At 37.9% G+C, this 138,776-nt stretch overlaps 17 protein-coding genes and 2 pseudogenes across 34 annotated transcripts in view; 10 read left to right on the forward strand and 9 right to left on the reverse strand.

Annotated features, from left to right (window-relative positions):
• Positions 1–1,773: 1,773 nt before the first annotated feature.
• Positions 1,774–3,648, forward strand: LOC120005985 (dof zinc finger protein DOF2.1-like). Its single transcript, XM_038855865.1, has 2 exons — positions 1,774–2,004; positions 2,599–3,648. Exons 1-2 carry the CDS (start codon positions 1,978–1,980, stop codon positions 3,415–3,417), a joined length of 846 nt encoding a protein of 281 aa, XP_038711793.1. The 5' UTR covers positions 1,774–1,977; the 3' UTR covers positions 3,418–3,648.
• A 5,058-nt stretch (positions 3,649–8,706) lies between these two features.
• On the reverse strand, positions 8,707–11,546 carry LOC120015973 (annotated as a pseudogene).
• A 385-nt stretch (positions 11,547–11,931) lies between these two features.
• On the reverse strand, positions 11,932–16,928 carry LOC120005292 (interactor of constitutive active ROPs 3-like). Of its 11 annotated transcripts, none has more exons than XM_038854888.1 (5): positions 16,772–16,928; positions 15,322–15,427; positions 14,514–14,685; positions 12,302–13,957; positions 11,932–12,208 (listed from the first exon to the last, which is right to left on the reverse strand). In XM_038854888.1, exons 2-4 carry the CDS (start codon positions 15,339–15,341, stop codon positions 12,314–12,316), a joined length of 1,836 nt encoding a protein of 611 aa, XP_038710816.1. In that variant the 5' UTR covers positions 15,342–15,427; positions 16,772–16,928; the 3' UTR covers positions 11,932–12,208; positions 12,302–12,313. The 11 variants fall into 11 exon arrangements, with proteins under 11 accessions (XP_038710816.1, XP_038710780.1, XP_038710822.1 ...); XM_038854852.1 differs by having other exon boundaries at positions 12,297–13,957; XM_038854894.1 differs by having other exon boundaries at positions 12,297–13,957; positions 14,514–14,682; positions 16,772–16,927.
• A 2,556-nt stretch (positions 16,929–19,484) lies between these two features.
• On the forward strand, positions 19,485–22,286 carry LOC120014505 (tetraspanin-3-like). The gene is made up of 2 exons (XM_038866477.1): positions 19,485–20,082; positions 21,766–22,286. The coding sequence occupies exons 1-2, from the start codon at positions 19,570–19,572 to the stop codon at positions 22,108–22,110; spliced, it is 858 nt and encodes a 285-aa protein (XP_038722405.1). The 5' UTR covers positions 19,485–19,569; the 3' UTR covers positions 22,111–22,286.
• Positions 22,098–24,316, reverse strand: LOC120014514 (tRNA-splicing endonuclease subunit Sen2-1-like). Its single transcript, XM_038866487.1, has 3 exons — positions 24,196–24,316; positions 22,917–23,657; positions 22,098–22,531 (listed from the first exon to the last, which is right to left on the reverse strand). The coding sequence occupies exons 2-3, from the start codon at positions 23,645–23,647 to the stop codon at positions 22,501–22,503; spliced, it is 762 nt and encodes a 253-aa protein (XP_038722415.1). The 5' UTR covers positions 23,648–23,657; positions 24,196–24,316; the 3' UTR covers positions 22,098–22,500.
• A 1,123-nt stretch (positions 24,317–25,439) lies between these two features.
• Positions 25,440–30,327, forward strand: LOC120015259 (carbamoyl-phosphate synthase large chain, chloroplastic-like). 3 transcript variants are annotated; one of them, XM_038867605.1, is made up of 5 exons: positions 25,440–27,015; positions 27,141–27,833; positions 28,010–29,564; positions 30,041–30,083; positions 30,214–30,327. In XM_038867605.1, the coding sequence occupies exons 1-3, from the start codon at positions 25,702–25,704 to the stop codon at positions 29,558–29,560; spliced, it is 3,558 nt and encodes a 1,185-aa protein (XP_038723533.1). In that variant the 5' UTR covers positions 25,440–25,701; the 3' UTR covers positions 29,561–29,564; positions 30,041–30,083; positions 30,214–30,327. The 3 variants fall into 3 exon arrangements, with proteins under 3 accessions (XP_038723533.1, XP_038723542.1, XP_038723528.1); XM_038867614.1 differs by lacking the exons at positions 30,041–30,083; positions 30,214–30,327 and adding an exon at positions 29,716–29,957; XM_038867600.1 differs by lacking the exons at positions 30,041–30,083; positions 30,214–30,327 and having other exon boundaries at positions 28,010–29,708.
• A 7,019-nt stretch (positions 30,328–37,346) lies between these two features.
• Positions 37,347–38,964, forward strand: LOC120007209 (LOB domain-containing protein 11-like). The gene is made up of 2 exons (XM_038857418.1): positions 37,347–37,696; positions 38,278–38,964. The coding sequence occupies exons 1-2, from the start codon at positions 37,430–37,432 to the stop codon at positions 38,629–38,631; spliced, it is 621 nt and encodes a 206-aa protein (XP_038713346.1). The 5' UTR covers positions 37,347–37,429; the 3' UTR covers positions 38,632–38,964.
• A 6,698-nt stretch (positions 38,965–45,662) lies between these two features.
• Positions 45,663–46,309, reverse strand: LOC120006617 (annotated as a pseudogene).
• An 8,165-nt stretch (positions 46,310–54,474) lies between these two features.
• On the forward strand, positions 54,475–58,170 carry LOC120014249. Its single transcript, XM_038866167.1, has 3 exons — positions 54,475–55,265; positions 56,225–56,997; positions 57,758–58,170. The coding sequence occupies exons 1-3, from the start codon at positions 54,552–54,554 to the stop codon at positions 57,939–57,941; spliced, it is 1,671 nt and encodes a 556-aa protein (XP_038722095.1). The 5' UTR covers positions 54,475–54,551; the 3' UTR covers positions 57,942–58,170.
• A 1,562-nt stretch (positions 58,171–59,732) lies between these two features.
• Positions 59,733–61,908, reverse strand: LOC120014259. Its single transcript, XM_038866178.1, has one exon. It carries the CDS (start codon positions 61,559–61,561, stop codon positions 60,485–60,487), a length of 1,077 nt encoding a protein of 358 aa, XP_038722106.1. The 5' UTR covers positions 61,562–61,908; the 3' UTR covers positions 59,733–60,484.
• A 2,075-nt stretch (positions 61,909–63,983) lies between these two features.
• Positions 63,984–92,112, forward strand: LOC120009206 (tRNA ligase 1). Of its 3 annotated transcripts, XM_038859679.1 has the most exons (28): positions 63,988–64,372; positions 65,325–65,572; positions 65,606–65,813; positions 66,416–66,466; positions 66,725–66,807; positions 67,224–67,323; positions 68,106–68,184; positions 69,499–69,622; positions 70,099–70,205; positions 70,540–70,668; positions 71,616–71,680; positions 71,764–71,928; positions 73,163–73,323; positions 73,443–73,474; positions 75,326–75,501; positions 76,132–76,211; positions 76,814–76,879; positions 77,007–77,296; positions 78,094–78,201; positions 80,466–80,563; positions 81,237–81,297; positions 82,290–82,366; positions 82,447–82,518; positions 82,604–82,680; positions 83,798–83,878; positions 89,647–89,749; positions 90,014–90,172; positions 91,388–92,112. In XM_038859679.1, the coding sequence occupies exons 1-28, from the start codon at positions 64,187–64,189 to the stop codon at positions 91,772–91,774; spliced, it is 3,573 nt and encodes a 1,190-aa protein (XP_038715607.1). In that variant the 5' UTR covers positions 63,988–64,186; the 3' UTR covers positions 91,775–92,112. The 3 variants fall into 3 exon arrangements, 2 of the variants coding, with proteins under 2 accessions (XP_038715615.1, XP_038715607.1); XM_038859687.1 differs by lacking the exon at positions 91,388–92,112 and having other exon boundaries at positions 63,985–64,372; positions 90,033–90,172; XR_005470651.1 differs by lacking the exons at positions 89,647–89,749; positions 90,014–90,172; positions 91,388–92,112 and adding an exon at positions 89,255–89,521 and having other exon boundaries at positions 63,984–64,372; positions 83,798–83,983.
• Positions 92,113–92,891: 779 nt separating this feature from the next.
• LOC120016252 (adenylate kinase isoenzyme 6 homolog) lies at positions 92,892–94,456 on the reverse strand. 2 transcript variants are annotated; one of them, XM_038868936.1, is made up of 4 exons: positions 94,318–94,456; positions 93,749–93,954; positions 93,320–93,465; positions 92,892–93,213 (listed from the first exon to the last, which is right to left on the reverse strand). In XM_038868936.1, exons 2-4 carry the CDS (start codon positions 93,950–93,952, stop codon positions 93,027–93,029), a joined length of 537 nt encoding a protein of 178 aa, XP_038724864.1. In that variant the 5' UTR covers positions 93,953–93,954; positions 94,318–94,456; the 3' UTR covers positions 92,892–93,026. The 2 variants fall into 2 exon arrangements, with proteins under 2 accessions (XP_038724864.1, XP_038724872.1); XM_038868944.1 differs by having other exon boundaries at positions 93,749–93,964; positions 94,318–94,431.
• A 138-nt stretch (positions 94,457–94,594) lies between these two features.
• Positions 94,595–98,472, reverse strand: LOC119980282 (exonuclease V, chloroplastic-like). The gene is made up of 7 exons (XM_038822923.1): positions 97,970–98,472; positions 97,135–97,239; positions 96,759–96,880; positions 96,121–96,270; positions 95,829–95,982; positions 95,439–95,515; positions 94,595–95,173 (listed from the first exon to the last, which is right to left on the reverse strand). The coding sequence occupies exons 1-7, from the start codon at positions 98,345–98,347 to the stop codon at positions 94,927–94,929; spliced, it is 1,233 nt and encodes a 410-aa protein (XP_038678851.1). The 5' UTR covers positions 98,348–98,472; the 3' UTR covers positions 94,595–94,926.
• Positions 98,473–100,448: 1,976 nt separating this feature from the next.
• LOC119982369 (vicilin-like seed storage protein At2g28490) lies at positions 100,449–102,615 on the forward strand. The gene is made up of 5 exons (XM_038825701.1): positions 100,449–100,825; positions 100,922–101,103; positions 101,263–101,343; positions 101,505–101,915; positions 102,034–102,615. The coding sequence occupies exons 1-5, from the start codon at positions 100,498–100,500 to the stop codon at positions 102,499–102,501; spliced, it is 1,470 nt and encodes a 489-aa protein (XP_038681629.1). The 5' UTR covers positions 100,449–100,497; the 3' UTR covers positions 102,502–102,615.
• A 1,052-nt stretch (positions 102,616–103,667) lies between these two features.
• Positions 103,668–106,519, forward strand: LOC120013858 (elongation factor 1-alpha-like). Its single transcript, XM_038865822.1, has 3 exons — positions 103,668–103,810; positions 104,831–105,305; positions 105,420–106,519. The coding sequence occupies exons 2-3, from the start codon at positions 104,844–104,846 to the stop codon at positions 106,299–106,301; spliced, it is 1,344 nt and encodes a 447-aa protein (XP_038721750.1). The 5' UTR covers positions 103,668–103,810; positions 104,831–104,843; the 3' UTR covers positions 106,302–106,519.
• Positions 106,520–107,200: 681 nt separating this feature from the next.
• Positions 107,201–111,175, reverse strand: LOC120013876 (protein disulfide-isomerase 5-1-like). Its single transcript, XM_038865846.1, has 4 exons — positions 110,974–111,175; positions 110,238–110,296; positions 109,975–110,150; positions 107,201–107,558 (listed from the first exon to the last, which is right to left on the reverse strand). Exons 1-4 carry the CDS (start codon positions 111,085–111,087, stop codon positions 107,467–107,469), a joined length of 441 nt encoding a protein of 146 aa, XP_038721774.1. The 5' UTR covers positions 111,088–111,175; the 3' UTR covers positions 107,201–107,466.
• A 2,766-nt stretch (positions 111,176–113,941) lies between these two features.
• LOC120013868 (elongation factor 1-alpha-like) lies at positions 113,942–116,962 on the forward strand. Its single transcript, XM_038865832.1, has 3 exons — positions 113,942–114,093; positions 115,177–115,651; positions 115,772–116,962. The coding sequence occupies exons 2-3, from the start codon at positions 115,190–115,192 to the stop codon at positions 116,651–116,653; spliced, it is 1,344 nt and encodes a 447-aa protein (XP_038721760.1). The 5' UTR covers positions 113,942–114,093; positions 115,177–115,189; the 3' UTR covers positions 116,654–116,962.
• A 4,949-nt stretch (positions 116,963–121,911) lies between these two features.
• LOC119983353 (E3 SUMO-protein ligase SIZ1-like) lies at positions 121,912–134,305 on the forward strand. 3 transcript variants are annotated; one of them, XR_005464613.1, is made up of 18 exons: positions 121,912–122,103; positions 122,239–122,357; positions 122,751–122,831; positions 123,951–123,993; positions 124,799–124,871; positions 125,133–125,295; positions 126,305–126,435; positions 126,856–126,924; positions 127,688–127,775; positions 127,867–127,942; positions 128,110–128,183; positions 128,409–128,516; positions 129,339–129,500; positions 131,610–131,714; positions 131,792–131,872; positions 131,974–133,189; positions 133,507–133,892; positions 133,979–134,247. XR_005464613.1 is itself a non-coding variant. In XM_038827032.1 (17 exons), the coding sequence occupies exons 2-17, from the start codon at positions 122,334–122,336 to the stop codon at positions 133,644–133,646; spliced, it is 2,634 nt and encodes an 877-aa protein (XP_038682960.1). In that variant the 5' UTR covers positions 121,912–122,103; positions 122,239–122,333; the 3' UTR covers positions 133,647–134,305. The 3 variants fall into 3 exon arrangements, 2 of the variants coding, with proteins under 2 accessions (XP_038682960.1, XP_038682970.1); XM_038827032.1 differs by having other exon boundaries at positions 133,507–134,305; XM_038827042.1 differs by lacking the exons at positions 121,912–122,103; positions 122,239–122,357; positions 122,751–122,831; positions 123,951–123,993; positions 124,799–124,871 and having other exon boundaries at positions 125,196–125,317; positions 133,507–134,305.
• A 254-nt stretch (positions 134,306–134,559) lies between these two features.
• The window catches only part of LOC119983366 (auxin response factor 4), a 5,250-nt gene continuing 1,033 nt past the window's right edge, over positions 134,560–138,776 (reverse strand). Inside the window, exons 2-12 of the mRNA XM_038827053.1 lie at positions 138,765–138,776; positions 138,402–138,587; positions 138,180–138,264; positions 138,014–138,104; positions 137,582–137,746; positions 136,849–136,968; positions 136,672–136,747; positions 136,166–136,328; positions 135,330–136,072; positions 135,056–135,246; positions 134,560–134,954 (exon numbers count right to left, since the gene is read on the reverse strand). The exon at positions 138,765–138,776 is cut by the window's right edge and continues 45 nt beyond it. Of these exons, the coding sequence (XP_038682981.1) occupies positions 134,771–134,954; positions 135,056–135,246; positions 135,330–136,072; positions 136,166–136,328; positions 136,672–136,747; positions 136,849–136,968; positions 137,582–137,746; positions 138,014–138,104; positions 138,180–138,264; positions 138,402–138,587; positions 138,765–138,776 (2,016 nt within the window). The 3' untranslated portion in view covers positions 134,560–134,770. The remainder of the gene's footprint in view (positions 134,955–135,055; positions 135,247–135,329; positions 136,073–136,165; positions 136,329–136,671; positions 136,748–136,848; positions 136,969–137,581; positions 137,747–138,013; positions 138,105–138,179; positions 138,265–138,401; positions 138,588–138,764) is intronic.

Genomic DNA, 138,776 nt, shown 5'->3' on the forward strand with positions numbered 1-138,776 from the left:
TACATCATCAACAAAGTTGACTTGTCAACAATTGTAGATCCATGCTCCTCTAATGTATACATATGTATATGATAAAATCACTTGAAAATATAAAACGACAAAACATTTTCTAAAAATATAAAACCAAACAAAACTAATCTCCATCAACTAGGCCATCACCCCACATTCCTTTATTTACAAGAGATGATAACCCATATGTATACGCGGGCACAGGTTTCTTCTATATTTCCACTTTTGCTTTTTCTATTATTTCAGTGTTTGCAGTTTTCGTTGACTGATCATTTTGACCAGTCAACCTCCTTGGCCGATCAGTATGATACTACGATGTGCTCCATGACCCCACCACAATGTACCAAAAAACTGTACTACTGATCATTATGATCATCGAATTCTACCCTAATTATTGCAAGATTTCTCTGCCTTTTATTTCTTTCCTTATTTTTTGAAACAATGTGGAGGGCAAAGCAAAAAACATCATAGGATCCACAAGAAACAACAATTATTGGCATCAAGAATTTGTTTTTTTTTTTTTTGTTTATTGCTTTTTCTTCTGCACTTTCTGACAGATTATGACAGTTTAGAATTTTGGTTGGTAAACATTGATTTCCCCGCCACTACTCCAAGAATCTTGGACCCGGAATGGTAATGCTCACAAGAATAAATGAGAAAGCTAGCCGTTTGAGAATATATTTATTTGATTATTGACTGATTATATATATACTTTGTCATGAGTGGATTGCATGTGAATTGCTAATTGTTTTCTTTTATATATATATAGGTCCGGATAAGGTAGATTTCGATCCCAATCATTCATATTGCTTTACAAGGTCTATTAATGATATAGATGTCATTAAAAACTCTCCCTGCCTAAAATCATGTTGCTTTTTATTTAATTATTTGTTAGGTGTTGGCGATGATATTTTGTTGAATAATCTTACTGATCTAAATATTTTTTGTTCCAAGTATTCTAAATATTGAGATTAACGCACATGATTTCATTTGAATTATATAAAACATGTGAGTCCACGATTTTCATATGAATCACATGCGTGTGAACTTTGAAGATGAGTGTGACCACCTCGTCCGTTAATTGTTTCAAAACCAGTGTTCCCTTGCCTGTCCCATTCACACATCACTATAAGACTTTACGGACAGCAGCCAAACACACTCTAAAACCCAACAAAGTCACGAAGCCCAATCAAATCATAACCTGTGCCCCACAGGCCCACACCACTAACAATCTAAAAGCATTCACACCATGCCTCTATATGGCCATTGTTTATTTTATACATGACAAGATACACAGTTCTTCATAGACCAAATCTCCGTTTTGCACACATATACATGCATATTGCATAAATATATATATGTTTTTCTGCTTTTTGTTGTTTTCCCAGAACACGAGGTTTGTGATATCTAGTGGGGAATAGGGATTCCAACTAGTCATATTTCAGCTATTGAGTTTTGAATTGTACGTATAGAATTTTATGTATATCATGTGAGATTTTACGAATACACTTAAATCATATACTTCCAACTCAATCGTTGAAATAACTACTCCAATCTTTATCATTTTCTATTGGGGATGAGAAAGGGAGTCGCAGAGGAATTGGCGATGAAAAGAATAAAAGAGGGGGAAGGTGGTGGCGGGTCCACCCAATAGTTGAATCCAGTGGGGAGTGGGACCCACGAAGACTATCTTGTTGGTTCTGAAAATTGAGTCCGTTTTGATGAGTTTTATAAATTACTCGAGTTTTCTTTTTAAGCGCAATTGCTTCCTCTGCGTGCAATCCTAGCTAAGCTAATATAGAAGTCATCATTACCTTCTCTCTCTTTCTTGGGATTGCTTTATATATGTAGTTGGGTGTGAGCTTTGTTTCTTCACTTTGCCTAGCCGTCTCTCCCCCTCTCTCTCACAAACAACACAAAACTCTCCCCACTGATCAAGATAAGTGTTATAGCTTGATATTGTATGTAATGGATCCTTCTAGTGGACAACACCAGGTGGGTTTCTTATACATGAGATTCTTTAAGTTCCAATTTTTCACTAATCAGATGTTTTTGTTCACTTCACTTTCCCTTTATGGGTTTTTTTTTTCCCCATTTATGGGTTCTGGGTCTTATCCAAATGGATGTGATTTTCAGTTACAATGAAAGTTCTAATTTTTTTGTGTTTAGGGTTTGAAGGATGAAGGAATCGAAATAGGGCATTGTTTTGTGTCCTTTGATGGGTAGATACCACAGAATTTGATTGCAATTATTTGCAAATTTAACCCAAAAGTAGCATATTCATTTCATGCTTGTCTGAAGTGTTTTTGAGGTTTCATCCAATTTGAGAAAGCAAAAAACTTGAAAAATTAGATGACTTTATAAGCCCTAAATCCCTTAGTTATAGAGTTTTCTCATTTGGGTTATATGTGAATGGTGAATTCTTGATTTCAATAATGTGGAGCCGATGAATTCACTTAAAACATGTGTCAAACTCAATAGTTGGAATAACTAACATCTCAAATTCTGAACTGTTGAGATTTTTATCATTTTCAGCTGCAATTAAAGTTGTTCTAATATCAACTTTATTGTTCAATTGAGGAAATGCAGGCACATTTACTAGAAAACATGTTGGTTTGTTCAAAAGCAGAACAAGAGAGGAAGCCAAGACCACAACCAGAAGAAGCAGTCCAATGTCCAAGATGTGAGTCTACCAACACCAAGTTCTGTTACTACAACAACTACAGCCTCTCTCAACCAAGGTACTTTTGCAAGACATGCAGAAGGTACTGGACCAAAGGAGGTATACTGAGAAATGTTCCAATGGGTGGAGGGTGCAGGAAGAACAAAAGATCATCATCAAAGAAATCCCAAGATCAACTGCTGCTCAATATCACAACCAATCCCAATAACCCACTTTCTACATTCCCACTGAGATATGACCAGAATGACCTAACTCTTGCATTTTCCAGGCTCCAAAAACAGTCTAGTACTGGGTTTGATGATTCTGGTCTTTCTTTTCTTGGAAACCCAATTGATGTTATGGGGAACCATGATGCACTTAGGAGCGGATTTCTTGACACCCAGAACAATTTTCAGAATTTTTACTATGGATTTGGGAATGGAATTAGCCTGGGAGAGGTGGTGGATAGTAATATTTGTGGTGGAGTAGGTGGTGAAATGGGTAGTTTGCCTTATGAAGACATGAGTAGTGGAGCAACAACAACGGCAGTGACTGTGACAACAATGAAGCAAGAACACTGCAATGGAAGAGAAAGTGACAACAATAGGGTATTGTGGGGTTTCCCATGGCAGCTCAATGAAGCTAACAACAACAACATTAATGGTGATCTTGATTCAGGAAGAGGGAGCTGGAATGGACTTGGTACTTCAGCTTGGCATGGACTAATTAACAGCCCCTTAATGTAGACTTAACTAAAAATCTCAGTTAATTTCTCTGATTCCCTTGAATCAACTCTGTTTCAATTTGTTTCTTTTGTCTTTTTGGTTTATAAACTAATGAGAAACTCTGGATTTGTTTGCTAACCAATTAAGTTAGAAACTTTGCAGAGGTTGGTTGATATAGTAATATAAATTTGTTTCTGTTTTGGACTCGGAAAATAGTGAATGATTGAGACTTGAGAGTGGTATTTCATGGTTTTTGCAGTCTGAACCCTCTGAACATGTTGAAAGGAGATTGTTGCAGGACCTGTGTTTGTTTGTTTGTTTGAATGTGAGTGGTGTTTTCAAGATATTCTATCATGATTGCTTCTTATTTTGCAGGTAGATTTCTCAGAATATAAAATGGCCGGTGTTGGGTTATTATTTATTGCTATAATAGTTATACCATAATGGAGTAGATATTTCAGTACCCATTTTGTCTTCTTACCAGACAAAATCTAAGTTAAGATTTGGGCGTGACAGAATGTTCATCGATATATTCAAACATCGCTGTTGCTACAATATAATATTGGGAGCAGCATTAGAAATCTGGAGTTGGAAGCTCAAGATAGCGACAGTCAATGAAATAATGTAATTTTCGGTCCGGAAAGAGCTGTCTATTTCCAACTATGTTCACACGTTATAACTTACGAACTCAAAATTAAAAATTACTCCAATATGTACACACGGGTCACACTATTCGGACAGATTGTTTATATTGATCTTTTTATATCACATCAACAGTTTAACTGCAAATTTGAATTGTCAAATTATAACGTTTGAACATTTGGTTAACAAGTTGCACATGGTCAAGTTTTTCCGTGTTCAAAAATTGCATTATCTCTCGGCTAACCAATTTCAACATTATTTCAAGTTTCAGACCAGTAACCGAGGAGCGTCTGAAACAAGACTTTTTTTTTTTTACCCAGAATTTCTTGCATTCATGATCTTTTGGTGGGCCTATCTGGTTGGGCTATACTTGACTTATTGGCAACTTCGTTGATATTATGTTGTCCATGATTATTATCATAAAAAATCTTTAATGTTGAAACTATCTTCCCCACCTTCAGTTGAAATAATTAAATAAATTGTTGCTTACTATGTTATAATATGCTTTGTACTACATGGGTCTAGTTGATATTTTAGTCTTTGGATTGTTCAAAAAGTCAGAAATTTTAAAAACAAGTTTTGGGTACATTGAAAATGATTGATATTGTTTTTGTAACCCAATGACCACGACAAAGAATATCTCGCTCACTTTTGATCCACAGTTCAAATCTTTGTGAAATACTCAATGTCAAATTAGATCAAGCATCAACCATTTCAATAACATTTGAAGGGATGAAGCCTAGGCAAAAAAAAAAATATTTTTGTTTGGACCTATATTCCCATATTTCGAACATATAACTTATTTCTAAACTTGGTTTAATCCAACTAGAACAAATTCGGTTATCTAGACATGACAAAATTTTGCCACCCTTAGATGAGGGAACTCTCTTTTTTTTAGATAAAGGGATTAGGGATGAAGGAACCCTTGAATTCCCTAAAGTACAATTCTCGTCCAATGACGGAGAATCAATCCAGTGGAAAAAAAATAAAATAAAATGTGACATTCATTCCAAACCATTAAATGAGAAATTAAACACCTAGAAAACCCCAAAATATTGCGTGTGCACTCTTCTTGAATCGCATTCATCAAAATTTAAAATAAATTTAAAAAAAAAAAAAAAACCGTCACTTCACTTGTTCTCCTCCAGAGCCTGATATTGTCTGGTCTTTTCATCAGAATATACTTGCGCACACATATGTTGTTCTCATTAAATAAATCACATAAACAACAATTAGTGGATGCCAGTAGAAACTATCATTTTCCTTTCATACCACCAAAAAGGTTGCATTCACATTTAAGAATACAACAGTGACATGAGCAACGCAAAACTTTTGATACAACCCTAAGGAAGTTTGGAAGACCCAAGAAAGTAAATCAAAGAATTGGGTTGTCCGGACATAGAAATCAAAGCGTTTATCCCAAACAATTTGAAGTAAGCTTATAGAAATCAGTTCAAAACATTAATCTGGGAAAAAAAAGAGACTCAAAACAATAACAGCAAGCAACAAATACCAGCTTGGCTTGGTTTCTCCTCTGACACCTGAAACCTTCACAACTTTGAATCTGACACTAGTAATCAGCACCTCATCCTGCATATAAAACCAATTAATAGATTCTGTTATAATAAAATTGTAACAGGTTGTATTCCTGAGCAGTGATGCCTGGCATATAGAGTAACTAGAACCCTCACATTTTATTCAGTGTAGTTCAAGCAACCATCCATCTTCTTTCCATTCTTAATCAGCTAACTGAAGCACATTTTCTAATACCTGAGTTGCACTGCTTGGCTTCAATACCTCTTCACAGTTTATCCAATCACACCAGTCAATCAACATGCAAACTCCAATCATTGAAAGAGCTAAAGCAAGTGCAATTCTCACTGTTCCCTACATTTTCTCAAGAACAATGCCTTTTGCATGAGAAGACCCAGCAAATGGCTTCTTCCATTCATTTCCAAGGTTGGGTTTTTTTAATATGCCTAATCAGCCCACCTCTGTCGTCTACTCTGTGAGTTCAACTTGCAAAAAATTTCTCCCTGGTATGAACCCGTAAGTTCACATTGTCCCAATTAATATTTAAAAGAAAAACAAACCAATTAACTCAAGAAAAACTAGCATTGAGAGTTTCGGTCACCATTGCATGCTACCAACTAATATTTATTTTAAACCTCACGTCTGTTAAAATTATCCTCCCTAAACTCGACACCGTCATCAACTTATAATTGAACCCCACTGCAAAGTAATAACTAAGATTTCTTGGTAGCATGGAATGGTGATCGAAACTCTCAAAGGAGTAGAGATGGAGATGCAATGCTAAGTCCCAGTACCTTTGTTGATACACCCTAGTCTTACTGGTCCGCCTAACTCTGACTATATCACTGTTTATGCAACCAAGATTCTTTTTTTGGGCCTTATAGTCTTAACATCCATTTGGGCCAACGATAAAAATCAAAAATAATAGGCCTCGTTATAACAGCCCAGCAGCCCAAACCCAACTTCTGGTGTTCACACAAATGCATTTTTGTTAGCCAAATCTTATAACAAGCTTGTCACCGCTAATTGAATTGAGTAAACAGGCAGATTCCCAATTACCTTCTCGGTCAATCAAGCCTTCAAATGTAGTTCCTATAGAAAATACAAATGAGCTTATAAGACATACTCGATCAAAGAGCAACATGACCCAGCTCAAAAGTTATCATAATTGTTCATGCCACCGTGATCACCAACCAAATGAATCATTATAGAATTAGACTTGACCAAACTAGCGCAAATGAAGACAACAGAACCTTCAATGATACCAGTATTTTCAGAAATTCCCTGATAATACCTAGGGACAGATGTATAGACCAAGAGATACCCAATTGGCATGAAGGTCCAAAGGCCTTACAGCAGCGTAGACGAATTAAACAAGCCACTGTACAAAGTAAACATAGAGTTAACATCAATCCCCCGAATCTAGTTGACACAAATAGAGATTAACCTGATCGTAGTCTTATGCCTCTTGCCAAGCTTCTTTCTTTCACAATTCAGACAAATGTAGCTGATCTTTCACCTTCTTCCGCTCCTCCTGAAGATGAGAAACCCGAGACTCCAATTCAGAATTTCAGATATTCTGCCCCCGGTGCACGCTCTTCTTCTGTAGGACAGAAAAAGATTAAAAAAAATCATTAATGATACGTCACTGATATCAATTGCACCACCATTTTGAAAATGCAAGGAAAAAACAAAGGCATCTGCATTACGAGTTCTGAAAATAGAATGCTAAGTGATAAAATATCATAGAAGAACTCAAGGAGATGATCTTTTTAGGAAATACACGAAAATGGTACAAGAGGTTAGATGCCAACTTTTGGGACTGCTCTGCTTGCCCCTGCCCTTAGGAAGAGCACACAGAACACAAACATTTGCAGTTGCACTAATCCTGAAAAGTACCGAAAAAGCAGGAATATGTGCTCTCAAACATGTTTCTTCTCATATAAAAAAGGACAATTCTTCTTCGCATATGCATCACATATTATAAATCCAAAAATGGTGTGACTTAAGGCAGAGTAAAGTAACTGTAGTAGTTAGGCATGAGTCGTAGAGGATAACCTCTAGAAACTAACAAACCCTGCAACATAGCAGAGATCAGTGGGAGCCTAATCCAAGTAACATCATTTATATACATGAAAACGCAGTAGGAAAGTAGAAATTCCTGACTTCAGCGAGTAAGATTTCTGGAGTCTAATGTAGTTGCCACTATTGGAACATTGTAAAGTCACCAAGACATACTAGAATAAATATAAAGAGTAGCACATAAAATCCTACAAAATGATAGTAACACAATACTCAAATATATGGAACAGGAATGAAGGATTCTTGTATATCCATCTACAAACCTCAACCAATTGAAAAGGCAAAAAGTCATACCACAAAATGCCAAGTGAAAGTGAGTTCTTTTTACACAGAAGCATCAGGATTGATTCCTAAAACCACTGAAGTGAACAAATTTTCTAGTATCTCTGTTTCATGAGCATCCATAATAATAACAATACAAAAGAAGCCTAAAAATATGCCAATTCATCACAAGATTTGTCCATAATATGTAAGTGAGCAGACAGATTACCAGATACACAGGAAAAGTAACTCACATTGAAATGTGAAATTGAAATTAATATCAAGAAATCCACTCCTAGGGACAAATTAGCCAAAAACAGATAATATAAAATGTGTCAAATCTCACTAGCTTGAGATGACGGGGACGGCTTGGTGGGCAGCCTAGCTGGCTGAAACTGAGCAGCAGGCGCTGGGCTATTGGTCTTCTCCACCTTCTGAGCCACCGTGACAAATTTAGGCAGGTCCTCATTGTCATCTAAATCGCTATTGAGGAGGACAAATGGTTCATGGTTGTCATTTTTTTAAGCTCACAGACTGTTAGAGCCACAAAGATACAACAGAAACCAATGTTCAAAATAGACTGTGAACATCAACCATAAAACCCCTATAACTTAAATGCATGAAGAATGGTAAGAATTGATCAAAGACTATACAGACAAGAGTGTTTGGGATATTAGAAAATTGAGAGGAATTGATAGGCTACCAAGAAGATTGAGCAGGTTCCCTACTAATGTAGGGATCTAAAGCAGAAAGGAGAGGACCACAGAGAATATAGAATCAACAAAAAAACAATTGTAAGAAAAGCAAGCAACTAAAGGCGCTCTTTTATTTCAATTGAGACTACCCTAGTTTCGAATATTCCATTGTTGAAGTGTCAAAACCATAAAAAACTGCAAGTGTCAAGCTTTGGAGCTCAACACCCAGAAACAACTCATTAGGTTGAGAAAGGTGAGAAACAATTGAACAAAAGAAGATTACTTTCACATGAATTTTTTAAGAATGATCTTCTTTGATGATGATTATCTTCCACAGATAATAACCTTGAAAGCATTCTGATACAATGTTCTGTTTCCTCATCACAAATATCATATTCCTGCCCATAAGAATCTTCAACAGATTTCGCTGTAGAGTGTTATCTTGATTTTGGGGAACTTTCAATATCATTTCTTGGGGACAACTTGCTTCCTCGGTGATGCCTAGGAGATCTTGAACCACCATGTGAGACGTTCCTTCCTCTATGTGGAGAACTTTCTCGAACATGTCTTGGTGAGTCTGAATCATCTTTATGGGTCCTTCTTCTTCGAGGGCTTACACTCCTTCTACTGCTTCTTGAAAGAGATGAGCGGTGTTCACGTGATCTATCAGCATCTCTTCTTCCAGCTCTATCACGGGCATCCCTGTCTCTATATGATCTCCTTTCATCATCATACCGTGAATGATGGCGAGATCTATGTGGAGACTTGGATCTGCGGTACCTAGGGCGGTGGGATGGAGGTGAGTATGATTGAGACCTTCGCCTCCGGTGATAAGTGAGAGGTGATCTCGACAAGGATCTAGACCTTGCACGAGATTTCCGCCGATAATTGATTGGTGACCTAGACCTTGATTTAGACTTTGCACGGGAAGTGGACGGAGACTTAGATTTTTCTCTTACTTCCTTCTTCTCTTCAGTTCCAAATCCATCAGCTTTTAATTTTTTACTTATTTCTGCAGCTCTGGCTGCGGCTAATTCTGTTGCAGACTTCATTGTTGCAGCTCGGTTGGCTGCCTGTTGTGCGGTCAATGTTTGTTGCATCAGTAAAGCCTGCTGAAACTGCATTTGTTGCATAGCAACAGCTTGTTGCATTACCATTGGCAGAGAAGATGCAGCCAGTGAAGAATTCAAAAGAGAGGGCTTTTGAGGAAGAGTTCTCGCCATCTCAACATTCAACGGCCGTCCACCCACTTCCATGTTGTTCAATGCCAATGCAGCAGTTGCTTCCTCCGGTTTTGAGTATTCTAAGTAAGCAAAATGCTTTGAATCCGTAATGGTGCATTCAACAACTGTCCCACAAAAGCTAAAGAGTTGTTTCAATTGTTCCACCGTTAGAAGTGGACTAAGATTGCTAACTTGCACAGTCTTGATTAATGCATCAGCCCTTCCAGCTTTATCAACTGAACCTGTTGAACCACAAAATATTTTAATATACAAAAATATCCTCATGAACTCATAGGAAAATAGTAAATTGAAATGGGAAGAAATTTATATGAAATACCAAGCAAGATTAAACATTATAACTACGGTAAATTTCAAGCCACTAAAAAAACTAACATAAAAGTTACTTTTCCATAGAAGGAACAGATCAAAGGAGAAGAGGGTACCGGAAGAATCTTTGGTTGATTGAGCTCGAGCTTCCACTTGAGCAGCGTGGGCTTGAAGGGCCTGGGCAGCAACAATAGCCTGTGCAGCAGCAATTGCAGCTGCAGAAGGTGCCATAGGCACCTGGCTCATTGTCCCCATGGTGGTTGTTCCCGCTAATGCAGCCATTAGCAAATTGTGCGGTGGGTGGTTCAACTTACAATCAGTTTTGGCACAGCGACCATTAAGGTACTCCCGACAAACTTCCCCAAGCGAAGCTCCTATACCAGGTAATATGGCACCACCAGAGGTCCCGGATATAATGCCCGGAATCATACCCAGTAAACCAGGGAATGCCCCAGAGACAGAGCCGGAATAATTTGGCATGTTGGGCATGGTTTGATTTATTAGGTTTGGAAAATTGGATGAAGGAGCCATACCCAATACTCCTCCGGTCGAATTTGCTGCACTGAAGAACACCGGGAAAGGGCTGCCCATAATGGGTTTCCCATTACATTCAATATTCACCATATAATTACCCCGCTTCGGAACAGCATATGTGACTGTATAAGTCCCATCACCCATGTCCTTGACAATTCCTTCCTGATCCGAACCCCCAACACCCACTCCTGGCGACACCTTCACCTTGATCTGCGCACCCCCATTTGGGACCTTGCTCCCATCCGCATCTTTTGCAACCACCATGAAGGTTGTCGGGGTACATGCTGTGCCCCCGGCAATCCCAGCACCGGCTGCAGTGCACTTGGCAGAGTCAACGGGGCCAATGGGCCTGTTCTCCAAGTCCACCTCTGCCTCCTCTGATTCACTATCAGATAAAGCAGCCGCAGCCACCACAGCGTCTTTTTCATTCTTCTGCACATCCTTGAATGTGGCCTCAAAAGCGGCTTTTGCCGCAGCTGTCTTCTCCGCCTCACTCTTGAGCTTGGCCTCTTCGGCTTGCTTCATCCATATGGGTTTAGCGGCCATTACTCCAAACCAAGAATACAAATCTTGAAAATTTGTGCGCAAAAAAATCAAAACAGTAGAAGCTCAAACCCTAACAAAATCACGCGCTTGAAGCCTCCATCTAATCGTCGTTCGAGTGCGTATTCATGAAAATCCTAATCTTCAGACTGAGCAATCCGAGCGTGCTGGCGGTGAAGATACGGTGAAGCACCGGTCCTGGTGACGAACCCGAAGCCCTCGAAGCAGTCGATGGAGATGCGAATTCCGGTACCGCTGTCGATAAACCCTAATCAAATTAGTCTAACGGATGCTGAGTGCTGACCCGACCCTATCCCTATTCACTATTCGTCCCCCTAAAAATTTCTATTTCTGGGCCTTACTTGGGCCTTAATCTTGCAATCATCTTGGGCCAATGAGAAAATCACATCACCATCCTCTTTCCAGCGGCCCGAGCCCAACTTCCCGGACAATTTTTTTCCCTTCTTTGATAATTAATTTTCCCAGAAATGGGTGTTTTTTTTTCTCGAGTTCCCAGGCATAGTGTTTATTAATTAATATATAAAGAAAGTTCCAGCAATTGCCAATTGGCATTATCCGAGCAATCAGGTCAGATGCACGGCATCCAAATGAATTCGTAGACTTCACATGAGACACGGCATCCAAATGAATTCGTAGACTTCACATATCTCATGTGATGTACAGGAAATACCCAATTTTCATGAAGATCAAAGGCCTTGCAATAACAAAATCATTCCATGACCAAGTACTACTCCGTTTCTCACAGAATTAAACAAGCTGGTCTTACAAAGTACGTCCTATGCTAAGAACATAGAGATTCATTACATCAATTCCTGGTTTGGCAGTCAATACAAACAAAGATCTGATGTTACAATAAGATAGCTGGGAAGAAGAGTAATCATATACTAACAACTGCAGTCGCATTACTACCTGAAGCTTCGATCGACTCAGCTGTTCCATTCACCTCTGAACCTGCTCAAGCAACCATAAAATGTGTTATTAAAGAAAGGACTTGTGAATTGGAGATAGATTCATCTAATTTTTTAGTAAAGTTGATTACCATGCCTCAAGGTGCTTCTACTTCTGCGGCTTCTTCCACAAAACTCCAATCTTCTTTAGCATGTTTCCATTTTTCTTCTTCAGCAAATCATCGTCCATGTCTTCATCATAGGGGGAGCTTATATTTCCCAAAACAGGATTATAATTGTTCTCCAATGACCCGGTTCGATCCATAAACTTGCCATTGTTCCCTGCAGAAAGCATGGAAGCAGCGGCCTCGGCTGCCTTCCTCCATTGGTCAGATTGCACCTTTAGCCTTCTCAACTCTGCTTCCATTTCAGAACTTGCTGCTTGTGCTGCTTCAAGCTGCTCAAATACCCTCGCAGCCTTTCTGTTACTCTTATCTGCCTCTTCCATCGCAACACCAAGTTTTGTGAGGGCCTCTCTCTCTGCAGCCCTTGCTGCCTCTACTTCCACGACCACCTCATCCTTGACTTTAACTCTTTCCAGTTCTCTTCTACTGATTTCCTTCTTCAGCGATGCATTTTCCTCTGATATGTTCTGCAACTCAGTCTCCTTGTCCATCAGACTTGCCTTCAAATCTCCAATATGCTCATTTAGTTTTTTAAGTTCATTTTCAATCTCAGATTCTGTCTTGGATAAAAGGCTATTCTTGATCTTCATATTCAAGCCTTCATTTTCTTCTGAAATGGCCTGCAATTCAGTTTCTTTGTCCATCAAGTCTGCCTTCAACTCCTCAATATCAGCCTTCAATTTCTCCAGCTGCTTCTCCAGTTCATATTTTGCTTGCTCTGCCAGTTCATAAGACTTTTTTACCTGCACTACTTCGTGGCATTTAGCCTCAGCAGCTTGCAGGGCAGACCTTAACCGCCCCACCTCAGACTTCAAAGAAGAAAGCTCTGAGTGAAGTTGTTTTGATTCATCCGTACTTCCGGGCCCTTCAATTCCATACTCAATACTGTCATCGGCTGTAGATTTTTGCGAGAGGGTGCTGCTAGCATTAAGTAGGTCACTTTTGAGTTTGCCAACCAGTCCTTCCAAGAAGTTCACACGTGTTCTTGATTTTTCCAACTCTGAAATGATTATGTTGTAATCTTCAAAAGTCCTCATGCCATCTGACCTGAGTGCCTCCACAGTTTTTTTTGCAGTTTCCAATTGCAGAAGAGTTTCATTGGCCAATGCTTTAGCCTGAGCTTCTGATTCCTTGCTATCGCTTAGCTGGTTTTTCATGTCTTCAACAATCGAAAGAGTTTCTACGAGGTTCCCTTTCAGGCTCTGGAGCTCCAACTGTCTTGATTCAGCATGTTTGGTTTGTAAAGCCTCAGATTCAGCAACCATTTCAAGCTGAACTGTAAGCTGCTGAATCTTGTTGGTGGCAGCAGCCAAGGCAGCTGAGTCAAGTGACTGCTGCTTCTGAACAACATCAAGCTGGGACAGCCAAGTACTATCCTGTTCTTGCGAGATCCTTTGAAGCTCTACAACATGAGCCTGCTCAGAAGCAGGCAGCTCGTGTAGCTGCTTCTGGGGCTCTTCTAACTTTACAGACACAGCCGACAGTTGCTTCTTGTAGTCTTCGGCCTCTTGCTGAGCTTCCTTCTTCCCTGATTCAGACAAATTTAACTGATCTTTCACCTTCTTAAGCTCCTCTTGAAGTTGAGAAACCTGAGACTCCAATTCAGATATTCTGCTAGGACGCTTCCTCTGAAGACAACAAAAATGTAATTATTTCTTGCTGGTTGAGATTGCACCATTATTTTGACTACAAGAAAACGGCAAGAGCATCTCCATAACTGTCCTTCTACTTCTGATACTACAATGCTAATTGACAAAACATCACAAAAGAACAATATCATGGCTGATGTTTTTAGGAAACATAAGAAAATGCTAGAGGAGAATAAGTGCCGATTTTCGACTGATTCTGCTTGCCCCTGCTATTGGAAAGGCACATGCAATGCAAACATCTGTAATACTAATTCTAAAAAAAGACAACAATGAAGGAATATGTATTCTAAGGGTGAAGTGGTGGTGGTGCAACTTAAGACGAAGGAAGCAACCGTAGTGGCGCTATAATAAACCAAAAATATAGAGCATCAGAGGTGCATAATATTAGAGGGGACATGAGAAAATATATTACAACTAAAAGAAAACTCTAGGCGAATGCTGCCTTCTACACGGAGAAGGCTCAAACACAATCTTTTGCCATATCTTTAAATTCTGCAAAATGTATTAACATTAATGGGTTGCAGATATAAAGTACCTCAGACACAGGGCTTCTTGGTGACCTCCGCTCAACAACTTTAGGGCTTCTTTCCTTTGGAGTTCTCGTTTGATTAGAGGACGATGATGAGTCAGACTCTAGTGCAGTTGGCTTGAGTTGGCGAACAGGTCGCGGGGAAACCTTTTGAGGCACTTTCGAGGAGTCACTTCTGCTATGAAAACCAGTAAAATAAGTTAGACATACATATAAAGCATCCTTGTGTTCTAGTGAAGGAGGAGATCTCTTAAAACAGATGCAGAAATTCAGCTGAGTTTTTTGCTCTAAATTTGTCATTTGATGGCTTAACCAACTCTTAAAGATACTGCATATTTGTGCAGAATAAATCACTTCATCAGTGGACTGGTGGTCACCAAGGGGCCTCAAAGTTGAGGCAGAATATGAAACAAATTACTAAATCCTTTCTCAGAAAGTGAGAGAGGAACTAGAGTTCAAGCCTCTTACCACAAGAAATGGCCTCAATTATATTGATAAGATGAAACTAACCATCATTGCATTAAAGCCTCAATCCAGTACTCAGGTTTGGCTAAAACCAGATATGAGGAATGAAATCTAGAAGAAACAATAGAGGCCTCAACAACCAGATCATTTAGCATTTCCGAGCCTTTATTCTAGAAATTTGGGGTCGGCTCAACCAACTAATTTTGTATGGTAAAGAAAATCATAAATTCACAGGATATGCATTAACAGGCAAGATTAATTTCCTTAAATAATGGATAAACCACTTCAATTTACCAAAAAAGGCACCCCAAAGAAAATGGAATAGTCATTAAAGGGCAGAAGAAGTTACCTTCCTTTTGGAGTCTCCATAATTTCACTACCCTTTGAGTCAAAAATTATAAAAAAAAAATGCAGATATTTGAGCTTCAACAGTAGCTACTTCACTTCAATGCTGCCTGACACCAAGGCATGTTGCAAATCAGAGACACCAAAGAATCCAATGTGTTTGCATGTGAAGAAATAAATGAAATCATGAAAAACAGGTGCTCCTTATCATCATATGGACAAGCAGCAATCAAGGCGGAAACTACAGTGCTCCTTAACCATTCATGTAAAGTGAAAGTATATCAGAACACAGTAAAAAGTCAGTTTACTCTCAACTTATACACAAACATATCATAGCAAATCTTCACCATTCAATGCCTATAACAGTTCCAGTTACACCATACTCAATAGTCAAGACCCACTATTGCAGTCCCAAGGGACCAACATTATCACATCAAACGCGAAATTACCCCAATGCCCCAATTCAACCACCTTGGAAAAAAAAACTCCAGAAATGGGCAATTTTAAAGAGGAGCTCTTGACCTAGAGGCATTCACTCTCCTTATGATTTGGAACAGGTAAAAAGCATCCAATCATCTCACAAACTAAAATTAACAAACATTAAAATAAACATATATTCATGAAAAAGGGGGGTAATTTTAAAATACAAATGTAAGTGTGAACTTTCCCACCTTCAGTTTTGCCATGAAATGAGGAAACATTAAACAATGTGGGGCTGTATAAATTTTTCAAAATTTAAGAACATTTGAAGATGCTTTCCTGTTTTCAAACCACTCAAACCTACTTTAATGAGGATTCTTTTTTCAAGAAAACAAACAGAAGATTTCAGACAAAAACAAAAGATTACGAACTTACGAAGATGATTGAGCAGTTGCCTACTAAAGTAGAGATCTACAGCAGAAGGGATAGAACTAGAGAGAATATAACGTAAAACAAAATATGTGAGAAAAAAGCAAGCAACTAAAGTAACTCTTTTTATTCAAGAAGGATTTTCTGAGATTTGATTTTACTTTCTTTGAAGTGACAAAACCATAAAAAAAGCTGCAAGTTTCAAGCTTTGAAGGCCAAAACCCAGAAACGACTCGTGAAGTTAAGACAAACAACTTTTCAACAAACCCATAATTCACAGCAAGATAACTTCAAAAGTAACAACATTTCTATCAAAATATTAAAAATTCAAGATAAAAGTGTCTTTTTAAAAAAGTAAAAAGGCATACAATTTTGGGTTCTGCAGCCACGACCCAGTAGCATAAACAAAAAAAATGTAGCAAAAACCTTTTGTTTGGTCGCAGAGAAAATAATAAAATCTACACTGCAAAGCCACACAAACGTGACCGAACTGCCGGAGAGGAAAACTCTACTTCACATACCTTTTCTCACATTTTCTCGGGAGCCAAACAAGATAATGGAGAATAATAGACAGACCCAGAGGCACATTATGTGTGAAATCTAACCTTGAAAACGAAGAGTCGAATGGGAAGTGGTGGACAGTGCGCAGCTTCTGGTATTTGGATTTTTTATCCTTGTCCGCGCAGTTCCCGAGGCTTTTCTCCAACAATGGTAAGTATGTATGGGACCAGTGGTCAGGGGAGCAGGAGTGTCAAATATCAAATACAAAACGTAGAGAGAGTACAGATTTGTCGTATTATGAGCGCGATTAAATTAATTTCAGCCACACTTGTAACTCGTAAGTCCGCCATCAGAATTAATAAATAAATAAATATTATTCCCATTAACGGAACAACGACGTCGTTTTCCTTTGCTAAGTTCAGTATACAGATTATTATTATTATTTATTTATTAGTATAATTTCTTAAAAGGAGGGGGAGATTAACAAATATACTATATTTATCTACTATACCTTTTTTAAGGTGTTTGAGTTGATCTCCATATTTAAGACCTTCCAACCTGTTACCTGTATGATGCTGAGCATCCATCCATGAATTATATGTTAGTAACTCAAAAGCATTGTTACAAAAATCGGATCGTGTCGCTCAATTGAAATGTAAATTTGGTGACCTAATCACCAAGCCAGTATGGTTCTGCTAAAGTATCAATTAAGCAATTAAGCCTAGAAAAATCGGACGATTTTTCAAAACAATCGTTGAGTCGTGTTGGTAAAACCAATCGATTTTTCAAGATATTTCGATTTATTTTTTATTTTGAATGATTTGTTACAAATGAATTCTCACATAAGCGTTTAATGTAAAGGGTTAATGTTTACAGCATTAATTTAAAACGTGTAGTGCCTAAAGGAGTAAGGCTCATATGTCATTTCATTCATTCACACCATTAAAAAATGACTCTTACTTTACACCATTATTTAAAACTCTTATGTGAGAAATTCATCATTTGTTATGTATCGTTAACTTATGATGTGAAACATAATTTCTATATGTATTGGGTGTACTCTTATGTATTAATTATTAACTATGTGACAAGAACTTGATTTTCTGAATTCTTATATTTTTTATGAATGATCATATGATATTATTATAGTATTTAATTTTAGCATTATTTTTATTTTTATTTGTTAATTAAACATGCAATCTGATAAAAAAATTAACACATGCGATTTGACTGATAACCCACTAATTGAACCAATAAGCCAATGACTCAATCTTTCGCCTAGATCCACGTTGGACACGATTTTGATAACATTGCTCAAAAGCACACATGTAATTTATTAAATAAAAAATTTACTCCATCCAATTTGTCAATGTTTGATTCCAAATGTACTCATGGTTAGAGAGTTATGCAGATAATATGTTAACTATTAATTTTAATAAAACAAATGAATAGTTTAGGCCTATCCACTACTGTACCTACCATTTGGAATAGAGAGGGCGCTTATAATTAGGCCCATTCCACATTATTTGGATTTCATCTTTTAAGTGGGCCTCTCCACACCGCATACCATTGGGCCCATTACCGCTTAGTATTTGGAATTGGGCTAATATATTTTAGAGTGCGCCTGCCTATTAACATACATGTAAACTCCCGAGTCAAAGTTTGACCAAAAAGACGTTGGAACGCGATAAGATAAACCACCGACAACTTCTTCATGGTCGGCTTGTCCGCGAAACATGACTGCCTGCCTAGTGCCTTTCGTTAAGGCCCACGCCGCTTGATGGGTTTTGAATCTTTTGCTCCATTTCGAGTCAAACTTTTATCGGTCCTTTTATAGTACCCCCTTAAGTGTGAATCTGAGGTCTGTTGTTGAAGAGTACTACAAAATTAATCTGCTGATTAAAATAAGGTGTCGGAAAAAAATTGTGTCAAATCAAACCGATCAATTTGATTAGTTATTATCAAATATATATTAATAAAAATCGATAGAAAAATAATCAAATCGAAAATAATTAACCGACTGATTAATTAAATTTAAGTAAAAAAGCAAAAAAAAAACTAATCAAAACTGATCGTACACACTTTTAAATAAAAGATCTGCATCCACTGTGGGTGATGAAGTTGAAAGTAGCCGAAAAAAAAGTCAAAAGGAAAATATAGCAAATCCAATCATATCATGACGCGTCATCCTTTCACATGGGCTTAACCTCATAAAATCATTTCTTAAGCAATTTCGTAACAACCTTTCCTTAGTCCTCAAAACAATCATCAATAACTTCACTCAAGCAACCACGAACCCTACCAAAGTAAATAAAAATATCCAAACAATCTATCTATATCGAGATAACTCTCACATACCCATTAGAAGCACACAAAAACCATGCAACTACTCTTTGTTGGATGCCACGTACACACTCATGAGACCCTTTCGTAGTTTTATCCCTTCTGCGAAAAGTAATGTTACATATCCTCAAAATATAACGCTCATTTTATCCCAAAATTTATGTGACATGCAAACAACCAGTCATTATAAACTCATATATAAGATACATTTAACATTTAACACTTCAAATTAATTTGTATACGGGACATATAGTAAGTCTTAGGGAGTGGTGTGAGGTGAAAAAGCTGTGTTGCTGTGAGGTGAGTTATGATGATAAAAAACGTTTGGCGTGTCACAAAAACCTATGGTACGGTGATGTAAGGTGTACCTAAACACAGTGCAAACACACTGCCAAATCTCACCCTGGTGAATGACACACCACTAGCCCATGTTACTATAACATCATCCCCTGCATCAAACAAACCGTAATAGTTTCTCTATAATAATATCTTTCAATCAAAGCTCTCAAGAACCCAAAAAATATCGAAGAACAAAACCTGCAGAAGAATAATCTCGAAGATGAGAGCGAGTAATCACTTGACAGGGCTACTAAACTTCTTGAGTTTTCTACTATCAATACCAATCTTAGGTGGAGGGATATGGCTAAGCAGCAGAGCAAACAACACAGACTGCCTAAAATTCCTTCAGTGGCCACTAATCATCATTGGTGTCTCAATCATGGTGGTCTCCTTAGCCGGTTTCGCCGGCGCCTGTTATAGAAACACCTTCTTGATGAGGCTATACCTATTCGCGATGTTCTTCGTCATCGCTGCACTCCTCGGGTTCATAATCTTCGCTTATGTGGTGACGGATAAAGGATCAGGGAGGGCGCTAGTGAACAGAGGATATCAGGATTATTACTTGGAGGATTACTCGGGTTGGCTGGAGAGGCGCGTTGCGAGTAATAGTTATTGGGGGAAAATCAGTTCTTGTATTAGGGATTCAAAGATTTGTAACAAGTTGAGGAGGAATTTTAACGGTGCTCCTGAATCTGCTGATATGTTCTATCAACGCAAGATCAGTTCTATCCAGGTAATCAATATATGCAATCTATTCATATCTTGTTCTTTTTTTTTTTCTTTTCTCTTTATCGAAACCTCGTATTAATTAAGGTTCAAATATGTTTGTCAAATTTTGTTCTTATTTTCGCAACAATTCAGACAAATAGTTGAAGTTCGATTGGATCTGGATTGTGGTTTAGGCTCTAGAATAGAAGAGCAGGTTGATACTGTGACTTGAACCCACGTGACAATCCCCCGTTTATTGCGGAGTTTTTTGTCAAGTGAGTAAAGTATTGACAAGTTGAGCTCCCAACCACGAGTAGTTTAGATAACATTCGAGTATGTAGTAGCTCATAAAAGTCTTGAGGTCGAGCCTCCTCTATCCCTTCCCTGTATTCAAAAATTTGATATTTAAACAGAGTCTCGATAAGTTAAAGCTATGTTTGGTGGGGCTGCTACTACAACTACTATTATGCTTTTTGTTAGATGATGACTATGATATAACATCACTGGACTATGGTGGTTATGTACTGTGGCCTCACCTCATCGAATATCCATTTGGAAAGTGAAATTCTATAATGAAGATTCACTCTCGTCTTTTTTGTTTTCTTTCCTTTTTCAAGTTGGGTGTTATTGTTCATTGTTGTGGGGATGAGACTGGTTGTTCCCATGTCTCTTTCATCTTTTGTCACCTGTTATTGCCTAAAAATAATGTTCTAGTACTGTGCAGGAGCATCTGTTAGCATTATCAGTTTATGAATAAAGTTTTGTTTTACTTTTGGTCGAATCTGCATGTTCAGGAATTTTCTTTCAAACATACAAATACAAGTACCTCATCCAGTCCTCCAATGTTTTGTCTTTACAGATAACTCTTAAATATTTTGGATGTGAGTATTTACTCAAATTTTCAATGAGTTTACTTACTAGAGAAGTATTTCTTGGTTACCAAACACAGTCTTCCATATTCCACTTTCCATACCTCTTCACCTACTTATTTAGTTATTTCTGTCTTCTAGTTGTAGGCCCTCCATTGAAACCGGCATGAAAGTTCAATTAATATTATCTTTGATAGCAAAAATTTGTACTACTTTACTAGATTGATAGTGTGTACTATTGATAAAGTCTATCAGAAGGCATGCATCGTTTTCACCCACTGTAGATAGAGAAAAATATCAAGGCAAAAGAATGGGTAGAGTGTTGACATGATAAGGAGGGGGAGCCCATTTGTGATTTGTTTCCATTAAATATTTATGGAGTTCAATAGGGTCATGAGTGATGTAACGAATATTTTTTGATATATGGTTTCAATGTGCGTCAGTTTCTTATCGTGGCCCTGTTCGGTGGGTTGTCATTCTTTATTATTGGACTAGTCTATAGCTTGCATAATAAACCACTTGGATAACTTAGTTGGTTATCTCTTTGGATTTATGACCTACGGTGTCAAGATCGAGGTTCAAACCAATCAACTGTAATTCACGGGTTTGTTCTATTTTCGGACCCCTATCCACATGAGCTTCGGCCCAATCTATCCGAAGTCCAAATGGGTAGTTCATTGGTTAAAAAAAAAGTGAATTGTCAATAGGAAGATACTTAAAATGAGTATGTTATAGGACCCAGGTTGCAGACAACCTGAGTAGAAAAACAATGTCATTAATCAGAACTTTTATTCAGAGATGAATCAATTGATATAGACGTTTTTATTTGGTATGTGCAGTCTGGTTGCTGCAAGCCCCCAACAGAGTGTGACTTTGTGTATGGGAACGAGACCTTTTGGAGCCCTGGAGGAGGGACGGTCAGTGCAAACCCTGACTGCACCAGGTGGAGCAATGATCAGGAACAGTTATGCTATGCCTGCGACTCATGCAAGGCCGGTGTACTTGCTGGCGTGAAAAAGAGCTGGAGGAGGGTCTCAGTGATCAACATTGTTGTACTCATCATACTTGTGATCCTTTATGTGGTTGCCTATGCAGCGTTCAGGAACAATAAACGCATCGACAATGATGAACCCTATGGCGAGGCAAGGATGACTAAGGCACAACCTAGTCATTTCCAGCTTTAATCTAGATCTTCAAAAAATCGAGGCTATGCAATTTGGTTTGCTAAAAGATTGTATCTTATGTTTTTTTGATTTTCTATCTTATGCTGCTTTTGTAATAGATAGCTGAACTTATACATATAAATGTATTAAGAGTTTGCAGGATGAATCATTTATTCTAGAATAAAATCTGCTGTTGTAATCTGAAGTTCCTAACGCTTCGACGATGATGATGATGTGAGTAGTTATGCACTGTGTAAAGCTATAAAAAATCTATGAACAGATGAAAGGAAGTTTAACAGGACCTCAACCAATGTAGAACTTCAGGAAACATATCTGTAAGTAATTCTGATTTACACTGACACATACACTCAATTTTCGCTCAAGAATTAGTTTCAAATGCGTATCAATTCACTAGAACTCCAGAGCCAACACCAACTTTTCCCTACAATGCAAAGCTCCACATAAGAGAAGCTGAGAAGGTAATAGCCACCCAACCCCCGCAACAAAAAAACTTCAGTCCACTAACGGCACCCCTCCCCTCAAGTAGAGAGTAAGCGGGTATTCATGCCAAGAGAGCACAGCAATCAGAAAGAAAAAAACATAGAAAAGGGGGCAAAAGATTAAATTATTTAATCATTTCACACCAAACAAAATGTAAAAGATGTTAAAGTAACTGAGAATGCGAGTATATTTACGCCAAATGGTATCAAGTTGTCCACTTCAAAATTCATATTTCACAGCAAAAGCTTCTTTTTTTTTTTTATCAAATCTTGTCAATTATCCAAAGACTTCCAATACAGTAAATGATAATCTAAACCATTTCTTACTTGGTTCCGTTTGCAATGACAGTCTGATGATCCTCACGGCATTGTTCTGGGCTCCATCTTGTGATTGTGCGCTCTTCAACGGTGTATGCCTCCAAGCATGATGGATAAAAAGCATCATTATCATTTGTATTGATGTTGAGAACTAACAATGTTTTCGCAACACTCCCACATAGGCGAATTGTGCAATGGTAATCAGACCATGCACGCAATCTCCCATTCACACAATTATCTACTTCTGATAAAACAAGAACTGCATATTCCGAGTGGACCAATGCTGGATGGTGACGGTAGGCAACAAAATCCACACCATATTGGGATCCTGTTCTGACCACCCAACATTTCTTTCTTAAATGAGAATAAGCCTTGTAAAAGTAAGGGAATGTTACTTTTATGGCTTTCATGTATTCCCACAAATCTTGATCAGTCTTTGGACAATTATCCCCATCAACAATTTTAAGGCATTTGAGAGAATAGCATAAGTAAAAAGCCTCCTCCAGATTCAGCTGAAACCACTGCTTATCCTTCTCAGTGGTAAGAAGGGGTCGGCCAAAACATGAACGATTAAGAAGATCAGTTTGTTCCACTTCCACGGCAAGGAGGACACTGCACCCTGAGAGCAAGCCACAAGCATCTACTTTGATTAGAGAACATTGAAGTTCTGATACTATCTTTGACATGGGATCTGTAAGAGCTTTGGCTTCTGCAGTCTTCCCTTTCCATCTAGGCCCCATTTTTATAAACCTTCAAAAGAACAAACACCGATAACAATTGAACATACAGAATATTACAGATAGAATTGAAGCTTTGTTTGTAAGCAAATACATAAATCGCATAATTCAGCCAAAATTTACAAAAAAACAAAACGCAGAATCAGTGAATTTGCAAGCAAAAACCTAATTAGTGCATAAATCTGATTCAAACATAATAATATCATTGAAGAGAATGATTGTAATTGGGGAAACTCGCCTTAATTACAATACGAGATCATGGTCCTAATAATCACTCAGGATTACTTTGCCAAATTGTCAATAAAACTTAGAAGAACCAAAGTAGCTAGGAAGTGCAATTTCTATGAACTCTGCTTAAAGGATTCTTGATTTCAAATGAACAAAGTAAAAAATACGCCTCATCGAGAAAGTATTAAGCGACAAAATCAGATTTAGGGCAACATAACCCACGAATCTGCTGTAGCAATTACGCAAATTTTCATTCTGGAGTTTCTAGCAAAAATAATTAAAAAAAACAGAAAAAATGACACATTATCGCCTAGAGAGAGTACCAGTGGTGTAGAGAACCAGAAAAAGCAGAGGAAACGATAGGCCGCTCGCAGTCGAGGAAGAGAGAGACTAGCAGTTCATGTCACGCTAAACTGCTCCGGTAATTTGTGCTGTCGTATTGGGCTGTAATAAAATTCCATATATTATTAGCAAATGACCTGGCATAATGGGCAAGTAGTGGCCCAATAGATCAGTCATTTTTCATAGCCGGCCCACTAGATTAATCGTATTTCCAATTGTGATTTTTAGAAGCCGGTATACTAGATTGTACTTAATTATAAAAAGGTATAACCACTAAAACATTCTTTTAAAAAAGTACATTGGGACCAGTTTTTACCAAAATAAACTCAAATTTGATTTTATCTCTTCAGGAACTGCGATATAATAGTAATACTTTTGATCAGAATGTCCAATTTAATATTCAATTTATATCTTTTCCTCATAAAATGATGATACAAATGTTGGAATGTAAATTTTATTGCATTACATGTCTTTCTGGTTCAATTGTATCATTTTAATGGATTTTTGGTGTTAATGATACTATAGTGATACATCTCTACAGATGTAAATGTTTTTTCAAAACAAGCAAGAGAGATACAAACCAAGAAAAGAAAATCAAGAAAGGAAAAATAATTAGGAAGATGAAGTATGCATATTGGGTCAATTGTATATTTTTAGTGGATTTTTGGTGTTGGTGATACTATAGTGATACATCTCTGCAGTTGTACAATATCAATTTCCCTAAATTTGCTTCTGCTTATTATACGAGAAGAATAAAAGACAAAAAATATAAAACAAGACAAAACAAGAGTCATTCCGATCAATTTGATGAGGATCACCTCATCAGTTCTCACTCTCTGTATTTTATAGTGTTGAGAAAATTTCCTATCAATCATACCATAATATTTATTGACATGCTCCTCATACTTGCTGTACAAAGTGGGAATTGTGATGGATAAGATGGTTTATGTGATAGTATCAATGACAAAGATTCATTAAAAACAAATTGAAATTTGAGAGGAGAGAAGAAGAATTGTAGATATAAATCAAAAAATATCATAAACAAGATGATAAAATTATCCTTAAATTATATTTTTTTATAATTTTAAAAAAACTCATGACCTTTTTACAATTAAATTGTTGAAAGTATTCTTAATGACAATTCTCCGTTTCCAATTTTCCAGTATTCTTTACAAATTTGATCGTAAACAATACAAGACAAGCAGAGCCTCATAATTTGCGAGCCCAAAGAGGTTCAATTCCGGGTTGGATTAACCTGTCGGACCAATACCGAGTCGCGACAGACCCGTGTTCGTACCAGTTTGTGGTCTGATCTGACAGTGCCACAAAAACCCTAATCTTGGTTCTGCACGACCAGCCAAAAACCTCGGAGCCAACTGAAATGGGAACATCCTCAATCAAAACAAGAAAGTCTTCCGGTCATCCTCTAAAAGCCTAAACCCATAGAGTGCGCACATTTCAGTTCTCGCTCGGTTGTTCACTTGACAATGAGCTTAACTCACTGTAGCAACCTCCCTTTCTCTTCAATCTTTCTCCATAAATCAGTGTGTTCGAAATCTCCTGTTTTCCTCTGCTCTTCTAAGAAGAAATGCAACCGAAACTTCTTTCCCCTCAACCTACAGACATGGCGGCCGCGGTTTGCTTCAAAGGAGCTTGGTCGAGTCTGCCGGGTCCGTTGCGAGCAAAAGAAGACGCACACAGAATTAACAACGGACGCGCCGCCGGCAAGAGGTAAACGAACCGATATAAAGAAGATTCTGATCCTTGGTGCTGGTCCCATCGTGATTGGACAAGCTTGCGAGTTTGATTACTCTGGCACTCAGGCATGCAAGGCCCTCAAAGAGGAGGGCTATGAAGTTATTTTGATTAATTCGAATCCGGCCACTATCATGACCGACCCGGACTTGGCGGATAGGACTTACATTGCACCCATGACGCCGGAGTTGGTGGAGCAAGTGCTCGAACAGGAGCGTCCTGACGCCCTACTACCGACCATGGGCGGCCAGACCGCGCTGAATCTTGCAGTGGCTTTAGCTGATAGCGGGGCACTGGAGAAGTACGGCGTTGAATTGATAGGTGCCAAGCTAGACGCGATTAAGAAGGCCGAGGATCGCGACCTGTTCAAGCAGGCGATGAAGCATATTGGCATCAAAACCCCTCCCTCTGGGATTGGAAACACTCTGGAGGAATGCATTGAAATTGCTAATAAAATTGGGGAATTTCCTTTGATTATTAGACCAGCCTTTACTCTGGGAGGCACTGGGGGCGGAATTGCCTATAATAAAGACGAGTTTGAGGCAATATGTAAGGCGGGTTTAGCTGCTAGTTTGACTTCTCAGGTTTTGGTGGAAAAATCTCTTCTTGGATGGAAGGAATATGAATTGGAAGTTATGCGGGACTTGGCAGACAATGTGGTGATTATTTGTTCTATTGAGAATTTCGATCCTATGGGAGTCCATACTGGGGATTCGATAACGGTTGCTCCAGCACAAACTTTGACTGATAAGGAGTACCAGAGGTTGAGGGATTATTCAATTGCAATAATAAGGGAGATTGGAGTGGAGTGTGGGGGTTCAAATGTGCAATTTGCAGTGAACCCAGTGGATGGCGAAGTGATGGTTATTGAAATGAATCCAAGGGTCTCAAGATCATCTGCTTTGGCATCTAAGGCTACGGGGTTCCCTATAGCAAAAATGGCTGCTAAGTTGTCAGTTGGGTACTCTTTAGACCAGATTCCAAACGACATTACAAAGAAAACGCCAGCTAGTTTTGAGCCATCGATTGATTATGTGGTTACTAAGGTAGATGCTTTACACCCAATTTTTTAAGCGTTCTGTAGATGGCTGATGTTGCTTATCTTTTATAGACTGTTTTACATCTTCTTTTACTTGCTGTTATTGTTCATTCCTATTACATTTACGTGCAGATTCCTCGATTTGCATTCGAGAAATTTCCTGGTTCGGAACCAATATTGACAACACAGATGAAATCTGTTGGGGAAAGCATGGCAATAGGTCGAACATTTCAAGAGTCTTTTCAGAAAGCACTTCGCTCATTGGAATGTGGCTACTTTGGATGGGGTTGTGCACAAGTTAAGGCGCTTGAATGGGACTTGGAGAAGATGAAGTACAGTCTTCGAGTACCAAACCCTGACCGCATCCATGCCATATATGCTGCAATGAAGAAGAACATGAGTGTGGATAATATTCATGAGTTGAGTTATATTGACAAGTGGTTCTTGACTCAGCTTAGAGAGCTTGTAGATGTCGAACAATACCTTCTAAGTCAGAGTTTGTCCAACCTGTCAAAGGACGACTTTTATGAGATTAAAAGAAGAGGGTTCAGTGATAAGCAGATAGCATTTGCAACTAAATCAACAGAGAGAGAAGTCCGGTCAAAGAGGATCTCTCTTGGAGTTACTCCAACATATAAGCGCGTGGATACTTGCGCTGCAGAGTTTGAGGCAAACACTCCTTATATGTATTCTTCCTATGATTTTGAGTGTGAATCAGCTCCAACCAAAAGAAAGAAGGTTTTAATTTTAGGTGGAGGACCAAATCGTATTGGGCAGGGCATTGAGTTTGATTATTGTTGTTGTCATGCATCTTTTGCCCTTCAGGTTGGTGGTTTCTTTCTTGCTTCAATTCAATCAATGGCATCTCTTTAGAACATTTAATCACATTTTTCATGTTATGTTTAACATCCTGCTCATACATGGCCTTATTACCATGTGTGGATACACTATACTTAATACATTTTTCTAAAACGGTTTCTTCTTTCTTCCTTACCATGCAGAGTGCTGGATATGAGACTATTATGATGAATTCAAATCCCGAAACAGTCTCCACAGATTACGACACCAGTAATCGTCTCTACTTTGAGCCTCTAACAGTTGAAGATGTTCTGAATGTGATTGATTTGGAACTACCTGATGGCATCATTGTTCAGTTTGGAGGTCAAACACCTCTGAAACTAGCTCTCCCTATCCAACATTACCTAGACGAGCACAGGCCTCTATCTGCCAGTGGGGCTGGGCCTGTACGCATTTGGGGCACATCCCCAGATTCGACAGATGCAGCCGAGGATAGAGAGCGGTTTAATGCAATCCTTAATGAGTTGAAAATTGAACAACCAAAGGGAGGTATTGCCAAAAGTGAAGCGGCTGCCCTTGCCATTGCGAATGAGGTTGGTTATCCAGTTGTGGTTCGTCCTTCTTATGTGTTGGGTGGGCGGGCAATGGAAATTGTATATACTGACAGAAAGCTTGTGACTTACCTTCAAAATGCCGTTGAGGTGGATCCAGAACGTCCAGTTTTGATTGATAAGTATTTATCTGATGCTGTCGAAATTGATGTGGATGCACTTGCTGACTCACATGGCAATGTGGTGATTGGTGGTATAATGGAGCATATTGAGCAGGCTGGGATCCATTCTGGTGACTCAGCTTGCACAATTCCCACCAGAACTGTTCCACCTTCTTGCTTAGACACAATTAGGTCATGGGCAACAAAATTGGCCAAGAGGATAAATGTTTGTGGACTTGTGAACTACCAGTTTGCCATCACACCTTCTCAGGATGTTTTCTTGCTTGAAGCAAATCCTAGAGCTTCCCGTACTGTCCCATTTGTGTCTAAGGCAATTGGACATCCATTGGCTAAGTATGCTGCGCTCCTTATGTCTGGCAAGTTACTTGAGGAGATAGATTTTGTGACAGAGGTAATCCCAGGACATGTATCAGTCAAGGAAGCTGTTCTTCCATTTGAGAAGTTCCAAGGCTGTGATGTGATGTTAGGACCGGAGATGCGTAGCACTGGTGAGGTGATGGGCATTGATTTCAGGTTTGCTGTCGCATTTGCAAAGGCCCAAATTTCTGCTGGGCAAATGCTACCACTTTCCGGCACTGTATTCATTAGTTTGAATGATTTGACGAAATCCCATGCTGAAAGGATCGTAAAGGCGTTTCTAGGACTTGGATTTAGGATTGTTTCAACTTCTGGAACAGCTCACTTTCTTGAGTTGAAAGATATCCCTGTGGAGAGAGTTCTAAAGATGCATGAGGGCCGACCACATGCTAGTGATATGATTGCCAATGGGCAGATCCAGTTGATGGTGATTACAAGCTCTGGGGATACACTTGATGAGATAGATGGTGCGAAGCTAAAGAGAATGGCTCTTGCATACAAGATTCCTGTAATTACAACAGTTGAGGGAGCCTTGGCAAGTGCGGAGGCAATAAAGAGCTTGAAATCCAGCACTGTGAAGATGATTGCGCTCCAGGACTTCTTTAATGTTGAAGATAATACAGGGAGTAGTAAAAGCTTGCAGTCAGCTTCTTCCTCCCAATGATCAAGTTGGCATTCCTTAATAGCTCTTGTTTTCTTTTTAGTTCATGATTCTTTAGTGTGTCCTTAATGTTGCGTTTGGAACAGAATTTCAATCAAGTTGAATTGTTTTGAACTTTTGATCAAAAAATTTCCCTCATATTCTTTTGATCCATGTAGGGCATATTGGAATAATTTTAAAATTTGGGTTGATGGGTTTCCAAATTGGAACGTTTGAAAATTCGGTCACTGTGTGGGAACTCGACAAACTCTTTCAGTGACCAAAAGTTGTATGAAACCCCAATTTTGTCGGTATCTTTTACTTTTCCACCTATTAATGTGTAACATAGATTTGCATGACTCAAATTAGTATGTCAGCTTATCTCATGTAATAATTTTTCATCTTCACGTTAATTGATCTCCTCTAAGATCTCATATGAGGCAGTCTGATATTCAATTGCTTCTCTATACTGATGGAATCTTTGCTTTCTTGTTTCTCTCTAAGGGTACTGTAAATGGGCCTGTATGGTTGGATTAGGCATGTCAAGGATTGGGAAAACTTTAGTCACACCCAACCTTTTACTAAAGACACCCCAATTTGAGTTGACCATCCCTTGTAAAACTCAATTGACGGGGTGTCTTTAGTAAAAAGTGGGGTGTGACTAAAGTTTTCCCAAGGATTGTGCAAGGCCTTGCTTCAATGGACATCCTGGGCTCTGTTAGGTTCTTCTGCATACTGGGCTTGGACCTTGGACAAGTCATTTCCTCTCAGTCCAGTTGATTTAACAAAAACGACCACAAAACAGTTGGTTTTTTTTTTTTTTTTAACATGTTAAAATTGCACTCTCAAGTCTCTGAATACTTGTTCAAATTTCTCATGAGTCTCTGAACACTTTGGTCAACTAGTGAACCAAAAGATATAATTACAAAATGGTGTCGTGAGTTTCTTTTATAACGCTACCACTAATCTCATGTACTAATCTTCTACCAACTAATCTTCCGTATGATGTGATAGAGAAAAGCCGCCTCTTTCACTAATAACATTTTGTCCGTTTTAGGTTATGCATAGATTTATCCTCCCAAGCCTAGCTCATACTAGGCCCAGGGGACTTAATCCAACAATCGATTCCCAGCAGGGCCATGCCTGTGGCTCAACCTTAGGAAAACCAATTGTTGTTAGTTAGCGATGTGGAATTGTAACATTCCATTCCACCACGCTTCCAAAGCCGGTGACCACAACTTTCACTCTAAACCTCAGGATTTTGTCATTTTTTCTAGGCAGGGGCGGATGCACCTTGACACTAAGGGGGGCAATTGCCCCCTTAGTTTTTTTTGAAAAATGTCCTTGTAGTACTAACTACTAAGATTTTCTATTTTGCCCACCTTAGTTGTTTGAAAAATACCCTTGTAGTACTAAGATTTTCTACTTTGCCCCCTTACTTTTTAAAAGCTATCCTATATGCTATCCATTTTTAATCTTGCCCCTTTTAAAAAACTACTTTTCCAAATCTATTCCATTAAATTTTTTTTATTCCAAAGTCATTAAACTTACCCTTAAAACTATAAGGCCAAAATTAAAATCCACTTTGACCTCTTTATAAAATATCCAAAGTATGAAGGTCCAGACCCACTCAATTTTGTTCCCCTAAAACTAGAAGGTCGAAGCCTAACCCTACTTTTTGCTCTCTACAAAGTACACAATTAGGCAAATTATATCACGGTTAGAAATTATTATATCAAGAAAGTCAAATAACTATTATATGATTGAGAAATTGATTTGTTTGGTGTTAAACCCTTCAGATTTCCATGACGACTACAAAACGAACATTTTGCAACTATGATTTTTTGTAAATAGTCTCAAAAAAATTCAGGGGCAACCGAACCCTGCAAGAATTTTTTGCCCCCTTTTGTCTAAAATCCTAGTTTTACCCCTGTTTCTAGGTAGCCTTTCTGCTATGCCGTTTGGCCTAGTCCCATACTTGGACATGGGAATGCACGCCCACACTTGCATAGATGGGTCGCGTTGATATCAAATAATAGAGAAATGCCGCCCCCCTTCATTAATAAAATTTTGTCAGATTTGGGCTCATAGTTTGCATGAATTTGTCCTCCGAAACTCAGCCCATACTGGGCCTGGGAAACCCGGTTCAACAACCAATCCCCTGCAGGACCTGGTCTGTGTCCTAACCTCAAAAAAAAATCAGTTGTTGTTAGTAAACGATGTGGGATCGTAACACCATGTGTATGGAAAATGTTGAACATTCCATGATCTCTTTTGAGAAGTTATTTAAAGTAGACTTTTCTGACTGATTAAGACTTCACTAATTGAGAGCCATCTTAAGATTTATAAAATTGTCAAGTGTCCAACCTAACTCAACTAGCGAATCTCGACTTCTAGAAAGCAAACGAAGACCACTAAGTCATTGATCTTACTCTTTAAGACTATTGAGCTTTGTTATATATGCTCGTAGTTGTTATCCTTATTTTTAACTTTTTAGACATACAAGTCTCTAAAGTCCAAAGTTGTTTAATATCCAAGCAACTTATAAACTCAAGTAACCTTAAGAGAGGGATAAACCCAAAGTTCTCTAATTACTTTAATTAACAGGTTAATTTTGTTTATGACATGTTGGGTTGTTGGACATCCAATATTCCTCCCCCTCCCCAATTGTCTTCTCATTCATATTGAGAGCTTGAGAATTGCATGTGATTAGGGAATCTTGGACCAACCATATTTGTCATCCTATATTTGATTTTAGTGCCAATTCCTGTAATGTTCAGTGTACGTACGTACCCTCTGTTTCCAGAAATTATTAGAGCCTCGTGTAACCCATCGAAGCCCAAACCCACATGCCAAAATTCCTAGATTTCACTGTCTGTCTCCTGTTCTGTGTATTGTAGTTCACGTACATATGATAATTGGTGTTCAAAATTCCACTAGTGTAATTATAAAAACGTGTCCGCTGGTACGGCTTTTTTCTTTGGAAAAGAGAAGGAAGCAGAAAACCATGAAGAGATCGAGTTATATGTATATCTAGCTGTAGTCAGGATTATATATATATATATATGTATCTGTCTCTCTTCTGTATTTGCTATATCAAGTCCAAGTGGGAAACTGGTTGGAGCAAACTAAGACCTCCATTAAAACCGTGTGGACCTTTTTCTCCAAAAAAAAAAAGCAAAACTCAATCAATGGTTGAAAAAAGAAGCATGTTGGTGGAATATAAACTGGTTTGAAGCCGAAATCAGTGAAGGTGACAACTTCTGTAGCATCTAACAGACTAACACTTGGCATTCCCTTTGAACTCTGCAATCGAAGTTCAAAATTATTTCATGATCGTTGGGCTGCTAGAAGCTTAGTTTTTATTATTGATTTTGCTGGGTTTGGTTTGGTCAATATTAATTGTTGATCGAGTCCATGAACATTCATTAGGTATGCAGAACAATTAATTTTGAAAGTTCTCGGTCAAGTCTCGAGAATGTTTTTAGTCATGGTCTTTGCTAGACGCGTGTGCAACGAAGACCAGAAGCTGATGCGTAGAGAGACACTAAGATCAAATTAATGAGTAAGCTTGATTTGATGTGTTGAAGTAGTAGCGATGATGCCGTATAATGCAAGTGCACTTATAAGTGGGATATAATCAATAATAGGATGTGCATAATTGTTATTAACTTGTGACCATTCAACCTGATTAGGACATTATGTGCTAAGATTGGAATCTCATATTCGATTGGTATAATCCATTTGAGTTACATGATATGAGTAAAAATTTAGTATCTCTCACACAATCATAGCGTTTTCTGCGTTTTCTGGGCATAAGAACCAATAGGGATAGTCGAATAAGAACAAATCCAGTGCAAGCCTTTGGTCCAAAGCAGTGTTATAATCATAAATCCCACACCGGTTGGGAATGGTTTATATGGATGGTTTACCTCTTTACAATCATCTAGGCCTTTTCTCTAGACTCAAGTATCATTAAGTGAGACGATCCATAGAGAAACAAAATCATAGCGGTTCGATACATTCACAGTGAATCGATAAATCCAAAACGGACAATATCATTGGTTGCATGGGGTCAAATTTCTGACATTGTGTCTGAGCAATTCGATCCAATTACACGTAGCCTCTACTCCATGCATTGGGCCATCGGTCTCTTCAATCCACACGTGCGAGAGAGTGTTATGACCCTAAATCCCACACTTACCAAACCGAATGCTTTATATGGGAAAGCAAGTCTTAGGGTCCGGGTTATGCAGTGAATCGAACTTGAGTGGCTCAACTGACTTGCATGCATGCATGTAATTAATTATCACCTTAACTTTTTTCGATTGAATGAACTGTTAAGATTGGAATCTCATATCTGATTGGTATAATCCATTTGAGTTACATGATATGAGTAAAAGTTCAGTATCTCTCACACAATCAAAGCGTTTTCTGGACATAAGAACCAATAGGGATAGTCGAATAAGAATAAAGCCAGTGCAAGCCTTTGGTCCAAAGTAGTGTTATAACCATAAATCTCACACCAGTTGGGAATGGTTTATATGGGTGGTTTACCTCTTTACAATCATCTAGGCCTTTTATCTAGACTCAACTATCATTAAGTGAGATGACCTAGAGAGGAACAAAATCGTACGAGTCCGATGCATCCACAGTGAACCGATAAACCCAAAGCGTACAATATCATTGGTTGCATGGGATGAGATTTGACATTGTGTCTGAGCAATCCGATCCAATTAGACGTAACCTCTACTCCATGCATTGGGCCATTGGTCTGTTCATTCCACACGTGCGAGAGAGTGTTATGACCCTAAATCCCACACTTACCAAACCGAATGCTTTATATGGGAAAGCAAGTCTTAGGGTCCGGGTTATGCAGTGAATCGAACTTGAGTGGCTCAACTGACTTGCATGCATGCATGTAATTAATTATCACCTTAGCTTTTTTCGAATTTCTTGTGATTAATTAATAAATATATATTTAATAAGACTTACTGACTTCACAATGCAGACATAAGAGCCCCCACCAGAGTTGATGCAATTTGTATACATTATCTTCACCGCTATATATTATATAGGCCATGGGGGCGCGCGGGAAATGAAGGCCAAGGCCCAAGTGTGTTTACACTTTACACTACTTGTTCGTCTCTTATATATCAATATGAACGTACTCTTTCAGGATTTGTATTACTTTATATATATCCAACTATAGAGATATATATATATATATATATATATATATAGTCATCACCCTTTCTGATAAATGGAGACTTACCCATAAAAAAACTGTACTTCATGCCTTTCTCTTTATTAACAACTTAAGGTCCACACGCTATAGACTATTTTCAGAGAGGCATATATATATATATATGTATAGAGAGAGAGAGAGAGAGAGAGAGAGAGAGAGACACAGAGCATAGGGAGGAGAATATTGCCAACTCCAACCGCTTCCACTGCAAATTAAAGTGAACCTCTTAGATTATGTCTTTTTTTCTTCTATAAAGTGGAATTTTCGGTCATCTTTAGATTGCAACTTAATGGTTATTTTATATATATATTGGGTGGGTTTTCTTCATTTTTCTTTTCTTTGGTGTAGAATATGACAAGAAGATATATTATATCTAATCGGTACACTATCATGTATTTATACTTATTTGAATGATGTTGGCCTGGTGGTAAAGTTTATGTCAGTCATGCTCTCACATCAGAGTTCAATCCTCAAACGCATGAGTTCTTATATGAATTTTTCATGAATTTACTTGTAGTTTGCGGAACAATACCTAATTGGTACACTCTTGTATATTATACTTGTATGAGTACTGAAACTGGTCACAATTCGTTAATGGCAGCTTAATTAGGACTTCTTAGCCAGAGTTTTCTCACTTCATCATGTGCCCAACGAGTTGACCAGCTCTTCACCAACCTTACCCTACCTATGTCTCTCATGTCCTTATCCATACAAACACACACACACACACACACACACACACACACATATATATATATTATATGTGTGTGTGTTTATGTTTGGCACTCAATGGTTGGGTATGTTTAGGTGGTGGTTATGGGAGTAGAAAGATAGCATTTTCTGTCTCAGTGGTGGCAGCAAGCCCAATAACTGACTTACCCTGATCTTGGGCCACTTGTCATTTTGATAAAGGCTGATGTAGTAATTCCAAGTGCGGACCATTTGACTTGTGCATTAAAATGGCACTCTTTATGTCTTTTTCTTCAATATTATGAGAAGATTATCTCTCTCTCTCTCTCTAATCTATAATCACATTGGATCCTCTGAAGAACAATCAAGGTTAATTAAAATCATTAGCTAAGTGTCTATTAATAAATCCAAGAAATTAACATCGACAGTAGAAGAACTAGACTTAATTACTCCTTCAATTCTCTTAATTATATATTCACATAATTATAAGACTCTGCACAAGAAAATGAACGTCAAATTAAATTAAATTTAAAGAAGTGGCATAAATGTCTTTGAGTAACCAATATTTCCTATCATGCTATGACTTTTCTGTTAATTGAGTTGAAAACTAAACTAAGTCCAAGAAAGTTGGAGAGAGACTCTGCCTGCCAAGGTTTTCTCACTAGAAAATTTAGTTCCATGGAAAAGTTGCACCGGCAACAGGAAATTTTGCTAAGAAAAAAACAAAAAAGAAGAATTTTGTTTGAAAACAACAACGGGAGGATATATAGAGGTTTGATTTTAATTAGAAAGACAGATCAAAAAAAATTAAGAATCAATGTCATAACGCGCTTATTTAATGATTCACTGTTAATTTATAGACTAAATAATGGTATACTATTTAATAGATGGTATCGTCTAATTTTAAATCTCTTCACCCGCTTAACTTTCCTCTAACAATTGACCAATTGAGACATATATATCCAATTCAACGAATTCTTTTTTTAAGTAAGCAGGAGTGGGGGCTCGAATTTGTGTATAACTCAATTCGAGAATATATCTTAATCATCTCAGCTAGGACCGAGTTGTTCCCCATCTTAATATATGTTGATAATTCTCACATAAAATATCATTATTTGTAAGTCTAATTAGTCGTGTATGTAATAGTTAACTGGTGGATTATATATGTGGTGAATAATTGAATATTATAATACTTTTTTTACCTGACTTATGGGTTACATGCATAACAGAGTCCCTAGTACTCTTTTTTTTTTTTTTTTTTGTCTGCAGAGTCCCTAGTACTTATTAACATATATAGATAATTTTATTTCTTAACCATCAAGAACGCATTTTCTTGTAGTATAACATCCTATAATAACTCCACAACTAAACGTATTTCTGTGAGAATACTATTGTGATGAGTGACTTCTTGAGAAAGTAAAGTTGTTATAATTTGAAGAATGAGTAGAGGAGAAAGATTGGACCCAACGACACTTGAAGTATTGTCCCACATTAGACCAAAGGCTCATGTGCGTTTTATCCCTAAAAGAGCCCTCAAGTGTTTGATGGTTGGGCACCACTTATAAGTTGAATGAAACTCTCAAAATTTTCTAATCTGGGTTTCCTAATAAAAGTTGTGCGGACTCAATATATCCATATGAATCCGATAATCGAAAGCGGATAATATTATTGATATGATTTAAATCTCAAAGAGGAGTTTTGATACAATTTTAATTATTCTATTTCCACAAGTAGACAGTAACCAAACGGATCGATCAATCGATTTAAAGAAAGGAAACGCCGCAGCCACGCAACCATAAATAATATTCAATTGATGACGTCATTATGACGCACCCTCCTTGGGCCCCTAATTCCCTATTAATAGGGCCTCCCCATTTGCTGCTTCGAGCACCCCACACACTCACACGCTCTTTCTGAAAAGCTGAAAAGTAAAACAAAAAGGGTTTGCGAGAGAGATGGAGATGAAGTATTGTGACACAGCCGCTGCTACTTCATCTCCTCAACAATCTAATTCTCCTAAATCTTCTTCCCCTTCTTCTCCTTCAACTCCTCCTCCTCCTCCGCCGCAAGTGGTCATTAGTCCCTGTGCTGCTTGTAAGATATTGCGGCGGCGGTGTGCCGAGAAATGTGTGTTGGCACCTTACTTTCCGCCCACTGAACCCGCCAAGTTCACCATCGCCCACCGCGTCTTCGGTGCGAGCAACATCATCAAGTTCTTGCAAGTAAGCTATCTGTTTATATCATCACATACACGTTCCTTTTGGCATGTTCTCAGGAGATACTGTTCTCCTATTCATTCACTGTGGATACATCGATTTTACTCTCAAAATCTTATTTATACATGTCTTGTCTTCAATGTGAGACGGGCTGGATTTTTATTATAAATCAATCAATTAAGTTATGTGAATTCGATGTGAGATATTTTTAACAAAACAATCCTTGCATTATTTCCCGTGACATCCATGTGAGGTGGGAATTAATGGTTCAAAGTGTGAAGACAGGACAAGGGTGCCGTGGGTGTTTTGGAAAACCACAGTAGAGGACTTGTCTAAGTCACCAAGTCTAAGTGTGTCTGGTCTTTATAGTTAATTAATCGTCCAAAATCAGACTTCGTTTAGAGGTGGATAGCAATTTTCAAGCAATTTTCTGAGAGTATTCTTTCTCATAGTGGAGCCACACCAATTTATGCTAAATTACAAAAACCACCCTGCCATTTCTAAAAACTTTTTTCATAGTAGAATTTATATATATATATATTCGTTGATGGACTTCTCCAATTAACTGTTGATGGAATTTCATTCAGGAATTGCCAGAATCTCAAAGGCCAGATGCAGTGAGCAGCATGGTTTACGAAGCAAGTGCAAGAATCAGAGACCCTGTTTATGGATGTGCAGGAGCAATCTGTCAACTACAAAAACAAGTTGTGGAGCTCCAAGCACAGTTAGCCAAGGCGCAAGCTGAAATAGCCAACATGCAATGCCAGCAAACCAACCTTGTGGCCTTAATCTGCATGGAAATGTCACAACAATCCCCTCAGTCTTCATCTCCACAACAATCCGTCGACAATTTCATTACGAGCCCAGAGAGTTACCAAAGCGACCCATGCTTCATCGACGACAATAATTTAGGGTCGCTCTGGGAGCCACTCTGGACATGAATATATATATACATATCGGATCGGAGAGAGACTGTTTTCATGAATTGAAGCAAAAAACATGAATTATCAATTACTTAACCGATATTACTACTTCGAGATGTACCAATGAAGTCCTCCTAACTCGAGAGCTGATAATTGCTCTAATGGGAAGGAGGAGTTGAACGACAATATTAGTTGATTAGTCTAATAAGTTATATAATTATGTGAACTTTCAAAGCATGTTGGGGGGAAGAAATTACCTAATTAAATTAGGATCTAATCTCTTTGTTAAAGCTTAAAGAAGTTCACAATGAGTCATTTTCTTCCATATATGATATTTAATTTATGTTACAAGTCTTTGTTCTGATCTTCCAATTGTGTGCTGATTATTGTAACTTTTTGGTCACCTACTATAACTACTTAACAAATTGATGTATCATCGATCGATCGATCAATGCCTCGTCAAACGATCTTTTGACCAAATCTCTTGTGACCTTTGCAGTAAATTTTTCACTACGGAATTGGAATAAAAAGGAGGAAAAAGCATAAGAGGTTTCCACATCAATTTTTAGGCACCAAAGTAGGTCCTAATGTCGCACAATTTGTCATAATTATATCGCACTTTATGTAAACATCATTCATGTGCGGACCCCATCATGTGTAGGAGGTCACACTTACACCAGATGATGAATTGTGTCAGATGAATTGTCTCGATCTGTACAGTAAATGTTGGTTACTACAAACTGACAAAGTTACAGTAGCTTCCAAGTAAAGTTGTACTCCTAATTAATTAATTAACTACATCTCATAAGGTTAACCCAAATTATTTATCTTAATCACTCATTAAAACACTCGATGGACATTTCGGTTGAAAGTTGAAACAGCTGCACGTACCGTACGTGTTTTGTCTTTTAACATGATTAGCTTTTTTACTTTTGTTGGTAATGAATTAATGATGGCATTTGTCTCCATTGAACGCGTTTTTGGGGCTATATAATTTTTATTTTTTTTTTAACACTCTGGTCACGTGCCAACCCACGTGATGTACTTACTTTGATTCTTAAATTAAACAAGAAAACAAAACTTTGTCACCTGTCGGCAACCGATTGATGGTTGTGTTTCTCTCTCTCTTCCTCAGCCAACATGACTTTAATTTCTATGGGGTTGAACGGCAGCGTGTATATTGTACTCTTTTTTGACTCAAAAAGTAAGCGTGTTCACAGTCGATTTCAGTCGATTTTTTTGATTTTTCATATGAATGTAATTGATCAAATAGTCGGGTTTTTTTCTTTCAATTTTTTTTTCTCGGTTTAATTTAATTTTTAATTGGAAAAATATGTAACTTTTATTATAAAAAACCCATTAATCATTTCGATTTTGACGATTTTTTTGAGAGCCCTACGCAAAAACAACGTCACACTATACCAAACCGACGAGTTGAGCAAATCTATATATGTAGGTTTCAGAGTGGATGAAAATTTCTTGGGATTATGATTTCACTATATATGAAGACAAAATATTGAATGCGAATTCTAACGAACTAGCTAAGAATAATCGCTAAGAGACAAATTTGTCCATATATGTGGATTATGGATTGTACCTGTTAAATTTTGTTGTATCAGACTATCAGTAAACGAGGCATGCAACACATGCGTGGACCAACAAATAGGGGGGGGGGGGAGGACTACAGGCCACAATTAGGAAGAATTGGTTATAATTTACCATTCTCTCGGTCAAAATTATGTTAAAATTTTGATTTAATTTTTAAAATATTTTGTTAAATATTTTTGTCATGTTAGAATATTATAGATTTTGAAAAATAAATCCTCAAACCCTAATATGCTATTTGTGAAGGAAAAAAAATCATGATTTAACACGGTTTTGGTCTATGGGGGGAGAATTATAGTTAAAAGAATTGTAGCCTCAAATTCTAGGGAAAAAAATAGTATAAGAAACTAGAGTGATTAAGTTGCCGTTAATTGCAAGTAAGTTGTCGGTTGAACGACAATCACCTTACATATAAGGGACCATCCACCCATTAGGGTGTGGGTTCGAATCCTATCCCCTCCCCAAACACTTGTTTCAAAAAAAATTGCCATTAATTATTTTTCTTTTTATATTCTTTTATTGCCCACAATGATTATGGTTCAATTAAACTCAATTATATATGAGGTTTGTAGAAAACTAGTTTATTAATTTTGTTCAAGATCGCGCCACCGACTGATTAATTGGTTAGTGGTTGAACCGCACACCTAGCATGCAATATTCCTTCTAGCTTTCACACGTACAATTAATTAAGGTGGCTAGCCGAGTATGCATCACGAGTTCCATGCATGCAAATTAACTAGTAGTTTTGAAAGTAATTAATCAAATCTAGCCCTTCTTTTTGTTATTCATCTTGAAAAATAGCACATACATGCATATTACATAGCTAGCTAAGTCAAATATACTATACATATATAATACATATATAGTCTTAATTGTCCTTTCAAGATACTATAGCTATGCTACTTGGCGTGTATTATTGCAACGACGATTGGCCATAAGTGGGGGAATTAGGCTAGGTTTGAATATACATAACATAAAACGAATTTACGGTCCAAGACGATTCTTTTATATACATAGACCACATTACGCAAATATACAAGAAATATCCTTTCATCTCTATCCATCCAGTGGGATTTGAACTTAGAACCTCAAGATCCTAAGCAAGATAGTCTACCATCGACCGGGCTATTCTTAAATCACACGTTTTGTGGGGATGAATTAATTCTACGATCAAGAATTTGTTGATGGGGGCCACTAGTAGTGCTGCAAAATTAAAGGGAGGAAAGTAAGGGGACCATAATGTTGGCGGGCATGCCGGACTCCGATTATGAAGTTAGATTGACTCTATGATATTTTAAGTAAGAGTAACGGTATTTAAAAGGTTTACCAGTTTATGGTTAGATATATAGTCTCAGTTTTCTTAGGAAGGTGATATGGACCTTCCTCCTTCCATCGATCTTTCGCATCAGAAAGGAGAGTGTGTTTCCTAAAAAGAAATCCCAATTGGAGATATGGTGACAAAACTCGTATTAAATTTCATGTGTTGATCTAGAAATAAGACTTGGGGATGTGCCTCAAATGACGACGGTGTCAGTGACAAGACCAGTGAGGGTCTCGAGGCCACTGTGAAGACATGTCCCTATGATAGTTCTAGGGATTGATTGTTGTTGAGGCAATTAATAGTGAACCTTTTGATTTTAATTATCTCTTGTAGCTTTCCATACATCCAACTTTTTAAAGTTCTCTATGCATGCACATTAATGTGTTCACTATATATCTTTGCAGTCTTTTTCATTTCTTGGTTTCTCACCAATGTAGAGGATCGACCAAACCTTGTTTGGCAACATTTCACCATGAAAATAATATCTCTTTAGTTAATCTGTTGACTAGCTATTTGATATCAATGATGTGATATTAGCTTTAGGACCCAATTAACTTCTCGTATGGATGATCATCAATCATACATAATCTATTTCATTTTGGCCGCCAACTTTTGTGAGACAGAATTTCTAATAGAAGGTGCACAAAAGTCAGACTTATTAACGCGGAAAACTCATCATTAACGCATTTGCATCATTGCATGTGTGTGTAATAAAAGATCCCTTTTTTTCTTTTTTGTTTTGGTTGGGGTGATAATATTGTTTGGGGGCTTTTTAGGACAATTTGTCAGAAACTCATTTTGCAGCCTCTTGAGTCATATAGGGATAAGATGGTGGGATGGCCCACTTCTGTTGTTTTTTTTTTTTTTTCTCTCAAAGATCAATGTGATCTGCCTTTTGTTTTAATCAAATCTAATGAAAAATATACACTAGGAAAGATAGGATAAGAAATGAGATTATTATATCTAAGGTAGGAGTAACACGTATTACAGATAAGTTGCGAGAAAAGCGTTTAAGATGGTATTGACATATTCAACGTAGAGATAGCGGTGTACCGGTGAGGATGAATGAGATAATTTGTACATGAGAGAGTAGGGGGCGGTGAGAAAGACCTAAAAAGACATAACTTGAAGTAATAAAAAATTATATGAATTTAATAGGTGGATGAATGTATGATGCATGATAGAAATGAATAGAGAAAATAAATACATGTGATGGATTTCTGGTGATGTTTTCATAGACTCATACAGCCGATCCCAAACTCTTTGAATAAAAGCTCGGATGATGATGAAGTACTCGACAGAGTCACGAAGACCAAGGGCGGATGCTTGTTGAGTCAAGGATGGGCAATTGTTCACCTGACTTATATATATATATATATGTGGCAGAAAGTTTTTTTATAATACATATTATAAAACTATAATTACTAATGAATATGATTAATTAATTTTATTTTTCAAAATTTTCAGTATCAGAAATCCACACCCCAAACAATCAATTATATTGTCCACTTTGGGGTTCCAATTCCTCTGGGTACATCGGACTATCCTCACGGGTTTGTTCCTCTCAAACCCAATAGGTGAGCTAAGCCCAACTCACCAAGTTAGGGAAAAGACCTAGTTCGTGTTTAAATTTGGGTTTTACAAATATACACCCACTGAAAGATGTTGATCTTATAGATGTGGTGGATTTTGTCTTAACATCCAGATCTAAGGAATAATCTTTAATTGCAAACTAAGTTTCATTATAATATCATTATATTGACTCATGAATTCAATACTAATCAGTGACAAATTAATATTACACCATTAATTAAATTGAAAGCATAACTAATTCACAGTGTCAAATTAACATGAATCGAAAAGAAACATGATTAGTTGCTTACATATTTATAGCTAGTCTCAAATCTTTATATATATTGATGAATAGGTTTGTAGACTTCTAAGAGAGTATTTTTTGTAATGAAAATTGTCAAGAATCGAATGGGCGATCAATAATTAAATAATAATTTAGTTGTGTATATTTTTGATGTTATCCAAATGAGGCCTTCATGTTTCAAAATATGAAAATCGTCGAAAATATTTATAAATCAACTTTCAATTATTACTTATTGTTATTCTAAAAGCTTTTGATTTTCAATATTATTTTCTATAATTTTGAAGGCACGATTAATAAATAATGGAAAAAATATTTCTGAGAACGTTGTCGCATCATAACTTCGCCAATCCTAAGATAAAATCACGCGTCAATCTTTCACGAAGACAATATTGTTTCTTCTAATGAATTTTCAAACCTCATGATAAATAACTTTCAGACAAGAAATACAACAAGTGGATCGGCTATAAACAATTTCAACAAAAAGATTGATGATACAGATTATTTCCCGAAACGGATAAATATTTGTCAAAGTATATATTGTTGAAAATATTAAATGTTTAGCTTATTCTTCCATCTTCAATCCTGCTTTAATATTCAACATTTGAAAATTACTATCCTCTCTTACTAATTATTCCTTCTTAACACTGCTGTACGTCTACTGCATCTAGAAACACTGGAACGTTTACCATGGTAGTCAATCAAAGCAGTCTCAATTTTCCATTGAATTAGTATTATTAAACTGTATGTATTTTGAATAATATTATTCAATCAATCGGAAAGGATTAATGATCGATAATCGGAAAATAATATAGCTAATTAACAAATATAATGAAACAAATTTACTACTAATCCACTGTAGATAATGTGAGGCAAAGTTACTTAGTTTCAGCAGGTTGACAGACAGGATATGTGTTGTTGAAGACAATGGCCCAAGAAAACAGAAGCTTTGGTCAGTTGTTAGCTTGTCATTGTAATATGCCTAATACTTAATTATTACTAATTGGAAATTACTTAACAAGATCAGTCGTATCAACTGTCAAGTGATAGGGTTCTTAATTAATTAATTAATTAATTAATTTTTCTGTTAAAAGACAAAATTAGAAGGAAAAAAAAATGTAACTTGTGAAATTAAAATAAGAGTTATCCTTAGAATCCGAGGTAAGAATTATATGGTCTGAGAATTTTCAAATTAGTCAACTAGTCATAGCAAAGTTGGCATGTGTGTATAAGTTGCTGGTAAATGTTAGGTATGGGATGTTGATTAGGTAACTGAAAGTAGAGAAATATGAACTTTAGGACAAGAAATTGAATTGACCATTTGAATTTTGAAGTGTTATCCCATGAAAATAAACTAAAAATGAAAGAGGGGAAAAAAGAAGAAGCACTTTTCAAAGTAGCTACCTTCTAGCTCTTTGAATTAATGGTTTGCGGCTAGATTTTCTTGAACATTTTTTTTTTGGTTTTATGCAAACAAAAGAAGAAAAACGATTGAGAATTTGAAAGAAAGAGATTATTTTTTATTATTTTTTTTAATTCTTAGTTGAATTCAAAGTATGCCGAGGCCCAATCGTAGATCAAATAGCCTCAAACTTGACCCAATTAAGTATCAACATTGGGCTCGATTGACTGCTGCGCAATATTCCTAGGCAAAACTTTGATCCGACTTTTTGAGACTAAGGATCGGTTTGGTAAAAGAGGGTAGCTAAAGGAAAATGCACTAGCGTCTTAAAAAACACTCGCTGGGTGAGCGTGTATTTTTTTAGCTGAAAGAACAGCTTAAACGTTACCGTTTCCTACATGTTTGATAGAAGAGTATGTGCCAACACTTTCCGCTTGTAGTTGTGGTATCGCTAGGCACAATCTCTACCAAACGGGCAGTTAAATTAAACGTTCATAGATTTTTGTTCATAACTTATAAGGTAGCGTCAAATATAAATTTCATAACAGTTGATAAATTAGTTTAATTTTCACAGTTTATAAGTTAGCGTTGATATTGTAAAAACAAACCCTACAAACGCCAAACGGGCACTAATACTTTCGTTGGAACAATAGGGCGGCTTTTAAGTTGGGCCTTCACTTGCACTAGCGGGACTTTACTACAGGCCTAGTGGGCCGAACAGCATGTCTGGACCAGAGAAATGGGCCGGTTTCCGATGTGGCACACTAACAGTAACAGTGGTTATTTTAATTCTAATAGATTAAATTATTATTTTATGATAACAAAATCTATAACTGAAAAACAAAAGCTCAACTACAATCCAACACCAGACATGTTTATCTTCTGCTCCAGGCATCCAGACTCCCAGTTCAACACAAGAAAATACCTTGTAAAGATAGTTATCAGCAATCTAAGCCCCAAAAGCCAGTACAGAGTTTAAAAGAAGCACATCTCCAAACATATCCAAATCCAGTACATTGTAGGCATTAGAGTTTCAGTGTTCTAAAAGCTAAACCCTGAAACCAATTCAATGTCTAAAACATAGCTTTGACAAGTTTTAAAAGTGTCGAATTCCTAGCATGCAAACAAGGACAGAGAGTGAAAAAATACTCCTATTTGCTCATCATCTTTTCTTAAACCCGTATTTTTTCCGTTCGTAGAACAGATCAGTTTTGGCACTCCCCAGATTAACAATCTTTGGACATCCATCTCTATCCTTCTCCTGCTGTGTACACTCTTTGCAATAATAAGCATCTGAGATTCCCACTCCTCCACAGATGACACATCGGCCCTGGAAAGACCCGTAATTGCATTCGTCACAAGTTCGGACAAGAGTGCAGGGACGCACATAGGAGTCACAGATTACACACTTCCCATCGCATTTCTCACAAAGTCGTCCAATGGCAATTCCTGGCTACTTCCGGCACATAATCAAATCAGGATGATGTTTGGCCATGATTACAACAAGCTTTGTTAGTACCTTACTCTGCCAGAAACCTACAGAAATAGAATAATTCAACAGTCTTACACTTCATAAACACTAATGTATCGACAGGGAAAATATATGAGATATGGTTTTTGAGAAGCAATTTATAAGAGAGTGAAGAGACATAATTAAAGTTCACACTTTCAATATAATGTTTAATCAGCCACTAGATGAACCAAGACAAGAAATCTAAAAGACAACATTAAGGTAGACAAACATACGAAAAAGATTCATACTTGAACAACAGAAAAAGAAATGAAAATGGAAAGACTGCAAGAAAAGAAGTACAAGTAAGCTATTTTTCTAGTGGACAGGGAGATCGTTTACTCTAGATGTCTTTCTTACCGCACAACCCACCAACAAATTGTTTTACTCTAGATGGCACCAAGTATGATTTAGTTACAAACAGTAGGGAGCATGTTACGTTCAACTCAGCAAAAGGGAAGAAGAAATGAATTAGAAGAGAATTAGTAGAGAAAGTACTTGGGCAACAACATGTCCATTTCAATCAAAGATAGGTGGCTTATAAGCCGTACTAACTCATCTATGCAATTGAAGGGAAACGTGCAATGTGCTAAACTAACTATTAGTTCAATAACTGCTAGCTAACAGTTACATAACTGATTTGAGATGTGTGCATAACTGAAAGATAATGCTTGACTGAAGAAAATGCATAACTAGAAAACTACTGGACATGTGAAGTAACTTCCATGAGCACGTATCATTCCCCCCCACTCGGATTATCCTTGTCCCCAAGGAAAAAATCTGGGTAAAGCCTTGAAAATCTCCATTTATTCTCCCATGTCGCGTCTTCAAGGAGTGCTCCCTTCCATTGAACCAGAATTTCAGTTTTGGGACGATAATTGCCCTTGCGAATAATGCGACTATCCAAGATAGCTTCCGGTTGAGGAAGAATTTCTGAATTTTCAGTGATAGGAGGTAAGCTCTGAGAGATAGGCGAGACAAGACCGATCTTCTTCTTGAGGAGACTAACATGGAACACATCATGGATTTGAGAACCTGCTGGCAAGTCCAACTTGTATGCCACCGGACCAACTCTAGCCAGAACCTTGTAGGGTCCAAAAAACTTAGGAGCAAGCTTCAGAGAACGCCGAAATGACACCGTATTTTGTCGATATGGTTGTAATTTTAGAAAGACAAAATCACCCACATTAAAAGTAACCTCTCGACGATGCATGTCAGCTTGGGTCTTCATTCGGGACTGTGCAAGCACCAAATTTCTGCGCAAATCCTTAAGAATTGTCTCTCTGTCTCGAAGATACACATCGACAGCTTCAACCTGGGTCGTACCTGGAACATAAGTTAGGACATTTGGAGGTCGAATTCCATAAACAGCTTCAAATGGAGAGACCTTAGTTGATGAGTGCATGGATGTGTTGTAACTAAACTCAGCCCATGCTAACCAATCAAGCCATTTTTTGGGTTGCTCATGCGTGAAACAACGAAGATATTGTTCCAAAGTTCGATTGACCACCTCTGTTTGCCCGTTCGATTGAGGATGATAACTAGAACTCATACGCAATTGGGTACCCTGCAATTGAAATAAAGTTTGCCAAAAAGAGCTAATAAAAACTTTATCTCTATCACTGACGATTGATGTGGGGATCCCATGTAGTTTGACAATATTGTCAATGAAAACCTGTGCAACAATAGAAGCTGTGAATGGGTGGCTCAAAGGAACAAAATGGGCATATTTAGATAATCGGTCCACCACCACCATAATGACCGACTTCCCTTTCGATGAAGGAAGACCTTCAATAAAATCCATTGAGATATCTGACCAAACTCGATCTGGGATCGGCAAAGGTTGTAAAAGACCTGCTGGACTTAGGCACTCACTCTTGCATCTCTGGCAAACATCACAATTTTTTATGAACTCTTTAATCATCGTTCGCATGCCCGGCCATGAAAAACATTCCTTGATGCGACCCAGAGTTTTTTGGTATCCAAAATGGCCTCCTACTGGTGCTGAATGACTGTCAGATAAGAGGGCTGCAATCAAAGTAGAGTTAGGACTCAAAATGATTCTTTCATTTTTAAACCAAATACCATCACGTTTGAAATACTTGTGTGGGCCCTGCTGATGAGTCAACTCTTCAAACTTAGTGTAGAAAGCATCAGATTGTACTTCTTGTTGAAGAATGGTCCACCAATTTGCAACTGGGAGAGAGATTGCTAACAATTCAAACTCTGCCAATCTTGAAAGAGCATCTGCACCTTGATTGTCCTTACCCTTCTTATATTGAATAATATAATCATATCCCAAAATCTTTGGTAGCCAACGAGTTTGTGCCGGAGTCGTTATACGTTGTTCAAGAAGAAATTTTAGGCTCTTTTGATCAGTCCGCACAATAAATGGCTTCCCCAACAAGTATGGCCTCCACTTGCGAATTGCCTTCACCATTGCTAACATCTCTTTCTCATAGGTGGATAAGGATAGTGCAGACCCTTTGAGAGTTTCACTGAAGAAGGCAATCGGTCGGTCTTGCTGAATTAAGATTGCGCCAATTCCTACACCACAAGCATCACATTCGATAACAAAAGGTTGGGTAAAGTCAGGTAACCGCAGAACTGGTGGAGTCGTGAGAGCCTCTTTTAAAAAAGAGAATGCTTGTGTAGCCTCCCGGTTCCAGTGGAATCCATCTTTGGAGAGAAGACGAGTTAACGGTGCGGCAATCACACCAAAGTTACGGATAAATTTGCGGTAGTATCCAGCCAAACCAAGGAAACCACGCAAACTTTTGACTGTAGTTGGAATGGGCCACTCCAAGACTGTCTTGATTTTGGAAGGATCTACGGCCACACCGTCTGATGAGATTAAATGACCAAGATAATCCACCTGCAAAACTCCAAAACGACATTTTGATTTTTTTGCAAATAAATTGTTAGTCAATAAAATCATCAAGGTTGTGTTTAAGTGGTCGAGGTGGTCTTCCCAAGTCCGGCTATATATGAGAATGTCATCGAAGAAAACAGGGATGAATTTTCTGAGATAGGGTCGGAATAGATCATTCATGAGGCTTTGAAAAGTCGAGGGTGCATTTGAAAGACCAAAAGGCATGACAAGAAATTCATAATGACCTTCATGTGTTCGGAAGGCTGTCTTAGGGATATCGGCATCACATACACGGATTTGATGATATCCAGAGCGCTAGTCTAACTTTGAGAAGTACCTTGCACCATGTAACTCATCAAGAAGCTCATCAATTACAGGAATAGGGTACTTATCTTTTATTGTGATGTTATTCAAGGCTCGGTAATCAACACATAATCGCCACCCACCATCCGCCTTTGGTACAAGCAACACAGGAGAAGAAAATGGGCTGGTGCTAGGCCGGATTAAACCCGAGGTCAGCAATTCACGCACCATTTTTTCTATCTCAGATTTTTGGTGATAAGGGTAACGGTAAGGTCTAACACTTACTGGGCTGGTGTTTAGCTGCAAAGGAATTTTGTGGTCATGGGCTCTTTTTGGTGGGAGGTTAGTGGGTTCAGAAAAAATGGTTTCATATTTGGTGAGAATATGGGCAATTTCAGGTTCAGGTTGGTGGACGAGAGGTGGAGTAGGTAAATTACATGGAATAATTTGTAGAAAATAACCTGGGCCCTCCAAGTGATGCAGTTGCTTATCATTCATGATATCAAGTTCAGAACGTTGTAGTCCATGGAATTTGTGTGTCTTTCCCTCCTTGTAGAATTTCATCGTTAATTCTTGGTAATTTGTCTCAATTGGCCCAAGCGTCTCCAACCATTGAACTCCCAAAACTGCTTGACAGGCTGCAACTGGTAAAACATAGAAATCGGCCACAATTGGGTGATCTTGAACAATCAAAGTGAGGGCGAGACATTGACCTGCACAATTAATTTTCTCTCGGTTGGCCACCATGACTTGAAACATCTTATCTTGCACCACCGGAAGCCCAAGTTTAGATACCACGTTTTGGTCAATAAAATTGTGCGTACTGCCGCCATCAATAAGAACTGTTACATCTTGTTTGTTCAATTTTCCAAGCACTCTGATGGTTTGAGGATGAGTGGTTCCGGTCATAGCATGGTAAGAAATTTCAGGGACAAGTTCGGCAATGTTGGGTTCTGTATGGTGGTCATCCAGAACGGGAAAATCTTCAATCATAAAGAGTTTGGGCCGGCTGCATCGATGACCAAATGTGTATTTTTCATCACAATAGTAACAAAGGCCCTTCTCCCTACGCTCTCGAGCTTCTTGGCCGGTGATTTTTTTAAATGGTAGCGAAGTAGGATTGTGTGATTGATGTGTTTTTTGGTTGGGTGCAGGTCCAAGAAGGCCAGTAGTGGAAGTGTTTGGGTATGGCGAGGTTGTGTTGCAGTGGAGGTGACTAAAGGCCGGGAGAAACTGGTGGATTTCTTCTGAATGGTGTTGCGTTCTTCGATTAGGCGGGCAACTCCTACCGCTTCAGAGAATGTACGAGGCTTCTTGATTTTGACATCAAGACGAACTTCATCTTTGAGGCTGGCTACAAAACACCCAATTAAAAAATTTTCAGGTAAATCATCAATGAGGTGAGAGAACTTTTCAAACTCTTCTACGAGAGCATCCACTGTCGTGGTCTGTTTGAGCCTTGTGAGTGCCTCAGATGGGTCCTCAAAGTCTGTGGGTCCAAATCGACGTAGCAAGGCCTTGGTGAAATCATCCCAAGTTAGCGGCCCTTTCGATTTGGTGAGCCAACGATGCCACTGCAAGGCAATTCCTTCAAGATGAAACGAGGCGAGTTGGACTCTTTGATCAACCCCAATATGCTGGAATTCAAAGAACTGTTCAGCTCTATATATCCACCCAGTTGGGTCATCGCCAGTGAATTTGGGAAAAATTAATTTGAGATTGGAAGTTGGGCAGGATAGGGCTTAGGAAGTGTTGGCTTTAGATTGGTTCAGTGTTTGTGAGGGAGGTGGAGTGTGGGAACTTTCACCAAAAGAGAAGGGGTTGATGCTATCTTTGTCAGGATTTTTTTGGTGATTGTTAGTGACTCGCAAAGCTTGCAATTCCGTAAGAACTGATTGGAGGGCAGCATGAACTTGGTTGAAGTTATTCGTCAAGTGATCGAAACTCGACTCATGACGGGTCAAGATTTCGCTAACCTCATTACGAAACTCCGCGTTGCTCTTGCTACGAGTGTCCATGAGATCAACCTGGCTCCGATACCACTGTTACGTTCAACTCAGCAAAAGGGAAGAAGAAATGAATTAGAAGAGAATTAGTAGAGAAAGTACTTGGGCAACAACATGTCATTTCAATCAAAGATAGGTGGCTTATAAGCCGTACTAACTCATCTATGCAATTGAAGGGAAACGTGCAATGTGCTAAACTAACTATCAGTTCAATAACTGCTAGCTAACAGTTACATAACTGATTTGAGATGTGTGCATAACTGAAAGATAATGCTTGACTGAAGAAAATGCATAACTAGAAAACTACTGGACATGTGAAGTAACTTCCATGAGCACGTATCAGAGCACTAACAACAACAGTGTCATTTATATAGAGGAATTTAAGAGGCAACTACCTATCTGGTTATGTTCCGAAAGCTCTCCGAGAAAAATCAGAAGCTTAGACTGAGGTTTACCTACCATAACAAATCTTGAATAGCAAATAACAGCCATGGCATAGACCCAGTTCCCATCAATGCCCTTGTTCCTTACTCGGCACCCGTATAACACAAACCAAACATTTTAACAAAAGTGAATCCAAGGATAACCAGCATAAGGAAATACTAATTACTAATTTTTACATAAATAGAAAAACACAGAGTAGAAAAAAGGTAGAAATACTCCTACTTATACTTCCACCAAAAATCATTTCTCACCAACACTAAAAGCCCAATACAACCTTCTCTCCAGAACCCTAAAATACATCAACTTCCATCAAATTGACTATATTAACGAACCAACAGTCAAGAACCCTAAAACAAATCAATCGACAGCAAAAACCACATAAAAGATGCTCAATCAAATTCAACAAAAAGAAAGGTGCTCAATCAAACTCTATCTCTCTACTAATCAACAAAAACAATAAATATACACGGAAAGAGAGGAGAGATGGAGGAAAGCCAAGATAGAGACAGGGGAAAGAGCGTTTTTACCAGATGGGAGATGGCAGATTGAGACTTGGAGGCGAGGGGCGCTCTTGCGACGAGGGAAAGAAATAGACGGTCGAATTTGAGATTTAGTACTTGAGGTTAAGGAGTGAAGCATCAGAATGATAAACATTATATTATATGCAATCCATTTTTTACTAAATAAACCCTAATCTTAATATATCCAGTTAAAAACATAACATTACCGAGTAGACCCTCTTTTATGTTTTTACAAAAAAAACTCGATGTACACCCCTCTTCTTCATCCTCTCTCTAGGATTTCAAACCTTTAAATCAACCGCACCTACGATGCCAGATATTCAAACCTTCAAATCAACCACATTTGCAAAATGACAATTGAGTTTGAGTTGAGCTCTTATGGATTTCACAATTGGGTGATGAAACAAAATGGCAAACAGGGTAGACAAGAGAGAGGATTTGTTTGGTTCCCGGATATCTATTGCTTGCCACTTCCATTTCGCGACATCGACACGCTCTCCACTCAACTACAATCGAATCCCATGTAGTTCCCTTGCCACTTTCAAGCCATCTTCGTAGGGTTGCACTTCTACCACTTGGGAATGGAGCACCAGAAGTGTTTGCAAGTATTGTTGCATTTGTGGGACTAACCTAGGTAAAAAATGAACAAAAATGGTGGAATTAACCTATTCCTCCTCATCAAACTCTTCTCCATCGAAAAAGTCCTCATTTCCTTCGAAGAACTACTTGTCATTGTCCATCTCCATCTATCGTCGGCGCCTCCGTGGTTTGGGTGGGTTTATGGGGAATGACAAAGAATAGAGGAGGCAATTTTCAGAGGATTTGCTTCTTCGTGGGAGGAACAAATGAAGTATTATAAGCTTATGTTTTTTGGCGAGAAATTGGGGCGCTCTTAATAAACCGTGGGGTGCATATAACACTCATCACCAGAATATCAGAACAGTATAAAACGATATCTCATGAAACTTTGGTTAGAATGTTTAGAGCTTAATTCAACTAAAACTATTGGGATTGGATTGGGTTACAATATTTTTTCGATGCCCAAATAAATAATACCGGGCCTAAGCCCATGCTATAGATTAACTAACCTTAAAGGTTGTCCAATTGTAGGAATAAGGAGAGTGTCAGAGTGGACAAACATCTCTCTAAACCATAGAGGTCTCAAGTTCAGAGTTCGACCCTCCCCATCAAAAAAACAAACATGTACCATTTTCTTGAAATATTATTTGGTACCATTTTATGAAATATATAATTCTGTAAGATTTTGACGTTTAAAAGTAGGCGTGACAATTGGACGGGGCACACCCATAAAGGTGCGGGGCGAGTCTCTTACTTTTATATAAGCCTTGCCCCTTATTTTGTCTATGAATTTTTTTTAAATATTTTTATCAAGAATAGAAGTCAAGACGGGTCGGGGCACACCCATAAGGTGCGGGACGGGTCTCTTGCTTTTATATAAGCCTTGCGCCTTAGTATGCTTGAGATTCTTTTTAAGAAATTCTTTTTTACTATTTTTATTAAGAATAGAACCCAAAACCTCTTGCATATATGAGAAGTAATGCTTATAGCAACCAAGCTACTTAATCTCTTTTATTTAAAGAAACACAATAATTCAATGCATTGTATTAAAATATCCATTATTATTAGAATGAGATCCACAAATTAAAATATCTTATGTATGTGGAGTGTGTATATATATACATGTATAACGGGGCGAGGCGAGGTGAGGCGCTGGTCGGGTCGGGTCGGGTTCGGGTCGGGTTAGGAGGTAAATCCATCCCCGGCCCGCCTCACATGCTAAGATTCTTTGCCCCGTTCCCGCACCGCACAAGGCTCGGATCGAGGAAAATCCACATGATCGGAACGGATCGGGCATAAATTTACATCCCTATCTAAAAGACCAATACTCATTTTCTATGGAGAATTTAAGAACATAAACTCATAAAGTATGGCTAATTTAACAAATTTAGCCAGACTCTAAAGCAAATATATATGTATATCTCACACAGACTTCCTCAGTACGCCAGTTCTCTTCTCTCCTTTATTTTCGCCACTTAAAGCGAAATTCCCCAACACGCGTCATGGACATGGACTCACCGGACGAAGTATCGTCGATTCTCTCCGAGCAGCGTCGCGAACTCATGGAGGCCCAGTCTGTCGAGACGGACCTCGAACTTGCCTTCCGCCTTCAGCTTCAAGAGGCCATCTCTGCTTCGCTCTCTCACCTACCTTCCTCCTCTTCATCGCCATCTCTAAACGACGCTGTTTCTGCTGCCTCCCTAGTCGACGATGAAATTGTTCCCACGTTCGCTTCTCTCCAATCGGACGAACTTTCTAGGTGCGAGCAAGAAGTCGCCGATCGCAAGAAAAGCGCATTGCTTATGCGCCAAGTGCGGGAGGATCTGGATCGTCGTATCCACGACCAGAATGTCGCCCGCGAGATTCTCAGAATCCCCGAGGACAAGTGGGAAGAATGGGGTGATAATTTTGAGAAACCCTTCGGCGAAGGGTGTTCGAAGAATACAGATAGTGGAGATGTTTTCAGGCTTTATTTCAAGGGCTTAATGGACGAAGAGAGGGTGAAAGACAGAAAGGTCGTGTTGGCAGGGATTGGTGTGGCGATATGTGATTCCAGGGACAATTTGATATTCGAGGTTAGGAAGCCCGTTGTGTGCAATGGATTGAACAAGTGTGCTGTAGCAGCCAAGGCTTTGATCGAAGGGCTTAATGCTGCATACGCGTTGGAGCTCAAGAAAATCACTTTCTATTGCGATTACTACCCTCTTTATCAGTTCGTGAGTTGCAACTTCGTTTTTTACTATGTTCAATTTTTTTTTTTTAGTTACTGAAGTTTTCAGTGGTGCAACCTAGAGCTTCAATTCCTGGAAACTGATTATGTGGCTAATTTGTCTCTGCCCCGTACCCCGCCCACTGTGGAACCTTGTGACGGGAGTAGTTTACTTTACTGAAGTTTTCACTACTTTGTGCTAACCATGTTTCATTAATTAGATTGAGTTTCGATACACCGAGTTCTTCTCATTTGATCAATATAGTGTTATATGCGTATGAGTTTAATAGGTGTTTGACATTCACTAACAAATGTTCCTCATGATTTATGAAGTTTTGTTTCGGGAATGTTTTTTGAAGGTTATATGGCATGGCATTGTTGTAGTAAGACTTATAATTATTCTTTTGAGCAAATGGAGCACCTAAATTTCTTGGATATGTTTTCATTTTTCAGATGGTTAAGAACTTTTTATTGAGGAAAAGCATGCCAACTAATGATCTTGAATAGGATGCTAGTATGTTCTCAACAATTGTCTTATTGTCTTTTTGAAGGGAAAGGTTTGATTGCAAGTGATTGATTGTATTCAGAGGAGCTTTACTGGTATGAAAGTTATGAGTATATTTTTTCCTTGTGGATTCGGTCAAATGTAGATTTAGTTCCTTCTTCCCTGTTTAAGATGCACCTTCACGTCATATGGGTGTCTTGAACTTCATTTTGTATCCATGAAGAGTCCATGATACAAGTACAACTGATAGCACAAATAGGAGGTTTGAGTGGAAAAGGGTTGTCTACTGAACTTCTAGTTCCAATTCAATTGCAAGTATCTTTGAAATAAAATTAATGACAATTTAAAGATCTCAAAAATTCAAAAAGGTCTATATACATGAGATTAATGACATTTTAACAATCTGTGGTTTTTCTTTGATTTCCATTCAATAGATGTTGATGCTTTATTTTAAAATGCAGATTAGTGGGAGATGGCCACCAAAACAGCGCAAGATTGCAATGCTAGTCAATCAGGTGTCCCTTCTTCAGAGAAAGTTTGAATGTTGTAACCCTGCACTTGTGGCACGTAATGATATTAAGTATGCATTTAAACTTGCAAGAGATGCGATAGTTTCGCAGACCTCTATGCCTACAGAATCTATCCATGACAAACAACTTAAAGAGAACTGTGTTATCTGTTTAGAAGATACTGAAACCGAGCATATGTTTTCAGTTGATGAATGCCTGCACCGTTACTGTTTCTCTTGCATGAAACAGCATGTGGAAGTGAAGTTGCTCCATGGTATGGTGCCGAAATGCCCCCACGAAGGCTGTAAATCAGAACTCAAAGTTGAAAGCTGCAAAAAATTTTTGACACCTAAGTTGATTGAGACCATGATCCAACGCATAACAGAAGCATCAATTCCTGTTGCAGAGAAAATTTATTGCCCATATCCTAGGTGCTCTGCATTAATGTCTAAAAGTGAGGTTGCAGAGTATGCTAGAGATTTATTTGTTGGTACAGAAAGAAGTGGAGTCAGGAAGTGCACTAAATGTCATGGCCTTTTCTGCATCAATTGTAAGGTTCCTTGGCATAGCAACATGACATGCCATTATTTCAAAACTTTGAATCCTAATCCCCCTGCTGAAGATGTCAAGCTGAAGTCTCTTGCAAGAAGCCATTTGTGGCGTCAATGTGTCAAGTGCAACCACATGATTGAACTCTCTGAAGGTTGCTACCACATGACCTGCAGGTACATAAGTTACCTATTTAGTTTGGGCTGCTGTTTTATTTCATTTTTAATTCATAGTAGGTTTTTGCCGGTTTTTTTGACATAAATTTAACCGATCGTTTGGTCGGTTATTGACAGTTTGATCAGTTTTTTGGTAAGTCCTCACCAACATACGTTTGACAATAAGTCAATAACCGACCAAACTGTTGGTTCGGTTTGGCACGATTTTTTTGGACACCCTAATTTTTACTATGAAGTTATATTTGCACTCTTAAGTGAGGAAGAATTATGGGCTGTGATATCAAACTTACATGTTGAATTATCTAACACATAAATTCATGTAGGACTCTAGTGTTGTTGCTTGCCAAATTAAAGTTTCTACATGGTAATTCGTGTAAGATGATTTAAGGGGTGGGTACGCATTTTGTTCATACTGGAAAACCTATGGCTGAAATATAGTCTATTGCATTGTCAGAACTAATGCGGGTAAAAACTAACTGTGAAAAAGGTGTTGGTGTTTGATTGGTCACAAGAAGAAAACACTTGATCTCCTTTGATCTAATTGACATGGTTCTGGCCCAAAACAGCCAATATATCGTAGCTTTGAGTGGCATGTTTTGAAATGTGTAGATGTTTGTGTTTTGTATAATCGTTTATGTCGATGTATATTGTTGAGGTGTTATGTTACAAAGTTGTTCATGTCGATCTCTCTTGTTGCATGCTATTAGAATTTTGGTGTGATGATGAGTAGTAATGGAGAACTGCTTCTGATGTTTTTCAGATGTGGGTATGAGTTCTGTTACAATTGCGGAGCAGAGTGGAAGGATAAAAAAGCAACATGTTCTTGCCCTCTTTGGGATGAGGACAACATATGGGATGATAATGATAGAGACGTTGATGAAGAGGAGGAGGAGGTGGAGGAGGAGTACTATGACTCTGATGAGGAGGAGGATTGGTATTGGTGAACAGATAGAAACTATGTAAAGCCCCCTTCACATCCTCCTGCATATTGTTTTTTTAATGAGCAGGGCCCCCTTCAAGGATAGTATTGAATCCCTATGTCTTGACAATTTTTGTTATCTGATTCTAATGTCTTGATAATTTGTGTCCCTAATGTTGGTGAATATTCCAACTGTGACCTCTTGAAATCAAGGACACCTTTCATTCTCCATTAGTATTTTGCTTCGTTTCCTATAGATGTATATCATCTTTGGCAAATATTTGAACAAAATGTGCCAACAATAGGTGAAACCCAAGAACAAAGGAGTCTCTGTCATTGTCTCCTGATTGACAGAGGGCTTGTTTTGAAATCCTGAACTGTTACAATCTTCGATTAGAGCAACCACAATCGTTGCAATTTGTTAGGGCATGGATGTCAAAAAGTGGTATTATAATGAGTCAATAAAAATTTTCATATTCCAACAGTGGCAATATGTTGGCTCAATTTTGGTGTGACATGGATGTGGACATGACAAATGTCATGCCCATATCTTTGCTCTCATGTGGGTCCCATAGCACACACTCACATTTTTATATAAAAATCAATATCGTGTCCCACCTCTATTACACAAAAATCAAGTCAATAAATTTATACAATTGTACCAATACATTTTGTTGGCCCAGTCACATCAACAAAACACATCTTCCAATATAGTCACAATAGCAAAACGCAAATCATCATACATTATTCATTCCCCATCAAAAAATCACCATTGTAGTTGCTCTTAATGGTTAGAGACTCGGAACTTGACCTCTTGGGTGCCTTACCTTTAAGACCCATCCTCAAATTTCATGTGTAAACTGGTGAAGCATATGAAATTTAACATATATGTTTGATTTTAAAATGTTTTATTAAGTGTTAACATTAATGTTGTTTCAATTGGTTAAATTTTTGCAGATATTTATGCACGTTTAAAATCGTGTGGCAAATTACATACAATTGTATTATGTAATTAAATATATTGGATTATCAAATTGTTTCACATTTTAAGTGATTTAGGGACGTTCAATCAACACGTGCAACACTAAAAAAAAAACGTTACAATATATTTCTTTTGTTTCTACTATAAATATTTTTATTAAATTTAATTTAAAGTTTAAACTTATAAATTGTAAGATATTTTATATAATTATAATTAATATTTAAAAATGTTATAATATTATATATAAGAAAAGAGAGAAAAACAAAAATTCTAAAATAAGTTTCAATCTGCAGCTTAATTTTTTTTTGGAACAAGCAGAAACAAAGAGAGACCCTCAAAAGGGTGGAGTATATATGGAAAGAAGAGACAGGACGAGATAGAAAATGGATGATGATAATGATAGTATCTCGGATGGTGTGTGTGTGTGTGTGTATATATATATAAATAAAATAGGACTTATGAAAGTGAATTAGGTGTTGGTGGTGGAAGAATTAAGGTGGTGTGAATGACCCAAGAAGTTTGAAGGCTGTCAAGGAACTGCTAGAAGTGTAAAACCAAGCACAGCAGTTAAAAAAAAGGAACTGTCAAGCAAGGTAGATGAAAACTCACGAGGTGTGAAGGAAACAGAAAGAAAGAGACTGTGAAGCTAGGTAAGTGAAAAACTATAGGGTGATGGAAAGAAATGGGAAATATAAGAACTGTGAAGCAAGATAGATGAAAAACTCAACAAGTGTGTGAAGAAAAGAGAAACTCAACCCTCTTGGCCGAGTGATATTCACAAGTACAAAGTTGTCCACTTTCCTACTCCTGACAAATGAATTATAGGCATTGTAATTTAGGCGAAAAAAGAAACTGAAGTTGCTACAAGTTATAGTAATCTGACAGGCATAAGAACTACCAATTTAAAAGAGGCCTATCAAACAATGAGAAAAGCAGAAGCAGCACACCGTAACACATCTACATGGCATGTTACTGCAAATCTTGTAATCAGTATGAGATGTATAGTATTCATGATGAAATAAGGCCTGTCGAATTCTATCATAAAGCTCCTAGTTGGATGAATTGGGGGATGTTGATAACAGAGATGATGACTAATATGGAATCAATAAACTAGATGCAGTCAGATGATGCGAAAAGTGTGTAGTCACTTCCCTAAGCAAGTTTTGAGGGTGTCACCCTTGCAGACCGCCTGAAATCCAAGAGAGTAGCAAAACCATCCCTCATATGAATAACAAAGACGTTCCGCCAAGCGCGAGATAGTAATATATCACAAGGGGGAAGGACCGGCCATTAATTAGTTCTTCAAAGACTGCTGTGCTACTTTGTCCTTGTTGCATAATAAAGCTTCACATACCTTTCATTTGTTCCTCGGTCCTTGTAATGATTTTTTAGCACTGAACAAACAAAATGATGTTTTCACCAGCCATAACTTTCGGCAAACATTTACCAAAGAGCAGTAAACTTTTCCTTGCACTAAAAAGGTATACTGTTGGCAACAATGTTCTGAAGTTTTAATGGAAACACCCATCTCCAAGTCATCAAGTCTAGCAAACTAGCCAGAGAATACACCAATCTACAAGGCATTGTCATTCAATGGCTATTGCTTCAGGAGAGATGGCCATGGTTTCTAGAATTGAATGACATTCATCATCTGAGGCTTCCATGCTATAAGATCTGCAACTGAAGTAGAAAACTGCACTCATCATTAAATCGATAAGCACCACAAATGAGTACATCATCACCAAAAGAGGCCCTTCCCAAATCCTGGAAGACCCATCTCCATAACTCAGTGTCTTCACCCTATGTTCAAACAACCCCTCCACAAATGTCATTCCAATTGTTGATCCAAGAAATATCAGAAGGCCTACCTGAGTCTGACCCTTGATTAAAATTCCAGCCCGGAGCAATGCTTGTGGTCCAGAAACATCCTCCAGTACAGAGATTACAATAGCAGTATTGCAGATAATAATTGCATTGGCTAGAACAACTGAAAATACAAGTCCCAGCATGACTGCCACATATACAAGTAAATCGGGAGAAAACCCAATAACAGAAACTGTACTACATACAACAACAAGAAGAACGGAAAATGATGTGATGCAACCTACAGACACCATGCAGACCCACACATATGTTAAAACAAGTCTCCTCCAAATTTTGCGAAGTATCACATAGAGCTTTGAAAAATCAACTCGTTTCTTTGAATAAGTAGAATCCACAGAGTAAACAACCGCAGCTTTTGATAGCAATGACAATGTGATGAAGAAAGGGAAGCATATTGCTGATGAGACTATCATCTCAGAGAACCGGTGACAACACTGTTTGATAAAAGGCTTCATAGGGAATCCACTAGACTTTGCAACCAGCATAAGCCTAATAGTCAGCTTCTTCACAATGGACTGATCCACCAACAAATTTGACAAGAAGATTGCTGATACAGGGCAAATGAGCACCACAGCAGTCAGCATGAATCCCGCGGCATTATATCGAAGAATCCTAACAGTTTCCCTCAAAACCTCTAATGCTGTCTTTGAACGAAACTCATAATTATGCCCATCCCCAAATTCAGCCGATTCTAGCCTGAATGCTTGCAACTCCTCAGATCCATCCTTATGTAACTCATCGAATCTAATTCTACTACAAGTTCCAGTTGAAACCTCCATTTCAATAAAATCCTCACAAATGGAGCAAGGCAATTTTAAATCCAATCTGACTATAAAAGAAACACACAATCCATGAATTCTGAATATAACTGAAACTCAATTCAAAATGCAGCAATGCTTTAACGGCATGGAAATGAAACAATCAGATCCGATAGTGTGAGAAACCTGAGTGACACGAAATGGGCACCGCGCCAGCAGCTAGAAGCAGCAAAAAAATCGAGAGCGATGACCATGAGGATGCCAATTCACGAGTAAAAAGTTGGATCTAATGCGAAACGTGTTGAGAGGGGAATTTTGGAAAGAAGAAGAAGAAGAATGTTCGAGTTTTGACGTGATTGGAACGGAGCTTTCGCGTATCTATATGCAATTGCCTGCTTCCTAGTTCCCAAATATTTTATAGACACAGGGCCTTTTGAGTGCTGTCAAATACGTGTTTTGAGTTATAAAACTGTAATATTATGAGGTGAGTTGAAATGTAAAAGTTATTTGGCGCATCACTTTTAAAATTGTGATGCAGTGGTGTGAGGTACGTTTGATGTATCTAAATTACGGTTATATTAGATAACTAATAATATTAATATAAAAACACTTAAGGATTGCCCGTTTAGGGTGTTGGGGAGGGTTGGGTTCGTCCCGAACACCTCCCAACCCTTGACTGTTTGAGGCGTTTGGGATCGTTGGTACAAACACTTCCCAACACCCTAAACGGGTAAGCCTTAACGTTTATATTATACATTAATCTAAAATAAAATAATTGACCTAATTTGATTACGTGGGACAATTCAACATATATTATAAGCGTTTGGAGTGCTGTGAGGTAAAAAGTTATGGTGCTGTGAGGTGGGTTCTACTGTAAAAGCGTTTGGTGCGTCACAAAAAACTGTGGTGATATGAGGTGAGGTGAGGTGCAACTGAACGCAGTGCAAACACACTGCCATAGTTATGCGATCAAAGTTTAAAGGGGCATTTGGTCTCTAGCTTCATGTTTCCTGTTTAACAACGAGAGTTTTGCATCTCAAATGTGAGCCGGTCCATTTGGGAATGCTTTGTGTTTTGATATAACGAGCAAAGGCGAGGTGAGTAGTAAAATTATAATGTGTTGTAAAAGCACCCGAGTCATTAATTTGAGTGATAAAATTGATGTGTATCATCATGATGACTAAGGTTCGAATTCTCTTCTCCCGTTAAAAAAAAGAAGAAGATGTGTTGTAAAAAAAGATGATGGTTAGATGGAGTTAGTGGCGGATCCAATCAAGAGCCCATCATCAATTTTTGACAAAAAATTATCAAGTATAATGCTAAATACCTAAACTCCAAAATAAATCTATTTATTTTTAATATAAGCCTCAGTAATTTTTGTAAATACTTATTTAGTAGTTTTTTATATGTAAATTTGGAGTTTTACACTTGGTTACCCAAATTCCAAAATAGGTTCACTTATTTTTAATACCAGTAGTTTTTTACGTTTAAAATTAATGATTTCAAACTAGGGAATCAGATAGACAAAAATGCTAGTGTAAGTGAACTAGTTACCAATTTAATACACCTGATTAATAAAAAAAAGTTTCGGACGTTTTTTTGAATTTCAAGTCAATAAAATCAGTTTTACAAAGATCAGGCCAGCCGTCAAGCCAGCCCGGTCCTATAGAAATATCTGTTATGTAGTTGACATGAGAAAAATCACTCAACCACATACAGTGTTCTGTTAAATTGTAAACCTGGATAGATTTGTTTGAACTGGTATTTTATTGATAATCTGATATAAATAATAAATATAATCCTATAATATTTATTTATCGCAAATCAAAGATTCAAATCAATGAATTCGATTGAATCATGAAAAAAAAAATGAAATCAGTAATTCAACATAATATATTAACGTAAGTATATACTAATATACTATGTAAGTATAACAGGATAACACTATAAGACATAAGTCTACAACATACTATTAAAATTTAAAAAGTAAAAGAAGTAGAAAGCTAAGAAAAGGTATTTTTGACATTTTGGATAATTGGACGTATTGTTCTACTCTACATGGGCTAAACTTTAATTACTCTTGTTTTAGATTTTTTTTGAATGATCATATTTTGGTTTTTATTTTTCTTTTTTAACATTAAATTTAATTATAACATATTTTTTATTTTTAATTGAACCTGCGATCGACCGATAACCGATGACCCACTAGTTGAATCAGTGATCCGATCATTTGCTCGGGTTGATGTCCCATACTGTTTTAATAACATTCAATAAAATATCTTAAATATTTGTTTTTCTTAACAAACTATTAGCTTTGGTTCCAATGGGCCTAAACGAACGACGACATTTCGATAATTAGGCTCGGCTCTGTTTCACTCTGTTTAGAAAGCCCATGAGGCCATGACCATTGACCAATCCAGCGTTACTCACATCCGGTGGCCCGTGGAAGCCCTAAAACCGCCAAACCCTGTCGCAAACCTGCTCGTTTCCGATTCGCAGATCTCACCCAAATATAACAGCACGCGAGAGATAAACGAGCACGCAGACGCTTGTAGAAGCTGCTGCGTGTTTGCATTTATTTCTTGCTATTCACGCAATTTCTCTCTCCATACAAACGAGCCGTTATAGTATTAGGGCCTCATATGAATGTCGGCATCGCAAAGGATCCTCTGTAACCTCGTTCAATCACTCCCTCCTTATCATCGTTCGACTTCCACCAACTTCAATCCTAGAATTTTCGCATTCTTCCGCTCGCCGCCTTCGTATCTAATCCTAACTCGCGCTCTCCGTTTTGATAAGTCCATTTCTGCTTCTCGTTTAGCCATGCCTAAGGTTCGATGTTCTTTCACCTGTTTGTTTGTTAGATTATTCATTTGATTCGTTGTTGATAACATCTTTACTGTATCGTTGTTTTTGGCTTAAATATTTTCATCGGCTCTCTATTATTTGTTGTCTGGCTATGAAGGAATAAGGAATTGTTCGTCTGCTAGGTCACTTTTTTAATGCAGACTATGTTTTAGGATCGCTTGAATTATTGGAGAGTTTGTTTTAGTTATTTTATCTTCTGATTACAATTATTGTTATTGCTTTTACGAATCATAGTGTTCCTAGGACTTCCAGTCCAGTCTCGTCACTTTTACTCTCTTTTGATTAATTTCTTCATTTCAGTCCATTTCCCTTTTTTCCCCTTGGATTCCAGATATTTTATAGCTAACATTGCTTAATTCTGGTTCTTACACATTCCCGTCTGTCAGACACACAGATAGTACACACAAGATGGACTCAATGGGCATGGATATATAAAGAACTATATATTTGTAAAGGGATTTTTGTTTTTACCGTAACTTACAATTTTCTGACTGTTTTCGGTTTTGGTAAAAGTAGTTACTCTCTGTGAAGTAATATGTGAATCGAGATCAACTTGTGGTTTCTCTAATATTTGTTGGATTAGTGAAGTTTCTTGCAATCTTTTCTTCGGTTTCCATTTGAGTTATCCACTATTATTTGGCCTTGTTGAGCACTGTTGATTTTGGTGAAGATTTAGTTGAATGTTGTGATATGCTTGTATTCCCTTTTACCTTGATTCAAAGATTAGTCCGATGCAATCACTGGAGCTCAGTTTGGCGATTTTTTCTCACTTGGTTCCTATTATTGCTACAAAACTGCGAGGCCAGAATCCTCGTCAGTGTGCTTTGAAAGCCATGACTTTGTCTTTGGAGTCGAGTATTTTGGACTTCAATTCATAGTTACTGAATTGGAATGTGATTTTGGTAATGTTCGGCAGGGAAGTAGGCATAAAGAAAATAAATGGATTCAGGATCCAAAAGCTCAAAAGTCATCTACTGCCATAGAAAGGGACTCTGACTCTGCATCTGTTTCTGAAGCAGTTACTAACAAGCTTGGGGGATTGACTCTATCTGAGGATAGTGGAAAAATGCATGTTCAGACCCCGCCCATACAACTTGGGAGTGTACATGCGAACCTGAGGGCTTTGCAGGGTGGTCAAAAAGCAATCTGGCAAGCTGAGTCGTATGGAACAGAAAGTGAGGCTAAAGTGGCAGATATTGAAAAAGTACCCGTTGGAACGGCAGCTGTTGAAATTCACTCAAATATATCGGAAACAGCAGGACCTCCGAAAAGCAGTGTTGGTCTTAGTAAGTTTTTCAAGGGTAATTTTTTGGAAAATTTTTCAGTGGACAACTCAACTTATTCGCTTGCTCAAATCCGAGCCACCTTTTATCCCAAATTTGAAAATGAGAAGTCTGATCTTGAGGTACTCTTTTGACTTCTGCTCCTTGATAATTGTGTTTCCTGCAAATGTTTACTTACTCTGCTCTCAGCAGTAGATTCACTAATTTTTTTATATCTATGCTGGAAGCAAGAAGCATTAATTATAGGCTAAAATCATTAATTAAGAACAAATTTTATCCCATTATTTGAATTCGATTTTAGGCCAGGATAATGTTTTTCTACTGGACCAAGATTGTATCTTACGTACTAATTCATGTAAATAGAGTATTACATGGTGCATGTCTTTAATAGTTGGATTTTTTTTAGAAATCATATTAATGATATACTGTTCTTGAACCTTAGGTGTACAATGTGGTAGAATTCTAAGTGATGGAAAAATGTTGAACTTATGACCAATGAAATTATGTTGAACCCAAAAGAGGAAGTCCTGAATAAGATATTCAATCAAAATTTTCATCTATTTCCGTTTACTAAGTTCTAATAATCCAGAAGTATGTACAACATTTCTGATGAAGTGATGCATACGAAAGTGGAATTCTTATATTGGGACCATTGGAGCAGTAGGCCCTTTTATGTGATTGCATGTTAATTTTTGTTTATTATTAATTTTTTTCTTGTATCCAGGTGAGGACAAGGATGATAGAGCTTGTATCCAAAGGCCTTGCTACCTTGGAGGTTAGAGATTTTTCAGAGCTTTTTGCAAATTGTTGGAATATTACACATTTCACCATACAGAGGAACTCCTTTTGTTGGCCGAACGAAATGTGAATCTCAGTCCTCATTCTTAAATATTTCTATAAAAAATTGTGCTTATTTTGCCGAACACATTCATAGACACATTAAGGGTTATACGTATTAAAAGTATGTATTCATTTGATTAATAGCTTATTTGGAAAGGCAGTAACAACTTGGCTTTGTTGGCTTCCTTCACAGGTTTCACTTAAACATTCTGGGTCCCTCTTCATGTATGCGGGTCATGAAGGTGGAGCATATGCCAAAAATAGCTTTGGAAATATGTATGTATTTCTCTCTGTCATGTCTATTTGTTTGTCAATGGTCGGTTGCCATCCATCTTGTGCCTATTGTTTGACTTTGTCAGACTGATGGACGGGGAAAATTGTCCACTTGAGTAACACATTCTTGATTCTTTGTCTCTTGATGTCGGTCTTAGCTTTCATTGATTGTATATTGTTGGGCTGTGTCATATGCTATGCGCTGAAGAAAGACCAAGATATAAGCATTGTTAACATCTGCAAAAGAATCTTCATGCATTATAGGTTTAAATCAAATGGTTATTGGACAATGCAGCACAAAATGTTGCCATTACCTCACTTATAGATTGTAATTTCCCTCTCTTTTTCTTATGTCTTCTAACCTCCCCCAGGGCATGATGTGTAGCTTATGGAATTCTGTTTCCCTGCCTTTGATGCAGATATACTGCTGTTGGTGTTTTTGTTCTTGGACGGATGTTTCGTGAGGCATGGGGTACTGAAGCTGCAAAAAAGCAAGCAGAGTTCAATGAATTTCTTGAGGTAACAATCCAAATTGGATCCCTGAAGGAACAATGAAGATAACAGAAAAGATCAGTTCCATTTTATAGCTGACTGCATGTGCATGACTTAACCAAGTTTGCATGAGGGTGTAGCTTTGTACATTTTTTTATTGTTTTCTCTCTCTCTAGTTGATTTAGGTAACATCATCGGAAAGTAATTTTGCTCATTGGATTGGTGTCAGAAAATAATTTTATAAATCCCACTTAGTGGTAGAGAACAAGAAAAAGGTTTGAGAAGTGCTATACTCATGAATCATGATACTGATAAACAAAGTTTATTTTATTTTATCGTCTGCTTAGAATAACTAAAATATGATGTTGAAATGGAATCTTATGTGAAGCTCTACATCATATTTGTTATTGAGTCCACATAAAATGATAGTTCATTATGCATATTTAATATGAACCTGGAGCATAGTATGAAATCATCAGCTGTCTTTTGGTTGTACCTTGAAGGCATAATCTTGTATTGCTTTTGGTTTGCACCCGTAACTGATAGATTTTTTTTTCTGGCCCTGGAACTTTATGCTCGAGTGTTTTACTTTATCTCATTTTTAAGTTATATGAGCTCTTCAATTCTCTTCTGCATTCAAAAAGATTGCATGCACTCTTTGTAATGTGGATAAATGAATGGATTTCAATGTCTTAACTTGACCATGTAATATATATCTCCGTATCAGCGGGGGCTTAGTGTTGTCACAATAGTTCTATGGAATGCAGTGATTAATTTCTCTAGATCCTTACGGTTACTTACTTTTGCAGAGGAATCGGATGTGTATATCGATGGAACTGGTAACTGCTGTTCTAGGAGACCATGGACAGCGCCCCTGTGATGATTATGGTAGAATATCAATTCTTCTTTGTAATGACTTAGAATTATCATCGTCTTTGGAGGGTGAATTTACTTAAATTTATAATTTTTTTTGCATTTGGGAGATTTACCATTACTTTCCTTTTTTTGCTTTATTCAACTTGTAGATTTTGGCATTAAGTGAAATATCTGATTCAAAATGAATATGGTGCCTGGATTTATGTGAATAGATTTGGCTCATAAACTTAAGATGGGCTTAAAGACTTACAGTTAGATTTGGGCTCATAAAGAGAGGTCATTGAAAGATGATAGGAATATTTGACCTTGATTGTGGTGATTTCAGACAATCTCCTTTTTCTTATTCTCAAATTTGCCATGTGAACTGCTTTTACATTCTAAAATATCAGCCATGATAAGTCTTTAACAACAATTTTTTTTACCTCCTTTTTTTTGGTTGATATTATGATTATCTGAGGCAACTTACTTCTTCAGTATATTTGAAATAGTAATTTGTTGTGTGATTTTGAAGGTTTAAGTTTTCTGATAAAAAAGAGGCAAATTCCTTGCGTCATTTGGTTACATTTTGGATGTGACGTTTAGTATAGTCTATTATATCAAAAGGATCAATGTTCTTTGTCCTCTGGTGACCACATGGTATACCTAGCTCCTGTACTTGGATGATTTGGTATGAGTGGTCAGTATATTGTTGGTTAAGTGTCTTGGGCTTCGGTAACTTGTGTTTTGGTGTATCTGGGCAACTTTGATGGACATCCTGTACTTTTTGTCTTGTTCAACCCTAGTACAAGGCTATAAGCCATGATACCTTTAATCTTTTAAACAAACATCTCGTTTTGCAGCATGTGCACTAAGTTCTTACTTGATTTATTGTAGTACTATTTATAAAAAACGATGTAGGACCTAGTTGTCGAGGGTATAGAATTTCTATAAACAGTGTCATTTGGGATCAGTGACATTTAAATATTTAATTAATTTCCCTTACTTTTCCTTGGAGCTTGTGAAATTAATTCTATTTATTAACATCCTTTTGGATATAGGCTTTGATCATGATATTTTGCTAAATCTACTTCCTTTATGATTCTATCTTTTATTCTCATAGGACATGTCAGTTTCTGCTGGAAATCTCCCTCTAATTGAGCTCCTTTTGCGGCTTGCTTCAAACATTTCTGCAGTCATGCATTGTTGATGCATGATTTTTGTGCAGCTTTACTCTTCTTACTCTTTTGTAGCATAAAACGTATCTAATATCCATGTACCAATATAATATTCTTCAATTTTATATATGGAAAAAACAACAGCCTGATCCTTCTGTTCTGTTTCACGCAGTGGTACTAACGGCCGTTACAGAACTGGGCCATGGAAAGCCAAAGTTTTACTCAACTCCGGAGATGATTGCTTTTTGTCGAAAATGGCGTCTGCCAACAAATCATGTGTGGTTGTTCTCTTCAAGGTGATAGTTTGATCTCTATGTTACCAAGTATGTTTCAAGCAGAGATTTTTATGTCTAAAATAATTGAGATGAGTGATTACTTCTTAGCTATATTACGTAGATCGTTCAACTGTAATTTCAAAAAAGATATTTCTTGCTTCTTGCCAAAATATTTTTTGTGTTTTCACTTTTTCTATCCTTGTCCTGCCTGCCAGAGGATCAAACATGCTTAAATTATTAAGGTAATGTTTTTGTCACCAAAATTGGTATTTTGCATTAGTAAAATATGTGTGTTCGTGTTTTTTTCGCCTGAATTATCACACACGTATTTAAATTTGCTTAGACTTCTATTTGATTCGTGGAAACGGCCTCTCCACAATTTGTACATCTTGGCCTTTCCTGTCCCCACCTTCCCCAAGTGTGTTGACAGAATTTTCCAAGAGAAATTTTCGAGATTACAATGATGAAATTCTGACTGATCTTCTTTGTTGATAAAGGAAATCTGTGACATCTTTTTTTGCTTCATATGATGCTCTCTGCGAAGAAGGAACGGCAACCCCTATTTGTAGGGCTTTGGATGAAGTTGCAGATATATCAGTACCAGGTACAGGTCCTAAGATGCATTGTGGGAAAGGGAATAGGTCTTTGCTTTATATCAGTACCCTGTTTGGAAACAACACATACCATCTTTCTGTTAATGCCTCTTTTTTTTCTTACAATGCTATACCTTGAACTGCTTCCTCTATTTGCATGGAAACCTCCATGTAAAGGTCAGACAGCATTTTAGTGTCCCCCCAATGCTTGTAGTACTATTCAAGAGTTGTTATTTTTCCAACAGTGTTGTGTCAATGTTGATGGTATCAGTTCATAATGGGATTCTTTCAGATGACTGTTGGACACCACTTTAATGACCTCTATGTAATTTTGTTGATATGCAGGTTCAAAAGATCATGTAAAGGTCCAAGGTGAAATCTTGGAGGGGCTTGTGGCTCGGATAGTGAGCCATGAGAGCTCAAAACACATGGAGCAGATCTTGAAAGATCATCCTCCTCCGCCAAATGATGGAGGTAAGCTGCTTTGTTTTGTTTATACTTTATTCTCTAACCTTTTGGCCGTGTCTTCCTTTTCTTCCTGGTGTTAAAAATAAAAATCTTTGTCTCCGCTGGGAAGATCTCTTTGCTTCGAAGCTGATTTTGGCTTTAGGATATGTGTTGCCAAATGGAACAACTTCATAAGGGGCATGCGCCAGATTTATAACATTTATCCTTTAGCTTCAAAATAGATTTAGACAAGGAGATTAGGGGTAGAATCAAAAAAGAAAAGACAGAGAAAAGGAGTGAATATGGAATTGCTTAAGAGCTATGGTGATTTATGTCCTCGTCATCTTCATCATCGAATGTTGCTAATGTAATTCATCTATGCCTTCTAATCCATCTTTCTAACTCACACATGCTCAACATTGGTTAAAGTTGATCTTGGTCCTTCATGGCGTATATAATGAAATCTTTATGAAGGTAAGACAAAAGTTGTAAACTGTTTTTTGAAACCACGATTTTTTTTGCCCACTTCGCTTTTGTCTATTAAGCAATTGGAGAGGGGAATGAAATATCTCAATTCATATCTCTCTTTTGAACAAAGCCATAGAAACAAATATGTTTTGATAGTTCATAGGATTGTTAAGATTTTGATGTGCTCTTTCATTGTCTTGTTGCTTGAGTTTTTTCTTGAGCATCATGTTTCTGGTTACATGTCATCATTACACAAACCTGAGCAGGATAAATATGCCTTTTTTGATATTAAAAAAATATTCTGCTTGCCGTACTTTTATTTTATTTTGTAAACCCCTTTTATTTTATTTTATTTTTCTCCCGCTGTTTTTTGGGTTGGGGTGGGGGTTCAATTTGGATGGGTGAAGATTGTTCATTGTTTACAGTTGCAGATGCTTGAGTGAGTTTGCCTATACTAGATTCGTGATCTTTTCTTAGTAAAGTTTATCTTTCTTTTCTTATTTCAGCTGGCCTTGAATCCGGACCTAGCCTAAGGGAAATTTGTGCTGCAAATAGGTCAGATGAAAAACAGGTTAGTTTTTTGGTGTGGTATTTGGTTTCAGAAATTGTTTAGTTGGGTGTTTTAGTTCAAATTTGTTGAAAATACTGCTGCAGCAAATGAAAGCGCTCCTTCAGAATGTTGGGTCATCCTTTTGCCCTGACCATTTAGAATGGTTCGGTAATGAATCTTATGACGTCCATATGAGGAATGCTGATAAGTCTGTTCTTTCTAAATTTTTGCAAGCTCATCCTGCTGATTTCGCGACCACTAAGTTGCAGGTTAGGTTACGCTGCATCATCGAGATTTTTATTCTTTGTGTTATACGTTTGCTTGTTTTGTCATCAGATAGTTATTTGCATGCGTGATGTGGTGGCGTGCATGTATATTTGGATATGTCTTTTCTCTATGTTCGTTTGCTTTATGACTTTTGAGCCTTCACTGCTATTTTTAATCTTTGATCTAGATAGCCGCAATTACAATTAGTTGTGTTTGTGTCCCTTAGGTTAACTTACGGAATTCTAACCAAACCACAAAATTAATTGAAAACCCAACTGGCTGAATCGAATCTGATCCAATTGGTGCATTCTTCTGTTTAACAGAGTTGGAAAACCCAGTGCAATTTTGAATTTTTGAGGCAATAATAAAAATCAAATCAGAAGAATACTTTTAATCATTAGATCCTGTACAGTTTCAGTTAAGAGTTAAAGGGACGAACATGTTGCAAATGACATCCTCTTGTTCTTGTGTAACTTGCCCGTATTTCCCATACACCAAAAACAGAAGTAGAATATTCCAAGCATTTTAAATTCTACTTTCATTTCCTTTTATGTTGTCTTCGGAGCAACCATATGGAGTCAACTTCTCAAACGGAGGAAAATGAAGAATAAACAGGGCAAATAATATTTGAACCTCGGCAAGAAAAGGCTGGTTTTGTGTACCCTTGAAGCACATTCTTCTTCTTATTATGCTTCATGGGAGACCTTGGAGTTACATGACCCCTGAAAATGCTATAAGCAGTGAAAGGACGCTCCAAAAGATCAAATTTACTGGAGAAGATCGGGGGAAGACACATCTTGTTATGTGATTTTATTTTTTTAGTTGGGTGGGTGAAACTAATATTTCATTGAGTATGAAAACAGTACTCCCTATTAAAAAAACTATGAAAAAAGAGTATGAAAATGGCACTCATTTCTTGAGAACCACTTTTTCAAGTTGGCACCTTACCACCGCACCTTAAGGGCTGGTTTCAAATCGCCTATTCAGAAAAATGGCATGATTGAACAATAAAAATGAAACTACCCATTGTTACCCTGGGTTTTTGAGCACCACTAGCTACATTAAACATGATTTCATAAAAACTCTTGCATTGCTGTTGATTATATTTCTTGATGGCTCTATTGACTATATTTTGGTTTGTTATTTGGGTCTTTCTTACCAAATGCTTTGGTATTGTGTTGTAATACTGCCTTTTTGTTATCCCTTTGTAATGAACCTTTCTTTTTGTTGAAACAGGAAATGGTACGTTTGATGAGAGAAAAACGTTTCCCTGCTGCATTTAAATGTTACCATAACTTTCACAAACTTGACTTTGTATCAAGTGACAACCTATTCTATAAGATGGTCATTCATGTCCATAGCGACAGTGCTTTCCGTCGATATAATAAAGAGATGAGGTCTTACTTGAATTTATGCTCTATCCTTTTCAATTAATGATGTCTTTGTTATATCTTAGAATTTATTCGCTTGTTGCTTGCTATGGTATTACCCTAATTAAAGTAATTGCATGTTCTAGGCACAAGCCAGGATTGTGGCCGTTATACAGAGGTAAAATGTCCCATCCTGTGCACTGGATTTTTGTTCTCATCTTTGGTTTTTCAAATTGATTTTCACATATAGGAATTGTAAAAAATGGTGTTATGGTTGTATTGATTTATCTAATTGAAACGGTCAGGAATTCCTGGAACTTGGCCCTCTCTCTAAACCTACGCAACTTTTTAGATGCTCTCTTTTGCGAGAATCGTGATTGTCTTTCTTCTGAAAAACAACTGAATCCTTTGTGGGTACTTGGAATAAAAATTGTCCAAGGATAAGCTGTGAGTGTATTGTAAATGCACGATTTGTATTCCTGTATATGTATATGTTCTCCAGGCTGTGAGTGTACTAACTTTTTTTGGGAGGAGTCATTCAAGTTGCATAACTATCATAAGAACATAGTGTCGGGCTTCCAAAAAAATTTTGGGTTTTGGTTTCCAATAAGAAAAGGATAATGTGAGTAGAAAGCAACTGCCGCACAATCTCTGTTGAAGAATGAGAGAGCCATATTGTAATAAAATTCACAAAAGTCTGGGAATTGCTCATGCCTGAGAAGTTAGTAGAAACCGCAGTAAACGAGCTTTCTCTCAAAAGAAAACAAGAAAACAAAAAGGTTAAGCAAACTTGCAAAGCCTCATATTTAAGCTAAAATGGAAGTGTTTGCTTCTTAGTATTTTTCAGTTTGCCTTCTTGAATGGATAGGTTATAAACATTGAGAGCTTGAGAGGGAAACAAAAAGTGGAAGTTCGTGGACAAATAACACATCTTGCGTGATGTAGTTTTTAAACTACTGATGTAGATTTTGGGATTGAGCGAACCAGAATCCCGAAACCCTAACCCCAAATCAGCTCAACTCAAGAAATCCTAGGGCTGAAATTCTCAATTTCTTAAAACTGAAACAAAACCAAAACTTAAACTTCTAAGTTGAATAAATTTTGCATGAATCTCTCGGGTAGGGTTGGACAAATTCACATTCTCCTCTCAGCATCTCGCCGAGCGTGTGTAGGGATTAAGGAATCTCTCCTATAACAGTTCTTGCTTAAAACTCACTTTTTTTTTTGTTTCTGAGGCAATCAAGCCTTTGGATAGCAGTTTACAAATTACAACCATTGGTTTAAGGGAACATTAGGATTCTTAAACCTGAAAGGGAAATCATTTCCTCATAGGATTCTTGAACTCTTAAAAAACAAATTAATAAAAAAAAATCTAATGGCTTCCTGCATCATGTGTTACAAATATTTGCATAAAACCAGCCTTGCATTAGATTATGAGGAACGGCCTCGTGCTTACTCGAACAATTTGTAAGACGTACTCCATGAGAGCTTCAGGAGAAGCACTGAAGACTTGTATGGTGGATGGTAAGGTGATGAAGTTGATCTATGTAATAAATAACTGCTGTTGGCCATTGGGAATTATGGTTGAAATTGGTGGTTGAATACTTGAATATAATTCATGTTCTACATGCTCTAATCTTGGACTCCTTGTAATTTCTGGTTAGCAGCTCCTTGGTGCCTTTTAATAAAAAATTTCCTTCATCATCATCATCTGGGCATTTATCCCTAAAGTTTGGAGTAAGCTACATGAGTATATGAAAAAATCAATGAGAATATAATTAATGTTATATGAGAAAGATAACAAGCAAGCTTGGTTTATTTGTTTCTTTCTCATTTCTCACCAGTTTTATAAGGACAATACGTTTTTATTTTGTATGTGAAGATCCGAATGCTTAGCTATGTGTCATTACTACTGGTCAAACTTATGATGATGTTCATTCCTTCTATTCAATTTAAATTTTCTACATCACTGAAAAAGTACAATTCTGAATTGTACCATCATATACTGAGCCGTGCTTCATCTATTTAGGTTTCTTTGTCGACATTAACTTATTCAAAGCGAGCAAGGATAAAGCTGCTGAAATTGCAAGGAGCAACAATAATGTTGTTGGAAATGTAGATGGTGGTGGCAGCACGTTAGAAATGGATGGTCTGGCTGATGAAGATGCAAATCTAATGATCAAGCTGAAGTTTCTTACTTATAAGGTATGTTGGGCAATGCATTTAAAAAGTTGCATGCATGGCCACCATTTTCAATAGTGAAGTGATGCGTTCTATGAAGTAAAAGTTTATTTGGTGCAACATATAGTTTTTGGCCAGCAACTCACCGTACCAAGGCGGCATCAGAATATATCATAAATAAATGTGGTACTAATGATATTGATTACTGTCAGTCTTATGCTCTTTGTATTGATGAAGGGTATTTGATGGTCATATTCTAGTTGTAGGGTGTGTGTTCTTGCTTCCACTTATGAGTAGTCCTTCCAATTGCTTTCTTCAATGGTTATATATTCGCAACACAACTGTTGACTATCGTTCAAACACAAGGCTCCCAGCACTAACTCTCATGCCAAATGATTTGTTTCCAGTTTACATGTGTTAAATTTTTCAATACAATCAAACATCAAAGAAAATTTGGCAAAGGATCTCATCAACACCTTAGAAATTACATTCACTTCATACAGTCGATAATTTTTTTTCCCAAAATACTGAAATTACATGTATTATGCATTTGGTGGCATTTAATTCCATTTTCTCAATTTTATAAGTTATAATTAGAATCATTCGATTCTAAGGATTGTAGCCTCTTCGTGCTTTACATATTATCTTTTGCAGATAAGAACCTTTTTGATTCGGAATGGCCTGACAACTCTTTTTAAGGAGGGTCCTGCTGCTTACAAAACCTACTACCTGAGGTAAAGTGGTCTGATGTCTTATCGGAAGTTTTTTCAAAACCAGAACAATTTCAAGCATGATGAATGATGATTGCACTGTTTTGTCATTCCTTTATCAATAAAGTAAAGTCAATGTGTTAGAATTGTATAAGTGCAGTGGAAGAGTTGTATTCGGTTCATATCGAACATCTATAGTTTAATTTGCATGGTTCACATTCTCATCGGTGCCCTTTAGGATGCTAGTATCCTGGAAAAATCACTTTTTCTTATATATTTGTGTACCAAAACGCTGCAAGTTTCACGTAAAAGGTTCTTTTACTGTGTTATATAACTTATATTATGAGAAGTTCTCAGTAGTCTGTTATCTGTATTTCATCTGTTATTTTGGTTATTTTCCATTAAAAAGCTACTTTATTGATCCTGTGACCTGATGCTTCCTTTAGAATAATGTGAGCAGTATTTGATCTTTGAAATAGTTTCTATTCTTCATACTTGCATACTCATTGCTATCGCAATGGCAATTGAGACATTATTATCTGTTAGGACAAAAACATCTGCAGTTTAATATGAATTTATAATTTGTTATCCTTCAGTTTAATAGCTTGTCTTTGTTCTGACATTAGGCAAATGAAAATTTGGGGCACTTCAGCTGCAAAGCAGAGAGAACTCAGCAAGATGCTTGATGAATGGTAGTGCTTGCTAGAACTATTTCTTGTATACACTACGAAGATGGCAGTTGATACTTTGCCTCATTTTTCAGTTTTTTGAATGCTCTTGAATAGTGAGTTAAAATTTGTTTTTACCCTAAATGGGCAGGGCCGTGTACATACGAAGGAAGTATGGAAACAAACAGCTGTCTTCATCAATATATCTTACTGAAGCAGAGCCTTTTCTCGAACAATATGCAAAACGTAGTCCACAGAACCAGGTTCTTGTAGGATCTGCGGGGAACTTAGTGAGGGCTGAAGATTTCTTGGCGATTATTGAAGGAGGCAAGGATGAAGAGGGTGATCTGGCAACAGAGAGGGAGATTGGCCCGACAAGCCCTAGTCCCTTGGTGAAGGACACTGTTCAGAAGAATGAGGGTTTGATTGTATTCTTTCCAGGTAAGTTATGCACCTTGGGTTTAATCCACAACACTATTACATGCTTTGGGATGCCCAATTACAATTTAAGCAGGATACTTGGTTAATATTGTTGAAGTTTTTGTTATTGATATCGGCACCAAGGAGGTGGCTCCAATTTAGGTTCATTTGGAAAAAAAGGCTTTGAATGGAATTTATGTGTGGTATATTTGCTAATATTTCCTCATTTTTTATTTGGATAACGTACAATAAAAAACTAAGAGGTAAAACATATCCTCCAGACAATTTTGCCGGAGGTGACACCAAATCATATTGTAAGGAGTGGTGGCTTCCTTTCTGCCAGTCCTGGTCTCCATTTCTCTTATTGATTGCCACAAAGTACCTGGCAGTGACTGCCCCTGGGAACTAATAATATAGGTCACTGTCATCATACAATTTGAGTGGAAGATTGTTTTGATAAAGGTATTGAGTTGTGGCAACTGGCGAGTACTAAGTGGCCTTTTGACTCCACATAGTAAACTCGATTGGCAATTAATCTGCTTTACTCTAGCCCCAAATTGTTTGCTTTCCATTTTAACATTGGGAATATTAGTCTGTAATATGTTCTCAACTTTAAAATTTGGCGTTCTAGCGTTGGTGACAATTTGGCTTTATGAAGATTAGTGTAAAAAACTGTGCAACAATCTATAGGAATTGTTGCATTTTCGATTTTTTGTTTAGTTGCATTTTGTTTTCTTATAGGTTTCAAGTTCCGACATACTCTTTTGGCATTTATTGGATTGAAGATAGGCTTCTTGTAACATGCACTTAATTGTCAGGAATTCCGGGATGTGCTAAGTCTGCACTTTGCAAGGAATTACTGAACATCACAGGAGGACTAGGAGATGATCGGCCAGTCCATAGTTTGATGGGTGACCTTATCAAAGGTATGGGATTTTGTTCCAATTATTGTTAAATTATGCTTTTCCTTCCTTTCCTTTTGTTGGAGCACAAGCCCAAGTCAAGTCCCACATCGAAAAAGAGGGTGTGTGAGAGTGGCTTATAAACAAGTTGGATGAACCCAACTCATGAGCTTAAGCTTTTGAGTAAGATGGGCCACCCATCGACTTGTGTACAAGCCCAAGTTTAGGCCCATTAAAATGGGCTCCCCCTAGGTCAAAAAGTTAACATGGTATTGAAGCAGGTTTTGGGGGAAGATGTAAGGCCCAAAAAGAGAGGCCTACATGTATGAAAGAAAATTTGAGGCCTCCCACCTCTGAGCATACAAAGGGATGTGACAAGTGGGATTAGTTTGAGGATGTAGGGACTTGTGTGTGAGGGAAGTGTTGGAGTACAAACCCAAGTCAAGTCCCTCATCGAAGAAAGAGAGTGTGTGAGAGTGGCTTATAAACAACTTGGATGGACCCAACTCATGAGCTTCAGCTTTGGAGTAAGATGGGCCATCCTTCCGTTTGTGTAGAGGCTCAAGTTTAGGCCCATTAACATGGGCTCCACGAAGGTCCAAATTGTTAACACTTAACATCCTTATTGGGGATGAGGTGTTGGATTAGCCCTTGAAATTAAGCCTCATTGGATGTTCTTTTTTTTTTGAAAGGAAATAATTTTATTCACGGTACCAAGGGGGTGCAACCCAAAGCAAATTGGAACGACTTGGATTACATGGATTTAATACAATCGAACAAATTAGAGCATGTTCCACTCATTGGGTGTTCTTAAACTCACCATTCTTGATGTAACTATGGGTTAATATTCTTAAAAGATAATCTATTATGATTTTTTTTGTTCTATATTCTGCACATCTTTCCAGAATCCAGACCATTCTCTCTTTTGCTTACATGTTTGTTTTGCATGTTAAGAGCATTTGCTTGTTACTCAGTTTTTTTCTGTTCCATGGTGTACTGGTACTGGAATTCATTCGTGCTAAGGGAAAGTTGCTCTCTATTTGTATGGAACTTCTCGCAATATATATAGGATTGACTTGATGATGGCAGTGTATTTTTTAATAAGGTAAAAAGGTAAACAATTCCTGTGCACAAGACTTTTGCAGTGGCCGGGGTTAGGGATAGGTAGGATGTACTAGAACTTACTCCATCATAATATATGGAGAGGTTGTTTCTAAGAATTGAACCTATAACATTTAGGTTGAATCCCTGCAACTCTACCACTAGGCCATATGTTCGCTTGGTGTTTATTTTTTCATGGAAATTTTTTTATTGAATGAGGCACCAAGGGGGTGCAACCCTTAGTAGAGGAAGAACAACCAAATGGAAGTATTCATACTAGAAATATAGGGAGTGAGAGTGAGGAGATGAAATATTTAAGTGGAATAATGAGAACAAAAAAGTGCAATAATATTAAATTCGTCCAATAATTAGTCATCACTAACAACAGTAATAAAGCTTGTTCACAATATTTGAAACATAGAGTTCATGATGAATCAGGCTGTTATGATAATCGACCTGGATGAAACACACTAGCTCCCGTAATCTCTGGGCCAATATGAAACTTTTATCTTTTACTAAGGTAAACAACTTCGGTGGTAAATGTATGCAGCCTTACTGCAAAGCTAAAAAAAGGCTGCAGTGAAGCAAATTTACCCACTTGGTCAAGGTTTTGTATTAAAAATGGAAAGAAAATCAATCAAATTTCTCTTGCTTTAACAATACTATTGGTTATCAACTCTAATAGAATGGATGGTTATAGAATCCCATCAAAACCTCTCCCTGCAGTTCACTGTGTGACCAGGGATGTTGGGCCTTGGCCAAAGGAAAATATATCAAATTTCTCATGCTTTAACAATATTTCTGGCTCTCAACATCAAAATTTTGGTTATCAAGACAATGCCACAACTTCCTCGGATGATTTAACTTAAACCACGTTGCTTAAGTCTATGTCATTTTTTTGTCCGTACTTTATTTTCTTTGTACTCTGTCCTTGGCTTGAACTATCTTTGTCCTCGATGAAATCTTTCTTGTGCACTCAAAAAAGGGCTCTTCATTTATTGGAAGAATCGTAGAATTGAGTGTTACTTGAATGGGAGCCTTTACATTAAGTTTGTCATTATCAGATTTGATTGTATTTGCTATTGTAGAATAGCTAGCATTTGCATCTTCGACTGTTAATAATCTTTATTTGTTATTTAAAGTGGATGTTTTGTTATCTTGATATTAACTGCACTTATTATGTGCAGGAAAATACTGGCAGAAGGTAGCTGATGAGCGCAGGAGAAAACCATATTCAATTATGCTTGCTGACAAGAATGCGCCAAATGAAGAAGTTTGGAAACAGGTAACTTGCTCATCATTTGACTGGCAGCTAAAATGTTTTGGTGCTTACATGAGTAAGGCATGCGTTTGATAACTGCAAAGAACTTGTGTCTCCCGGCTTATTACTTACAAGCACACATCTTTATCTTAATTTAATGATGTTGGGGCACTATTTTATGACAAATTATCATGTCACATGAGAAGGCATTAGGCTGAGTTGTGACTTTGGCTTTAGTTTGAGCTCATTTAAACCCATTTGGACGTAGTAGTCCATATAACAGTCTCATCTGATGCAAGCTTATCTTATAAGCACTATAGTGGGAGGTATTGGGACGTGACATTGATCAGAAGCATGGAATAGACTTGATATCGCTCTTGGTAGACAGAGCGTGAATTCACAAGTAAATTCAATTTTAGTCTCTACTAGAACATTAAGAAAAAACTTTCAAAGAGAAGATTACAATATGTGCTGATGCCTTTATATATAGGGTTTACACTGTTACACACCCTAATCCTACTATATCTGGGAAATAGCAATTTCTGTTGATTTTTCATCAGTTGTATTCACAGATTAGACATTCTTTCTCTCTTTCGTTTTTTTCTCATGTAAATGAAAGTTCCGTACATGGAAACTACCAATCCTGATGTTTGCTGCTTGAAATTTTGCCTCATCTCTTACTTTTATTGCTCTGCAGATTGAGAACATGTGCCACAGCACTCGTGCCTCGGCAGTTCCAGTTGTACCCGACTCTGAAGGTTGTTAAATTCTGTTACCAAAGCTATCGATTTATTGTCTTTCTGTTTTTTGTCTCCCTTCCTTCTTGGCTCCTGTAAGTAGTGACTATTCGTCGGTTTCTGCTGAATGTCATCATTCAAATGAGATGACTATGTTCATTAATAAATGAAGCTTACGTAGGTTTTGATCTCATATAGTTTGTGGAGTTTACATGCCATTCTTTAGTGTTTTTTTTTTTGGAGTCAAATGCCATTCTTAAATAATTGGTAATGACTTTCTGTTTCCTTGCCTCCTTTTTTTTCCTCCATATGCTACAGAACTCTGTCAATATATACTCAAGTAGAATGGTGTGCTTGCCCCATGCATTTGCTTACGTATTGCTCATAGCAATTTTTGTGTCCTCACCATAATGTTGTAGGAGTAGTTCTGTATAGCATTGCTATAAAGTAAAAAAGAACAAACTTTTACCAATTCAATTATCCCACATAAAATTAAATACACGTAGGCCTATATGTACTTACGGTGACAGGGGTTTCAACCCTTTGGACATTGCTCTCTTCAACGAGGATTTCAATTGCTTCAAGGCAAGGAGCCTTTAATTCCGGTTCTTCAATGGTTCGCACTTCTCAGCTGTTCTATTTGCCTGTCGGGGTCTGATACATCACTCATTCTCGGGTTTCTGTTGGAACGGATATCTTTCTGTCTCCTATCTCTCTGTGTTCTTAAAAATCTCCAATTCAGCCTTAAGGTGGTACCTTGGTAAAGGGGTAAAAAAATAACAAGAATGAAAACCAGTATCTGTAACGTCCAGCTTTTTCATTAAAAGATAACTTTTACTTATGTCATACTTGCGTTTTATACTAGAGCATGAGGTGCTGATGTATTTTCTGCAATTACTCAACAATTATATTCAGTTATATTGCTTAGGTCATTGGTTATTTGTGGACTAAATTTTTGGTTTTACTCACGTCTGCTGTTGTTTGGATCTGGTTCTTGCCCACTACATTTGCAGGGACGGATTCAAATCCATTCTCTTTGGACGCATTGGCAGTTTTCATGTTTCGGGTGCTTCAACGAGTTAATCATCCGGTACTTATCCATCTTTGCTTTATTTGTTTAGTTTTATATGTCTATACTGTCCATATTTCCAACACATTGAATTTTTTAAGGGGAATCTTGACAAGTCATCTCCAAATGCTGGATATGTTCTCCTAATGTTTTATCACCTTTATGAGGGCAAGGTACAACATTTTGTCTTGGTATATCGTGGTTGTATGAATTTATGGATACCGTTTAACGGTCCTAACTCATGCTTGCATTCTTCAGAGTCGCAAAGAGTTTGAGGCTGAATTAGTCGAACGTTTTGGCTCCATTGTCAAGATGCCCCTTCTCAAATCTGATAGGTAAGAAAAGCAAAAAAGGCTTGAAGTCCTAACCCTAAATGCGTGTGGATTCTGTTTTCAAACTCAAGTATACTAATTTTTCAATTATCTTGACGGGAAGGCATTTTGTCTTGGAAAGTTCAACATTGAATTTGCTTGATATTAGAGTGTAAATAAAGCATCCAAACACTCATTCAAGGCTCATCTCCATGAATTTGTTGTTTAAAAAGAGAAAACCATGAGAGAATCCGGTGGGTCTATATTAATGAGACTATTGCAGATCTGCCCAATTGAATCCATCAATTAGGCCCATTCAGTTTGTCTTATGTTTAGTTTACTTAAGCCCATTAGTTTAAATTTGTTTCCATTTCTCTCAAACGGGTTGTCTTGTCAAGTAGCTTACTGTTGTACTTCTCTGGCTCTGCACTTCTAGCCGTTGCCTATCTCTCTATATGTAAGCTTTCATTTCTTGTTGTTTGTTTCTAATGAAAATAATCTGTACAAACTTCTTTATGGTATCGGAGCATCAAGACTCACACGAGTTAAGCTCCTCTTCTTCCATGGCTTCTTCTACTCCGAATCTTACCACCACCATCGTGGTCCCTGGTTCAGGCCAGTCTTCCACTCTTACAGTTCATGCTATCAACCCCATTCCCTGCTAACTTCTTGGCACAAATTTTACTTCATGGTTTCTACAGTTTCTTTTTCTTCTTCGAGCATATAATTTAGTTGGATATGTAGATGGTACATGCAAATGCCCACCAATCTCTGATATAGCAACCACTTTCACTTCTATCTTTTTGTGCTATCATTGTTTTTAAAGTCTTTGGCAGGTTTGCACACTAATATTCCGCAGTTGAGGCATTTGCGAACTTCTGCTGATCATTAGAGGCTAAAAAGCTTACTTTAAGTGGCTTTCTATTTCTGGAACTGTATTGCTATTTAAAGTTCACTTTTCGCCACCTCATGATGTTGCATTTTGTTATTGGTGTCACAATTCCGTCTTTGGTGGTTTAGCAACCCCAAACCCCCTAAATTTCATGTTATAAAATACTATCGCGTGTTTTCTTCTATCTGCTAGTTTCTGCCATCTGGTTATGCTTTAAAGTTTTTTTTGGTCTGCTTTTTGGAAATGCAGGAGCCCTCTGCCTGATCCCTTAAGGTCGGTCCTGGAAGAGGGAATAAGTCTGTATACGCTTCATACAGACATACATGGAAGGTTGGTTTGTCCTATTAAGAAAGCAATGCATTAAATACAAAAACTGATATCAATTACTTTGGAAGTACAGGTTTTCAATTTTCTCCTATTGAAAGTTTTGTGGTGATAATTGTTAGAATATATGGGGGTAATTGAGTCATTGTACATGTATTTTAGAATATACTAGATTGTATTTAGTGCTGTAAAAGGAATTGAAAGAATGTGAAATAAAAAAAGAGATGAAAGCTTTCAAGAAAGAGCTTCTCTCGTAACATGGTATCGGAGCCGATTGCGTCGATCGCGATTGTGCCTTGGTGGTTGCAAGTAAGTTTCTGTTTGGTTTTGGTTTTCTTCTTCGTTCTGGTCTGGTAGCGTTGAAGAACTCACAGTCTTAGTTCTCTTCTCTGTTCGGATCTGGAAGTGTTGAAGCAATCACCTTCTCTCTTCTTGGTTCTGTTTCTGGAGTCTGGTTTCTGTTTCCAGTGGTGGATTCGACTCAGATTCAGTGCCTAGTGCGACTGATCTGGTTGTGCATTTTTTCTGCGCAGTTGCACAAATCTTTGTGTGTTCTGTTTCTCGGCTTTATTCGGGTGTGTGAGCAGATATTTGTGCTGGTGATCTATTTCTGTGGGTTAGTGAGAGTGTTTGCAAGTCCAAATCAGTGCTGGTGATTTCTGTGTGTATTTCTGCTGGTGATTTCTGTGGGTGTGTGTATTTCTGTGGGTGCTGGTGATTTCTGTGGGTGCTGGTGATTTATTTCTGTGGGATAGTGAGAGTGTTTGCAAGTCCAAATCAGTGCTGGTGAATTCTGTGTGTATTTCTGTGGGTGCTGGTGATTTCTGTGGGTTAGTGACAGTGTTTGCAACTCAAAATCAAAGCTGGTGATTTCTGTGGGTTAGTGACAGTGGTTGCAACTCAAAATCAAAGCTAGTGAATTGATTTCTGGTTGTTTTTATTACACAGACTATTGATTTCTTTGATCTGTTTGTCATGGCTGGTCCTAGTGAGACGAAGACATTTACTGAGATTATCACCACTGGGCATCGTATTACTGATAGAAAACTAAATGGTGTCAATTATAGTCAATGGAAAAGGGTGATTAGAAGATATCTTTCAAGCATTGATATGGAGAACCACTTGACTGAAAACCCACCAACAGAGCCTCGAGCAAGGACTCAATGGCAGAAAGAAGATGATAAATTGTTTACCATGATTCAGCACACTATGGAACATTCTGTTGACGACATGGTCGGGCATTGTGATACTGTCTGTGAGTTATGGCAATATTTGGAGTCCCTATATTCCAGCAAGCAGAACTTGTCCCATGTTCATGATTTGTTATCTGGTTTGTATCGTGCTGATCAGAAGGGGCGAACCTTGGTTGAATATTATACTGATTTTAAGCGAATGTTTGAGGAGAAGAGGACCTTATATCCCATAATAGCTGATGTGAAGAAAATGCAAGAACAAGAGGAGGAGATCATGGTTCAGTGCTTCCTTGCAGGGTTGGAATCCGAGTATGATGTGGCTCGGTCTCAAATCCTTACAGGCTCCACTCTTCCGTCACTAGCTGAGGTGTTCTCTCGGCTGCGCAAAGTCTGTAAGGATGGTAAAGAATCTGGAGTCTCTGCTGGTTCTGGTGATACTTCTGCTTTATTGGGCTGGACACCACCAGTTGGTGGTAATAGAGGTGGTCGTAGTAGTGGTCGAGGAGTACGTGGAGGGGGTCGTGACAATGGAGGACGTGGAGGTCCCAGGACATGCTATTATTGTGGAGAGCAGGGTCATTTGAAGAAAAATTGTTGGAAATTGAATGGTAAACCATCACCGCGGTTTGCCAATGCTGTTACTCAGGAGGGTCTTTTGCCTACTCCTACTGGGGCTGTGCCTTCTTCCATAGCACCTAGACCTGATGGTCATATCATGATTTCAACTGATGAGTATGCTCGGTTTGCTCAGTTTCAAGCTACCCAGTCTACTGCCAACCTTGTTCAGTCAGGTAATCCAACTGCATGTCTTTCTTCGTCCTCCGGTGCTTGGGTCATTGACTCTGGAGCCACCGATCACATGACTAGCAATACAGGTATTCTTTCTTCATTTCAATCCTCTCACACTCTGCCAAATGTTACTCTAGCTGATGGTTCTAATGTTCCTGTACTTGGTAGTGGTACAGCCTCACCTACTTCCACCTTATCTCTATCTTCTGTTTTGTGCTTGCCTCATTTTCCTTTTAATCTATTATCAGTGAGTAGAATCACTCATGCTTTACATTGTTCTGTTCATTTCTTTCCTGATCATTGTGTGTTCCAGGATCTGGTGACGAAGAAGATTATTGGTAGAGGTCGTGTGTCTAATGGTCTATACGTTCTTGCTGCTGATTGTTCACCAGTGCCACGACCAATTGCTTCCATTAGTGCTACCTCAGTCTATCAATTGCATTGCCAGTTTGGACATCCTTCGTTAAATGTTTTAAAGTGTCTTTGTCCGTCTTTAGGTTCAGTGTCTCCATTAGAGTGTGAGGCGTGTCAGTTTGCTAAACATCATAGGGCGTCTTACATTCCTCGAGTCAATAAACGGGCTGCGTCCCCCTTTGAACTAGTTCATTCAGATATTTGGGGTCCTTGTCCAGTTGTGTCTCAATCTGGATTTCGTTATTTTGTTACTTTTGTTGATGACTTTTCCCGAGTAACTTGGTTATATTTAATGAAAAAACGTTCTGAGTTATATTCTATATTTTGTGCCTTTCATGCTGAAATTAAAACTCAAAATAATGGTTCTCTTCGCATTCTACGTAGTGACAATGCCAAAGAGTATTTCTCTGACCCTCTTTCTTCTTATCTTGTTCAGAATGGTATTGTTCATCAGTCATCATGTGTTGTCACTCCACAACAAAATGGAGTGGCTGAAAGAAAAAATCGTCATTTGATGGAAGTTGCCAGAGCCTTATTATTTCATATGAAAGTTTCTAAGATTTTTTGGGCTGATGCTGTCCATACTGCATGTTATTTAATCAATCGTATGCCCTCTTCGATTCTAGATGGTCATATACCTTATTCTGTTCTGGTTCCCTCTCAGCCTCTCTTTTGTCTTCCCCCACGTATATTTGGTTGTGTGTGTTTTGTGCAGGATATCCGACCTAAGGTTACTAAACTTGACCCGCGTTCTCTGAAATGTATTTTCTTGGGATACTCTCGTCATCAAAAAGGGTATCGTTGTTTCTCTCCTGATCTAGGTCGATATTTAATCTCAGCTGATGTTACCTTCTTTGAATCTACCCCTTATGTCAGTGGTGCTTCTGCATCCTTTTTTGCTCCTGACGATGATTTTCTTGTCTACCGTGTATCTGGAGAACCTTTTCTTCCTGAGTCTTCTCGTCCTCCTATTACTCAGACATATTCTCGACATAGCTGGCATCGTCCTGCGGCACCATCTATAGTGAATTCTCCAGTGGCACCTACGGACGACCTTGACACTCAACCTTCACCTACATCTTCATCTCCAGATCCGAATCCTCCTGCTCCTGATGCTAGTCTTGATTTACCTATTGCTCTTCGTAAAGGTAAACGTTCTTGTACCTATCCTATCTCTTCATTTGTTTCTTATAACAGTCTATCTCTTGTCTCCCAATCTACTATTTCTTCTCTCGATTCTACTCCTGTTCCTAAGTCTGTTTCAGAGGCTCTTGATCATTCTGGGTGGCGGCAAGCAATGGAGGATGAGATGTTTGCTCTTAAGGAGAATGGTACATGGGATCTTGTTTCTCTCCCCAAAGACAAACATGCTATTGGTTGTAAGTGGGTTTTCACTATTAAAGTGAATCCCGATGGTTCTGTGGCCCGTTTGAAGGCTCGGTTAGTGGCAAAAGGCTATGCTCAGACATATGGCGTTGATTATTTGGAGACTTTTTCTCCAGTTGCCAAGATTGCTTCTATTCGCCTATTTATTTCTCTTGCTGCTATCTATCACTGGCCTTTACATCAGTTAGATGTTAAGAATGCATTTCTGCATGGTGATTTGCTTGAAGAGGTCTACATGGAGCAACCACCTGGGTTTGTTGCTCAGGGGGAGTCTGGGAAAGTATGTTTTCTTCGGAAATCATTATATGGGTTGAAACAGTCTCCCCGTGCTTGGTTTGGTAGATTCAGTGAAGTGGTCATTGAGTTTGGGATGTGCCGAAGTGCTCTTGATCACTCTGTCTTCTACAGACAATCTGAGTTCGGTTGTATTCTTCTAGTGGTTTATGTTGATGATATTGTGATTACTGGGAGTGATAGTATGGGTATTAGTGCTCTTAAGTCCTTTCTTCACACTAAATTTCAAACAAAGGATCTTGGACCTCTCAGATACTTCTTGGGCATTGAAGTGTCACGTAGCAAGCAAGGTATCTTCCTATCTCAGAGGAAATATGTCCTTGATATACTTAGTGAGACAGGTTTGACTGATGTTAAACCTTGTGAGGCACCTATGGTGCCTAATGTGAAACTGACTGCTGAAGATGGTGTTCTACTTGCTGATCCAGAACAATATAGGCGATTAGTTGGGAAACTTAATTACCTTACAATGACGCGTCCAGATATTGCTTTCCCAGTAAGTGTGGTTAGTCAGTTTATGTCATCTCCTCGAGCATCTCACTGGGATGCAGTTATTCATATCTTGAAGTATCTTAAGGGTGCTCCAGGTCGAGGTATTGTTTATAGGAATCGTGGTCACAGTAGAGTAGAAGGAACAGGTTGTGGTTTTCTTTATAAAGATCATGATAATCTTGGAGTAGAAGGATTCTCTGATGCTGATTGGGCGGGATGTCCTATAGACAGGCGGTCTACTACAGGTTATTGTGTCTTTATTGGAGGAAATTTGATATCATGGAAAAGTAAGAAACAAAATGTAATTGCACGGTCGAGTGCTGAGTCTGAATATAGAGCCATGGCTCAATCTATTTGTGAACTTATGTGGGTGCGTCACTTGCTTGAGGAAATTGGTATGAAAGACTCGACTCCCATGCGATTGTGGTGTGATAATCAAGCAGCTATTCATATTGCTTCTAACTCAGTGTTTCATGAGCGTACGAAACATATCGAAGTTGATTGTCACTTTATTCGAGAGAAACTCCAACAAGGAATGGTTCGTCTTAACCATGTTAGAACTGGAGATCAAATAGCCGACATATTTACTAAAGCTCTACCAGGGAGCCGAATAACTGATATTTGTAACAAGTTGGGCATGATTGATATCTATGCTCCAACTTGAAGGGGGGTGTTAGAATATATGGGGGTAATTGAGTCATTGTACATGTATTTTAGAATATACTAGATTGTATTTAGTGCTGTAAAAGGAATTGAAAGAATGTGAAATAAAAAAAGAGATGAAAGCTTTCAAGAAAGAGCTTCTCTCGTAACAATAATGATTGTAATGTTGATGTACACTTTCAGCCTTTCAGGGTTGAGTAGACAGTTATGGTGATATAGACTGATCCATTTAAAGTAGGAGTACTTAGTTATCTAGTTGTCAATCAATTGTATTTTTAGCCTTACAATTTGATCTTAGTCTCAGTCAAGTTTGCGAAGTTAAGATTAATTTTAGGAAGGTGAATCTTTATTATTTAAACTTTTATTGTACCAACTCCTCCTCAAGTTTCTCCCTGAATTAACCGTGTTCTAGATTTTTAGTTTTTTTTAAAAAAAAAATTATGGGTTGACATTCTAATTCTTATTTTCCCTTTCATAGAGCTCTACTATATACATTCAGCTCTATCCTGGGTGGGCATAACGTCTTTTTCCTCCCCGCTTTAGGTTGGAGTCTACTAAGGGTTCATATGCTAAGGAGTGGGCTAAATGGGAGAAGCAACTGCGGGAGACTATGTTTGGCAATACAGAATATCTTAATTCTATTCAGGTGAATACCTAAATCAAGTGCCATCAGTGTTCTTATCTTAATTCTATTCAGGTGATTACCGTTTCTTAAGTCAAGTGGCGTCAGTATGCTTAAGTACTTGAAAATTATTCTTACATTCCTTGTCATATGAAAGTCCAAAATAAAAGTACCAATGCACAACCCCATGCCCAAACACTCGAGCACACCCACCCAAAAATAAGCAAGTTTTACCAAAATATAATATTACTGAACTACTGTTGCAAAATTTTATATGTATGTATTCAGGTTCCATTTGAATTTGCAGTAAAGCAAGTGTTAGAACAGTTGAGAACTATTACAAAGGGTGAATACATAACTCCAGTCACTGAGAAGAGGAGACTTGGAACCATTGTTTTTGCTGCTGTCAGTTTGCCTCTTTCAGATATCCAGAATCTTTTGGATAGCGTAAGTGAAATATTATATCTGCTCATTCTCATACAAGCAGCTGATCTGAATATCTAATTAAAGTATAACTGCCTTGATTATAGCGTTCATCTGATATGTTGATTGACTGCCTAATATCTTTACAAAAAATTTCATGGGAAGAAACATAGTTGGAACGTCTTAAAGCCATACTCAACTTGCTAGGCCTATTTTATCTAGCTTTTTGGCTTTCATTTAGGCGCACATTTTGGTCTTTCTTGTCATAATTAGGGATTATTCCATTAGAAACTGCTCTACTTTATCCAAAAGTGAATAATTTCCCTTTTTTACCTTCTATTTGATTCTAAGAAATCATTTTGAGGGGATTATTTAGACTGAAAAGTAGGACTACATAGGACTTGGTTGGAAGGCAAAAACGGCTAATCTGTTTAAAAATAAAGAAAAAAGGCTTTTATGCATGGGAAAAAAGTAGATGGACCCGTTTTCACTTTTGGATAAGGTAGAAAGTCTTCGATTAGTGTATTTTAACTCTCATAATTATTTAGGAAGTGCCATGCTTATGCAGAAAAGGTGCATTTCATAGGTTCGAGCATCGATGCATATAACTAAAGTACCCTATGGCTTACCACTTATTCTAGTGTATTTAATATTTATCTCTTTATCTGCCTTAAGAGTTCGAAGAGCATAAGCACTTGAGACCCATTATAATCTCAAACTGGGCTCGCGCCTTTCTGGACTTTAATTTCTCAGTTAAGTTCTATAGCTTAGCTTTTTACTAATTTATTCCTGATATAACAGTAGTCACAATCAGTGCAGTCTGTGCATTTGATCTTGTGCCTAGAGATAAGCAATTGGCTATTGGCTGCAGAGTGCCAATTTATCTCACAATTGCGGTAGATATATCTCTGAACTGAACCTGACCGATCAAGCTGGAAAAAAAGAAAGTAAAAAATTATTTATACCACTTTTTCTCCAAGTGTCAACTTAAGTTATCACTTTTCCTTGGACACATAGTTTACGCTTTGGTGGAGTTTGACCTGGAAACAGCCTTTTCGCATATTATGCATGGGTAAGGCTAAGGTTACGTACATCTTGCCTATCCCCGACCTCACCTATTGCGGGTGTCTTGTGAATCCTTGTTGTTTGCATTTCTTACCCATCTTTAACTGTTTTATTTGAGTAAATTCTGTGAGCATCTTTGCTATCGTATCTAATGCAATATTGCTATTGAAACAGCTGGCTGGGCAGAACCCAAAGGCTGAAGCTTTTCTCAAGGATAAGCACAACTGCCTTCAGAGGGCTCATGTGACTCTTGCTCACAAGAGAAGTCATGGTGTCACAGCTGTGGCTAGCTATGGCCTTTTCCTTGATCGGAAAGTCCCTGTAGAATTCACTGCCATTCTCTTTACAAATAAAATGGCAGCACTGGAAGCTCAACTTGGCTCTGTTGACGGTGAAAAAATAGTTTGTAGAAACAATTGGCCCCACGTTACCTTGTGGACTGCGGAGGGGATTGCACCCAAAGAAGCTAATACATTGCCACAGCTCCATTCTGAGGGTAAAGCAACTCGGATAGAAATCAATCCTCCAATAACCATAGAAGGCACACTGGAATTTTTTTAAGTGACTCCGGAGTGGATTCGTCTTCTGAGAGTTGGATTGACCGATTACAATCGTTTTGAATAACCAGTGTTATGGGAACGAGGGGAAATTTTTGATGCAACTGCTCCCAAAAAATTTTGTACAGAATTATTAGTATAGGATCACTGGCGAACAGATGGAGGGAGTTGTGATGGTTCCGACTATTTCCTCTTTCCAGTTATAATGCAAAATACAGGTTAACATGCAACTCAGTAGTAAAGTAGCAGGGTGTAACTGAGGTAATACATTCAATTCTCAGAAATAACATGTCCACATATTATGTGGGGTATGGTCTGTGTACATACCTTACATGTTTTTGATCCCAAATTTTACTTTGGAAGAAGGTATTCTATCCAACATCAAATTCTTTTCAACTCCCTGTAATCTTCTCATGTATAAGGGAAGGAAATAATGTAAATCCGATGGTGTGGAAAGCGAGCCTCTAAATTGGTTGAAAGAGAAAAACACTTGCATCGATGAGATTTTTTTTTTTGAAATACTTTCAAAAATATGTTTCTCATTAGAATCAAACTTTGGACACATATATGTGTAACTCAGTTGATTGTCAATCGGGCCACTTCTCATTGGTATTTCTTATACAGCTTAATGACCGAGTTAAGACTTAAGAGGACAATAGAAGAAAAAAACACAAGTGGAAACTGAAGGCACAAACAACGTAAATTATAAACTTCATGGCAACTCATCCATTTGATCAGTGTAAGTTCTACAAGCAAGTCGAGGGAGCGCGAATAATATATAACGAACATTGGGCTGACCTAAGATTGTAGACAAATTATCAGTCACTATAGGGAAAGTGTCGAGCATAGCCAACAGACATGAATGCAAGTGTTACTAAAAGAGATTCCTTCTGGAAGTGAAAATACTGAATTAGAGTCTCTGAGGAAACAAAGGGGTGTCATCCACGTGCAACCGCGAATCATCTATAAGAAAAACTAGCTCTGTTACTTAAATTAAGGAACCCTCATGCAAAATATAGCCACTGTTCAACCAGTTCTCTCGACTAAATGACAGCCAAGGCACATCACATCAACACAACCACAACATTGCACTATTTCAACATTTTACCAAACACAGTTATCCCATACATCCAGACCGAAAACCTTCAGGCAGATTACAAAGAGAAACCTAAAGGAACAAGCACGCTAACCAGCTATTCTAACATAGGAACCCAAAAGCAAAAGTATAAGGAGACATGCATTGATATTCGCTGAGATTATGATCTGGGTTGCCATTGCATCACCCATTCGGTCAAAGTAGCGACATTTCTAGAGATATCCTCAATATTGTCACTCCTCAGTGCCATCACAATGTCCTCCGGATAACTTTCTTTTGCCTCCTCAAGCAAAACTCCAAAAATTTCAGATTCAATATTGTTTGATAGCTTCAAACCCGAGTAGCCTCTGAGACACAAATAGTTTTATAAGAAAGAAGAACAAGACAAGGGATCAATCAAGCAGGTGAACCAAGAAACCAGTCGCATCATCAACATGCAGACCAATACAATACCTCTTGCTCAAGCGATCATACAACACAGTGTTATCTGTTTGAAGCACCACGACACAGTCAAACCATCGTTCAGGGAAAAAATCGCACCCATGGTAGTCCACAATAGTCCCACCTTCTTCCATCATATCCTCAAGCTCATCACAGACCTTCAGAATAAACGCATTGAAAATGGAAACTTTTCTCACCCAGTTCCATATGTTGAAAAAAATAAGTACAGCAAAGAAACATTAGAAACACAAAGAATTTTTACATCACAAACAACTTCAAATCATGCGATATTCACATCTTAAAAGCAGTCCTAACGACCAAGTGTTCAATAGTAGCTAATTCTTGGACTGGTTATATAATGTAAACACAAGAGAATTTACATGAATCCATGACGCACACACAAAATTTTGACTGTAGAGATTACTGTTCAAGCGAGATTACCAAGTCTTCATTGATAACGTGGCACTCAAACTGCTCATCCCACCCATCATGGAGATTCTTCTCTTTTACCAGTTCCCCAATATTTATGTGGCGGAGCTGGGAGGCCTCTGCTAGAGCAGATGACATAGTTGTTTTTCCGGTTCCTGGAGTGCCAGTCACCAAGATGTTAGGTTTCGTTCTCTTCTGATTTCTATCTTGCACCATAGCTGTGCACACCTACAAAAACAAAAACAGGATGCACGAGGGCAATAAGAATAGATTTCAATCAACGATAATCAAATTATTGTGATAAGATATCAGACAACCAAATTCAGCAAACATACAACTTAGAATTAATCTACAGCCGACCAACTTTATCACTTCGAACTGAAGCCTAATGTTCTATGCAGGTATAGAAATCCACAAACAATTTGATTATCTTAAATAATTGGGAAAAGAATAAACCAGTAAGATAGACTATAACAACCAACTAGGGAAAAACCCTCGACTCGATAATTATTAGAAGAAAAAATGAGTTCAGGTTCTCTTCAGTGAAGAATAGTAATGGACAATGAAATTGAATCGTGCACCTGGTAGCAGTTGAAGTTGACGACGACCCAACGATAGGACGATGAGGGAAGCGGCAGCGAGTGATGGCAATGGCGGTGAAATATGGAGAAAGGAAAGGCAATAGGACACTTTCGGTATTTCACATGAAGCCCAAAAATATGAGCTTTTTAGACCCCAGCCCAATGTTAAAATGAGCCATTATAGGGCCCAGTCCATAACAGCCCAACTACATCACTGGTCATCCCTTTCACAGCATGAATTTGTGCCATTTCCGGAAAATTTACAGGATATGAATGAAGAGAGATGTCCATTATTTTCAAAGAATAAATATCACTATAAATTAGGAATTCATTAGTACAATGATGAATCAACAAAGCCTACAACAGATACATACATTTCTATACAGAAATGATAAATAATTGCAGCACATACCCAGACATTTCTATGGAGAAATGGTAAATTACTGCAGCACATACAGAAGGAAAGATACCAATATGTCTTCAGGTTAGCAAACACAGCAGTGCAAAGAAGCTTGCATAAAAAATTGTTGCTCCTCTGCAAGGATCTTGCTAGTTCAGACCAAGGAAGCCGATCAAAGAACAAGCAAGAAAAAGTTTGAAGTATATTGCTTAGTTTGGAGTGCCATTAGGGTTCGTCTTTTCCAAGCTTGGTGTGGTATCAGGCTTTGAGTTTGCAGGGCACACGGAGGCAAATTGGCAATAACGACATTTCCATTGCTCTTCTTCGAGAATGAAATTAGCTTTTCGCTCGCCCAGCCAAAACTCCAGACAGCCCTGTAATTGACTCTTCACCCAGTCGGGATCATAAGTGAAATGATCCTCGCCAAGCACTGTATTATCCCTTTGTAGCTCATATCTGCTCAAAAGTAACCGAGTGAATGCCTTGCTACAGTGTTTTTGTAAGTATGTTCTTACATATATCAGTATAGGCCACCCAAATAAGCTTTTACGAGAACAGCATTCTAATTTCTACCCAACCCCGAACAAGATGCATTCCATTCTTTTTGCATTGTACACCATGTAAATGCACATGAGCAGGGACCTTTGAAATTTTGAAGCTTAGATTTTGGAAAAGAAAAAAATCTACGAACGAAGAATGTCATAAAAGGTGTTATTCTTACCTCAACAACAGCAGGTCATGAGCAGGGAGCAGCATTTCACATGTGTTACTATAGCATTTAAGTACATCATCGAGGGTCTGTACAGCCAATATGAAAAAATAAAACACTGAGAAACGAGAATTTAAAATTATCAATTATACGAATGCCATGAATCTTTGCCTCTCTAAATTCAACCAATCCAATTATTCAGTTTATTTTTCTCATAGCTAGTTTAGTGATTAACAGCTCTTTCAATTGAATCATCAAGTGATCCAAATCATATTGCACAAAAAGAAACTTGTTTTTTCATTAAATGAGGAGCATCTTGTTTATTCGCCTTCGTTTCTTTTGTCTCACTGTCTATATTCTATAATCACAGTAATGGGATATCATGCATTGGGGGGGAGTTACCTTTACATGAAATCCTGAGCTTGCAGTGCTCACTTGAATTTCTTCACTTAATAAATAATAAGGATCCAAGGAAAAGAAATCAAAAAACTGCCTGGAGGGAAATTTATCAGCAACCAAACTGTCCCACATATACTTGTAGCACATTAACTGAAGCCTGCCAAATAATTGCGATTCATCATGATTCGTGAATATGCAACCAGATACAATAAGATGAATAATAAATCCCAAAGCAACTATTTTTTTTATAAGTAAATCCCGTTGCTTAGTTTAAAACTGAAAATGAAATCCTGACCTTCCATTCCTTCTTTGTGGTTCAGCAGGAAGTGTGTCTTGAACACGAGTTTTTGTCTCCACTAGAACAGGATATCTATTGGGGTCTGTTGTTGGCAATTGGACTTCGTCAACCACGCCCACCATCCACACACCTTCCACAAAGCATATTCTGATTTTACATTCAAGTATAATCCCATCAAAAAAAATTTAACTAATAGCTCTATCAAATGTAGTGGCTTTCTGACCTAAACAAATGAATAAATCAATTACATCTATTAAAAATTTTAGACTAAAAACCTTTAAAAGATCATTGAAAAGCTAAAAATTGCATTACTAATGCATTATATGACTTCAAATCCGCTTTGATTAAAACATGTCACAGAAATTACCATCAGGATTCACATATAATCCATGCCACATGCGTCTTGTTCTCTAATATAAACAGATCATATTACTAGTCCAGCTAATAACAAGAGTTTTCTCATAGAAAAAGCAATAACCGAGGATGAAACTAATGCCCTTTCAATGGAAGAAATAACGAAAAATTACCAGCCCAAGTTACATACAAAGAAAGATTATTGCAAGGTGATTACTGAAATCAAATTAAACCATGAGAAGCCCAAGATAGCAACTGAAAAAACAAATTGTCCAACTTACAGAGGAAGTTCACGAGTTAGTCCTTCGAACAGTAATTGCTTGGCACCAGTTATGAAATTCAAAAACTTCAGAGCCCAAATATCTTCAATAGATTTAACTCGAACTTCGACTTTTTTAACAACCTGCCAACAAACAGAAGATCGGATAGCTGTGAAAAGTGCATACTATAATAAAAGCCAAGAATGAGTCCTATAATGAGTAATTGATTGGTGCTTAGAAGCTTAACGAGAATATATCATTATAGAGAAGGATGGGCAGTGCCACCTTGTGCCCCAATTACAAATAGCAAAGGAACCATTTTTAAAGTTTCCAGTAAGAGACATGAAAATGAGGACAGTGTGGCAATAAAAGGAAAACATAGAATTTCCAATTATACCTCTTCTTCTAGTTTTGCGTGGCGAACACTACCCGCTTTCATGGCTTCGTTGACTTCTCGTTTGCCAAAGAGGAGAGTGAACTCCATTTGTTTTTCACACCATTCCTATGATCAACATAAAACACAAATGAGAATGTTTTATGTACTTCTCTTCAATGCTTACAAAATATTAGAATCTAACACATGCTCATTCTCGACAAGTACATCTAACAAAGATTAAGGACATCAAACACTAATTTTAATGTAAAAGTACATTAGATACTCAAAATTTGCCTTCCATCAGTATGCTTATACAGGATATAACAGGGTATTGGGAGCATCATGAATCTGCAAATTTTCTCCAAATTATCATGGCCAAAATGCTGAGTTACACAACAATATCTGTGCCATTATTAAACTAAAGCTCCCACAAGTGATTTAAATTTGCAACAATAAATGCAATGCCTGTTTAAAATATCATAGTCAATTGATCGTCCACAAAAAAATAAAAAAGAAGTGAAAACCACCAGTGTACAAGCTCCACAAGTGTGTCGGGTCAGGGACAAGCAAGAATTATGACCTTACCACACAAAATATATACCGTGAGTCTGTTCACTCTAGGAATTGAAACTGTAAACTCTAGGTTCCAGTCCTGCAACTCTACCATTGGGCCATATGTTCGCTTGTAATGATTGTTCATAGATAATCTAAAGAACCTGATGAGCTTCGTAATACAATAATACTCCAAATTCTACAATAATCGCATCCTAAACGAACCAATGAAACCATACAAAAAATCTAGCTGATCAAACAAGTAGAACAGAAGTGAAACGACAAGAATCCCGAAACTCCGTACCGTGGCGGTGATATCGGTGACATTCAAGCCTCTATTCTTTCTGAACCGCTGCAGCAACGACTCAGGCACTCTGTTCCTCTTCTGGGTGCCACCGAAATCCTCAATATCCGATTGGGAGCAATACGACAATCGCCTCTTAGAAAGGAGAGTAATGGAGTGAACAGACCTCGCATTCCTCTGGAACTGAGAGGATCGAGAGGGAGAACAAATTGAAGAAATAGCGGGGGAAGAGAAAGAAGAGCGAGTTGCCGCTAAAGCTGCTTCAAGAAGAGCCATTTCTTCTTCGCTCACGATCTCGATTGGGATCGTGGGACTGTTATCGGTGGTTTGGCGGTTATGGGGCGAGTTGGAGAACGACTCGGACTGTGATTCGCTCATTTTGAACGATTTAGTTGGAAAAAATGACAGTTGGCCACGCCGGGTCTAAGGGGTTTGAGTGAGTCGTGAGTTATGTACGAGTTGCTTCGGATTTAAGATTTCAGGCCCGTTGGAATGGGTGCGCTTTCAATATGACGCTCATACGACCGTTGAGACTGTTGAGTACATTTCTTGGATAAGAAACTCTCCTCTTTTTTTCTATCGTCTAACCTCTTTTTAAAAAAGTTTAGAATTCTTCCGTCCAACAAGTTCACCGAACAGATAGTTCAATTTTAAACTTGGATCGTCAACCCAATTCGTTCCACACTGATCACATATAAGATCGAACCGAATCCCATGTAGAGAGAACGAGATCGAAACCCACAAATAAGAGTTAACTTCACAAAACCTCTCATATGTCTATGCAAGGAAATAAAGTCGAAAATATTGAGCGTGGGGTTGAACTTGCAATCTTTCACATTTGCAAGTGGTTATCATATTCAACTTCCCCATACCAACCAAAACTTCTCTGTATATCTCGTAACATCTCCAAGGCAAGACCCTTTACACTCACCCGACGGAGATTACAAATGTGTGCTACTTGCACGGTTCCTTTGAGGGTAAGCTATTGCAATTTTTTTCTTTCTAAAGAGGAACGTCCACTACATAGGACATTCATGGATCAAAAAGAAGTGGTCCAAACCACGCTTTAACAAAAGTCTATATGTTGATTAGAAAAAAGAGAGAAATAAAGCGCCTATATGTAGCAAGCAACTTTGCTTTGTTCACATTCAATGGAAATATGGAATCATAGACTTGACTTAATTGCTAAACAAAAAGGAGAAGCATACCATATCCTTTAATATTTAGTAACTTTCAGTTTGTGGAGATAAAGAAAAGTTACTACTAATTCTTCAATCATGCATACAAGTAGATTATATGATAATGTGAAATCCAAATCTATAATTTTGTAAAAAGTTTATGAAACGGCAACATTTTGAAGTTTGAACCATGAGAGAACTTTTCTGAGGGAGAGAGTAAAAAGCTCCTAACTTTTTTGCTTCTTGAGGAGGCTTAGATCATCCTCTCTTCTTCTTCCTCTCCGGGTTTCCCTTTGATTTTACTAGCTATTTTCTGGGTGTTTTTGTAACTTTTTCTAGATCTAAGAGTGAATGACTTGGTTCGTCGGGTTAATACAGCTTTTCGTCATCAAGATTTCAATTTGGTCATCTAATGTTTTAATGTTTCAACTTAGTAATCGAAAGTTCAAATTTTGTTCTAACTTAGTAACTTAGATAGATTTTTGTGACTTTCAGACAATCAATGTGTTCATTTTTGGGATTAACTGCTCTAAAGTCCCAAAATATGCCCGAGTTACTAAATTGAAACAAATTTTAATTTTTGATTACTAAGTTGCAACATTTAAACATTCGAGTATCGATTTGGAACAATCAATGTGTTCATTTTTGAGGATTGACTATTCTAAAGTCCCAAAATCTATCCGAGTCACTAAATTGAAATAAATTTTAATTTTTTAATTGTTAAATTGTAACATTTGAACATTCGATTATTGGTGACAAAAGGTTAAATTAACCCTTGCTTTGTCATTTCATTTAATCGTTTTTTTGATGGGTAGAAGGCCCACCGGTAACATGGGCCTATGATAATTGTTATATCTTCAACTTGGCCCAACTTCGAGGTTTTAGCCCATTGGAGTGGCTGATTCTGGTTGGACAGGACACAAACTGAGAAAGTTATTTATTTCCGGTGGGAAGGAAAATGTTCTTTCCAAAATTAGTACGTGTTGCCAAATGTGAAACTTAAAGAAGAAAAAGTCGGAGCATTTTGATCCCGCTGAGCCTTGCGTGGCATTCGCAGTTTCTGTTTCCTTCCATTTTCCCTTTCTCTGAATAAGTTGAGAATCGCTATTCTTACTAGGGAAGAAGATATGAAACTCTGTCACCCTTGCGATCCGGTATTTCTTAACAGACCTCAACTGTGTCTACACAATCATCTGCCAGCAAACCCACCAACTCCGCATGAAAGACACCTGTTTCCCTCGATTCTCTCCCTTCACCTCTTCATAAAGCGGCTCCTCTCAAGTCTCAACCCACTCGGAACAAATATCAAACACCTAATACGCACAGAGAGTGTGAGGAAAGGAATCAGTTATGGGAAACAAAGCGGCTCTTTTGCTTTTACTGCTTGTGGTGGGTTATGGAGTGAGCGTTTCAATGGGGTATAGAGAAGAGGGAGAGGAAGAGTGGGGCCCAGAAGAGCGAAGAAGAGAAAAGTACCCAGAAGAGGGAAAAGCATCGTTCTTGTTGCAGGACTCAAAGAGAGTGGTGAGAACTGATGCAGGAGAGATGAGGGTAGTGAGGAGCTTTGGAGGAAGAATTGTGGACAGACCTATGCACATTGGGTTCATTACTATGGAGCCTCAGAGCCTCTTCATTCCTCAGTATCTTGACTCCAGTTTGATCATCTTCATTCGTCGAGGTAAAGAATGGTTACCTCTCATTATAAAGGATTACTCTGGAAACTTTCTTTGATGCTTGATATGGAAATAATCATGAACTTGGTTTTGTTTTGTAGGAGAAGCAAAGATTGGACATATTTACAAAGATGAACTGTCGGAGAGGTCATTGAAGGATGGTGATATATATCGCATTCCAGCTGGTTCTGCATTCTATATAGTGAACACAGAGGAGGGTCAGAGGCTTCACATCATATGCAGTATTAACCCATCTGAGAGCTTGGGCTTAGGTCTCTTCCAGGTACGTTTTAATCATGTTTCAAGTAACTATATTGTAGCTGTGAATCCAAGTAACAGAAATCCAGCTGGTTCTGCATATTTTTTGTTATTTGGTTGCAAATTGTTGTATGATTTAGCAGACTTAACTAATCAACTTATCAAAAAAATAAATTATCTGCAGTCTTTCTACCTCGGCGGAGGGTCATATCCTACGTCTATTCTTGCCGGTTTCGATCCTGAAACACTCACAAATGCATTCAATGTAAGCAAACGTCCTCATTAGCAACCATTCATATATTCTAACACAGACTGTCTCATTTCTTGAATCCCATAATTTAGTTTTGACAGTGTAGATTATCACTTGTTTCTTTTCTTATTCTTTATCGACTGTGTTTGAAAAACTTAACATAATGTTCTCAAAAGGTCACAAGGAAGGAATTGAGAGATATTTTTAGCAGGCAACAAGGAGGTCCAATCGTATTCGTTGGCGATTCTCGTGCGCCAAGGGTATGGTCAAAATTCCTTCAACTGAAAGAGAAAGATAGGCTCCAACACCTAAAGAGAATAGTGGATTACCACCAAGAACAAGAAGAACAAGAAGAACAAGAAGAAGACCAAACAAAATGGTCTTGGAGAAAGCTCTTGATTTCTGTATTCGGAGAGGAAAACAGGAGGCAGGGTGACAGGACTGGTAAAGCCCCTGACTGCTACAACATCTATGGTAGAAGTCCTGACTTCAAAAACAGATATGGTTCCAGCATGGCCATTGATGCATCCGATTACAGCCCCCTCAAACATTCCGGCATTGGAATCTATTTCGTCAATCTGACCGCGGTAATCAACTTCAAAACTTTCATTAGGCCTCATGGCTGTATTCTTAACGTTTTTGAGATGAGTAGTGTTTCATATGCTCTTCAGTAGATGCTCACAATTGCCTGCATTTGCATTCCAGGGATCAATGCTGGCACCCCATCTAAATCCAACAGCAACAGAGTATGGAATTGTTTTGAAAGGAACCGGTAGAATTCAGATTGTGTACCCCAACGGTACCTCGGCCATGAACGCTAAAGTAAGCGAAGGCGACGTGTTCTGGGTACCAAGATACTTTGCCTTCTGTCAAATTGCATCCCGGACAGGCCCATTCGAGTTTTTTGGATTCACAACCTCTGCGCGGAAGAACAGGCCTCAGTTCTTGGCTGGTGCAAACTCACTTCTACATGTTCTCCAAGGCCCGGAGCTTGCAGCTTCAATGGGTATTAGTGAGGACAGGAGTAGGCGCTTCCTTGACTCGCAACGTGAGGCCGTTATATTGCCTTCAGCATCTGCAGCACCTCCAGACACTGAGTACCACAAGGAGGAGACATTGATGCCAAAGATGTTCAAGAGCTTTGAGAATGATATGATTATGGGGTTTGATTAGAGAGGAGTAGAGTAGTGAATAAAATGGGGTTGTAGTTTGTTCAGTTTCCACTTTGTTTCTCCTAGTGGTTTGTTCAAGATTTCTGTGTTTTCTGGATGTGAATAAAATATTGAATTGTCTATTCATGTGCACCATATCTGCTTTTCAATATGAATTGAAGCTTTTTGTCCATGTAAAATGCCCACAGATTTGCACTATTTTTAGCAGGAATTTATGGTCGGTTTTACCAAAAGATGGAACATTTTGCATGGGGAACATGATTAAGTTTAAGGTTAAGGTTCTAATAATCTCATTTCCCATAACAAATTTCAAATAAATATGTAGGTATTGTCATAAAATGAAATTAACTAAGACGATAATCTGTCTTGGCCGACCACACTACAACATGGTCGCCCCTTAAAAATATATTTTTTTTCCCAATAAAGAGGTCAAACCCAACACTTCATTTTATAGTAGCAAACATTATACCTAACGCCACATTAGCGGCCTAGAAATTTAAAAATACTAGCAAAGGAATAACAAAATTGAAAAACAAACACTGGACTAACATCGGGCAACATCGTGATGTACCCAAATAACACTATCTCGGGCTAAACTCGAACATACTAAACAAAAACAAAAAGCAAAAGAATACATATGGATTGGATCAAAATTCTTGATTTCCCATTCACGAAGAATCTCCACCATATATAGGAGCCTCATCATTGTGCATCAAATATGTGTCGATGGAATACACCAACATAACCGGTGTTGCGAAGAATCCACGACAATTGGATGAGAAGAACCAAATTTCCTCTCTATAGGAGATGATATGGTGAAGAAACATTACGTATTTCTTATTGAACATAACAAAGATCGTAGACTATATCTACGAACTAGCAACAAATCAACAAAACTAAAATAAGAATACGATAAAAGGTGTATGAAATCTTCCCATATCTCAAACAATAACTTGTACTATTTTTTAATTTAATACAAATCTTGATTGTAATATTTAATCGCAGTGGTATGTTGTAACAACGTCAAGGGTATTATTGTAATTTACTAAGGAAAATTGTGTGGTCACGCTGTTCACATTTAGGGCATCACATTTGCAACAAACCCTTCTGGCTGCTAAATATCCACAACCGTTGAATATCTTTCCTGATCCAACGGCTGAAAAAGAAACCCTAGCCTCGTTGTGCCCCGATTGCCACTCTATAAAAGCACCTCCTCTTCTCAAATCTCTTCCTCCATTTTTCTGAGTCCTTCCAAGTCTGCGAGGAAAGACAGTCGATCGTTCTTCTTGAATTCTACTTGTCAGCTACAGGTATAGATCCTTCTCCTGTCAGATGCAGTTCTCTGCCTCTTGTTCTTTGTATTTTTATGAATTATATATCTTTCATCTGTTACAGCATTTGCTTTCATAGAAGTCTGTTTTGTCGTTTAATTTGATTCAATGAATGGAAGTATAAGGTTTTGTTTTGATGTATTACTATGCGTTCAGATCTGGTTTATATCCATCAGTTATCTAATTGCATGTTATGTTAGTGTGGGTTTAGATGAATTGGTTACCTTGTACACTGATCAGGTTCCCGTCGATTTCTCTTTAATACGCTTGTGATTGGGATTTTGTTGTAATTTTTTCACTATGCGGTTCAGTCTGCTTTTTGACTTGTGCCACCCATGACTAATGTAGTGGTTCTTAATTGTATATGATTGTGTCAATTTTTTCTTTCGTTCCAGTTTTAGTTTTGATGATTAATTTCTATCTGTTGTGTGCTCGTTTTCGTTCGAGTTACTTAATTGGAATACAGATTCTTATTTATTTCGTGGATGCATCTACATGAGGCTGTTGACGTTATCAGCTTGTTTTCGAATTTTAAATCTCTTAATCGTCTGAGCTTAATTTGTCAGAAAAGTTGACATTTCTGTAGCCCACTTTTTATTTGATCTCTGTTTCTTTATGCTTTTTAACCTGTGGTATTTTGGTGGAAGCAAATCGGATGGTATGAGGGGGAAATTGGTAAGATATAAATGGTGTCTGGATAACAAGCTCTGTAGTTCTATATATTTGCTTTATGTGATTGTAAGCTCATGCAATATCAAACTATAGCTTAACGAGCTAGTTTGCTTTAGTTGTGATGTTATGTTTGAGCAACTACTAGTTAAAGATTTTGATTTTGATTCTTCCTTCCACGGTTGGTGCTCTGATATTTCTGTAGGAATAGTTATTTTATTGCTTTTACTACTATTTCATTGTGTAATAACTAGCGGTTTGAGTTTTCATTGTTCTTTTGAATTTAGTTAAACGTTAGCTTTAACTTATTATTACACTGGAATTTTTCAGCTAGAATTCCATAATGGGTAAGGAGAAGACTCACATCAACATCGTGGTCATTGGCCATGTCGATTCTGGTAAGTCAACCACCACGGGGCACTTGATTTACAAGCTTGGTGGAATTGACAAGCGTGTTATTGAGAGGTTTGAGAAGGAAGCTGCTGAGATGAACAAGAGGTCATTCAAGTATGCCTGGGTGTTGGACAAACTCAAGGCTGAGCGCGAACGTGGTATCACCATTGATATTGCTCTGTGGAAGTTTGAGACCACAAAGTACTACTGCACTGTCATTGATGCTCCTGGACATCGTGACTTTATTAAGAATATGATCACTGGTACCTCACAGGCTGACTGTGCTGTCCTCATTATTGACTCAACCACTGGTGGTTTTGAAGCTGGTATTTCCAAGGATGGCCAGACCCGTGAGCATGCATTGCTTGCTTTCACCCTTGGTGTGAAACAAATGATCTGTTGCTGCAACAAGGTAAACTCTCTGTTCTACAGAAATCACTGCCATTTAAACTGTCAATCTCTTTAGATGTTCTTTTTTTGATGATATGCCTTTTGCTAATTGTTTCTTTATAATGTCTATATCTAGATGGACGCCACAACCCCCAAATACTCCAAGGCTAGGTATGATGAAATTGTGAAGGAAGTTTCTTCCTACTTGAAGAAGGTTGGTTACAACCCTGACAAGATCCCATTTGTTCCCATCTCTGGTTTTGAGGGTGATAACATGATTGAGAGATCTACCAACCTTGACTGGTACAAGGGCCCAACCCTCCTTGATGCTCTTGACATGATCAATGAACCCAAGAGGCCCTCAGACAAGCCCCTCCGTCTTCCTCTTCAGGATGTTTACAAGATTGGTGGTATTGGAACTGTCCCAGTTGGACGTGTTGAGACTGGCGTCGTGAAGCCTGGTATGGTTGTGACCTTTGGTCCTACTGGACTCACAACTGAAGTTAAGTCTGTTGAGATGCACCATGAGGCTCTGCTGGAGGCCTTGCCTGGTGACAATGTTGGTTTCAATGTCAAGAACGTTGCTGTGAAGGATCTGAAGCGTGGTTTTGTTGCTTCTGACTCCAAAAATGATCCTGCTAAGGGGGCTGCCAGCTTCACCTCTCAGGTCATCATCATGAACCACCCTGGGCAGATTGGAAATGGCTATGCCCCGGTCCTTGATTGCCACACATCCCACATTGCTGTTAAGTTTGCTGAGATCTTGACTAAGATTGACAGGCGATCCGGTAAGGAGCTTGAGAAGGAGCCAAAATTTTTGAAGAATGGTGATGCAGGAATGGTGAAGATGATTCCAACCAAGCCTATGGTGGTGGAGACCTTCTCCGAGTACCCTCCTCTTGGTCGTTTTGCTGTGAGGGACATGCGCCAGACTGTGGCCGTGGGTGTCATCAAGAGTGTTGATAAGAAGGATGCATCTGGTGCCAAGGTCACCAAGTCTGCTGCTAAGAAGAAGTGAGATGTCTTTTAGTTGATTTCTATTACCTAGTGTAGTGGTTATATTTGCATTTAGTCTGCGATTTTGTAACCTTTTTCGTGGAATTTTTATCATTTGTGGACATCTTGGGTCTTTATTTCTTGGTTTTGTTATCAGTCATTAGACTTGTACGGTGGTTCATGAACATGCAGAGTTTCGTCGTGGTAAAATTTATGTTTTCAATTACCCTCTTGGTTTCTTGTTTTGAATTGATTTAATTCTGTCCAAGTTTTTTTTTTTTTATATAGAATTCGTTGTTTTTGTATATGGCCTGACCAGATTATTACTTCAGTTGTTTGGTCTTCACTTACCTTTTTCTACTTGTTGGTTGGATTAAATTGATTAAACAAAATAAAAACTATCTTCCTTGTGATATAAACAAAACCAAGGCTTTCATGGTGGGGTGGGTTTTTCTTCTGTCTTCAGACAATCTGCGTAAGTGAGAGAACTATCTTGGTGATAGACTTATAATATGAGAGGCTTTCGAGCCCTGGCATCGTCTTTTCTCTCAAGCAAATAATCAATAGATGTTGAAAGTGAGTACTGTTGACACAAAGTAAATGTAATTCAGGCACTAGTAGTAATAGTTTTTGCCTAGAGAATTGCTTATAGGTCTTGGCCCTCTGTCGTAGTGTTTTTAAAAAATGAGGCACCATCTAATATATGGCCACATTAGACCATGCCATACATGGTAAACCCCGGGAATGTAATTCCCCTCATCGGTCTTCGTCTTATGGGTATGGCCCTAAAGAAATTTGCTGGACATCGGAAAATATTTTTATCCCCCAAATTAAATTAACTGCCATCACATTAATGAGTTGTTAATAACCACCACACAATGATCCCAGCCATGACACCCAGAAATACGACTACATTCCATAAAAAAACTGGTTTTACTCGTTCTATCAAGAGTCTTCTGAGTTCTGTCTGCTGTACATCAAGAATGATTGTTGTAAGACCAATAGCAAATGACACATCAGAAGGTATGTTTTATGTATGCATATAACACTAACAGATTCCAAAATTAATATGCGAGGGAACATCCTCCTACGCCCCTTCTTTTTCACCCAAGCAAGCAATCTCTAAAAAAAGGACGAGATCAAAATAAAACAAGTAAATGCAATAATGAAACAGGCACCTACATCAATTACAGATCACTATCCTTCTCAAATTGAGCTTTGGCTGCCTTCTCTGCCTCTTCCAAAACAAATGCCTTGAGTGATTCAACGTCTCTTGGCCCTGATTATGTTCAGAGGTAGTAAAATAGATTAGATTTAAAAAGCTATGTGAATCTTATCAAATCACTATATTTTACCGTGTCAGTTGATTCAGAAGCACTGCTAGATTAATGGAACAAAAAGGTTGGAACTCGTTCCTATCTTACATGTCTAACAATCAAAGCCCAGAATATAGATTTCAATCAGCAGTTGACCAGATTGCATGACCATAAGAATAGCTTTGACATCACAAGCAACAGAGTCGCATTAAAATGCTAAACAATTGCAGTGAACAAGGCTCCTGCAGCGAGGTACAGCTGTACAGCCTTGACATTCAATGTAGAGACTAGAGAGGCAGTTTTCACTAATTGAATCCATTGACTGTTAGTTTGCAGTGAAAAAGCTTTTACAACTAGACAACAGGTTCACCCTTAAAAATAGTCTGCAAGTTACCGCTTGCAAAATTTCAGATAGAAATAAACACACTGTAAGACTAACAGAATACCAACATCAGGAGCTCATCGATTGACAATTACGTCAAAATTACTGCTTCCATACTATGTTTTTGATGTACATCTACTAACCTGATTATTTGAATTATATGGAAGAACAGAAATCCATACAAGTCCACTGATCAAATTGTTGTGGCAGCCCTAGACAGCAACATTCATTTGCTGACCTTATCATGCATGATTTTCAAGTTTTAAAACCATATACTTCTTTTTCCTTCTCATGTATCCTCTACATTATTACTATTCAAAGTAGCAGTTCGAGGATAATCTGCTATCTCCAATAGGAGCTTTGAAACTGAACACACAAAGGGTATGCTAATTGTGTGAAGACAGTCAACTATATGTTGCAATACAAGCTTCACGATAAAACACAAGAAGGGAGCCGGCTAATGTGATTTCTGTTAGATCTTCTATCAAGCTAAGAAAGGCTCATAATGTGCCATTCACACTAAGTGTACTAATAAAACTGGTTTGAGACTCCATGGTGGGTATATCCAGAAAGAACCAGCAGAAAGTGACATCTAAACTTGGGAGCACCACATGTAGACAAAACACATCATTGAGTCTTTGATAATTAGTCAATCACCTTCAGCTACAATAGGCACAAAATACATAAATGTTCTCATTGGCCTTGTTACAATAGGCACAAACTACATCTATTATCTCATCGACAAAAGGCCAGAAAAAGATTGGGTTACACCTTGAGGGAAAATGAGTCGCTTGGTTTTCAAACACAAAACCCAAAATGGAGAGGAAAACTGTGAGACAAGAAGGATGAACTACAAGAAAAGGACAAAATCTAAACCAAACATGGAAGTAGAGTTTTTCACACTGCAAAATATGCATTAATATATCCATATTTAGTTCGATGAGAAAAATTCTAGAAGAAAACCAGCTAGGGGGAATGAGTTGTTCTGTCCCATCAATCTGAAAATTTGACAAATCAAGCCACTTCGCTAAGAAAATAATATTTAACTTGACAATTGAGGAAGACTATACTGTTCTTGCCAAGAATCAATTACGTAATACAATAAAATCTCATGTTCTACTAAAATAACCTCCATGTGCAGCTGACAAGTGAAAGCAACATCATCTATGAATACACTACATAACGCATGCAGCTTGTTGTTGAAGCCACCATTTGAAGATATGGGCATTTAATTTTGATCTTATTAACTACTCGTCCTTGTTGTAGTTGTGGGTTGCACCCCTTTGGTGTTTGAATAAATTTTTCTATTCAAAAAAAAAGATATGGGCATTTAAAAGATTTCTTAATCGATCCCTACCAAATTTATCCGCCTGAGTTGTATAAACTTGCTTCTAATTCTTATTTTCATTTCTTAGAATTAAGGAAAGCTGAAGTCCATGTGACAGCCGCATAAAACATAAGAATAATGCTTGAGACCCCAAAAAGTAATCCCCAAAAGACCCCCATTTAATGTGGAGTGTTGGATGTGAAGTGGGCCCTACATGTGTTTTTTAATCAATGGTTATTTTAATGCCACATAGATTTGGGGGACTTTTGGGGGTCAAATTTTGGGGGTCTTTAGCATTGTCCAAAACATAATCATTTCTATGTACATGTCCTACAATAAAGTCTTGTAGGTGGGCTTCATGTTTGCACTTTTGACTCGAACTGTTTCATTATCATAATTTACAAGTTTGAAACAAATACAAGTACAAAAACATATACTTGTGAGCTTGTAATGCTACACTATTTCAAGAGAAAACTTCCACTGCATATACAAAGGACAACCGACAATGAAAGAGCATGTGAGAAGGCCAATGTTTATCTCAGGTAAAAGTAAAACAGAGTTAAAGACTAAAGAAATTTAAATCTATGAAGAAACTATTAAACATAGAGACAAAAGCCATCATTTCAGAATCAAACCAAAGATAATGGAAAGAAATAAATTCCCTTTTTACCTTGATATTTTGCAACTTCTTCTCCATTATAGAAGAGCTTAAATGTAGGATACGAGTGAATGTCGACTTTTGTACATGCAGTTTTGCTTGTACCACAGTGAACTTCTCCGATCTCTATTTCGACTTCTCCTTCCATAACCCTCCCTAGATCCTCCCACAGTGACCCCAAGTTTTTACTGAAAGCAAGTTGTCACAATCACGAATCAACATCTTCATAATCAATCGTGCTGAATCAACTCGCAATTAAAGGAAAGAATCATTACCAATGCTTGCACCAAGGAACACAAAATTTCACAAACCATGCAGTGTCTTTCTCCTTAACCTAATGATCAAAACAGAATAAATAGACAATCAATAAACTTCTCATAGTACATGAGGTTTCTAATAACAGTTTTCACTTCACACAATGTATAATACAGGGAAGTATTTGGTGACTCTCTGCTAATTCTGCAGAAGCCAGATTGTGCGTTATATAGCAGCTGCTGTAATATAGTTCGTAATCTTATTTTTAACTGATTAGTATGGGCAACTGTTTGCAGGCTGATTCAATTCACAATATTTGTTTTGCATTGAAGATAAAACTCATTTACAATATAGTTCAAATTTCAGCTAAGGCTACAAAAAATCAGAATCGCTAGAAATCAACGCGAATTGCTAGAAATGTGATCGGAAAGACACAGTGCGAGGACACACTTGGAGAGCGATTCACCAGACAACACATAGAACGAGCTCTCAGAAAATCCTACAATGAGTATGCAAACAAAAAAAAAACAAAAATCATCCATTCAATAAACGCGTTAAACTTATTAAAATTGGGCAAGATTTTTCAATGGGAGGACTAAATCTGTCTGATCAGACACGAATCCGCGAAATCTACGTTAGAACAAAAGATATTTCTGCAAAAAAATACCAGATTTCAAATTTTAGTAGGCAAGGTGCATCTCCGATTTTGGACGTAGATGAACAGAATTGAATTTAAATTTGACGCTCCCTTCTTACCTTATCAGAGAAGGTTTCGGTGGTTAGTTCCATCACTTCGGCTTGAGTTTTCAGAGAGATCGAGCTCAGTAGTAGAAGCAACAAAAGCGATATTGTCCGGTGTAACACTTCCATGGCGGCTGCTGCTGCTGTTTCGGATTCGCGAATACTCGCAATGGAAGTGTTGAGAGAGACCGTCGCTGTATCGGTTAAAAGAAGCTGTAATTTCGAAGAAAAAGAAGCTGTAATCAAAACTCGCACTCTGAGGTATTTGTATTTGTGAAATTTTTAGATGAGGGTAGTTAATGTGAAAATTATATTATATTTATTATTAAAAATTATTTTTATATTAAAATTTTTCAAATTAATTATAATATAATAAAACAACATAAAAGCAAAAGGTTAAAAATCAAAAAAATAAAAAATATATATATATGCGGTCTAGCAAAACAATATCCATGATGGAGTTTTTTTTTACCAACGATACCACCAACTTATTAAAGATTGTTTGGTGGAGCTCGTTAGCGGTCTCGCTCTGCCCCACCAAATAGCCCAAGCGGCCCTTTAAGGGTCCGATTTTGACTCTACTCGTTACTCGTTTGATAAAAAAAAAGAAACAAAAACTTAAAATCCAACACATTTAGAGCACTTGCATCAGTATATGTTAACATATGCAAATTGCTAAAATAATGTCAACTGATGTAAATAACTAAAATAAATTTTAAAAAATGATAGATTATTGCATCAATATTTGTAAAAAAACAAAACTAAAATAGATACTCACAAGAGTGGTTCTCTACCTGATAGAAATAATGATACAATTGTTGTTAAATTTTAAAGAAAAATGTTAATGAGTCATGAGTGCCCTTTTAAGGCACTAGATAGATAATGATGAAAAATTGCATTGATACAGTTGTTAAATTTTAAAGAAAAATGTTAATGAGTCATGAGTGCCCTTTTAATGCACTAGATAATGATGAAAAAATTGCATTGTAACTTGAAAAAGACATATTTTAAGGTTAAAAAAAGGGTGGAAGAGTGTTAATCACACATGACATATTGTAGTCAATCCTTAACAATGCTCTCAGGGCACACTTTAACACTACTCAATTTTAAATTGTCAAAAAGTAGTTTTTAAATTGTCAAAAAGTAGTGTTTCAATAGGTCAAGTATAGAATACGTCAAAAGACTCTGACACAACTTCTTCTTTTTTTTGGAAGGCCCACAGGCCACACACACGCTAAACCATGCTCGAGGGGCGGCATGAAGGCCACCACAGCGGATGGAAAACTACCCAAATCCCAAATCCCCCTTGTGAGAATAGAACGCTAGACCTCAAGGTCCTGGGCAGATAACTAGACCAACCAGGAATGCGGATGGAAAACTACCCAAATCCCAAACCCCCTGGTGAGAATAGAACCCTGGACCTCAAGGTTCTAGGTAGATAACCAGACCAATCAGGCTATCTCCCATTCTCACTCTGACACAACTTTCAAATACTCTTTGACAAAATATAACATTTAATTCGTATACACCTAATTTCACTTTCATCTATGTAAAAGCCCATATTTGATGAATGACTTTCTTACTGCTCGGCCCATCTCTCGGAAATGTCTCGTACATCCCTAATGAATCCGCTTATTATAAACATTGATGTTCTTTTACTTTACAACAAAAATATCATTCCAAAGCAAAAGACAAATTATGGATCAATATTTTATTCCGGGCTAGAATATTGTTATATGGGCCAAGGAAAGACCAATGGCTTCGTTTGGCCTAGGTAATTTCATTATTAGCATGTAATGTGGTAGCTAATATGCTAATAAAAAATAATAGTATATAAGCTGTCAGCTGCTCTTTTCTTTACTTCTCCGAAGTTCTAACTTTTAAAGTTCGAATTGATACCTTCTAGAAAGAAAATTCATTTTGGCCCCTCTATTTTGGTCAAAGTGTATTTTTTTTTCCTCCACTACTTAGTTTCAGAAAAACAAATCCTTGTACATATAGATCCTTTAGTTTAAAGTCTTGAATGGTGATCTTTTAGAATCGGGTCTTTGTATTAGAAGCAAGGTTCTTAAAACCGGACCGGTCATCAAACCGGAAAAGTCTTCGGTTCACGGTTCAAAGGTTCAACCGGGGTTTAAACCGGGTTCGAACCGGTTTTAATGTAATGAATTATTTATATATATATTTATATTATATGCATATAATATGTAAGAAAACTTCATAAAAATACAATATATTCAAATAAAGTATCATTTTAAACAAAGAAAATCTCATAGCCTAGTGGTTAAAGCCTTTTTTAATGAACAAAAGGTCATGAGTTCAAACCCTACAAATAACAAAATTTCAAAAATATTTTATTAACTTTAATAAATGACCGAACCGGTCAAAACCGGCCCGGTTCTGACCGGTTCAACCGAAGAACCGGCCGGTTCAACCGGAAATATCCCGGTTCATCAATTACCGGTTCTGGCACCTCAACCGGACCGGACAAGTGGCCGGTCACCGGTTGGACCGGTCCGACCGGCCGGTCCGGTCCGGTTTTCAAAACCATGATTAGAAGTGCTAAGGAGCTCTTTTCAAATTTCCTATCTGTTAAGTGTTGTCATGTTAAGCGAACAATTAAAACTTTGAACATATATATGTGGTAAGTCTAAATCAATCAATTATCAATTGAATCAACTTTAGTTGATTTTATTAATTTGATATTATACGTGGCTGACACGTCTACTTTATAGATTCAAACAAAACCTTAAACTTTAAAAAAAATAGAAAATGAACCCCTCTACTTTAAGGGAAGGGACAAATACCGAATATTCGAAGTTTTGAAGACAACGACAAGGGTAATATTGTAATTCACTTTGGAAAGGAGGTTGCTACTGCTAAATGCTGTCCACGAGGGCATCACATTTGCAGCCCAAAAATCCATCTGGCTGCCAAACATCACAACCGTTGAATGTCTTTTCTTATCCAACGGCTGAAAAAGAAACCCTAGCTCATTGTGTCTCGATCGCCATTTGCCACTCTATAAAATCACACTCTTTAAAATCTCGTCTTCTGCCATTTCTCCGACTCATTCCAAGTCTGCGAGAGAGTCACCGACGATTGTTGTTCTCGAGTTCTACTTGTCAGCCACAGGTATAAATCTTTTACCTGTCGGATGCAATTCTCTGCCTCTCGTTCTTCATTTCTATGAATTGTATATATTAATTATGTTTTGTAGTTATAAGTTGATTCAATGAATTGAAGGATAAGGTTTTGTTTTGATGTATTATTATGCGTTCAGATCTGGTTCCTATATATCAGTTATCTAATTATATTGTTATGTTATTGCGGGTTTAGATGAATTGTTACCTTGTAAGCTGATCCGGTTTCTGTCGATTTCTCGTTTATACGCATGATATTGGGATTTTGTTGTAAATTTTTCCTTCCATTGTGCGGTTCTGTCTGCTTTGTTGACTTGTGCTACCTGGACTAATGTAGTGTTTCTTAATTGTATATGATTGTATGGATTTTCTTTTGTTCCAGTTTTAGGTGTCATGATTCATTTCTATATGTTAGATCGTTTTCTTTTGAGGTACTTAATTGGAATACAGATGCTGCCATGTCTATTTTTCTGGACACATCTACATGAGTTTGTGGACTTTGTTAACTTGTTTTCGAATTTTAAATCTCTTAATTGTCTGAGTTTAATTTGTAGGAAAACTTGACATTTCTCTAGCCCACTTATTATTCGATCTTTGTTCCTTTATGCTTTTTAAACTGTGGTCTTTTGGTGGAAGCAAATTGAATCGTATTTGGGTTAATTGGTTCTATTATATAAATGGTGTTTGGATAACGAGCTCTCTAGACTCTAGAGCTATATATTTGCTTTAGGTGACTGTAAGCTCATGCAATATCAAACTATAGGTTAAGAAGCTAGTTTGCTTTAGTCGTGATGCTATGTACTAGTTAAAGATTTTGATTTTGCTTTAGTCGTGATGCTATGTACTAGTTAAAGATTTTGATTTCTTCCTTCCCAATTGGTGCTCTGCTATTTCTGTTGGATTATTTATTTTATTGCTTTTACCTACCTTTGGAAAGTTAACTTGTATTCAGCTAGGAAGTTTAGGATTGTGACTACTTTTTCATTGTGTAAAAACATGTGGTTTGAATTTTCAATGTTCTTTTGAATTTATTCAAACCTTAGCTAGAACTTATGATGACGCGGGAATTTTTCAGCTAGAATTTCATAATGGGTAAGGAGAAGACTCACATCAACATTGTGGTCATTGGCCATGTCGATTCTGGTAAGTCAACCACCACTGGGCACTTGATTTACAAGCTTGGTGGAATTGACAAGCGTGTTATTGAGAGGTTTGAGAAGGAAGCTGCTGAGATGAACAAGAGGTCATTCAAGTATGCCTGGGTGTTGGACAAACTCAAGGCTGAGCGAGAACGTGGTATTACCATTGATATTGCTCTGTGGAAGTTCGAGACCACAAAGTACTACTGCACTGTCATTGATGCTCCTGGACATCGTGACTTTATTAAGAATATGATCACTGGTACATCACAGGCCGACTGTGCTGTCCTCATTATTGACTCAACCACTGGAGGTTTTGAAGCTGGTATTTCCAAGGATGGCCAGACCCGTGAGCATGCATTGCTTGCTTTTACCCTTGGTGTGAAACAAATGATCTGTTGCTGCAACAAGGTAAACTCTCTGTTCTAAATAAATCACTTCATGCAAACCGTCAATCTCTTTAGTATTCCTTTTTTTTTTTTTGGATGATATGCCTTTTGCTAATTGTTTCTCTATAATGTCTATATGTAGATGGACGCCACAACCCCCAAATACTCGAAGGCTAGGTATGATGAAATTGTGAAGGAAGTTTCTTCCTACTTGAAGAAAGTCGGTTACAACCCTGACAAGATCCCATTTGTTCCCATCTCTGGTTTTGAGGGTGATAACATGATCGAGAGATCTACCAACCTTGACTGGTACAAGGGCCCAACCCTCCTCGAGGCTCTTGACATGATCAATGAACCCAAGAGGCCCTCTGACAAGCCCCTCCGTCTTCCTCTTCAGGATGTTTACAAGATTGGTGGTATTGGAACTGTCCCAGTGGGACGTGTTGAGACTGGCGTCGTGAAGCCTGGTATGGTTGTGACCTTTGGTCCTACTGGACTCACAACTGAAGTTAAGTCTGTTGAGATGCACCATGAGGCTCTGCTGGAGGCCCTTCCGGGTGACAATGTTGGTTTCAATGTCAAGAACGTTGCTGTGAAGGATCTGAAGCGTGGTTTTGTTGCTTCTGACTCCAAAAATGATCCTGCTAAGGGGGCTGCCAGCTTCACCTCTCAGGTCATCATCATGAACCACCCTGGGCAGATTGGAAATGGCTATGCCCCGGTCCTTGATTGCCACACATCCCACATTGCTGTTAAGTTTGCCGAGATCTTGACTAAGATTGACAGGCGATCCGGTAAGGAGCTTGAGAAGGAGCCAAAATTTTTGAAGAATGGTGATGCAGGAATGGTGAAGATGATTCCAACCAAGCCTATGGTGGTGGAGACCTTCTCCGAGTATCCTCCTCTTGGTCGTTTTGCTGTGAGGGACATGCGCCAGACTGTGGCCGTGGGTGTCATCAAGAGTGTTGATAAGAAGGATGCATCTGGTGCCAAGGTCACCAAGTCTGCTGCTAAGAAGAAGTGACTCGTAGAAGTTCATGGTGGATCATCGCCTTCAGCTTCTGTCTACTTTTATCAAAATAATTGTCTTTCATTCGCATTTTATGTCGGTACTGTCATATTTTGTTTTTCATTTGGTTTTATATGTTGTAATTTTGTGCCGTTGTTGGGTTGCCAGTCTGAGAACTGGGTGCTTGACAGGCGATGGCACAGCTTATAGCATGGAGTCTCGTTTTTAGAGATTTTAGTGTCAATTTTCTGTTAAGATTACTATGTTTGAGGTGTTTTGGGCTTTCTCCCCAACTGCTCCGAAGTTTTGTGGTTGTGGTTTATTCAGTATTCTATGTTTTTTCGAATTGTGTAATATGTGGATAGGCTGCCAAACCCCTCCAGTCGACGTGAGGTAATCTTGTATCTTATTGATGCTCTTTATCGTTTATGATAGAAAGTTAATGGAAGAACTTGGGAATTTCAATTGAGGCGGTGGGAACTTTCCCTCAAAATATCAAGGTCACATGCTCTGTGTGAAAGGTGAAACAGACCATAAACAACAACAGTTCAAGTCGACTTGCACGATTAAGAATGTGAATTCGTTCTGCGTAGGTCTAACCTCCATGCCTTTTTAAGGACTCAGTAACATACACCGTACATGCCCCATACAATTATAAGTCCAAAAGAAAAAGAAGACACGATCAACAATCACAGACCTTTTTCAGGTTAGACGGTCAACAATACATCAAGCCTAATATGGCGAAGAGCCATAATTAAAAGAAAAGCCAAAGAGGGTTTGCAGTTTGCTTAAACATGAGAATTCAGATCAAGCTATGCAGCTTTTGCTGTACAATTCAAGAACAGATCTTGCAATTCACTAGCTAGATCTTCATCAATTTCACGCTCTATGATCCCTTTAAGAACTCTTTCAAAGGTTCCTTGATCTTCGGGTTCATGTAAGTCCTCGCTTGCCAGTGATCTTCGCCTCTTCATTGACTTACTCCTGCCATCATGATCTGCTATCCTGCACAGAAATGGCGAAGACAGTAAACAAAAGCAAGGCATAAGAAAGCAAGGCAGAGAAAAAAGAGAAATAGTTACTGTTTCGAAAGGCTACAGAGATGGTGATTGATCCCATAAACGGTGAGAGGAAGGCCATGTGAGGCACTGAGATGCAACATGGACTGCATTTCTCTTGGTGAGTCGTGGATTCAGGCAGAGTGAAGGAATAAATGAGAAAGTTGTGGTTGTTATGGGTTTTTATTGGGGTTAGGTTTGGGAATTGGGAGATCCCGAATATAAATGAAATGTGGATTGGGATACGTGTTGGTATGGTCATTATTAAAATAGAAAGATTCTAAAGATTCGTTTGGTGGACAATTTTAACAATAGTATTGATATTGGTATTAAATCTGATAGTTTAAATGTTGATTAAAAATGGTTATATATATGGAGCATGTTTGGTGCCTGAAATGTTGGTAGTATTTGGTTGGTAGCATTTTGTATGATGAAATAATTGTGAATTTACTAGTAGGATATATGCTTTTAACTTGTAATATATTTAAATAAATAGTAAAATAGGGTTAAAAAAGTAAATTTATATCGAATATCCATAAAATTGTCTCAAAATTGTTTCATCTTGAACAATTACAAAACAACAATTTTGAGCCACCAAAATTATCTAAGAATTTGAGCCAGAAAGTTACTGTTTGGTGAACCATCAACATTAAAACTACTAGGTGACATTAATGTTGGTGCAAAATCATGCACCAAACAAGGCACTACGTTTTGTAGTTTCTCTGTTTTAACTTTTAAGGATGAGGATCTTGTTTTCCCATACTGAAAAATCATCCAACATTCTTGCCATTCAGCAATCACAATTGTGTGTTTTTGTTGGGACCAATAAAATGTATTGAAGCACGTGTTTTGTTGATGTGTTTGAGTATTTTGATGATGAATAATGCTTGAGACCCTCAAAAAGTGACCCCCAAAAGACACCCATTTAATGTGGAGTGTTGGATGTGAAGTGGGCTTTACATGTGTGTTTTTAATCAATGGCTATTTTAATGTCACATAGATTTGGGGGACTTTTGAGGGTCTCTAGCATTGTCCTTTGATGATTTAGTTGGACCAACAAAATATATAGATACAATGGTGTAAATTTATTGACTTTCATTTTGGTGTAATAGAAGTGGGGTTCCGTATTGATTTTGGTATAAATGTGAGTGTGTTTTGTTGTGGGATCCACTTAAAAAGCAAACAAGGGAGCCAACCCAACCTCCATACCTCCTTGCTTGACCCAAGAAAATAGGGTCAATAAATTGGTGATGTTGTGTGCACCATTTCATCCATGGTCCATTAGATTTTCCAAAAAGTAGATCCATTGCCAACAAAATTGCATTGTTGCAATTGCTCGTAAGAGTCTTTATCTGACAATAAATTAAAAGGAGTCGTTTTTTTGAATTTAGGATTGTTAAAAAATAAAAATAACGTAATACCAGCCCAAGGGGCCCAACACGAAGACTTACGAAATGTTCATTTACATTATTCGGGCCGTAGTGGTAGACAGTGGACTAAGGCCCATATTTTGACGGACGGCCCTTAAGAATTTAAGGCTTTATTTGGATTGAGAATAAAGGCTTGACAATTTAAGAGTTAAGTAGGGTCAAGTGAGAAAGAATTATGAGAATTGGGAAGAGACCATTTTTATTCACCCTTACTTTAATAGAAAGTAATTTAAAGAGAGTTATATAAGTTACAAAAATACGTATATCCTTGTTAAAATCAAAATTAATGAAAAAATTGTATGGATGATTTAAGAAATAATATATGAATTATTTAAAAAATAATAAACAAAATTTTCTCAAAAATCACAGTATAAAATGTTATGTTTGAGAATTAAGTGATGAGTAACTAATTCTTTTCTACTAGCCTAGCAAATATGAAGTTTTTTTTTTTTTTAAATACCGTTGAGAAATATGTTTTTCATTGGAATTGAACATTGGACACGCATATGCCTAATTTAACTGATTATCGATCAAGTCACCTCTCGTTAATAAACAAATATGAAGTTACTCTACTCATTTAACCCTCCATAAACTCTCCAAAACATCCGTCCAAACATATCTTTAAGAAAAAAAAAGTGTAATCAAAATACCAAGAGATGCAACCAAGGCTTGCTTAGGTATATTTTGGGTAAAAATGGAAACCCAGCTAGAAGAGGGACACTTGAAGTTTATATTTTCAGTCTTATTGATGAGAACGCGAAAAGTATTGTTCTTGCAAGCTTTGAGAGGTTATCATTGGAGTTTATTGGAAAGCCAAAATACGGACTGGACTTTTCTGGTGGGGAGGAAAATGAAGGTTTGGTACTAGTAGAGGGTGTGGAATATAGGCAAAGACAATGGTGTGTCCTTGATCCGCAAATGGTAGATTTGGCTGATTTGGCACATAGCATAGGCTATTCTTGTAGTCTATCAGATTGCACTACCCTGAGTTATGGGACTTCTTGTAATTATCTAAGTTGGCAGGGAAATGTTTCTTATGCTATTCCCCTATATTATCAGGTGAATGATCAGAACAAATGGGACTGTCATTTATCTGGCTTGGTTATTGTCACAGTAGAGGATCCATGGGATCGTGAGTTTCCTATGATGTTTGTTTATGGATATTCTCTGACCCTTGAGTGACATTCTTGGTGGACAATCTGTTGGCAAGGAATTGTTTCAGCCATTTTCTTTGTATTGAATACTCTTATATGGGACGAAAATTCATATGGGACTGTGCCATTTGGCATATGTTTGCTATGGAGTTCTTATGGTCTGGCTTATCAGTTCCACTCGTGTTTTTGGGTAGCTATGTTGGGGTCAAGAAACCAGCAATTAAGGATCCTATGAAGGCAAACAAGATTCCAAGGCAAATTACTGAGTAGGCTTGTCATTTGGTTGTTCATTCCTTGAGGACAAGGAATATTTCAAGGGAGATGAATTGATATGAACATGAGGTTATAGTAGTCATTAGTAGGTTTACTTGTTAATATTGGGTTTGTTAATAGTTTTGTAATGGCCATGTGGTGACATATTATTGGTTTGACAATTATAAATAGTAGCGAAAGCTTGTATCAGAAACCAGTTATGAAATAATATGAGAATTGTTTGTTCTTCCATATGTTCTTGTTTCCTTGTTTTCTCTCTGTAAATTCCTCTGCCATTTCCACCATTCCTCCTGCAAGGTCAAGGTTCGAACGGGGTTCTATCAATCATGTGGGTGTTTGGATCTCCCTTCGTCTAGGTATGGGACTGGACCGGACCGGACAACCATGGAAAGAGCTATCAGTGGATCTGATGGTACAGGTAAGGACCCCAGCCCAGTGAAAGACCCTCACTGAGTGCAGTTGACATGGGCGTCGGCTCAGTAAAGTTGGGGTATTGATACGAATGTCCCACATTGCTTAGATAGAGGACTTGCGATCTATTTATAAGGAGGACAAATGTCTTCTTTAATCAGTCAACAAATTTTCTAGGTAGTGACCTATTGAGCTTGTTGGTTACAACCAGCCCATATATGGGTAGTGGTTGGACTTGTGTGGTTGGTTAAGGAATGTATGGGCTTGCTGGGTGTGTGTATAGGCTCGCACCTGGCCTGGTTCTTAATAATGGTATTAGAGGTGTTCGGCCTCTGCACATGTGGGTGTTTGGATCTCCCTTTGTCCAGGTATGGGACTGGACTGGACCTCCACAGAAAGGGCTACCAGTGGATCTGATGGTACTGGTAAGGACCCCAGCTCAGTGAAAGACCCCCACTGGGCGCACACATGTGGGTGTTTGGATCTCCTTTCGTCCAGGTATGGGACTGGACTGGATCTCCATGGAAAGGGCTATCAGTGGATCTGGTGGTACGGGTAAGGACCCCAGCCCAGTGAAAGACCCCCATTGAGGGCAGCCGACGTGGGCGTCGGCCTAGTAAAGCGGGGGATATTGATACAAATGTCCTATTGATATGAATGTCCTACATTGCTTAGATAGGAGACTTGTGATCTATTTATAAGGAAGGCAAATGCATTCTTTAATCAACCAACAAGTTTTTCAGGTAGTAGCCTATTGAGTTTGTTGGTTACAACTAACCCATATGTGGGTAGTGATTGAACTTGTATGGTTGATTAAGGAATATAAGGAATATATGGGCATGTTGAATGTGTGTATAGACGTGCACCTGGCCTGGTTCTACATCCCCGAATTATCGGTGTTAAAGAAAAGTATGAGGGTGCATCACAATGGACGCGCAACTGTACCGAAACCGAACCCGGACGTGTTCTGGTTAATAAACCGGATTTGATAATCGGTGATGGGTCCGCTACTTGTAATTGGAGGATAGATCTTCTGGTGGCTCTCGGTCAAAACGAAAGAATCACAAAAGGGCAGAAGTCGGCGTTACACTGTGAACCCCATCATTTCGATTTCTCTCTCGACGGCTGCCAATCTATTCGTAAGCACCAATTGTTTAGGGTTTTCTCATTAATGCGTTTATTTTGCTATTTTAAGGTTTGATATTCGCTGTTGCTTACGTTGATTACGCGATTTTGGGTTGGAATTTGGTTTTCACATGATTTCACCTGATTAGGTCGATCGCTGTTTGGAACTGGTTTCCTGTGTTCGATGATTCAAGTTCAGATTGGTTGCTGATTTTTGGGCTATTTTTTCCCCGAGTTTTGAGTGATGGATTTGGTGGCTGGTTGCAAGGTATTATTTTACTGTTATTGTCTTGAATGTGTCTACACGGTTATAGTGCATTTTTTTGCCGTTGATGTGATGAATATAATTATAGAAACTACGGGTATGTGCATGATTGTTATTCCAGTTGGAGTTTGAGACTCGAGTCTGTTCTTATGATATAAAAGTACTGGAAAACAAGCTGTGGCCACGATTTTTTTTTTCCTTTCATTCGTCTTCCAATGAAATAGTGCTCAAGGAAAAGAATATGTCTGGGAATAAACATCTGTTGTATCCTTTTGCCTCTCAAGTTTTGAAGTTTTCAAATCATAACCTTAGGGATTATGTACTCTAAGGTGGCATAGATTATTTTTCTTTTGCTGTTTGCAAGGAGTTTACTTCTGCTTGCACTTTCTTTTGTAGGAAAAATTGACATATTTCCGAATAAAAGAACTTAAAGATGTGCTCACTCAGCTAGGTCTCTCAAAGCAGGGGAAGAAGCAGGTAAGATGGTGGCTGTATATTGCTAACATTTTTTGGGTTATAAGGGCAAATGCAATGGGATTTAGGTTGCTGGGTCAACATTTTTGTTGGCCCGGTCCCACCTCTATTACACAAAAAGTCAAGTCAAACACGTATTCTAATACAGCCACATCAGCAAAACACAAATTTCTATACACTTTTTCTTCCCACACACTTTATCTTTCCACTCAACCCAACAACATTCCATTCCTCCATATTATCCACAACAAAACTACACCAAAACATCAAATATCAATACATCCACATCAGCAAAACACTTATCCCAATACAGCCACATAAGCAAAACACATTTTACAATACAGCCACATCAGCAAAAGACAACATTTTTGTTGGCCCAATACCACTTCACCGTTGCATTTGCCCTAATCCTCATTTATGACATAATCTTGACCAATGTTGTCAGTGTCTTTTGGAGCTTTCCATCTGGAAGTTTATTTTGTTAGAATTTCATCAGAGCTGTGATGCAATAATTAGTTATTATTTGGAGTTTGCGGTTACTGTCTTACTGGTTTATTTTCTATTCTCTTGGCTTAAAATGCTAAAGATATTGATTGATGCATCGGTGTTAGGTTCAAATTGTACTTATAAGAAGAATACATTATCCAAAATTTCATTTTTGAGTAGTAGTTTCTCTTGAATCATCCCCTCCAATTCCCTCTTAACCATCTCCCCCAAACTTTTTGTCTTTTCAGGCAGCGGGAGCTTTCATCATATGTGTTTGATCTAGTCTAGCACAAGCTACTTACCCCTTTACTATTTTTCATTTCAGCTGGCTCATGATACCCTTTGTTAAATTTTTTACTAAGTTGACTTCGATTGAGTTATAATAGCCATCTATTTGGTTTGGCTTGGGATATGTCGACTCTTGGAAATAATTTACTCATATGATTGACCTGTTTACTTTCATATTCTTGAACCCACCCATCAATTTTCTGATTGGCCTCTTGTTCACATCATTTTATGCTCCTGTATCAACTGTTTATAATCGATTAATAAGATGAAAAATAAGCTAATTTATTAGATTACATTATTATGAAGTTCAATATCCATGCTTATTCTTTCCTTTCTCGTCTTCTGTAGGACCTTATTGACCGTATACTAGCAAGTCTTTCAGATGAACAAGGTAGTAGCTTTATTTTTCTTTCCTGGGTGACCATTTGTTGTGATCCAGTGTATCTCATATTGTTAAAACTTTTTTATTACTGATTTATTTCTTGGGATATTTGCATTGGCAATGTTTCATCCTTTTTAAAAAAAAGGAAAAAAACTATTGAAGGAAAATAAGAAAAACAAACAAAAAGCAATAAAACCTATCAGAGGAGTGGGGCATTTGTGTCTGCAAGTATCCCCCAGCAGAACGTGACCTTTTTTTCGTCTTCAAAAGATAGAAACAGGCAATCCTCCTTATTATGTTGTTGCGAAGTAGCAAAATATTTGAAAATTTTGAAGTCTGATTCACTCTGGAGATTTGGCTGTGTAATTTACTGAGAATTGGAGAAGCATTATGTTCAAGTCTTTTGACGTTTGTCGTGTAATTAAAAGTTAGCTATGGGTTATTTTTTTACTTTCTTTTTAGGCATGGAAAGAAAAATGTTATCTGACTATTTTCTTGGTAGTTGAGTGAGGCTTAGGTTCAGCATTTTCATTTTAATTGAACTTCTTATTTTTTGTTGAATATTAGATGGGTGTTTCCAAACCAAATTTCATTTTCGATTAGCCATTTCTTTCTGCTTTTATGCTACAAGTTAGTTCAAATTGGTTTAATCTTTTTCTTCCAATCTGCTTGTTGTGTGTTTTGGTTGGGGAGGCTGATGACCATGCATCTATATTTGCATAACAGCATAAGTTAGCTTCTAATGTTGTTCAACTATCATTTCTGATTTTTTTTTATGGAAATGTAACTGAATGTTTTGCCATATTATTTGTAGTGTCCAAGATGTGGCCAAAGAAAGGCAGTGCTGGGAAGGAAGCAGCAGCGAAACTAATTGATGACATATATAGGTTTGTCTTATTGACAACTTGACTGATGAGGGGCAAGTTCAAGTGTTTGGGGTTAACCTATGCGAAGCATAGGAGTTCCCTCCTTAATTCCTTATACACACACACTCACGCACGCACACACTCGCAGACGGACATTCACATGTTCATGATCACACATACATTTGAATTATGGTTGGCATATAATGTTGTTGTACTGCCTTTCATGTATGTGAGTATCAAGCTCCTTTGAATTTGATAAGCCTATTCTATTTTTATCACCAGAAAAATGCAGGTATCTGGGGCTAATGATTTAGCATCAAAGATTCCGGGTGCTTCTGATAGCAGCAATGTGAAAGTTAAAGGGGAAGTGGAAGATCCCTATCAGTCGGATACAAAAGTTCGCTGTCCTTGTGGAAGTTCATTGGAAACAGAGTCTATGATTAAGGTTATATTACTTGTAAAAAAAGGTTATATTTTGTGTATATATTTGTTCATTTTCTTTTGATTGTTGCATCTCTTTTAAGTTTTATTGTCTGCTCCTTTAGAAAAGAAGTTCTTTCTATTTAGCTTCTTTCCAAATGATTGATTCATATGGAAGCTGCGGGGATTCTAAATCAGTGTTTGCTGATGCGATTTGTTGCTCTATGTTTCTTAGTTGAGAGCATTTTCTGTGTATATTGCGAAATTTTATTTTCATTAGCAAGAGTGCTGTCGTTGTCGCTCCCTCTGAACATTAGAAATCTCAAACTTGGTGATATTAGATGTCTTTTCTTTTTCAACCTGTTACCACACCTCACATAAATACTCATTCTTTCAATGCTACTTCTCAATTGACTCTATTTTTTGTATCTGCTAAACCAATGCAGCATAAGGCGGCTAGCTAATTTGCTTCTTTTTTTTTTTGCCAAAGTTCTGTGTTCATATTTTACATTTTTTTCTTCTTTTTATTTATGTGGTGACAGAAATTTGTATTGATATCATGAGATTAGCTAAAGGTTGGTGTATTGCAACCCAAAAAGGTGGTTGTCTTACAAGAAACACCATGTTCCGATGTTAGCTTTGTTCTTCTAAGTTATGTGATACTTACGTTAAGATTTCTATGATATCTAGATTAGTGATCTATGGAGATGTAGTACTGAAGATACACTTAGTAGGTTGCATTATTTTCTTATTTAATATATACTAAAAGAGAATTGTGAGGTATCATCTCTGGCTTTGAGTGTCCTGGCTGCTATTAGTCAACAATGAATCTATATCATATGTCGTGGCAGAGCATGTAGTAATTGCTACTCTTGGACATTCATGTATGCTTATATTATTCCCTCTTTCCTTTTTTTTTTTTTGTTTATGCCATATAAATAACTTTGAAAACCCTTCATTAGTGCACTCTTGGATTTAGTGACATCCTTCAATGCATTACTTATTTGCCGTGCTCTTGCTTTCATATTTGGCAGTGTGAGGATCCAAGATGCCATGTGTGGCAACACGTTGGTTGTGTCATAATTCCAGAGAAACCAATGGAGGGCGGCGCATCAATCCCTGACTTATTTTATTGCGAGATTTGTCGACTCAGTCGGGCTGACCCGTATGTATTACTAGTGTTTTATTTTGCCTTTTGAACTTCTTGTTGACAATTTTTCCTTTGTTGGCTGGACCGGGAAGGTTTTTTATGCTTTCTTGTATATAATGGGGGTAAGGCTGTTAGGCGCAGAGACAACCGTTCTATACTTTTCATCTACACTTCTAGAAGATTAGATAGAGCTACTGGGCCTCTTAATTAGTTTTGTTTCCCGACTTTCTTTTAGTATATTTTTTGGCTTCTTAGAATTTAATCATGAACTCCTCGTATTTCTTGCTTTAAACAAGTTGTTTTTACTGTCTTAATTTAGTTTTAGCTTTCTGGAGACTATATATTGTAAAGTGATATTTTTGTCTACAGCGTGTTCGCATGTTATGAAATGTTTTTGTCTTCATTAATATGTTTGAATGTGTCTCTTCTCGACAGTTTTTGGGCTACTGTTGCACATCCGTTATATCCTGTGAAGTTGACTACAACAAATATTCCTACTGACGGGTGAGTGCATCTGTGCACCATGAGAACTTGTTTCTCTTAATCTGTGGGAGATGACTGTGTTCACCGTAGTTGTCAAGGATGATGTGGATTGTTGTAGAATCTAGAGCTCATTTTGCATTTTTTGCGAGAAATAACAGATTCAGTTGCTTGGCTGTTGATTGAATGGTTACTGACGAAAGGACAATGCTAGAGACCCCCAAAATTTGATCCCCAAAAGTCCCTCAAATCTATGTGGCATTAAAATAGCCTTTGATTAAAAACACACATGTAGGACCCACTTCACATCCAACCCTCCACATTAAATGGGGGTCTTTTGGGGATCACTTTTTGGGGGTCTCAAGCATTATCCCTGACGAAATAGATATTATGAGTCTTGTTCCTATGACAGGTTTATATTTGTATTGTCGAGATCAGGAGGATGATACTACATCTTGTCCAATATGTGAATATTCAGCTTTAAAGAATGCATCCAAAGTACAGACGACCCAAACTAGAGAAATTACCTAGTTGACCTTTCAATAAAACACGAAGGGTGGTGAACCAATTGAATTACTAAATGTCGCTGCAGACTACAATTTTCCTCTTTTTCTTTCTTTTTTTTCCGAATAATTCTTTCTCTTAGCTATTTTTTTTTGGTTCTTTAAGCTATTGTCAAGGTTCTTTGGTTGGCGCGCATCTGTCTTTTTTTTTTTTTTTTTTTTTCTTTTTTTGTGTGCCCAAAGTTATTTTGTTAACTGAAATATTTCCTGTCGAAACATTTCAGTACAAACCCAGTGCAGAGTGTGGAGAAAACATTTCATTTAACAAGGGCAGACAAGGATTTATTGTCGAAACAAGAATATGATGTTCAGGTTTGGTTGTTTTTGAAGTGATGTATGAGACATGTGTTGCTTTTTTAGAGCGACTTTAATAAAATGGATGGATGGTTTATCATGTTTGTAGGCTTGGTGTATGCTCTTAAATGATAAAGTTTCATTCAGGATGCAGTGGCCGCAATACGCAGATCTTCAGATCAACAGTATGGTTATCACTGCTGATTAGCTACCCAAAATGCTTGGCATCTTATTGTTAAAGTTTGAGAGTTTTGTTTTTGGGTTGTATTTCTTCTGTGATTATTGCTAAATGTAGGTGGATAAAGCATTAAGTGGTGTGTGAGCTATGATTTTTACTTATTTGTGTGTACAGGTGTCCCTGTTCGTGCTATTAATAGACCGGGCTCGCAACTACTGGGTGCTAATGGTCGTGATGATGGTCCTATTGTGAGTCCTCTTCCCTTCTGAAATGCAAGTTCTCTTTTCAAATTTATGTTGGGGATTTTTGGCATCCTATGAGTCCATTTCATGATATTTGTTCTAAACTATTTGCGGCTTGGTGGGAGCCCATGTGATTTAGGCTATGGTTGGGAGGAGGAATACTTTATTTTATGACTGTTATATATTTTGACACGGGGTTCTCATTTTTTGAATTTATTTTCCTTTTTACAGATAACACCATGTACAAAAGATGGTATCAACAAGATTTTTCTAACTGGATGTGATGCTCGCATATTCTGTTTAGGTGTCAGAATTGTAAAACGACGAACTGTTCAACAGGTAATTCAATGATGACATCAATGGAATAATGGTGATTGAATCTTTTATATTATTCGGTTTCTTTTAACATATATCTAGTTATATGGAGGATTTTGAACTGCTGAAAAGTTTACTGTTGACTGCTGAATTTGCTGGCGGATTTTTTTTTTCACTTACTAACGGACAGGGGAATTTCTGTGGTGGATTATATCCTAATATTTTTTTTGAGTTAGAGGAGGGATTGATTTTTCAGTTGTCTATTAGCTCTCCTCCTTATCGGTTAGACATTTTTTGGTATTACTATAATTCAAAACAGAGAGCTGTGTGAATTACATAATGTGCTGTGCCCTATGGTTAACTTTAGCGTGTAGTCTTTAACTTTTATGTTAATTGTCTGGATCTAGTTGTTTATGATCACGTGTCTGTCTTATGCATATATTGGGATAGACTTATTTTATGCTGCAGAACTTAATACTGTTATAGAATTCATTGCTTTTCAAACTTTGATGACGAGGTGGGAGATGCCATCCCTTTACTATTAGGAGCTTCGATTTCGTGAACTTTTCATTGATGGTTGGACACTAGATATATGTGTATCATTTGGGCATCAAACATTGAATATATTTCAACCGGACAGCTTTTGCATTTTTCATGACATTTTTTGTTTGAAATAATTAAAGTTGGTAGTAATTGGTTTTGATAAATTTGAAATTTCTTTAAACAATGTGGAAATTTCTGCTGCATTTGTGCTCACCTTTGTGCTGTTCCTGGGAAAGCCCTCATTCACAGCGTTCTTCATTTATCCTTGCTAGTTTTGGTTTAATACTATGCTTTATTCTCTAGATCCTCAACTTGATTCCTAAGGAGTCTGATGGGGAGCATTTTGAAGATGCTCTTGCTCGTGTAGTTCGTTGTGTTGGTGGTGGAACTTCCGGAGATGATGCTGATAGTGACAGTGATGTGGAAGTTGTTGCTGATTCTTTTTCTGTGAATCTGCGCTGCCCTGTAAGTTTCATCACACATTTGATTTGGAAGTGTAGTCTTTCACTCTAGTTTGCAGTAAATTCTAATGAATCATGTGGAGGAAATGTCATACATTTTCGTTAATGGAGTAGCTTTTCAAATTATTATATTGGATCTATGTATTAGTTTGAAAGCTTTTGGAGTTCGCCCCATTGTTTGACACGGTTCAATGATGCATGATTTGAACAATGCATTAAGAGCTGAAAATATGGTGATAAAAGGTTTGGAATATTGGATGGCGGTGGTTGTATTATTATGGTTTGGGACTACATTATATCATATTTACCACTTACCAGGAACACTAAATCCCTCGGTACCCTGAACTAGGACGCACATCCCCAAATGGGATACACTAGCGGCCTGGGACGCTCGGGAACATGATCTGGGACCCCCATTTAAATAATTGACTCAAAACTGCAAGGAAAACCAAAAGCATCACTGATTTTACAGTGTTTTTAACAATTTTGAATATGGTTCATCAGATGGACATATGTACCTGGTTTGGGAGTCTGTCTCCCTCCCCTAGCTCGATCTGTCGCAGTTGCAGATATATGAGGAAGGAGGTGGTGATAAAATAAAACCCTAGATTTATCGTTAATATGGGCTGTTTTTTTATTAAAGTTTATTTGGCCCTTTTCTTGCTGGATTATAACTCATCAAATGGACTCGTCTGGTCCATTTAGTTACTGGCTCATTGGCTCCATGGAATGATTTAGTCAAAGTTAATGGTGTAGACAAAATTAATGGTTTTATTTCTAAAATGGCTATGAATATCCATATTTCAAGGGTAAAAAAATAATCATCGTCTATATATATACATCAAGAATAAGAAAACATATAATTCAATATTTAGTGGTGACCCCGAATAACTCTTCAAACCGTACCGCGTTCCAAACTAGCGTACCAATTAATCCTACCCCCAATTTACCACAAATTAATCAAGTCCTGTATCCTGTACCGAGTTCCTGGTAACTATGCATTACAGTATGTGTACATCACATATTTGTTTTTTTTTTTTTTGTGTGTGTGCTGGTTCATGTCTTATTATTGTGAGGTTGCAACTTGCAAATGCAAGAGTAGTGATGGTTGGTATCTAAATTTGGTTGAATGGACTTTATTTTGACTCCCCCTTCATAACACTAGACAGGAGATCTAAATATTAGCTGAAGTTTATTTTATTTTCTTTCTCTTTTTCAAAAGGAAAAAAAACTTGGAAAGCAGTTTTCTTTTTTCAGTTGAAGCTTGTACATAATTCCTGTGATTACGGGGAACAAAAGAGCTTTCTTTGGCCAATTAGTAGCTATTCCTTTATAATAATTTGTAGTGTCAGGGATGTGCTTATGAAGTTTGGTTTTGATGGGAGTTATGATTTTGTGTTGATGTGCTCTTAACTGATTTAGGGGGTCTTGAGGAATGCAGAGCGCAATTTACTGTACTTGAGCAAATCTATATGCCAAACAGCATTTTGTTTCAATGCATTAGCAACTGTTCGATTGTGGGATAGGATTAGAAACAAAATTATTAGATCTAAAGCTAGAGAACTGCCAAGTGAGAATTTAAAAAAAGAAGAAGAAGACCATTTAAGATGGTATGGGCCTGTGCGATGTAGAGAGTGGAATGGCAGCAAGCATAATTGAGAAAATTCAAGCAGGAGATTGTAAAAGGAGGAGGGATACCAAAAAAAGGCATGGATAGAGTATAAAGGATATGGGCTCTATAAGACTGACGGAGAGAATATTGCACTACCAAAAGAAAAGGAAAGAAGATTAGTGAACGTTTTTCATATAAATGGAAGGAAAATATTTGGATTCAAATTGATTTCTCTTATGGATTCGTGTATCCGACCCGAATGATTATGATGGTGATGGTGATGACGATGAACAAGTTTTTGATTGTGGGTTGATTCTGCTAGATAAGGAGACTTCTTTATCTAATTCTTGTAATTCGTGTGTTAGAAAGAACTTTGAGTTGCTACGTTTTCCCGGTGCAGCCAGTACGAGACTTTCTGTGTTTTGTAATTTGTTCAATGCTTTGGTGTCAAAGTCACCATGAGTATTTAAGTAGCTAATTTCCATCTGCTTCCCCGTGTAGATGAGTGGCTCCAGAATGAAGGTTGCAGGGAGGTTTAAACCTTGTGTTCATATGGGCTGTTTTGATCTTGAAGTTTTTGTGGAGCTGAACCAGCGATCTAGGAAGGCAAGCTACTGAAGGTTTATCAATTGTGCTCTATAATTTTATTTGTGTCTTCTGACAAAACATTGCTCTGGCTACAGTGGCAGTGCCCCATTTGTCTAAAGAATTATTCGTTGGAATATATCATCGTCGATCCATATTTCAATCGCATCACGTCTAAGGTAGATCTTCTTGTATGGCCTACTGATTTTCTTGACTTCTATGAACATTGCTTTATCTCATTGACTCATTAATTTTATCATGGTTCGTTTTGGTGGTATAGATGAGGCATTGTGGTGAAGATGTGACAGAGATTGAGGTGAAGCCTGATGGGTCTTGGCGTGCAAAGATGAGAAATGAAAGTGAACGTAGGGAGCTCGGGGAGCTTGCACAATGGCACACTCCTGATGGTGCAATCTGTGTCCCTACTGGTGAACTTAAAATAAATGTGGAAATTCCAAAGCTGATCAAACAAGAAGGTGCTTCAGAAGCTCATACTGGTTTGAAACTTGGAATCAGGAGGAATGGTAATGGTATTTGGGAAGTGAGCAAACCTGAAGATATGAATACATTCTCTTCTGGTAATAGATTGCAAGAAAGTTTTTTGAACCACGAGCAGAAAGTTATCCCAATGAGTAGCAGTGCCACTGGAAGTGGTCGGGATGGTGAGGATCCAAGTGTAAACCAGGATGGCGGAGAGAACATTGATTTTCCAAGCAATGGGATTGAGCTTGATTCTTTACCTCCGAATTTAGATTCTGCCTATGGGTTTACTGACAGAAACCCTTTGACGGCAGCAGGAGATGCAGAAGTTATTGTTCTTAGTGATTCTGAAGATGAAAATGACAAATTAACACCTTCTATAGCTGTCTATAATAATAATCAAACTGATGCTGGTGGGTCAAATTTTTCCGTACCCCCTCTGGGGATTCCTGATCCCTATTTGGAAGATCCTAGTCTTGGACCTGGTGCAAATTCTTGTATGGATCTTTACAATGCAAATGATGATGAATTTGGGATGCCACTCTGGCCTTTACCTCCAGGAACCCAATCAGGTCCCGGGTTTCAGTTATTTAGTTCAGAGGCAGATGGCTTGGTTGATTTGCAGCATGGTTCTATCAATTGTCCCCCGTTGATGAATGGCTACAGCTTGGCACCAGAGACTACCTTGGGGTCTGCTCCTTTAGTCCCAGATTCTTCTGTTGGTCGGACTGATACAGACATAAATGATGGCTTGGTTGATAATCCCTTGGCATTTGGGGGTGATGATCCATCTCTTCAAATTTTTCTTCCAACCAGACCTTCAGATGCTTCTATAAAGACTGACTTGAGAGGTCAACCTGATGTGTCAAATGGTATACGCACTGATGACTGGATCTCACTAAGACTTGGGGGTGGGACCTCCGGCGGTCACGGTGAGTCGACAACTGTAAATGGAGTGAATTCAAGACAGCAAATGCCATCCAGGGAAGGTGCCATGGATTCTTTGGCTGAAACTGGTTCGTACCTGTTCTCTTCTGAGTTATCTTACTTGTTTCTAGCAGTGAAATTTTGACCTGGAAAGGTTTTTCAGAGTGAAATATTTTTTGAAATGTCATCAAGTATTATGTAGTTGAGCTCTTCATCCGTTAATTTTTATGAGGATTTTAAATGTGATCCTGATTTTAGATTCAAGGTGATTATTTCTTACCAGTTACCACCTATTTACCTGGTTGAGCCCCAGGTGTAACTTGTCCACAACTGATTCATAATATGCTGTATTAGTTGGGCTTACCAGTTTCATCAGTTTTTGCACTGATTATTTCCCTTTTTGCAGCTTCGCTGCTCCTCGGCATGAATGATGGTAGGAATGAGAAAGCAAGTCGGCAGAGGTCAGATAGTCCTTTCTCATTTCCTCGCCAAAAACGTTCAGTAAGGCAAAGGCTATATCTTTCCATTGACTCAGATTCGGAGTAGATGAAATGTAACCTAGCGTGGTGAGAATTGTTGTTGCTCTGTTTTGAATTTCTTTGGACAGAAGACATCCGACAGGAGACGTCCCCAGGTATTTTATATGGCAGTGAAAGGAAATAGACTAATGATTCAGGTCTTTGTGACTCGTGAAGTCTCCCAATTAAATGCAAGGGGTAAATAGCAGAACCACAGAGAGGTTATCCTTTTAAACTGTGCTGGTACCTGCAGCACTAATTTTTGTTTCAATTGGTGAGCTGGTGGGGCTTGTGTATCCTTTTCCATTGTATAGTGCCCTATCTAAGCGGTGTTTCTGACACCATTTGTTTTATCAACAGGCACCTCCACTTCTCAAAGATCTGCAGGTCCAATGCTGGTAAATTGTACATTAGTTATTTAAATATGAGAATCACAGCGTTGGAACTAAAACCGATGGGTTGGAATCTTTTGGATGTATTATGGTCTCCAATTGAGTAGCACCAGCACCCATCTTTTAAGAGAGCGGAATAGCATGTAAAGATCGAGTACAGATAATATATAGAGAAATTGTTCACATCTTTTTATACCAGTTTAACTGAGGCAGGCTTGTTTTGACTTTTTGTGAGTTTCTTGTTGCTTCTTTTTTCTAACTGAAATGGCACTGCAAGTTGCGCTTTCTTTTGTAAGTCTCGTCTTGTTTAAAGGTTTTAATGGTTCTCCTATTCTGTCTCAAGTGTGAGGGATTAAGCTCCTTTTACTGGCTGTTCCCATTTCATTTTAGTACTGCCAAAGTGCAAAACATGGAATGGAGATTTTGGCGCACACTCGAAGATGGTTCTCTCTTCATTCTCCAATGACAGTCTTCAAGTCTTAACCCACTGTTTGTACCTACGAAGCTATCCACCCACTTCCGAATGGTTTAGTACCGCTTCTCATGACGAGAAGAAACCAGTAACTATGGTATCAGACAAGCATAATTCAATCCTTCAAGTCAATTAAGGTGCAGACCTTACAACGCAAGCCAGACATATGATACTTGACTAGGTTCAGATGCTGGTATCAGGTTCCAGCAATTTATGCGTACAGAAGCACAAGGCCATTACTTGGCGTTCAGAATTCAGAAACACAATGCTTAAAAACAAACCCAAACTTCATACCCTTATAACTGTTGGAGAAGAATCTGGCTGCCCAACAGACGACGATTTGCATGGTTCCACCGCCACCGGTGCCTGTTCCAAACAGCTTTGAGTATCGTCACCTGTCATACCAATCGTCATCTTCTCCACCTCTTCTTGAGTATATACATGGATCTTAGACACCACATCGCAAAACTCACTGTAAAATGGAAAAGAAACACACATCATAACCTAAGCTCCTATTTTTGAGTTTTAGCATCAAATGGTAGAGAACAGAAGGTTCATTTTTCATTAGCTTACTGCCATGGGTCATCTCCAACAACCATTATGTCATTCTCACTGTCTGTGTACAAGACACGCCATCCTTTCCCAGGATCTTGTAAAAGGCCTTCCATGCAGAATAGTCGTTCGAGTTCACTCAGTAGATCATCATATCCATTCAGTTTTGAGAGATCAATAGCTCTCCCCACCAGGCTGCCCTGCTTGTGGACCTACAATAAGTTCATGGCATCAAGATAGAAGAAAATATGAACGTGGCAAGCTATGTTCCAGCTTAACTACTAGTATAGCTCACCTTTGTGCAACTCCTCTTACCAGAGCTTTGTGAGTTTGTAGCCGGCGTCTCGGCAGCCAAACGAAACCCAAAAAGACTGAAGCCATTGCCACTCTCATTGAAATTTTCAGCATTTTGCTTTCTGAGGTGTGTCTCTACAGCTGGAGAACCAGAAAGATTTTCCAGTGGCTCCTCACTTAATAGATTTAGCTTCCTGACTTGGTTCACTGTACCACCAGTTTGGGTAGGAGATGGATAGAGCTGCACATTTTCTTTCGGGAATTTGTTTGCATAAGAGCCAATTTTGTTATCTTGGCCGGGTTTAAATACTTCACCATATGGAAAATACATATTTCGAAGTCTTTCTGGTGCTAACGGGAAGAAAGTAGGTTTGCTTGCTTGATACATGCTGAAAGAATTGTAACCAAAGTCGGGGTTCCCCCATGGACTCAGGCTGAAATTAGCTTTTCCAGTCAGGGATCGCAATGGGCATATTTCTTGACCTTGCAAGACCTTTGGAAACCTCTCGGAATCCACAAAGCTTGGGTAGGAGTTGGAATGAACCTTCATGAACTCACCAATGTCAGCTTTATCCATTGTAGTTGACACAGGATTTTGATTTGCAGTGGATCGCATCTCAAAATCCAACGGGTTGTTGCCTGTATCACAGCCACCTGTAGGTGATACGAGACATAAATTTTCTTGACCTTGCAAGACCTTAAAGGATCTTACAGACTCCTCAAAGTCCAAAACCCCGCCCCCTCCTGCAACAAGACATACGGTTAAGAACTCTGCATGAATCAGCAAGCATGGCTAATACGGATGAGATGATGCTATCTGAATGGTGAATTTTATACCAGTTATGAGGTTCTCAGGCGAGGTAGATGACAAATTTGTCCGCAACTTCTTTAGCCTTGGGGAAGATTGAAAGTCCAAGGATGGGAGAGAAGTGGATGGCTCAATTTCCCACGGGGAAACTCGTTCTCGGTGATCACCCACAATATTTTCATCCCATCTGACCTGTTACGAATTTAGACAAGCATGTTCATATAAAACGCGTCATTCCCATGATAGAATAATCAGTTTTAATAGCAGTCATTTTTGCAACACTGAATGAAGACAAGTACTTTTAGATTGATAAAAAATGTGATGCAACAGAGAGTTTCCCAATGATAATGCTTTCAGAGTCTCCCGGATGGACCATGATAATTAAGTGCTGAATGGTTCCCAAACTCCTAAAGTAACTCTCATCCCCCACCCCCACCCCCACCTCCACCGCAGAAGATGAAATGGAAGCAGATCTAACAGAATATAGTAATGACACCACACTCCCAAGTCATTGAAGAAAAACTATGAAGCTCACCAATAAGCATCTCCAGTTGGAGTTAGCCCACCTATAGGGATCTGAGTCACTTCCTCCAGTCACCACACCGCTAAGCCTGCAAGAAAGTAGAACTTTGTGCTCACGAAATGACAGGAAAGGAAAGCACTAGAAATGAGAAGATGCTACTAATCCACCTGTGTGATCAAATAAACAGACCTTTGTTCTGGGGAATCGTCTATCTCAAATCTCATTTTGAATCGTGCTCCAATACAAACAGGGCTTTTGATACTTCTCAAATATTTGTGGTAGGGTATGATAAACTCTGCGTGACTGGCCCTGCATTTATCAATAATGTTAAACATCTTAGAAATTTCAGTTCTCATCAACTATACGACAGACCCAAAATGTCAACTGATTCCAAAGATAAACGAACTCATAACACAGCAAACAATCCATGGACACAAGTCACACAACATCTATTACTATGCCACAAATAGCAATTTACATTTGTTGCTACTTGGAAGCTCGAGCATTACAGTTTTCAATTGTATTAGATTTCCTTTTGCTGGAAACTTCAAGCAGTAAAGAATTCAAATCAACTCAAGATGATTATCCATGCGATAAAAAATGTAAGTGATTCTAGTCGGATCACATAAAAATGCTGACCCATATTAAGGCCTGACAATGAACTAAAGCAGCTCAGCTATATCTACTAGGATTGACACTAGATAACCATTTCATGTACTTCTGAGCAACACAGTGAACAATAATATTATGCACGTACGTAGATTGTAGTTTGATCATTAACTAAACCAGCTCAATTCCATAGAGGTGCCAACACCATTTACAAGTAAATGAGTACAGTGTAGTATAGAACGACTAGGAGAATCAGAGTATTAGCGCTCTAATTTGTCTTAAGGAAGGAAGCCATAATGGCCACTAGTGATACCTTGGGCTGTAGAAAACCTGAAAGGTGCTCTTGGTGGATAGGGCATTAGCTACTTGAGAAAGAACGCCAGGATATGAATTCTGCTTCTTAATAAGTGAATCAGGAAGACCATTTCTAGGCCGAACAGTTCTTCTTATTCCCAACCTCAGCTCTCCATCTTCACCCCTAAAATAACAATAAAAGTTATAAAAGAAAGCTGTTCTTTCATGCATCAAATTGTTCTTGGAATTGTATTAAGACACCAAATGTTTATATTTACCATGAAAATGCTCTAGTTGATTTCATTTCCTCATTATTACTTCATTCCCGCTAATGGCCAAGTACTTAATTTAAAGAGGGTGCTTTCTGAGATCAATTCCAATTGGAAGAAAATATAGGGGAATGCTGCAAAACATGCATATGCATGTGAGATTTACGTTTATATTTGCCTACCTCAGAAAGAGAACTGCATCCCCTGAAGAAAGATTTTTTTGATTAACGAAAAGACTCCATCCTGTAGTAAGCAGATGGCGTCTTGGTTGACCTGCAAAGACAAAAACATAAAATAGTATCAATCCTTGCTTCAAGCAAATCAGACACCAGAATTCTATCAAACTACCTCGGTAAATATGTCGAAATTTCCAAGCTACTCCATGCAGGTCCTTAGCAACAAGCTCTTGAGAGGGCCTCTGCTGCTTATAATCCTGCAACAAAGGAAACCCACCATGTTCACACTCTCTGCTGTTTATAATCCTATAACAGATGAAAAACAACCATATTTTTGTGTAATTAATCAATCAATGAGGGGAAAGATGGGTAAAGATAAGAGCATAGAGCACACCAGAGGAGGAAAGCAGTCTTCAGCAGCTCTACGAGGAACAGAGAACCCTCCATGAGTGCTGGTATCAGAAGCCGTGAGTGTCTTGCAGAACATGTGAGGTGTTAGCTTACTAGGTAATCCTTCTCCTGCCTCCTCATCCACACTAAAATCTGTAAGCTCTTTACCCTCTAAATTCTGCCCTACCAGCTACACAACAACCAGGATTCACAACATCATTATCTGGATTTTTCTTCTAAACTTAAAATTGCTAAACGTTTAACAAAGTAACCCACTCTCCAAAACTCCACATACTAACAAGAAAAAGAAAAATTCCCTAGTTATAGTAACTCACAAAGAAGCCAAAAACTTAGCTAGAAAACATACCTCTGGGAGAGG

Source organism: Tripterygium wilfordii, chromosome 2 (assembly GCF_013401445.1).
Source record: "Tripterygium wilfordii isolate XIE 37 chromosome 2, ASM1340144v1, whole genome shotgun sequence".
Taxonomy (NCBI): Eukaryota; Viridiplantae; Streptophyta; class Magnoliopsida; order Celastrales; family Celastraceae; genus Tripterygium; species Tripterygium wilfordii.

Bases quoted from the DNA above. Each gene is read 5' to 3' on its own strand.
- LOC120014514 (XM_038866487.1), bottom strand. From the start codon at position 23,647: ATGGGGCCTAGATGGAAAGGGAAGACTGCAGAAGCCAAAGCTCTTACA. The intron at 22,532-22,916 runs GTAAGAAATGGT...TTTGCATTGTAG, and splicing joins GTCATTGCAAACGGAACCAA to GGAAAAGTTGGTGTTGGCTC.
- LOC120016252 (XM_038868936.1), bottom strand. From the start codon at position 93,952: ATGGTGCAAGATAGAAATCAGAAGAGAACGAAACCTAACATCTTGGTG. The intron at 93,466-93,748 runs GTAATCTCGCTT...TTTATTCTGAAG, and splicing joins ACGTTATCAATGAAGACTTG to GTCTGTGATGAGCTTGAGGA. The intron at 93,214-93,319 runs GTATTGTATTGG...TTTGTGTCTCAG, and splicing joins TATGATCGCTTGAGCAAGAG to AGGCTACTCGGGTTTGAAGC.
- LOC120009206 (XM_038859679.1), top strand. From the start codon at position 64,187: ATGTCGGCATCGCAAAGGATCCTCTGTAACCTCGTTCAATCACTCCCT. The intron at 82,367-82,446 runs GTACTTATCCAT...GAATTTTTTAAG, and splicing joins TTCAACGAGTTAATCATCCG to GGGAATCTTGACAAGTCATC. The intron at 90,173-91,387 runs GTAAGTGAAATA...CTATTGAAACAG, and splicing joins TCCAGAATCTTTTGGATAGC to CTGGCTGGGCAGAACCCAAA.
- LOC120014505 (XM_038866477.1), top strand. From the start codon at position 19,570: ATGAGAGCGAGTAATCACTTGACAGGGCTACTAAACTTCTTGAGTTTT. The intron at 20,083-21,765 runs GTAATCAATATA...TGGTATGTGCAG, and splicing joins GCAAGATCAGTTCTATCCAG to TCTGGTTGCTGCAAGCCCCC.
- LOC120005985 (XM_038855865.1), top strand. From the start codon at position 1,978: ATGGATCCTTCTAGTGGACAACACCAG. The intron at 2,005-2,598 runs GTGGGTTTCTTA...GAGGAAATGCAG, and splicing joins CTTCTAGTGGACAACACCAG to GCACATTTACTAGAAAACAT.
- LOC120014249 (XM_038866167.1), top strand. From the start codon at position 54,552: ATGGACATGGACTCACCGGACGAAGTATCGTCGATTCTCTCCGAGCAG. The intron at 55,266-56,224 runs GTGAGTTGCAAC...TTTAAAATGCAG, and splicing joins ACTACCCTCTTTATCAGTTC to ATTAGTGGGAGATGGCCACC. The intron at 56,998-57,757 runs GTACATAAGTTA...GATGTTTTTCAG, and splicing joins TGCTACCACATGACCTGCAG to ATGTGGGTATGAGTTCTGTT.
- LOC119983353 (XM_038827032.1), top strand. From the start codon at position 122,334: ATGGATTTGGTGGCTGGTTGCAAG. The intron at 124,872-125,132 runs GTTTGTCTTATT...TTTTATCACCAG, and splicing joins CTAATTGATGACATATATAG to AAAAATGCAGGTATCTGGGG. The intron at 127,943-128,109 runs GTATGGTTATCA...TTGTGTGTACAG, and splicing joins CGCAGATCTTCAGATCAACA to GTGTCCCTGTTCGTGCTATT.
- LOC120014259 (XM_038866178.1), bottom strand. From the start codon at position 61,561: ATGGAGGTTTCAACTGGAACTTGTAGTAGAATTAGATTCGATGAGTTA.
- LOC119980282 (XM_038822923.1), bottom strand. From the start codon at position 98,347: ATGAGCGAATCACAGTCCGAGTCGTTCTCCAACTCGCCCCATAACCGC. The intron at 96,271-96,758 runs GTAAGTTGGACA...ATGTAAAATCAG, and splicing joins CTAACTCGTGAACTTCCTCT to AATATGCTTTGTGGAAGGTG. The intron at 95,983-96,120 runs GTCAGGATTTCA...ATTATTTGGCAG, and splicing joins CCACAAAGAAGGAATGGAAG to GCTTCAGTTAATGTGCTACA.
- LOC120005292 (XM_038854888.1), bottom strand. From the start codon at position 15,341: ATGGAGACTCCAAAAGGAAG. The intron at 14,686-15,321 runs GTAACTTCTTCT...TGGTTTTCATAG, and splicing joins ATGGAGACTCCAAAAGGAAG to CAGAAGTGACTCCTCGAAAG. The intron at 13,958-14,513 runs GTACTTTATATC...TGTTGTCTTCAG, and splicing joins CAAGAAGCCCTGTGTCTGAG to AGGAAGCGTCCTAGCAGAAT.
- LOC120015259 (XM_038867605.1), top strand. From the start codon at position 25,702: ATGAGCTTAACTCACTGTAGCAACCTCCCTTTCTCTTCAATCTTTCTC. The intron at 27,016-27,140 runs GTAGATGCTTTA...ATTTACGTGCAG, and splicing joins TTGATTATGTGGTTACTAAG to ATTCCTCGATTTGCATTCGA. The intron at 27,834-28,009 runs GTTGGTGGTTTC...CTTACCATGCAG, and splicing joins ATGCATCTTTTGCCCTTCAG to AGTGCTGGATATGAGACTAT.
- LOC120013876 (XM_038865846.1), bottom strand. From the start codon at position 111,087: ATGGAAGTGTTACACCGGACAATATCGCTTTTGTTGCTTCTACTACTG. The intron at 110,297-110,973 runs GTAAGAAGGGAG...TTTGATCATTAG, and splicing joins CCGAAACCTTCTCTGATAAG to GTTAAGGAGAAAGACACTGC. The intron at 110,151-110,237 runs GTAATGATTCTT...ACTTGCTTTCAG, and splicing joins GTTCCTTGGTGCAAGCATTG to TAAAAACTTGGGGTCACTGT.
- LOC119982369 (XM_038825701.1), top strand. From the start codon at position 100,498: ATGGGAAACAAAGCGGCTCTTTTGCTTTTACTGCTTGTGGTGGGTTAT. The intron at 101,104-101,262 runs GTACGTTTTAAT...AATTATCTGCAG, and splicing joins TGGGCTTAGGTCTCTTCCAG to TCTTTCTACCTCGGCGGAGG. The intron at 101,344-101,504 runs GTAAGCAAACGT...TGTTCTCAAAAG, and splicing joins CACTCACAAATGCATTCAAT to GTCACAAGGAAGGAATTGAG.
- LOC120013858 (XM_038865822.1), top strand. From the start codon at position 104,844: ATGGGTAAGGAGAAGACTCACATCAACATCGTGGTCATTGGCCATGTC. The intron at 105,306-105,419 runs GTAAACTCTCTG...GTCTATATCTAG, and splicing joins TGATCTGTTGCTGCAACAAG to ATGGACGCCACAACCCCCAA.
- LOC120013868 (XM_038865832.1), top strand. From the start codon at position 115,190: ATGGGTAAGGAGAAGACTCACATCAACATTGTGGTCATTGGCCATGTC. The intron at 115,652-115,771 runs GTAAACTCTCTG...GTCTATATGTAG, and splicing joins TGATCTGTTGCTGCAACAAG to ATGGACGCCACAACCCCCAA.
- LOC120007209 (XM_038857418.1), top strand. From the start codon at position 37,430: ATGGAGATGAAGTATTGTGACACAGCCGCTGCTACTTCATCTCCTCAA. The intron at 37,697-38,277 runs GTAAGCTATCTG...AATTTCATTCAG, and splicing joins ACATCATCAAGTTCTTGCAA to GAATTGCCAGAATCTCAAAG.